The 141,010-nt window shown below is 43.9% G+C and overlaps 7 protein-coding genes across 19 annotated transcripts in view; 5 read left to right on the top strand and 2 right to left on the bottom strand.

Moving 5' to 3' along the window:
- Positions 1-5,222, bottom strand: part of LRRC31 (leucine rich repeat containing 31) — an 11,379-nt gene extending 6,157 nt beyond the window's left edge. Inside the window, exons 1-5 of the mRNA XM_050308253.1 lie at positions 5,115-5,222; positions 3,739-3,990; positions 3,070-3,219; positions 2,526-2,693; positions 1-49 (exon numbers count right to left, since the gene is read on the bottom strand). The exon at positions 1-49 is cut by the window's left edge and continues 119 nt beyond it. Coding sequence (XP_050164210.1) covers positions 1-49; positions 2,526-2,693; positions 3,070-3,219; positions 3,739-3,990; positions 5,115-5,127 — 632 coding nt within the window. The 5' untranslated portion in view covers positions 5,128-5,222. The remainder of the gene's footprint in view (positions 50-2,525; positions 2,694-3,069; positions 3,220-3,738; positions 3,991-5,114) is intronic.
- Positions 5,223-19,591: 14,369 nt separating this feature from the next.
- Positions 19,592-27,651, top strand: SAMD7 (sterile alpha motif domain containing 7). The gene is made up of 8 exons (XM_050308178.1): positions 19,592-19,694; positions 20,429-20,555; positions 20,693-20,829; positions 21,892-21,970; positions 23,734-24,407; positions 24,864-24,985; positions 25,185-25,295; positions 25,740-27,651. Exons 1-8 carry the CDS (start codon positions 19,592-19,594, stop codon positions 26,010-26,012), a joined length of 1,626 nt encoding a protein of 541 aa, XP_050164135.1. The 3' UTR covers positions 26,013-27,651.
- A 6,817-nt stretch (positions 27,652-34,468) lies between these two features.
- Positions 34,469-50,307, top strand: SEC62 (SEC62 homolog, preprotein translocation factor). The gene is made up of 8 exons (XM_050308224.1): positions 34,469-34,576; positions 42,100-42,208; positions 42,591-42,696; positions 43,160-43,370; positions 44,956-45,048; positions 46,951-47,011; positions 47,643-47,762; positions 48,275-50,307. Exons 1-8 carry the CDS (start codon positions 34,541-34,543, stop codon positions 48,739-48,741), a joined length of 1,203 nt encoding a protein of 400 aa, XP_050164181.1. The 5' UTR covers positions 34,469-34,540; the 3' UTR covers positions 48,742-50,307.
- Positions 50,308-56,444: 6,137 nt separating this feature from the next.
- GPR160 (G protein-coupled receptor 160) lies at positions 56,445-59,338 on the top strand. 3 transcript variants are annotated; one of them, XM_050308075.1, is made up of 3 exons: positions 56,445-56,574; positions 56,681-56,916; positions 57,479-59,338. In XM_050308075.1, exon 3 carries the CDS (start codon positions 57,533-57,535, stop codon positions 58,544-58,546), a length of 1,014 nt encoding a protein of 337 aa, XP_050164032.1. In that variant the 5' UTR covers positions 56,445-56,574; positions 56,681-56,916; positions 57,479-57,532; the 3' UTR covers positions 58,547-59,338. The 3 variants fall into 3 exon arrangements, with proteins under 3 accessions (XP_050164032.1, XP_050164035.1, XP_050164033.1); XM_050308078.1 differs by lacking the exon at positions 56,681-56,916 and having other exon boundaries at positions 56,543-56,574; XM_050308076.1 differs by lacking the exon at positions 56,445-56,574 and having other exon boundaries at positions 56,580-56,916.
- A 106-nt stretch (positions 59,339-59,444) lies between these two features.
- PHC3 (polyhomeotic homolog 3) lies at positions 59,445-85,206 on the bottom strand. Of its 9 annotated transcripts, none has more exons than XM_050308066.1 (15): positions 85,138-85,206; positions 82,156-82,303; positions 81,266-81,424; positions 79,773-79,850; positions 78,105-78,263; positions 77,556-77,654; positions 76,160-76,400; positions 73,812-74,668; positions 72,545-72,695; positions 72,212-72,465; positions 71,366-71,531; positions 69,441-69,555; positions 68,555-68,705; positions 68,252-68,468; positions 59,445-65,804 (listed from the first exon to the last, which is right to left on the bottom strand). In XM_050308066.1, exons 2-15 carry the CDS (start codon positions 82,279-82,281, stop codon positions 65,650-65,652), a joined length of 2,928 nt encoding a protein of 975 aa, XP_050164023.1. In that variant the 5' UTR covers positions 82,282-82,303; positions 85,138-85,206; the 3' UTR covers positions 59,445-65,649. The 9 variants fall into 9 exon arrangements, with proteins under 9 accessions (XP_050164023.1, XP_050164024.1, XP_050164025.1 ...); XM_050308067.1 differs by having other exon boundaries at positions 71,375-71,531; XM_050308068.1 differs by having other exon boundaries at positions 78,105-78,230.
- Positions 85,207-89,449: 4,243 nt separating this feature from the next.
- PRKCI (protein kinase C iota) lies at positions 89,450-114,136 on the top strand. 2 transcript variants are annotated; one of them, XM_050308138.1, is made up of 18 exons: positions 89,450-89,634; positions 94,973-95,094; positions 99,223-99,312; positions 100,254-100,304; positions 101,463-101,548; positions 102,597-102,737; positions 103,524-103,578; positions 104,059-104,117; positions 104,587-104,763; positions 105,666-105,763; positions 106,682-106,768; positions 107,337-107,472; positions 107,711-107,798; positions 108,718-108,843; positions 108,937-109,016; positions 110,018-110,107; positions 110,400-110,515; positions 111,620-114,136. In XM_050308138.1, exons 1-18 carry the CDS (start codon positions 89,519-89,521, stop codon positions 111,705-111,707), a joined length of 1,806 nt encoding a protein of 601 aa, XP_050164095.1. In that variant the 5' UTR covers positions 89,450-89,518; the 3' UTR covers positions 111,708-114,136. The 2 variants fall into 2 exon arrangements, with proteins under 2 accessions (XP_050164095.1, XP_050164096.1); XM_050308139.1 differs by lacking the exons at positions 89,450-89,634; positions 101,463-101,548 and having other exon boundaries at positions 95,037-95,094.
- Positions 114,137-119,513: 5,377 nt separating this feature from the next.
- On the top strand, positions 119,514-137,905 carry SKIL (SKI like proto-oncogene). Of its 2 annotated transcripts, none has more exons than XM_050308289.1 (7): positions 119,514-119,645; positions 120,557-122,481; positions 127,061-127,158; positions 128,493-128,731; positions 128,957-129,201; positions 130,205-130,429; positions 132,680-137,905. In XM_050308289.1, exons 2-7 carry the CDS (start codon positions 121,375-121,377, stop codon positions 132,839-132,841), a joined length of 2,076 nt encoding a protein of 691 aa, XP_050164246.1. In that variant the 5' UTR covers positions 119,514-119,645; positions 120,557-121,374; the 3' UTR covers positions 132,842-137,905. The 2 variants fall into 2 exon arrangements, with proteins under 2 accessions (XP_050164246.1, XP_050164247.1); XM_050308290.1 differs by lacking the exon at positions 119,514-119,645 and adding an exon at positions 119,646-119,688.
- The last annotated feature ends 3,105 nt before the right edge of the window (positions 137,906-141,010 follow it).

Genomic DNA, 141,010 nt, shown 5'->3' with positions numbered 1-141,010 from the left:
CATGACAAATCCAGTTCTTCAAGCTGAGAAACAATTTCAAATGCCTCTCCTGCAACAGAAATATGGGATGATTCATTCTAGGTATCAATTTCAGTACCAACAAAAATATAAGTTTGAAATATATTAAAGAGGAAGGTTAGCCACTTAATTCTCAAATTACTTTATTTTGAATGTCTTGCCAGGAAAATTGTTGAACGAATTGTTGCTCCTGCAGCAAAGCTGTATAAAATCTCACGTTGTCTAAGGAGCAATGCAGATCACAAGTCATTGTTACAGCACACACAAGACCTGACATTTATTCACATTCCCAGACTCTCATCAGGCTGTTTGGACATCACTGTAGCCCTGTGCCAGGACCCAAAATGTCCAGTCTGGAGGGAAATCAATGTAAGTGATGAGTCTGAATTTAGTGTCCTGCACAGTTCTGCCCTGTTTTATTTGGCAAACTTCCAACCTCCTCTGTGCTGTGTCCACAGAGGGAGGGGAGGAAAGAATTCCTCTCACTACTGTTTCTGAAATGTGAAAGTTTCGTGTCTGACAGGAGTTTCTGACTCACTTCATAAGGAAGCAAAATGATCACTGCTTTGACTTGAACTAACTTTCCCATGATTTCCAGGCACTGACCTTGATTACATTCAGAAAAATCAGCTTTTTCCAGGCTTGAAGCATCTGCCAGTGTGATCTGTGTTAGTGTTTCTTTGAAACACTTATATCCCACTGTAAAATCCAGCTTCCCAACTTCCTTTGCAGAGGAGAGAGGCAGATGCATATTTGCATAAACTCATTCCCAAGAAAGATCAATCAATCAGACCATATGCAAACGCAATTTCAAAGTGTCCCACAAAAATCTGGGATCTAAAGTCTTGTCATCAAGTTAATAATTGAGAACTGTATTTTAATAGTAACACCCCTTCATGTCTGTGTCTTTCATAATTAATTCTTCACAAAAGATTATAACAGAAAAATAATTATATCAGTAAGTGAATATCTAGGTTTGAGAGAAAAGGATATGTCTTAATTTTTATTTTTGCATTTATTTTAAATTATTGCCTCAGTCTTGAACACTGAACCAACTCTACAGTTGAGAAGTGCAGCATAGCCTGTTTCTGCTTGCCACTAGGACAAGCCTTCCAGACACAATTTCCACCCAGAAGATAAATAAAGGGCTATAACTGCAGGAATGGTTTCCTATCCCCTCACACAGTCCCAGCTCTGAGCAGTCTCAGAGGAGAGGTTATTCTGCTTACACTGGAGACACTGATTTCTAAGCAGAATGCACCGAATCCACAAGAGGTCACATTTCCTCAGATGGATGTGGACAAGGTCAAACAGTCAATATTGGCCTAAATACACAAGTTATTTTCAAAATCGCAGGCAAAATCAATGCAAACTGACTGTTGTTATTCCCCATGCCAAGGGCATCACATTTGGATTGGAAATTCAAGTCCTGTGATCAGTTTTGTGTTTGTCTCTGCAGAGGATAAACAGATCTGGGAAGGAAAGAGCACAGAAGAACCCCAAAGAATAAATCAATTGAAAATATAGCAAATAAAACTCAAAAGATAAAAAAAAGGTATGAGAAAAGGGTTTGAAAAAGAATGAACTCAATTTGGAAAAATAATAGGAAATAAAACACAGATTTCACCCTCATCAGAAATAGATCAATTATTTTCAGCAGGTTTTGGATTATTTTCAGCAGTTTTTGCATTTTTCTTCCCCAGCAGATAGCATGACCTGCTTTTGAGCTGCCAACATATATGTAATTTTATTTCTGAACCTTTCCTGGAAGAGGCTTGGATATGAATGACATAAACAAACACCAGCTTTTTAAATCAGACCAGTTTTAGAATTTGCAAAATAAGCAGTAACTTTTATAATTCCTAGTTGATTGAGTTTGTCCTTCTTTTAGATACAAACCACAGATCCACCCCAGAGTAAAGTCCAGGCCCAGAGTGACTCAGTGTCAGAACTGAGTGTGGAACACCACCTTTACACCCTTCAAATCTCATGCCTTGCACAAAGCAGGGTGCAGGCACTCCAAGGAAAGAAGCAGAGGGATGGGCTCCTCCCAGACTTGCAAAAAGCCCAAGTCGTGAAGTTCTGAGGCAGCACTTCTGGTTTTTCTCCTCCGAAAGACCACTGGGGTTTTTGTGATGAGCACTCATCTGTCCTGCAGCTTGAGGAGCTGAGCTGACCCTACTCTGACTGACTCTGCTTCAGTTCTTCTGTCTACCATTAGATATCACAGCCAGCCAAAAAAATGCTGATCTAAACTGGAAATGCTTTCCTGCAAGCAGGACTGATTTCTGCTCCCTTTGGAGTGGGAAAGCTTCACAGCCTGAGGATCGAACTCGGCAGAGGTACCTGAAGGTGTAAGGTCACCCCTAAGCCCAAGTTTCTGCTGTTTCACAGCAGGAGTTGACACAGCCCAGTGTGGAAGCAGCAGGAGTGGGATGTAGGAAGAGATGAGATGGATTACAGCAGCCCCAAGCTGTCTGGGAGTAAATGTAAATGAAATCCTGTACCTAAGGAGATGACATCCTCAGCTGTCAGCCTGCAGTTGTTAAGCCGAAGGACTTTTAACAGGTTCACGTGATGAAGGTGGACAGTGAGAGCTTTCAGAGTCCCACCAACACAACCATTCCAGGACAGGCTGATCTCTTCCAGCTCTGGGAGAAATGGCAGTAAAGAAGCTGCAAGGAAAGGAAAGGCATATTTAAATGTTTCTGCCCACTCTGGATGTCAATACATATTAATACTGAGATGTTTTCTGTATCAATAAAGCATTATAAAGCCATGACAATTTGTACCTCAGTTTTCTTATCTGTAGTTTGAGTGTAAGGACATTCATCTGCTTCACAGACCTGTATAATTTTTATATTTCTATATATTACATAAATTATATAGTTTATTAATTAATGTTTCTCTGGGACCACCAGATGAAATGTTAAATAAAGCCAGGCCTGTATAAAAGAAAGGAGAAGGAAAAGAGAAGAGTGAATAACTGAACAGGCAAATAAGAATTAAAGAAGGGTATGAAGTGATTAGTTGAATAAAACGTTTATTTACCCAGCTCTGTAACATCTTCTGCACTTAATGCACAATTATTTAGATCAAGATTCTTGCTGTCGGGTTTCTTTCCCAGTTTCTGCATGAACTGGTTAAATCTCTGCTCACCAGATGGGGACTCTGCTTCAGAAAGGAGATGTGAGTGTCCATCTGAGCAACAAAGAAAGAGGGCCCTGGTCACCTCTGGTACTCACAAAAGGTGTAAAATCTGCCTGAGGCTGCCATGGCAAGACTTTCCCTTTCCCTTCCCAGTGCCAAGTGGAAGGAAACATCTGCTCTTCTTGTCTTCAGGTTGCTTTAGCAGCAGGGTGGACAGAGACCCATCCTAAACACAACAAGCCAAGCTACTGCTCAAAGCTTGGCTTGGAAACCAAACGAGCTCTGCAAGTAATGAGTGACTTCAGCACTGACCTCTCACACGGGAGACCAAGAGAGAGGTCACCCAAAAGCTCTACCACTCCTCAGCAACATGGATCTTACTCCTTGCTTGGCACCTATCAAATTAGAGGGTACATCCTTGATAATGTCCCAGTCAGAAATAAATCCTGGTTAAAAGATAAGCTGTAAGGAGCAAATAGAGGATTTTGGCCAGCAAAAAAAGCAACTGATTTTTTATGAACTTAAAATATATACACATGCACATATATTTCATTATTGTCCCAGCATTACCTTCCACAGAGAGATCTTCCTTCTCACTCTGATCATCAGCTCCAGAGTTGTTGATTTCTTCAATCTCCCTTCTGTCCTTGCCTTCAGATTTCCCAAAGTCAAAGCCCCTGAAGAATTTTTTGATGGCTGAAGGCTGCTCTTTCCCTTTTTCAGGAGCACAACTCTTTCCTTGGAACTGTTTTATAACAAAGTCAAACGGGGAACTCTTTGGGGTGTCCTCTTCCTGCTTATCCTGGCACTTCAGCATGTCATCTTCCAGGGGATCAGCAGACACAGAATTAGCTTTTGTAACGTTCACTCTTGCTTACCTTCTTTCATAATGGCCCTGAGAATTCACCACCCACCGTTGTCTTTATGCTAATAACAGCACTGTTTAGTTGACCAGGCTGAACACCCCAGCAACCTCAGAGCAAAGCTGAAGCCACAGTGCCCAAACCAACCAGATATTATAGCTGTGGACACCGGGAATGTGTCACTGCTGGAAGAAAACAAACCCCCAGGGAGCTTGTTTGGAACAGTTCAGTGACCTCAGTTTTGGTCACTACTTCACAGGCACAGTAAGGTTTGACTCTGTAATTAATACAGCTTTCCTTATTTCTTCTTATGCTACACAAGCTGTAGCATCAACCAGTGATTCTGAAGCTGCTCTGTTTTTCTCTAAACATTAATTGGATAGTCTTTCTTTAGTTGTAATTCTACAACGTGTGCCATCGGCTGCAGGGAACGAGCAGCGCTCAGCCCCCGAGCCCGTAACACAGCCGAGCTCGTGAATGGATTCCTGTGCTCACACAGACTCCGCCTTCCCCAGCACAGACCCGCACACGGAACTCGGTCCGCAATCTGCGGTCATTCACAGAGTGCGTGAACTCGGTCATTTCAGTAACCATCAGTTACAGGGGGTGTCACCGGCACCCCCTTCCCAAAAAAGGAGAAACACATGAAGAAGTATCAGAAACCCCGTGACTTGCACAGATGATTTCCATGTTCTTATAGCAAGAGGTGTGTCGGGGGGGCGAATGCAAAAATAAAGCAAATGGAATTTTTATATACATACGTTTATGTGTGTATTTAAAAATGTGATTATACATATATATACTGATGTGCATATATGTAGGTACATTTTCTCATTGTGTTGGAAGTTTTCTGCCATGATACAAGTTTTCAAGAGCAGAACACTTACAATTACAAAAGCTGATGCACTGTTTAAAGTCTGGCTCTTAATGTGTTGTCACAGCTGTATTTCTGATAAACCCAGAGCTGATACAAACCAATGTACCGAGATGTACATGCACGGTTCCTGAGCTGCAGAGCAATCCTGCTGACCCTGGCTGTGATTTCACGCTGTAGAGTGGTATTATTTTAGACAAAGAGCATACCTGTCTTTTCCATTGGTTCTCCTGAGGATCCTTTCCACGTTTCCCAGCACTTTCAGGGCTTGCAGGAGAGGTGAGCTATGACATGCAACCAAAACTTCACTCCTCTCCTTAAGAGGAACTTTCACGTAGTTTTCTCTCCCGAGTTTCTGCCTTCATCAGTTTGACAGCAGCAGCTCTGCACAAGCCATGTGTGGGCTCTCCCCCAGTGCCTCTGTTCCTCTGCACCGTGTCCCAAAATCAGCCTGCTGGCCCTGGCCTCTGTTTCCTGGGGAGGGTTGAGAAGTCCATTTAAATGCTCTGATCATGTCCCAGCTGCGATGCCTCCCAAGGCAGAAATCAGGAAGTGGCAGCACAGCCCTCGATGCTGCACCCAAAGCACTGCACCTCCCTGAGACAGCTGTTGGCAGGAGGGGCTGAGTCACCCTGCAGATCAGGTTACAAGAATACCTGGAGAAAAGCTCTTTGTTTTCCCACCCCTTTTGTCCATAGTGGTCAGAATTAGTGCTGGAGTCTGAGCAGAGCCCTGCTGTCAGCAGGATGTTGCACACTCCAGTAAGGAAAAGGGATCCAGCGGACCAGGGCACTCCTGTTCATTTTGGGGCAACCGGAGACACGAGAGGAGGGGTCACACTGCATCATCCACTGCAATCTGCTTGTGGGCAGCATCATGATACAACATTACAAAGCAATCACTGGACACACCCTATATATACCTCTGTCTGTCTGCCCTAAAGTCTGATTTCCATGATGGAGAATCCTACAATTCCTACCTTAACCATAAAATGGCCATTTATGCTGAATCTCTTTAGCCTTGCTAATCCTTTCCAATCTATGAGGTCTTCCCTTTTGTGGGCCAAACCAGCCCACCTCTTCTTGCCTCCCCTCATGTGGCAAACTCTCAACTTCCCTTACCATTTCCTGCTCACCTTTGTCTGCACCTGTTGCAATATAATTTACAAGGGGCCATCCATGGATATGTGCACACTAAAGACATATGGGGACTGGAGTGATTTTGCTGGGGAATGATAAAACTGGTAAATAACACTAATGATTGCACTGCAAGCAGCTGAGCAGACACCAGCCCTGAGGACAGGCCTGACTCAGTGAGTTAATGCAAAAATTATCCTCCTGGGGTGGAATAGGGCACAAGGACCCAAAGGAAAAGATTAAGAATAGAAAAACTTGAAGAGTGAACATCATGCCCATGAGAAGTGTCACACTGGGAAACATTTACAGCAGGGAAAACTGCACAAATCCACTGCAATCAACCATCTTTCCCTGCAGGACTGTCCTGTCCCAGTTTCTGAAACTAAAATCTCACTACAGACCTGTATCCACTGGGAAGGATCACTCCCTGCGTGTTCTTTCACTTCACAAGTTCAGGCATCTCAGCTCTGCAGGCTATGGAAAATCCCAATCACTTGTGTCAGTAAAGAACTTGTTGGATTTGTCAGCTCTTTACTTGTGTTTAACAACAGAGTGACCAGGGATGAAGCAGGGAAAAGCAACCTGTATTTCTGAACACGTGCCAGGCTCTCCTGGCCCAAGACATGAAGTGCCCACTGGAGCTCAGTGAGAATGTGGAATGGGAATGTTTGATAACCTCTGTCCCCTGAATCTGGGGAAATCCTTAAGCAGGTTAAGCACCAATTACAGTGCTGGGCTGGGCTAACTAGCCCAGTCTGACACCAGTGTTTCAGGTGATGTGCTGCCCATGCAGAAACTCTTTCATCACTGGAGGCTGTTGAGTGACAGTGACAACACCTCACAGACCGCCTGTAAATTCAGTGAGAAGGGAAATGCAGTTCCACAGTGTCTCCTCTTCGTAGAAAGCAAATCTTTACCTTTTTTACATCAGCTGTGAGGGAGGGGGACAACAGGGTTACCCCAGAACAAAGCAGTTAATGAGAGGGAGGAGGCTGCCCTGGGCTGCAAACATGAGCAGAGCTTTGCCACAGGCTGTGCTGGGAACACACCATGTATCAGGACAGCCAGGCCCTGTTCTCTGCTGTGTCTGTCTCCTCCTGACACACTTCTGAGCAGGTGTCCTGCCCCTGCCTGCCAGACCTGTGTCTGCTTCCTGCAGCACTCCCGGGCAGCGCAGGGCAGGCTGAGCCTCTGGAGTTTAAAAGGAATGAACGCCTTCCCCTCTCTATCCAGTTAACCAGGCTGGGACCATCTGCCCATGTGTCACACTTGGTTATATCCACCCTGCCCTCTGTCCAGGCCTGGGGTAAGGTTAGGAACACAACCAATTTTGGAACAAAACAGTTAAAGTTGCATCCCACACAGCATCCATCAGTGAGAGATTAATGTGGATTTTTGTACTTTGCCTCATTGTGACTCCTTAATCCGGCATATATTCCAAAGAAATAATGCCATTAGAGGATTAGTGCCACAAGTTCATTTGAAAAAAAGGATTTGCAAACACTGAAATCCTATATTCTATGTACTTAATCACCAAGTATCATTTTGGGGATTTCCTCTCCCTTTAGTAGTGTCTCTTTCAATGAAACCCAAGCAAAGTAACAACTCTGTTTGGGATGACCCTTATTATCCATTAAGGAAAACAAAACCCCAAGCATCTGGCATAAATAATGCAGAATCTAAACACACTGGACTAAACACGTCCGTGCTGCCTTACAAATGCTGCAGTTCTACCAGAGAGGCACTCGGCCCAATATTTATATAGAAATTAATGATTTGAGTATTTATCTGCTAGGCATTTTTGATATTTTGAGTCCTGTGGCACAGAGTAACACTGTGACCTTTGTTTGCTCCCATGGCAATTCCCAAGGAAGAATGGACACTTCCCAAGGAAGCTGCACTCACTGGGAAGTGCTGTGCAGAACCAGGGTTAGGAACACAGCTCAGGCTTCCAGGTACAGATCAGCAGTGTGCTGCCCTCTGGATAAACACTTTTTTCCCATATATTCTTACACTCTCAGAAATATTGTACAACACTGACACTTCCCTGGAGCAAACTCATTCCAGACTTCTCAGATCAGTGGGCATGCCTGAGGATTCAATTTGATCCAAAGTGTTTGAGTATCCTCATCTTTTCCCTCAAAATAAATATTCAACCCTCTGATTTTAATGGCCCAGCAGCCTCAGTAGCTCCTGAGGTAGCCATTTAAAATACCACTTCACGGTGTGAAATGAAATGAAAACTAAATCCAACCACTTTATTCCGTGTTTATGGACAACCATAGAGTGCTCACAGGAGGAGGTTTGAGAGGCACTGAGAAAATACAAAGCCAGCTAAACCCTTGGGTTCATACTTCATGGGTGGAAAGGTTGAGGAAGATTTTGACATTTCACTGCACTTTAAAACATGACAAAAAGTAAAATTATGACACTCTGGTGCCAGCAAACAAAAGTGAGCTCTGCCTGACCTGAGGGGGCTGCACACTTGGCAGGACAAGGCCAGGTTAAAGACCAGGTTGGATGGGGCTTGGAGCAACCTGGTCTAGTGGAGCATGTCCCTGCCATGGGGATGGCAGTGAGGATGGAATGAGATGGTCTTTAGGGTCCTTTCCAAGCCCAGCCACTCTGAGATCCCAGGGCAGTGACCTGTGCTGGATGGACTCTACATTTAGAATTCTAAAACATATTCTTTTTTCAAAGCCAGACTTTACCCTATGAACTATTAAATATTAGCAGTGATAATTAGATTTTTTCCAACCACTCATCCATATTGAATATGCATTTTGAATTCCATAAAAGACTAAAAGATCTACGGCAGCAAATGTATATTTATATCCTCAATGCAGAGATTTTTAACACTGATATTGAGTTACTCCTTTTGAAATGGAGCTACACAAGTAGAAACTCAATGTTTCATTCTCTCTCACAATATACGAGACTAACGGAGAAGATTTTCAGTCTGGAAAATTAATCCCCTTGCAGTTAATCATTTACATGAATGGACAATCTGCAGAGTTCACGCAAGGCCTGCAAACTATATTAATTACTAGAAACCTAATTACAAACCAGCAGAGTCACAGGATCAGTGGTGCTTCCATACGGTACCATCTGGTAGGACGGGGCTGGAGAGTTCACCACAACTGCCCACTGCATTGTGTGCAACTTCAGCCTCAGGGTGGGCTGGCACAGAGCAAGTTCATGCACATCCAGGAGCTGGTTGTAAAGCACTTTTAGGGTAATCCTAAATGACAGCACCTGATCCCTGCATTCTGGTTGTTATTTCAAAAGTTAGTTCAAAATAAACCCGAAATCCATACACAGGGTAATGAAAAAATAAAAAAAATGGCCAAACAGGCAAATAGGAAAATGTCTGCCATGAAATGGTTCAGTTAGAGGCACAAAGTGGGTGTATTGCTACGTTTTGCTTTGTTAATTATTACTCCAATATAAAAAGGCATGTACAAAGTGAAATTCCATGTATGACATGAATATGACAGTGCAGCTTCCATTATGTCTGGTGTGCATGCATGGAAATGATAATTTAATTTTATCAACTGATTTGCTCTTTCAACATGTGGCAAGTTGAAAAGTTTTGTTTTACACCATGTTAGCCAAAAAAAAAAAATCAGGGCTTTGAAACCTCAGCTTGTATGGTTTCCAAGGGTTTTGATTCAGGGACACGTAAAATCCAGTCTTCTTTCCACATACAACACTTGGTCAATTTAATTTCCAAAGGATCTGGATGGTTTGCCATATTTCATCACTGAGATTCACTGCCTGGGTTTTGGAATTGAGAACAGCCACACTAAACAATATTTAGTGGCTTTGTTTTTGTCTAAAGTTTGGCTTCAATTCTCTCTGATTAATTCCCAGATTTCCACTGGGAATGAGGCAGCTGTGTAATCCACCTGGTTTCTCCAAACCTCTCTCTCAAGGGCTGTGGTAAATGTAATGCTTTTCCACTGAACAAGCAATCGTGTTGCACCCTGTTCCCTCTGCAGTATCTGCTGTCAGGATGAATTTAGTACAGGAGAACACCACATCTGGGCACTTCTCAGAGTGTCCTGCAACTCAGTAAGGAGCTGCCCTGCAACCAAGGGAAGGGCTGAGGATTGGGAAGAGAATTAACTCCCAAGGAATGCTCTAGCTTGAAGGACATTGTGCCCAGCCAGGACATCAGATGATTGCAGTGACTCTGACACCCAGCTTTGCCTGTTCCCTCCTCTGGCTCTTTTTCAGTTCCTTGAGCAGCAACACCCTGCCTGTTTTTTAGCCAATGTGTCACTGTAGAGTTTGCAGATTGTTCCTAATCCCAGGGTTCTGGGACACAGCTTCTTGTTCCAACTCATTCCTGCAGATCCCAGCCTACACGTCCGAGACTTCCCAACGCATCCCTCCTCTCCTCACTCCTGTGCTCTTCTAGATTAGACCTTTTGGGGGAAGCATGGAAGGAGGTGACATTTAGATAATGAATTTGATGAGTCTGAACACCGATTTCACTTTGGGAAAAGACAGGTAGAGCTGTGAGCCATTTACCAGGTTATGTGTTGGTCCAGTTAATTTCATTATACAGAAATTTGTCTCCACTGAAGTGCAGATAAGTAGATTTTTATCTTGCTTCAGTAGTTTTGATAAGGAGAAGAAATAGGGATTATCACTCTTTCACAGATTCCTCACTTGTGACAGACAGTGTTTAGAAACAGTGGATTAAAACCTGCTTAGATTCTAAAGTAGCAGGTTCTCTACTCATACAAATCCATTCCAGCACTGCATTTTGACAACCAACATAATTCTTGAACCAGTAATAAAATTATCTCATTCAATTTTTGCCTTCAATTTTTGAAGACTGATACATTCCATCAGCTGAGCCAGGTCCGTCACTGACTTTGTCAAAAGGCAACAAAGAAAAGTTCTGGCCCAAATCAGTGCTAATAAAATGTCAAGTGACAATTAATGGAGAGACAATTAATGAATAAAGAGCAATTAATAATTGTTCTTGATTCAGCTTTGGAATAGAACCTAAACTGCTCAAAACTCATGAGGTAAAACAGGAAAAACTAAACAAGTATCTTTATTATATTCCTGGGTTTGTTTCTACCTCAGGAATTAATTTTTGCCCGTGTTAAAATTTTTGTGGTTTTCCTGAAATGTCATTCACACGGATTGAAACATCTGATGAAAAATGGATGCTGGTGCAAGACTTTGTTTTTAATTTATTTGGGCAGCCCCACATCTTACACAGCATTTGCTTCAACTTCACCCAGACAATCTCCAAAAATCTCAGCAGAAGAACTTATTGCAAGACTGTGTCTACTCATTATATATCAAGTCACATTCCACAGCTACAGACTCAGTGGAGTGGACTGAACACAAACTGAAAATTATCTTTAAGCCTGGAATGCTCCTTTGCTTTCTTGTCTGCCTGCACATGCAAAGATCTTGACAACAACATGAAATCTATTCTCAGGTTATTTTAGCTAGTCTCCAGTTATTCTTTTAAAGGAAGTCCTAAAATAATATTTAAAACCTACTATTGGATTTTTTTAAGCAGTATTTCTGATTTTCTTCTTTGTAAAGAAGGTCCAGAGAGCAACAAAAGAGCCACAATGACATTTGCAGCAAAAATACTTAGAGAACCACAGTCAATTAAAAAAAATTCCCATCTTAGATACTGCATATGTATTTCGTGTTGTGTTATAAAAAATTAGTTTGTTTTCTGTGAGGATGTGCTGAACTAAAGCAGAATGACAGCCCTTTGCTAACAATAACACTTCTCTGAGAGTGATTTTCAGTGGGAATGAGCCCATTTTCTCCAGATTGAGGCACTGGTTTAGTGTTTGAGAGAAGATGAGGGACAATTTTGAGTTGTTGCAGTGAGCACCTGCTGAACTTGAGGCAGGTGTCCAAGGATTAACAAACATCAGCACTGTTGTACCATCAGCTGACAGGGATCTTGGGAGAAACTGAGCACTCCCTGGCATTTCAAACCCTGCCATTTGTAGGAACTGGTTCTGGGAGCCAACTCCTGGCCAGTGAGAATTAAAGAGTAACTCACCAGCTTGAGCAGTATAACCATCTGATCCCTGTGTTAGCCTCACAATGTGCTTAGCAGGATTTCCACCTTGCAGCTCCCCCCAATCCCATGGGATACACAGTCCTGGGATATCCCCACTCTGGGATAACTGCCTGCCTGTGGTCACAACTGCAGCCTTCCTAAAAATCAGTGTAAATGGGTGAGGCCACAGTGAGAGCCAGGCAACTGCAAACCCTCTCTGGGATTTCTTGTCGGAACAGGAAGATTTCAAGTGAATGCATCAAGCATCTTAAAAGCTAACAACAGCTTAGCAGGTTAAATGTGAAATAGGTTTATCAGCTCAGCGTAGTGCTCTTCATGTAATTATGTTTTTACAGCCTGGTTAGGGGATGGTATTGGAGAAGAGCTTGTGATGTCAGAGTGGGGAGGGCTTAGGAGCAGGGATGAGGGCTAATCAAGACAAGTTCAGTTTGTATTTAAAGTCAAGTCAGCGTTAGTTAAGGCAGTTTTTGACACGTTAATCTGGATGTGTTTCAAAAGCTGCCAAACACGTTACTGAGGCAGCCTGAAAGGAGGACTCACAGCAGAGTCACACACCCCTGGATGTTCCTGGTGTCTTCATTTACCCAAAACTAAGGTCTGCCCAATAGATGTAAGTATACATAAAACAAAAAGTGCTGGTTTTTAGTGTAAATGGTGATGCAACACTTGTTAAGCAGTACCAAGGGGTGTATGATCTTTCAGATTATGATTGGAAAGTCTTGTCTAGCGACAGAAATGGAGCAGGTCAAAGCAAACTTGTTCATGGTGATTTTATGTAAGAGCAGCACTGGAGTGCAGAGGGCAGAGTTAGGAACAGGCAGAGGGGATGCAGGAAAGTAAAGTATGTGATTGGCAATATTCTGATTTCTCAGCAATCTGCTCTGTGTGTTCCTATGGGTAAATAATTCTGCATATTCTGGTGCAAATGCTGTATTTTTTATCACATAAACTTAATTGTTTTAGAAATACTTAAAGATCTGTTTTGCAAATGGAGGATTTTACTTTGGGAAGGCTTGTCATTGCATATTCAGTATTTTAGTAGGAAACTTTGCATACAGAATGTGTTGCTTAATACAAATGCACCACTGTTTCACTGTCTTGTCTAACTGTAGCACAATATTCTTAGAAGCTAGCTGGATGTTAATATCTATCTATCTACCTTAATCTTTGTGATAATGTATCTTTTTTAAGTACAGTAGAAAAACCTCAACATTTTACAGAGACTTCCTGGAGCAGCGGATTTTCTAAATCAGTGTGCAACCAGAATTAAGCAAGGCCATCATCACACAGATATATTTGGCTCGTTTAGTCTGATGAACCCACAGTAGATTTACCCAGTGAAAATTTTGCCTGTGTGTGTAGCCACTGTAACAAACCCCAGTGCTGGCAGCTTGTAGAACACCAGTGTATGCAGTGGGGTATATTTTGGAAAAATAATGTCATAATGTAATGAGGGTTCCTCACAGCTCGTTATTACCTGAACCTGTGCATGGAATTAGCTGCAGAAAGGCTTGGGCACTGCTGTATTGCCCTCAGAGCTAAACATTCAAGTTCCTTGGTTACACAACAGGTGAACTGCCAGATCTCCACAGTGCCCAGGGGTATGGAAAGAGTGGGAGAGGGAGGCAATCCCAACTCAACTGACTTCATCATGGGCTGCTCCTTCAAACTGCAGCTGAAAAAGTTCAGTCAGTTTGAGATGCTGATTTCATTGCCTGTTTACAGGCTCAGGTGTGCAATTCCAATGTTAATCCCGTGGAGGGAAGAAGTTTGTATTAAAATATGTGACTTTATACATGAATTCATAAAACAATAGTGGGTTTAGTATCTGACACGTGTGACTTACACATATTTTAATATACCTGCAGGGATTTTTTTCAGATGAGTGTGCACTGTCTCTTGTTTTGTAATAAAGAAAGCTGACCTGGAATGATTAGTGATGAAAAGCCACACCATCTTGATTGACCTTAGTGGTCTAAGACACATCAAATGCAGTTCTCTGTGTTATTGGAGGATTGGGGAAAATCCAAAGGATCCTGCTGCAGTTTTTAATATCCTGACCCTTTAGGGTCAGTTACTGAGGATCCAGTATAAGTTTTCTAGATTTAAACTCTTAGTTAGCCAGTGAGGATAAAGAGTTGCTAAATGAGAAGAGTTTTAAATAACCTTCCTAAAACCCTTTCCTCTTTCCACTACCTGGTTTCTTTTGGCACTGGGAGAGTTGTCATTTGCACCAGTATTTCATGTTAAAGTGAGACATAAATTCCACTGAAATTCAACTGCATTTCATTTGGAAGTACCACCCTTGCATTCTAATGATTAGAAAGCTTTCCACCCCAGACTTCCATTTCCAGGATGGATGGATGGATGGATAGATAGATGGATAGATAGATAGAACCCTATTTTTTTATGCTTTAAAATTAAAATTATTAAAAAGAGTTTAGTTTCCTTTTAACTGAGCCCACTTAAGCCATATTTCGCAATCTTTAGGCTTCTAAAAAAATCAAAGACGAGAATATAGCGTTTCAGATGTCATCCCTAATTATGAATTAAACCCAGAGGGAAAACAAATGACATCATGCTTTTATCTCTGTGTATATAACTGATGTAATAGCAATGGCACATCCACGTGCACACTCACACTTTCCCCTCTACAACCACAATTTTTACCAGTTCTTGCTTGGTTATTGTACTCATAATCTTCACTCGTGAAGACTGGCCATTATTATTATTATTATTATTATATTGTACTCAGATTTTTAACAGGCACAGTTCAAGCCCTCAGTGTGACCCCAGCTGGAGCCTCTGGGTGCTGCTAAGAACACAAATAAATAATGTTAGCCCTGTGGTTCTGCAGAGACCAATCCTGTGGTTACAGTGCTGAGCTGAGAGGGACAAGAGCTGAGCACCATTCCCACCTGAGCTGCTGGCCGTGCTGGATCCATGTGCCTCCAGCGCCATAGCAAACACCAGGACTGCTCCTTTTCCCTCCACCATCTGTCTCTCTCACCTCGTAGGCTTTGTGGGATCTCAGTGTGTGTTTGTGCTCAGCACAAGGCACCTCCACCCCTGGTTTTAGTCCATCACTGTTGCCTCAGTGGCAGGCAGGAATAAGTTTCCCTTTGCCTTTGGCCGTTCCAGGGGGATCAAGCTGAGCTTCTGTTACGAACCCAGCTTAGTTCCTGAAGGATTGAGTTTGCCAGTACTAAGCCTTGGCTGCTTCCTGAGATCAGTGTGTTTAAAAGCCAGAAAGGGTGACTTGCTGCTTGCAATCTCCCCCAGAGCTGGGTCAGAAATGGGGGAACACTCAAGTGTCCACATGTGTGTGAAGGCATGTACTGCAAACTCTGCTGGCTGACACTCACAGTGTAAATATAGTTATTCTCCTTTCTTTAGGGAATGTATCGTTCTCAATCCAGTTTTAGGATTACACTCTAATCTCAGTCTCTGAGCAGTCTGTGCCCACGTATCAAGGATTAGAATTCAGCCTCTCCAGTGGCACCTTACCCCAATTAAGAAGACATATTTCATGTTCCTCTATGACATAATGTTAATATAATTGCTTTTTTGCTTTCCAAAAGTCATTTAATTTGTTGGCTGTGGACCCTGGAATAATGGCAGTCTCTAGCTTTGTGACTCTTAGCCTAGGTTTAGAGCAAGAACCCTTGATCCTACAGATAATGACATTAGGAGTATTAATAATATTGGAATATTTATCTATTTCTTTAAACAGCACTTGACTTTTCTAGTAATCAGGAGAGGTTTTTCTAAAAAGGAAGCCAGTGGAAACACAAATGAGACAATGTATGATTTCAGTCATAAGCATGGCTACATGTTTACATGTTTGACTGGTATCTTTGACATGGATTAACTGAGCATTTGAGACAATACTCAGCTTCTTCCAAACAGTCTGTGGAGCCACTGCTGAGGTACACTAAACACTGACTTAAAAAAATGCTAATTCCATGTGCTTGATAGAAAGAAAAGCAGTATTAGTTAATGAAACTTAAATGCATTTAGCTAAAAAAAACAGGTCTTCCAAGGGGCCTATATTATACATAAAACTACCCTGCATTTTGCCAGTGCCATTAACACCATGGACACACAGCCTAGTGCAGACACTTTGGAACTGCAGGGTGGCACGATTAGATTTGCAAACGCTTCTGGTTCATGAAGTTCGTGTCTTGCCACTTCTCATCTAATAAATTGAGACAGAATTAGTCCTGGGTGAGTGGTTCTGCCTGCTGCCAAGAAGGGTTTGCTGAGGGTAAAACTCTAAAAGTAGAGATTAACTTGTCTTCATCCCTGTAATGTGCTGTACAGCCAGGATTTGTGCAATAGGATCAGGGCAGAGCCATATATGAATCTAACACAGGACAGCTGGTGGGTATGAATTTATATGAAGCCTGATGGCAGATTTTGAGCTGCCCTCAAATCCCAGCTAATAAATGTATCACAACTATACTTTCCCTGTTCCCTCACAGGGGCTTTGCTGGTGTGGTTTCTAATATGACCATTCTTATGAAAATAGGCTGAGCCTTGAGTACCCTAAATTTGACCTGCCAGGCAGAACCACAGCTAAGTAACCAAAAAAGGTGTTTTTCCAAATGGAATAACATAGTTTGGTCAAGTTGAGTACCTCCTCCAGACACAGAGTTACATACAAGTCTTTATAGGAGGTTATTAAGCTAACTATTTATCCTACCTGATCAATTCAATACTTCCCTGAACAGGAAATTCAGGGAAATTAAGAAATAATTTAATACAGATAACATATACATATGAAACACGGCCTTTTTGCTAAATTTGAACCAAACTGGTATTCTGCCATTTGACTTGGAGAAGTAGATTACAATTCTGGTAGAAAAAACATGGCAATTTTTTTATCATAAATGCCAGAGTTATTTTTATGTATCTGAGAAAAAAATCCAAGCTAAGTTAAAAAGGATTGATTATCACACCAATGATGTCATGACACACCTCCAGTGAAAAACCTCATTAAGAAATCGACCCTTCCTTCTGGCTCATGATGATTCAAAAACTGGGTCAATGGAAGCAGTAAGGAGAGCTTGAGTGGAAGATGGGTCTTCTCCCACTAGGGTTTCCATGATTCTACACTTTAAAGTTGAACAGCCTGGTTTTAGTCACAGGTGTGATTTTAGGGGCAAGTGTAGAAGTTCTAGGAATGCCTGATGAAGGAAGTCTTTCACCTGGGTGTCTTTTGCCCACACAGGAACACATTCCCCAGAATACAGCCCATTCACAACTGTGACTAAAACAGGGGATGGATGCAATCCAGTAGGTCCTAAAAAGCAAAAGTGGTACAACTTGTCAGTCATCTGACAGACGAAATTTTGACAGTGTTAATAGTAGTTTTTAAGGTTTGTTTTTTTCTGATTTACTAGAAAAAAAGCCTAAAAACTAGATTTTTTTTTCTATTATGTCTACCAAGAACTCTAATGGTTTCTTTGCACAGAATCATAGAATAGTTTGGGTTGCAATGGACCTTTAAGATATTATTTCAATCCCCCTGCAATAAGCACTGACATCTTCAGGTGGATCAGGTTGCTCTGCTCAGATGCACCAGGCAGAGGCTGCAAGGAGGTCAGCACAAAGTTTAGAATTGCAGTTTATTTTGCAGAATGTTTAATACAGTCACTTATCCATGACAAGAAACCACCTAAATGGCTCACTGGACAATATGGTGTGGCAAATACCATCATCCCAGTTGGCACCTATTTTTTGAGCTGCTGAAAAGTTTAGTTCAGCACTAAATCGCTTTAGGACTGAGCTTTAAAATGCTTTAGCAGCTCAGAAGCACTTTGGCAGCTCAAATGCTCTTCATGAAGCCCCAGCATCCTAAATCGCTTTAAGTCTAAAGTATCCTAAAAAAAAAAAAAAAAAAAGGCAAATGGAAATATATCCAGCAGCACATGTTTGGATAATACAAATAATACCTGTGTCAAGAACAAAGGACGTGGTGCTAGTCTTGGGTTTGACTGGATGTCTGCTGCCAGGGAGACCTGAATCTTGGCCAACACAGAATCAAGTGGTTACATTTACAAATGTAAGGAATTTTTTAGTTTGAGGGAGCACCAGTGGGGTGGTCCAAGTGCAGCGTCTGCTCTCAGTCTGAACTGCTGAAATGACTCACCTGTCTACCTTTAGGAAAACTCATTTTGAGGCTCAGATCATCTCCACCGTACCAAGGAAATGGTAAATTCCTCAGAAATGTGAATTAGATTGAGAGCTTTCCCTTAATTCTGTTTCAACTCATCAACAGGGCAAAGGCAACAAAAGAAGTTATAATGATTAATCTGAGTTATAAATGGCTTGGGTAACAAAATACAAGATTTGGCTTCCAGCTGATTTTTGGACAATGAACAGTGCTCCTGTCTTTGCATTGCCCTCACTGTTTCCTCTACCAAATGCTGACTAAACTCATGGAGCTGTGACTCTTTATCTGCAGGATGAGAACACTCAAGCATTACATCTTCCTTCTTTCAGAAGACAGAAAGAGTCCATCTCCTCAGAGCTAAATGGGGATGGCAGTTCAAGTCCTTACTTTCAACTTACTTTATGAAAAAAAATAAAAATCAATAATTTGCTGTGGAACTCTGGGTTTAAATGAGTGTTCAGGTGCCCCTGCTGCTGCTTTTGGAGCTGGCCTGCTTCCTCTGCCAACCCCTCAGCTTAAAGCATTCCATACAGGATAACTTTTTAACATCCAGGCTCTGGGTTACAGGACTTGCTTCCTTTAGGACCTGTCTGCACAAATAATCCTGCTGCAGATTATTCACCCAAAATTCTGAGCAGGGAGTACTGTGTTTTTTCATCCCACTGGTATCAGGATCATTTTTAGTCTGGTCACCTTCCTCTTTGGACAGACCTGGAAATGCTCTCCCAGTCCCCCTCAGGGACAGTGCAGCTCCTCAGCCCTGCATTTGCAGTGTAGCAGTTTTTAGGCTAGATTCCTAACCTTCATCTGGCTTTATTCACTTGTACATATATGGGTGATTAATTTGAGTCTCACTTGTTTTATCCCTGTTTTCATCACTACAAAGCATGTTATTTTACCTTTTCTGCTGCATTTGGCAGCCTTAAGGGACTGATGTCTTTTAGAACAGCTCATTTCTACCATTTCTCTCCATCTGTTTAACTCAGTTTGCAGTAAAGAGGGTTCCAAACTATTGCAATTCCTAAATGAACCCAAAGATACCTGCCTGTCACTGCTGTGACACTGCAGGCAAAGCCTTTGGCTTAATTACATCCTTTTGAGCTGCTGTTTCCCAACATCCTGACTTTCCTTGCACTGTAAGACCCTGGAAGGACACTGAACACTCAGAGTAAACACAGGCAACATTTGCATTGTCCTGAAACCTGAAAGTTTCTACATGGTAAACAACCCACAAACATAGAAATAACTGGCATAACCTGCTCTGTTTCCCACACTGCTGATTCAGTTCCTTGCAGCATGACTCCCCGGGAGCACATGAGGAAGATGTCTCTGCTGGGGGAACAAGGAACGCTGGAGGAGAAGCACCTGTACCGATTAGCAAGTGGAATGGCAGCAGGAGGTGAGCAGGGAGGGACCCGAACTGCATCTGTTTATAGGATTGCTGATTCCTCTACAATAGACAAAAACCAGCCAGCAACAGGTTGGATGTCTTAAAAAGGCATTTTAAATTTATCTCGGGAGTAACTGCAGAAACAATTCTCTGAGGTAGTTTAAAGTTAACAGGGGGGGCTCCTGGCATTCAGAATTCGATTAAGAGATGCTGAGCATCTGAAAGACAAGTCAAGGTCACAAAAGAACTTGGCAACAAAAGCCATAGCTGGACATTATGATGCTCTGTCTCACCACTGTAGGCTCTTCTTTCTAGAACCTACCTTCTAAGGCAGGTTCTAGCTAATTAGACTTTTCTAAAAATGAAGCTCTATTAGAAATTAAAGCTCTCTCAAGCAGAGAACTTAACATCTATGGCTATTTTCTTGTAAATATACTGTCATGTGAATTACTATTTGTTGTAAATTGTCCTTTTGTACACTTGACCGTGTACATCCTTGTTTATTTTTAATGCAGTTTGATAGTATAAATTAGCATTATTTAAACAAATAGTTATGGTGGCAGCAGAAACATATTTTTTAGTTGCTGCTGTTAAAAAAAAAGTGTGATTTGCTAACATGTATTAAAGTACTAACTCGAACTTGAGGGGAAAAAGCAATCATTTTTTCTGGTAAAGTTGTACCGCAGACAGAATCACTCTCTAAGTTACCCACTGACCCCAGAGCCGTGTGTGCTTTGTGCCAGAGCTGCGGCAGCGGCAGGAGATGCTGATGAGGAATCAGCTGATGGCCGTGAATCCCCAGCTGATGGCGCCGGGCCAGCAGAGGGTGCAGGCGATCCCTGCCCAGTTTGAGCCGCGCCTGGTGGACAGGTACGGGCACCCCTTCCCTGTCCCAGCGCTGCAGTCAATGACGAGTGCGCTGTCCCTGAGCACCTACAGACTTTGGTTAGTCCTAACTAAGCAATGAACTCTGCGTGTCTGAGTTTATTTTTGGGTTTCCCTCCCAGAGACCTGTTACCTTCCACAGAAATGATGGCCTCGGCTGATCCCAGGCAAATCCACATCTCCTCCCACCTCGGGCCCGCAGTGCCGCCCCACCCCAACGTGCCGAACATCCTGGCCAACAGAGTTTACCCGGGCCCAGGTAAGGCAGCAGTGTCTGCAGCCTGAAACCTCAGAGTGTGTAAATGGGAGAGCAAACTGCACCTACTGCTTTGTGGGTAGTGTAAGTAACAGTTTATTTTCTTTAGATAAACAGCCTCACTAAAGGGAAACAGCCTGTCCACCAGAGAATGAAACTGAGCCAGGTTAGGTCTAAACACATCCATTTTGGCTTTTGTTAAATACACTGTTTTCAAAGTCATTTGCATGTTTTTTCTACTCTTTTTCTTTTTGTATTTTCCAAGCATTTTCACATCTGAAAAGAAGGCTGTAGCTAAACAAACGCCCAATCAATAACACCTTCACACTACATTTAACTCTTGCTCTTGTGTGAGTACTGGGTGCTTTATACTGATCATATTTAATGGTAATATCACGTGCCACCTTACTCATGTAGGGCAACTACAAGTTCTTTTAATAAAGGTTCAAAATCACAGGGCACAGCTCCCAGGGGAAGGCTGGATGTCACAACTGTGGCACTCCTGTCATGCTGCACGTAAATTTACATATCCCTTCATACAGAGTGATCTTACAGTTCCTTCTTTGAGATGAGTGAACGAATTCTCAATGTCACACTGATCTATAAAGAAGTATTTCTGGCTTCAGCTTTTTTTCCCCCCCTAATGTGGATCTCAAGTAAGACATTCCCTCAAGAGGAAATTCAATTTAAAATTACATGGCCTCCAGGCTGAAAGCAATCTTGAAGGAGCAGGTTTGCTTTGCTCAGTTGATGGTTATTATTTTCTGAGCAGTTATAAAACCACCCTGCTGTCTCCTTTCTTTATGGATAACAGCAGATATTCCTTAACCACAGATCTGATCCCTCAAACACCTAATTCTGGACTTGATGCTTGTTCTACTCATTCCCACCAAAGCAACAACCACAAATAGCATTTGACTTAAAGTCACATCAGCTTCCTGGTGGAGCCCATAGTTGAAGTCTTAAAAAGCTTTTTAAAGTGTCTCTGCATTGCTTTGGGGTTTGTGCACTTGCTTGAGGACAGAAGTGAATTTTAAAGACTTATTTTTTTCCCTTCCCTTTAAGGATACAGCTTTCTACAACCAGAATCCATGGAAGCTGTGGCCAGAAGACAGGAACTGGCTCAAAAGCAAAATATTGCCAGGTAATCCATAGCAAGCTTTGCTCTGAGGTGCCTGCCAGAATTAGGACAGCTGGCAATTACCAAACCACACATTTACTATTTACAGTGGTTGAGATCTTTTTCAACTCATCCAGAGAAGCACAGAGCCCTTGATTATCTATTAAGACCTGAAGCTACAGAACTTTCTGCTTGCTCCTATTCTGCTTTTAGTGTTAAAATGATGTAAGAAAAAACCCTTTAGCTTGGCTAAGGAAACAAACAAACTCCAGCCCCAGCCCTTGAACTCTGGATCTAAACACCCTGAGGCTACAAAAATTCAGAAACAACTTCAAACCTTCCAGCTGTGTGCTGTCACACACAACATTTTAAGCCCCTACAGCTGGTCCCTTGGGATGATCAGCTCTGTCTCCACCCTGCTAGGGTGGGCAGCTTTCTCAGTTTACCAAATAGTTCGAATATCAGGGTGTTTATAGAAAAGTCCACTTATTTGTTCCAGTTTGAGTGTAATCAGTAGGTGGTTAAGTAACCAGCAGTGCCCTCCCTTCACAGCCACACCATTTCCACAGCAGAACTCTCAACCACTCCTGCCGTGGGTGCAGCACAGCACTCAGTGGTGCCACCCCTCACATCTCCACTTCAAGAGCTGTGTGGGAGCAATGACAGTGGGGCAAGAGATACAGGGACGTGGTACACAGACAAAACACTTCCATGTGATCTCTGAAAGCAGAAAAGCAATAATTCAGAGGCTGTTGCAAAGATGAAAAGAGGGCAGAGAAAAATCCCTGAACGGAGTGATCAACTAATTCCTCCTCAAAGCAAAAATCTGAATAGATAGCTTTTGCCCAAACTGTTTTCCTGACAATTTTCCACTCTTCTAGGAGTCAGACTCTCTCTGACCTGTTATCCTCATTGCAGTGTTAAGAAAGCTATCTTGGTGAGCTTTAAAGTGCTTTACTTCACAGGCCCTTTTCCAAAGGAAGATGCAGAAATCCCACTGAAAGCTCATCTGGGAGCTCTATTTTTCTGTTTGGTCTCTGGCTTGGCTCCAGAGAAAGCTGATGCCAGCAAAGGTTGGTACAGCAGAGGCAAATACTACTCCTTGTAGTCTCCATATCCCACTGGTAAACTCTCCCACCCGCTATTCCAAGAGCAGGAAGCTGGCACAGGCTCTGGAGCATTGGCTTTATCCACAAGGAGGGAGATCAGCTGAACACTTACCAGCTGGGTCTAATCTTTTCACACTCTCAGAGCCCTGTTCAGTGCCAGGATCCATAGAGAATCACCCAAGGGACTCAGCATTAGCTCTGAATGTCACATTCCAGAGATAACACAATTCTAGTTCTTTATCATTTGCAATATCACTGGAATTTTGCAGTTTTCAGTGCAGTTTTCTGAATGGTAATGTAATTCACTTATTTGCTTTAGTCTTCAACCCTTAGGACCCTGGAGACATTTTTTTGAAACACCAAGTGAGCATAATCATCTAATAATGCCTGGATTAAAAACACACAAATGGTACTTTTGTCTGAAATATTATTTAGGGGCATCCCAAGGAAGATAAATTTTCCCTTCCTTTTAGCTTCCTCTATGTGTGTGACAGCACATTAATACAGCCAGGTTGCCATTCCATCTGCAGTTGGTGCCCTCTCACACACACAGCACTGCAGGGCAGAGACGAGGCAAGCAGTTCTCTTGCCTGTTCAATTATCTGAAAACTCAGATAAAAAATAAGGTGTTGGAGGAAGTGAGCTGCCCTAACTGCCCCTGCTCTGTGTGTCCCTCAGAATGGAGATGGAGATGAGCGCTATTTTCCAGCAGAAGGAGATGGAGAAAGCCCATCGGAAAGGGCTGCTGGGGCTGGAGGCGCCTTTCCTGTACCACCCAGCCAGCCCCATCGCCTTCCGGGGCAGGCACAGGCTGCCCGAGGGCCACCTCCCCAGCGACCTGTACGTGCATCGCAGCAGCCTGGATGACATCCACGGCAACGCCGTGCTCATGGCAACCAGCCCCTACCCGCCGGTGGCCACGCTGCAGAGGGAGAGGGGGCGCCGGCCGGGGAGGAGAGCTGGAAACCACAAAGCTGCGGATGGCAGCGCCAACGGCACCAAGAGCCAGGCCGAGGACAAACCCGCGGACTCCGCTGCGGCTGCGGTGGATGAGGAGAAAGAAGACAAGAAAGAAATAGAGGTGGAGACACCGAACAAACACGAGCAAAGCAAAAGCCAGGCTGAGCCGTCTGCAGCCGCCAAAAACTGTAAAGAATTTGAGCAAGGCTTGAGAAAGAACTGTGCTGCTCACGAAATTTCCACTGAAACCAACAGCTGCAGCAACACCAACGAGAAGGAAGCCAATAGCTCCTGTGCTGCTTTTGATGACAAGTACATGTACCCTTCTGCCATCCCATTCTCAGCGTTACCATATGGAATTCCAGTGCCCAACAACCCGTTGCTACCTTCAGGTTTGTCAGAGCTCCAGATTACAGTTATATGTTGATATAATTTGTTTTTATTGAGCTGGTCTTTTATTTCTTCCCCCTGTTTGAAGTGAATTTTTGTTACGGTAGAGTCATTGCAACTAAATGTAGAATTCATATGCTGCAAACAGTAATAACCGAATTCAGTTCCTGCTTTGAAAAGGAATATTAATTAAAATAAACAAAATTGCTGACTGAAATTGTGAGTTACTCTCCCCCTTCTGCCTGTAGCTTTTCTATATGTCCTAACTCTCAGTAGGCACTATGGGTTAGCAAAGGCTTGGATCTGTTCTGCTGAAATATTAGTAAAATTAAAGTAACACTAAAGTCTAAGGAATCAAAAGTCGTGGAGAAGTGTAAAAATTGACATATTAACAACCACTTCCTCCTGATTTGCCAGCAAAATTCTACAACCATAACTTCTGTGTTGCCTCCTCCAAGGAGCACATGGCCTGATCCTGAATGGAGAAGACATTTCCTCCGTCGAAGACATTCGCAAGTGGACTGTTGATGACGTGCACAACTTCATCGTCAGCCTCCCAGGCTGCTCGGATTATGCCCAGGTGATTAGAAACATTCATCACATTCTCGGGTCTTTAGGACCATCTAGATTTAAAGGTCATCAAAGAAATGTAAATGTGAGAGGATAAATCAGTAAAATTATTATTTCCTCCTTTTATTCTCTGGTGTCTCGGGATTAATCATAAAAAATAACCAGTCTGTTTTAGCACACCATAATGTGTTTTATCATTTTTTTTTCAGATATTTAAAGACCATGCTATTGATGGAGAAACCCTCCCACTGCTAACAGAGGAACATCTCCTGGATACAATGGGATTAAAACTCGGACCAGCATTAAAAATCCGCTCTCAGGTATGATCATTAAATGTGTGCCCAAGTCACAGACACACGAACGAGCCAGAAGCTCCCAGGATGAAGTCTTTCCAAACTAAACCACTTTTTTTTTTTTTCACTGATAAGGTAACTACCATAACACTGGGAGAAAAGAAATTACTCCAGCATAGTTTGCTTTTGGTTCTCTGTATGTTGCCACAACACGCAGGTTGGTTTGCAGTTTGCCTTCCCTGTGTCCCAGGGGTGCTGCAGCTCCCCGGGAACAGGAGGAGCTTACGAAAGTATGAGAGAGGGAAAATGCAAGGGATTTTTTTCACTCTTGCTAACCACTGATAACCCCTGGGGATGGCTGGGATCCCCTGGATGTCCCTGGCGTTGCTACCCGAGAGCCAACGTTGATGTTTAAAGGCGTTAACAGCGTCTCGAGAAGCGATTGCCGCGATTGTTCCTTTGTCTTTAAAGGTGTCCCGGCGCCTGGGAAACGTGTTCTACATGATGAATCTCCCTCTGCCGGTGCCCCTGCCCGCGCCTGCCGGGAAACCCTCGGAGCAGCCCTCGGACATGGCCTCCCCCCTGCACTGCAACAGCAGCGGGGACACGCTGGACAGTCCCTGCTCTCAGGACCCAGAAACTTCCCAGGCAGTGGAACAGATCGGTTCAGAAAGCAGGGAAAATCCCTGTGACACTGCTGGGTCTCAGGCTGACTTCCAGATGATGGCTTTCCAGAAAAGCTGAGCTAAAACCAGGACACAACATGTTTTTAATAACACAGGAACCTCTAGTCACAAAGTGATCGGGAAGGAGCTACAGCCTGAAACCTCTGTGTGGCTGAAGGAAATGAGCTGCCAGTGCAGCATGAGGAAATGTAGCATCTCAAAGGTATTAAAAATGCAACTACATGTTAGTGCAATTACTTTAAAGTGCAATTCATTGGAAAGAATACTAATACAGTCAGCAGGTAAATTTAATTTTTCATTACAGTCCAGTGGCACCACTGAAAGCTGTCAGAGACTCAGAATGCACTGTCTGTCTCACATCTGTCTTACACTGTGTTCCTGTGGGCTGCTGAGAAACTACCTGGGAAAGTCACAACTTCCAGACGTGGCTGACTCCTCCTTCCACTGAACAAAATTTATACCGAACATTTATATGGAATTCATTGGGAGAGTATGGAATTACCTTCAGAATACAGAGAAATCTGAGTTCATCCCACTGCTATTCCAGAACTAAGCCTTTCTAAGTGCCTGGGAAGGGTATACAGGGTATAAGGAAGATGCACGAATTAAACTCTGGACATGAAAATACCAGGTGTGACAGTAATTTTAATTTTATTAATTTTAATTATTCCAAGGCATTCTTTTCACCAGGGCTGGAATTTGGTTTGTGTGATTGCACAGCTGAGATTTTAGGGGGAAGCACCCGCAGACTCTGCCATGAAGACCAGTCACTGGAGGACAGGAGCATTCCTGCAGGCACCAGGCTCAAACCCACCTGGTTCCTGCCAACCTCTGCCAGAACAACCTTCCCCTGGCTTGCCTGGGAAAGCCATGGAAAGCCCTTCACTCAGCAGCGTGCTCAGTGTTCTTCTTTTTGGGAAAGGACACCGATTTTAGCCTGAAAGCTCCCTTTTCTCTGCAAAGATATGATTTCCCCTCACTTGTGCTACTGATGAGTCATTATCTCACAGCAAAAAAAAGAACAAGAGAACAAGAAATAGAGCTTTTGGCTAAGGATAAACCCCCAGCATTTATTGTGATTTCTGTGTGACTTATCTTTGTTCCCTCTGCAGGGGTTTGTTCATACACTGGTTTTCCACTGAGGCTTTGAAGTCAGTATATTTCCACCCTTCTCCTTGCAAGAACACTTCTTTACTCCAAAGGACACACAAATATTTGTGATAATTGAAGTTCTGTGAATGGAGTTCTGTGGATCTGCTGTAGGTTGCTACTTTAGATTCGCTCCCCTTAGTTTAGTTTGTGTGGCCTCAAGTACTTAAAGCCCAAAGAGGTATAGATGTTTAGATGGTGAGAGGAGGGAGAGTATTTTCATATTCTGTTCTTCTATTTTAGCTTAAGAGAACTTATTTTGTGTCTTTGCTGTATTTTTGCACTAGATAATGGGTAAATTAGATATTTGCAACAGTGACTTGAGATGTTCATCTTGTTATACTGCCCACCCTTTGCAGCCTTTGGAAGAAGGGCAAAACCCTGTATTCTTTTTAGCGTGGGCAACAATTTCTAACTTATTTTTGTACCGCTGACAATCACGCTGACAGCGTCACTCACCTCATTAAACATTTGGGTTTCAAACGGCATCCTGCCTGCTCCCTGCATGAAACGTTCGACTCCATCCACACGAGGTCTTCTCCACCCCGGGAGAGGAGTCCCTGGCGCGGCTCCAGGTGGGTCGGGCCACGAGATGTCGCTGCGAGGTCACCCGCTGCCCTGCCGAGGGAAATGCAGCACACCTGAGCGGCAGGTGAAGGGCAGGGATGGGAACAAACTCAGCTTGTTTTTTTCTAAAGCAGTACAGCAGAGAGGCTCGACTTGCGGTCCCATAAGCCACACACTGGGCACTCCTTCCCAAAATGACAAAAAGAATGACTTCATGGCTTCCTGTACCCGGGGCAGATGTGCTGGAGCAGCCAAAATGCAATAAGGCTTGGACTGCCAACAGCTGTGGAGTGAAATAGGAAGGACAGGGATTTACCTAAACTGACATCATTGATTCTATTTCTAATGAAGGAAATACCGCTGGTAATTAATTTTTCCTCTCCTACAAACATTTCAGAGAAAAAGAAAAAAAAAAAGGTTAAAAAGAAAAAAAAAACACAACCAAACATAGAATTAGTTGACAGACCAATATTTCCAGGCTTTTGATGTGCTTTCAGGAATTATGTTCCTATGAAAACCTTGAGGCCTTACTGATTCTTATGGTTTTTTGACTTTTCATGCTTATTGCAGCTGCCAAGGGGGTCAGGTAGCAATCACAAATAACTAAAAAAGCTGGCAGAATTCTGCCACTTAATGACTTCCTGGTGCCTGTGCCACCACTGCGTTCATTTTTTGTGCTATGCCACTAAAATTCCAAGGGGATGCAGATGACTTATTTTATTATGAGTGGCATCATTGGAAACGTTTTGGTTAACATCTGTTGCTGCATTAGTTCATAGCAGTGCTGCAGTTGATGAAGAAGAGAATGTTTTTTATAAGGTACTGGAGATGTATCTGATTTTGTACCTACACTGAATGTGGGGGCTCCCAGGGACAGAAATTTCCGTTTCTTTTTTTTAAGAGGGCCGAGGTTAAAGACAAGATTAATGAAAAGGTACAGAAAACATTTAACAAAATGGTTCTGTACTATAAATAACAGATCTAGGAAAGTCCTGAAAAAGAAGAAATGACTTATCTTTCCTATGGCAACCTGGGTTTCTGCCCTTATGAATGCTGCATATGATGATGATGTGGAATACATACTCACACAGACCTAAACAGATAATTCTCTGCTCGATTCCACGGGTGAAAAATCTCTACAAAATGCTGTGAATATACAAGTGAGGCAGAATTCCCACCTGGTCCAAGTAAGGCATTCATTCTAATCCAGCACAGAAACACAAGAGCAGGCAGCCAGGTCCACAGGGGTAATGATATTTCAAACTGACCACTACTTTATAAAAATTTAAATTTTAAAACTTTAAATTATTGTGAATCTGTCACAAAATAATTTTCAGAACGTTAAATTATCCTTAAAGTGTGAACCAGAAAAAAATAACCCCCTCTAGTTTTTAAAATTGCCTCTATTTTTTAAACTAAGTAGAAACTTCTGATATTTTTGACTTTACCCTCACGGAATGTTGATTGGTTGTGCAGTGTTTTGAGTCACCTTCAACATCAGAAATTTTACAGGAAAGCACCAAAAAGTCGATACAGCTCATTTTGGTACCTTGTTCTGGTAATGTTCTGTCTAAGCCCTTTATTATTCACTGGGAAATAACAAGTCCACGCTGTCACAGAAGGGTTTGGGCTGGAAGTGACCCCACAGCTCATGCAGTTCCAGCCCAGTGTGTTCCTCAGGGTTCTGCTGCCTGCACTGGTGGGTTCTGATTAGCCCCTCATGCTGGAAACAGAGCTGGAGCTGTGTTGCTATGGCAATTGCAGTGTAACAGCACTGGTTGTGGTAAGAGAAAGCCTGGCCCCTGCTTTCTCATTTGTTTAGGGGTTTCTTGAACCCCCAGTTTCCCTGTTGGTGAGGATGCAAAGCCTTTAACCCAGCCCCCAGAAAACCTGTCAAGGCCTATTGTCTCTCTTGCACAGAGAATGATGCAGTGTCTTTTCCTACAGTGCAGCAAAGACATGAATAGATGTTTTCATTTATCAAAATTTAAAAGCACATGTGGCATCTGCGTGTGTGAACTGCTGACATAAATATCAACCCAACAAAACAGCAAAGCAGAAAAAGCACTGCTGACCATGGTGAGGGGAAAAAGAAAGCATCAAGCCAACCTGGTTCTCCTCTTTGCTGATTAGCTTTCAGTCCCAGGCTTCAAAACAGCTCTGCTGGAGGAGCTCTGCACAGCTGGGATTTGTGGGACTCCAGCAGCTCCTAAATGGTTTGCATTGAAGGATGGTCTGTAAAGCTCTCACTGCCTTCTGGTTCAATCTGTTAAATGGAGGGAAGTAAACTCAAGGATCACATTTTTATATAACAAATATTTTTAACTCAACCACTTGTAGTCATAACAACAAATCTATGATTTTTATAAAACAATAACAGATAGTTTTTCCTAATGCTATATCCTTAAATATTACCATTCTTCTCCTCCTCTCCTGCCTCTGCCAAAAATACAGAGATACTACCAAGCCCTTTTAATTTTTTTTTCCCCCAAATCTCAGTTGGTTCTTAGAAAAAAGTATTGATGTGTTGTCCATTTACGTGTCCAGGCACATCCGCACCGACTCCAGCATGGTCTGATTGACAGTGGTCTTCAGGAAGATCTGATGTGCCACCCCACACCAGGAGAGACCTTAATGTCCTTATTAGGGTTCAACAGTTATTACTAAAATGAGAATATGCTCTTGCAGTGAACAAAGCTGGTATTTGAAATAGATGCAATTAATTACAGAAGGAACAGAATCAGGAGAAACTATTTCTTAGCTCACCTTTGATTTTTGTCAATTATATGTATCAAATAATTCTGAGCTGTATAGAAATGAAAAGGAACTTGACTGAGAGGAAGTATTTAAGAAGCTTCTTAGTGAAAGATAATTCTGGAGATCTGTCTAATGAATCTCTGTTGTTCTGCTAGATTAAAAGCTAAGTGGCTAACTAAATATTTATAAGTTTGGAGATGGAAGTGACTCAGGAAATGTCTACAGTGGAACGTGTTTCTGAGCTGTGACTCACGGATTTGGGGGTGGATTTTAGCTGAACCTGCCTTGACAGTGTGTCATGCTGCACAGCACAAGGCCCCTACTCCTTATGTCTGGAGCCCATAATGGGTGCTGAAGCTGCCTGGATGAAAAGGGAGGTCAGTCCAGAGCCTGCATCCAGACATCATCTGCAGATGATCCAAGAAATGGCTCCTAACACTGCTGGGGAATTTGTCTTCCTTCCTCCCTCCTTCCTTCCTCCTTCCTTCCTTTCTTCCTTCCTCCCCTCCCTGCCCCTCAGCAGAACAGGTGAGGTAATTGTGATCTGTGTTCTCCCCTCTCTTCCTCAAAGCCAGAAGGATTAGCCATGGGTCCAGTGGATAAGCTTCTTGCAAGAGAACAGTTTGTTCAGCAAACACTTGCTCTGACTTCTGGTGTGACTTCAGCTACTGTTTTGCAGAAGGCTGTGTGACTCCAGAGGGAATTAGTGACGTGGTTGTAGTTCAACTGCCAACCTAGAGCCTTGTCCTTCTGCTGTGTGTGTGTCACAGGGGTAAGTCCATCATCTTATGGATCCAGGGTGACTGAGCCCAAAGCAATCAGACAACAGAGAGCACGAATACCAATAAAATGACAGGAACAAGTTAATTTAAGGGTATAAGAAAATATGTACCAGAAAGAGTAGAATACCACTTATCTCAGTGTCCTGCCTCAGGGGCCAAGAGAGGACACCTGAGGAGAGCATAAGAACAAAGCAAAGCTTTCAGAATAATTCCTTTATCTCCAGGGACCTGTTTTACAAACAGAGCTGATTCCTGTATTGAACAGTAGCTCATGATGCATTTTTGTTCCATTGATGTATCCAGCTGTTTTGTTGGACTGAGTTTCCAGCATCCTTTCTGCTGTGTTAGATCACACAGCTGGGGTGAAGAAGAGGAAAAGAAAAGTAAGCTAATGAAATGCTGTTGGTTTGGCTTCAGTTGAAAGAGGAAACTACCCCACTGGTGTGCAATATCCTTCCCAACAGCAATTCTGAATCTACCCTAATCACAAGGGCAGTTGGCCCTTTAGGGGCTGTGACTTCACTGTGAGGTTCTGCAGCGCTGCTTTTTGCAGCCTCCCCCTCAGCTGGCAGACACTGACCTTAAACACAAGCAGCCTGAACCTTCACTTCCACTCCCTGGCTTTTTTTGGGATTCAGCCATTTGCTCCTCTCCTGTTTGCCGTACTGATGACTGCAAGTCCACTGTGTTCCATGCACACTTCAGCCTTGCTCTGCTCTGTGCCCCACAGTGGTAGGTCCGTGCAGTGCCTCACACAGGAGGACACATTCCCTGGCCCAGTTTCCATCCCTCAGTCCTTTCTTAGGGATCTGCTTGAAGTGATGGGTTTGCTCCCTGAAGAGCTCCTGCAATTTGGTGTTTCTCAAACTTCAGATGAATTAAAATTTCTGAAGGGGGAAAAAAATAAGAAAGATTAACCAGATAGTCAAGGTGCTTTTCTGGCAGCAAATAGCTTGATGTACTGCAGATAACATACCATGCCAAAAAAAACCCTGCAAAATGAAGAGCTAAGCATTAAAAATGGGTCATAGGGAAGTAAGACCTTAAAAGAGCCCACAAGTAGAGGTATGAGGGATGATGGCCCATCATGAGCTGATTACACCCTTCAGGAGGAGGGCAGTGTGACCAGGCAGGAGTGTGGTTCCAAACTGTGTCTCCCATGGACCTGGGAGAGCTTCACAGCTGAAATTCAGCTTGTGCCTGTGCAGGGAGAGCAGAGGGCTCTGAGCTCTGCTGTGCCAAAATCCTCACTGCAGGCATCGTGTATTATTAGCAATCTCTAAGTTACAAATGGCTGAAACTTCTTCTGCGAGAAAGCCTCCGTGTCAGATGGGCTTTTATGTTACTGTGAGTCAAGCAGATGAAATAACTGCTTAAATTATTGCCAGCTTAAAGCATATATTTTTTAATAAATGCAGTTTGCCTACTTTTTACAAGGCATTGTTTTATCGTAACCATAAAAACTTCAATTCCCTCTACCTAGTTTATCTTTTGAATTACACTTTTCTGGTTCACTCGCTCTGCAGTCAGTCAGCTTAATTTGTAACTTGTATAGATTTTCTGCCCAGCAACAGCAAAAGGAAAACATTCAACAGAAAAAGATGTCGTACCAGCAAGAGCACAAAACCTGGCACAGTGACTGAGGGGCAAATAGGCTGCTGGAAACGCTTTTAGGTTCTTAACCGCCCAGTTTTCAGTCCGAGAGGTTCCAAAACTGTAGGCACAAGAAGGGGCAACAAGATCTGAGAGGACTGGAGGAGACGACACAGCGCTGCACATACTTTTCCATCCCAAAGTGCCAGGGTGTGGTTTGGAAACATGGAGCCAGGATAAACCATTATACGCTTTGCTAACTTCAGTGACCTCACAGCGCAAGTATGTGGGACAACCTCTGGCAAAGGGCCCTTCTGCTTTCTATAGGTTGCTTTCTGAATCTAATTCTGTAAGTAAATGAGGAGGTCTGAGCAGTGGATCTGTTTGAATAGGTATCAGCTAACAAAGGCCTGCTGCATAGAGCATCTTTATGGCCTAACATACTGTGGAGGAGGATCAGAACTAAATGTATAGATTTTTACAGCCAAAGAGCTGGAGAACTAGTGGGTCAGGAGGTTGAGGGGGGACAGTGAGGGGCTGAGGGGGATGATGAGGGACTGACAGGGGACAATGAGGGGCTGAGGCACTGAGGGGCTCTTTTCAGTGGTGCCCAGCAACAGGACAAGGAGCAATGGCCATAAACTAAAACACAAGAAGTCCCACCTCAACATGAGGATGAATTTCTTCACATTGAGGGTGGCAGAACACTACAACAGCTGCCCAGGGAGGTCGTGGAGTTTCCCCCTCTTGGAGACATTCCAAACCTACCTGGACGTGTTCCTGTGTCACCTGCTCCTGATGCATCTGCCTGGGCAGGGGGGATTGAACTGGATGATTTCCAGAGGTCCCTTCCAACCCTAACACCTTCTGTGAGCTGGGCTGTGAAGGGAGGGCGGCGAGGGGCTGCGGGACCGAGGGGTGGTGGTGAGGAGCTGAGGGGGGAGCGGTGAGGGACCGACACCGCTGAGACAGGAGGGCGACGGGAGGGCGCTGAGGGGCTGAGGCGGGATGAGGGGCTGAGAGGAGGCGGTGAGGAGCCTGAGGCAGACTGAACTGAGGGGGCGAGTTGAAGCGCTGAGGTGGGGCCGCGGCGGGAGGGCACCGAGGGTCGGCGAAATGCTGAGGCGGCTGAAGGGACCGAGGGACTGAGGCGGACGGAGGCGCTGAGGGTCTGACGGGGAGGCTCTGAAGGACCGAGGCGGACTCAGGGGTTCAGGGTCTGAGACGGGATGGGCGGCGGTGAGGGGCTGAGGCAGAATGAGCCGCCGAGGGTTTGAGAGGCAAACTCATGGACCGAGGCGGGGCACTGAGGGAGCGCAGTGACCAGATGAGGCACTGAGGCACCGAGCCGGGACACTGAAGGAGGACAGTGACCAGATGAGGCACTGAGGCACCGAGGCGGGACACTGAAGGAGGACAGTGACCAGATGAGGCACTGAGGCACCGAGGCGGGACACTGAAGGAGCGCAGTGACCAGATGAGGCACTGAGGGACCGAGGCGGGACACTGAAGGAGCGCAGTGACCAGATGAGGCACTGAGGGACCGAGGCGGGACACTGAGGGAGCGCAGTGATTAGATGATGCACCAAGGCACCGAGGCGGGTCGGTGCTTCGCCGAGGGGCGGAGGCGCTGAGGGCGCGCCCCCTCCCCGCCCCTCGCCCGCTCCCGCCGCCTCTCGCGAGGCCGCCCCCCCTCCCTCCCTGCCCGCGCGTCAGCGGCGGAGCGGACGGGGACAACATGGCGGAGCGGCGGCGGCACAGGAAGCGCGTCCAGGTACCGGCGGCTCCCCCTGCTCCCCATCCCTCCGCCCCCGCCGGGCCCCGCGCGGTCCCCCCGCTCCCCGTCCCACGGAGCGGCTTTTCCCCGCGCCTCCACGGCCTCCCCCCGTTTGCCAGGCGGCGGCCCGCGGGGAGGGAGGGGAGCGCCCCGCTCTCGGGGCACCGGGGGCGCCTCAGGCCGCGGGGAGAGACCGGGCTGGCACGGAGCGAGCGGGTTTTCCCTTCAGGATTTTCTGGCAAATCGGTAAACTGTGCGAATAGAGCGCATGTTGAGGGGCTGAGGGGCGGCCGGCGAGGGCCCCCCCGGCACATCCGAGGCGCCTCCGCTTCGTCCCCCCTGCGGTCCGAGCCGTCAAAAGTTCTTCGCCTCTCGGTGACCAAAGAGAGAGATTTCGGGCTGTTCCCCGTTTACAATCGCCGTGGTACACTCAGGATCGCAGCGTGAACAATAGCTCGGTGCGGGTCGCACCAAAACACCCGGGAGCTGCCCCTTCACCCGGCGCGTCCGGCCCGGGCTTCGTAAGAGAAAGGCGTGGGACAGATGGTAAAAGCATCTCCAAAAGCAAACGTGCCCCAGCCAGGAAATGATGCGGCGAAGGAAAGGAAATTAGCGTCTGGAAAACATAAACAAACAGGCGCGTCTAAAAATAGACCTAATCAGCTTTGAGATCGCGTTAAAACGCGGTGATAATTGTGCGGTGGCACCGAGAGGCGAAGTGAGGGCTGCCGCGGTGCTTTCACTTACCTGGAAGTCTGGTTTGGCAGCAGGGAGTTTGGCAGTGTTTTTAACGCGTGTGCTGGGCACGGTTACAGTATCAGTGACCGTAAGGCTTACTGCTGTTGTGTATTATCAACACTAAGCCTAGACAGTGTTTGTTTGGGATTTATTGCTCTGCTGTAAGAGCAGATAACATTGACAGAGATCAACAGAGCTGTTCAGCAGTGTGCACTTCATATGTCACCCTGCTGCTTGGTTGCCCTCTCTCCTTTCTCGTCTTTCCCCTTCCCAGCCCACTTTGCCTTCCCCCAAGATCTTCCCATACTTGTAATGGTTCCTTTTTTCCTTTTAATTCAAATTACGGGGACAGGGGGAGAAAGGCGAGGAGTAATTAATCAAAATCTTGTTAAACAAGCCTTATCCATCACAGCATTCAATGAATTATTGTAAAACATTACAGAATTATTCTCTTCTCACGATTGTTATAGACTGTCCCTTTCCAAGGATGACGACAGCTCAATAAAGCATCCATCAAACCCAATTTAAATGCAATTTAATGTTTTGTGTAACACCCAGGGCTGTGGTCTTGCAGGCAGTTAAGCACATACTTAATTTCCAGCCTGTAAAAGTATTTCCCAGATTGTTAGTAATGAAATCGATGCCTGGGTGTTAATATTTAAGGTCGTGGCCTAAATTTGTGATACAATTATGGAGATAAATGTGGATTTTGGTGGGTTCCCAGTGTATGTCAGCAACAGTGGGAAGACAAGACCCTGAACAAAGAGTACTGGTGAATACCCAAGGGGTGTTATTAATTGGTCAGTGAATAAAACAACACATATTTTTCTTGGTAGTTGGTTTGGGGTTTTTTTAAGCTTTTTGAACTTTATTGGTGTAGTCACAGCATGAGTATCACGTTTTCAGCATAATGCTGGACGTTTCTTCTTTTAAAATGAAGCATGGGATTTTTATTTGTAGGTGCTTCTAGTGTTTCAGCAGGGTGGACTTAATTTAGGGTGATGTGTGCCCCTTAATGAAGAGATTATTTATCACCCTGCAGGCAGTTCTGACACCTGAACACCCCACTGGCACCAAGCAGAGCTGTATTTCTTGACAGGAGGGAGGCTCTGGGGGGCAGCTGGTGCATTTAGCTGTGCTAGAGGCTGATGTAATGGAGCTCATTTACAAATACCATGTGCCCAGAACCTGAGTTTGGAATAATTTTCGTAGGACTTTATGCCTGCCATCGAGATTGGAATCATAATAGTTAGGTCAGAGAGCGAGAAAAAAGTCTGAAAAGACAATTCTGTCCAGCCTGCTCTGCGTGCTTCCCATCGGAAGGGGTCACAGGAAGGATGTGTTCTGTGGAATGTGTTTTCATTGAAAGGCAGCGTTGCCCAATCTGTGTTGCACAGCTTAGACTCTTCCTCTGGAAGTTGTGAAAGTTGCAAACATTTTAACTTCAAAAATTTGAGCTAAGATATCTTAGAGGTGAAATTTTCCAGGTGTCATTCGTGGTGGTAATTTAACTGTAATTAACAGAGATGAATTTGGATGCAGTAGTGAAAGGAGACTGCTCTGTAGGATGCAGGTCACTCCCCCAGTGGTTCCCACAGGATTCAAACGTCTGAAATCAAGAGTGTTTGCTGTGTATGAAGGACTGACTGAAAGAACAACAGCATATGTTGTCTAATGGCTGCTTTAATATTTTTATTTTAGCCACATCCATCTCAAAAGATGGGAGATGGCTTTGAGTGCCTGTTACTCCAGCAACCCGAACAAAGCTGTTTCATGTCTTGTTAAAAAACAAACCCCACAGTTGCATCCGTGTCCTGAAATATTCCCTTCGCCACAAACCCTTGGGCTCCGGTTGCTGTGCCCTGCGCTGGGCTGGGGAACACGTGGCACTGCTGGCAGCTCTGCAGGGTGGCTGCTCAGCAGGCATTAAGGTTTCACTGCCTTGGCTGGGTTCCACCCTGCACACTTTGGGTCTCCCCACGTCAAGTTTGGGTTCGGTCCTTGCGTTTGTCCCGCGCTCCAGAAATGTTCCTGCACACGAACCCCACCCTGGGGACACAGCAGATGATGCTGGGGCAGCTGCTGGGGCAGTGGCTCACTGCAGACTGGTGGCTGAGGTGGCATCAGTGACAGGTACTTTGCTTGTTGACTTTTTTCCGTCCATTGAAGCTCTGAGATTCTCCTGATGAAGGACATCTACTAATCATTAACTGTTGCAGCCAACGGTTGTGTCCTGTCGGGATTTGGGCTCTGCTGGAAGGGAAATGCAACAGCTGCATTGCTGCTCCCGTGCTACAGCTTTGTGTGAGTGACTCTGGAAAGGATCTGCAGAGAGGACAATGCAGTGGCTTTCTAGTAATGCAGATTTTCATCCAGCTTGCCTGTTTGTCCTTATTTTCTCATAAACTCCAGTAAAGCTGAGTGGGATGATAACAAAGGAGAAAGGCTAAATAACCTCTTTGAAAGCTGAGTGGCATCAGGTGATAGAACGGGAAAAGACAAGAGATCAAGGGGTCAAAAAAAGGTAGAAAAATAGGAATTAAAAGGAGCAGCCTGACTTGTCATTAAAGCCAGAATCAGTTTTTTGGAAATTTTGAGTTAAGTCTTTGGAGGTGGGAAGGGAAAAGTCGAAACAGCTGGCCTGGGTTAGAAGGGGACTGAAGCTGGTGTGTTTTGGCTCCAGAGTACTGTGCGTTGCTCCTTGGATGTGTTTGAGAACTCTGTACATTTACAGCTTTTGCTCAAAAAATTAGCAATGGTTGAAAAGAAAGAATGAAGAAAACAAATACTTGTATTTTGATAGGATATGAACTGGACTGAAAAACATCTGCTAATCTTTTTCTGTAAAGAGAAGTTAATGTTTTGTGGCCAGCACACGGCCGTGGTAATCCTGAAGAACTGGTTTCTCCACATGGCTCTGCCACAGTTTCCTTTCAGAGACCTGGGGCAATCCTTGTACTGGTCATCAGTGCAGGAGTCCAGCAATTTTAAATTCATTAGTCACTGGAGAAAACACAGATGGAGTCCTTAGAGCAAGTCCTAAACCCTGATGTGTTTGTTTCCCCCCTGCCCACTCCCACTCTGTGCTTCTTCCCTGTCCTGCTGCCCCTGGGGTTATTTTGGACAAAGGATAAATGTCTCAGCAGAGGGATGAGCAGCACCTACTCCCCTGCCCAGAACATCCCGTGGAAGGTCCTGACAGTCAGCAGGGAAGGGGAAAAAATAATCCTGCAGCTCAGCCCAAGTTGTGATGTGCTCAGCCCATCTCCAGAGAAGAGAAAGTGGAACCTGGGTTGGCACAGTGTCGATTTTGGTGTTGCCTCTCAGCTTGAACAACAGGCTGCACATGATAAAAGTGCTTTAAATTTCTTCTTCTCCCTATCTGAAAACTGTATAAACTATTAGGCTTGAGCACTCTGCTGTAGGGGTGGTGTTCTGAAAATCTAACAGCAAAGAAATAAGCTAGATAATTGTTTTAGTGAAATGAAAGAATTTTGATGACCCCTTTAAAACAGAGGAGCATAAATCCTTGTGATGCATTTGTCTGCACATGAAATAACTTGTCTTGTTAGTGACACTCATTATTTACTCTCTTCTGATTTTCCAGAAACCCTGTTTACATTACAAACCTGGGGAAGGAAATTGTTCTGTCCTGGGTCATACCTGTCTTCTCACAACTGTGATGCAGAGGGGGAGTAAAATGAGTGAAATCTCCAAAGCAGAAATGTCCTCTGGCCTTTTGTGTTCCATGGAGTGCTCCAGGAGTAAGGAAGCCTGGACAACTCCTGCTTAGGTAGAGTTGAAGGGGAGAAGGAAGCTCATGGACACACCAGTTTCTGTGGCTCAGTTCAGATGTTATTTGTGATGTGTACAGGCTGCAGTCCCAGCTGGGGGTTGAATTAATTAATGTAATTAATTAATTAATTACATTAATTAATGTATTGAAGGCAGTGCAGAATGCACTGGGCTGTACTTCGATGTGGGAGATAATGGTAAATAACTGGATTAGGGTTTTCCCTTCAGTGGGTCTGGAACGTCCCTAGGCTTGAGAATCTCAATGTTTTATGAATTCATGTAGAGCAGAATTGTGATAATTCTTCTGTGAAATGTCAGTACATTTCTGGTAAATCACTAGGCTGGGCACTGCTTTTGCTGTCTGCAGGTGGAGTTCTTCTGTCTAGACAAATAAGGAATTTGGGTTGAATTTATTTTTAATGGCATTCTTCCAGAGTTTGTAACTTATCAGTAAACCTATAAATTTTATGTTTTGTCTGGTGACAACGTGCATTTTTCGATATCTAAAACTAAAGTAGATCCAATAGTCTAAAACAAAATCTAGAGCAGAAGTATTTGGAAGTTTGACACTATTTTTTATTACTTTAAAACATTTTAATCCTAGAATTTTAAGTAAGACATCTTCAACATTCTAGAAATAGATTACTTGTTTCCTGACTCTTTGTCTTCCCTATGAAAGCAAACTTTAAACAGCAGGAAGTTTTCATATTCCTTTTTAAGACTGTGTTACCTGATTTAAAGCTTTAAAATCTTTTCAGAACTACCCCTTGATTAATTGTATAATCTTTTCCCAAATGCCTAAGGAGGCTTAAAGTGCCTGGATCGGGGCGGTTTTTACAACTGAACACAAAGTTTGGTTGAACTGCAACTCTGTGGCCAGGATTGTGAACTTTGGGTGATTTCACTTGATGAGGAAACAGAATATTATTTTCTGTCAGTCAGGTGGTTTAATATTTTAGCAGAAGCCTGGCTCTGCAAACAAAGGGATGAAAAGAGGATGAAAAATGGGGATTAAATTGCAGGGGGCACTTTCTCAGTTAAACTGTGGCAGTCTCTCTCCCAGGGAAGGTTTTTTTTTGTTGTGAAACCATCCCAGAGAAAGGACAAAGCATCGGATAGGAGGGAGCACCAAAATCTCCCGGTGCCAGCCCCGGCCTGTGTAGTGCATCACATGACCCAGCAGAACCATAAATATTTTAGGAAGAAGGAGAGAAACCACCTTAGCAGAGGAGTTAACAGCGAGGTGAATATCTGCAGCTTCTCTGTTTCACTGTTTGTGCTGTGAGGAACGGTTGCCCCGTGAATTGTTCCAGATTTAATTGGTACCAAACTCGGTGCCATCGTCAGTGATTTACAGTTCCTGGGACAACTGGACCACGTAAGAGGACACCAAACCACACGATGTGAATTATGTGCAAACATGCATTGCCAGAGAATGGTTTTCTGTGAGTTATCTGATGTCTGATACACGTTTTAAAAATTTAAAAATAATAAAAAAAAAAGGATTGGACACGGAGAAGGAGATAATCCAATCCCTGTGAGGACTGTTAGGATCACCTGCCTTAATTTGGGCACATGTTTGTGAAACTACCTGGGGAATGTGAGAGCATGTTCCTGCTTACGTATGAAGGATTTAGACTTTTAAAAATCTCAGAGCTGACAAAGCATGGAGTCTTTTGGTCATTTGGGTACCTCATGTCTGGATTATTCTCTTTAAAAATTGTCCTCAGATAGGAAAAGCAACAATCTCCTCTAGGAGGATATTCATTAACCAGTTGATTTTGAAAGTTAGCTGTGCAAACTGTTGAAAATTAACAACTCTTGCCATCTGAAGCTTTTATTCTGGTGTAACAACATCTCTTTGACCTGGCATTTCCACTTCACATGCTGCTTGTGATATTACAATTATCCATCTTAAAAGCAGTAATGGAGGTTGTATATGTTTATTGGCCTTTAGGAACGTTATGTCTTGAAATAAACTGATTTTTTTTTCTTTTATTCCTGTAAATGAGCAATCTGGTTTGTGGCTTATATAATCTCTTTCTTTGGGCAGCAGCAGCAGCAGAACAGGTACAGAAGTGCTGCTGCAGTCTGGGAAGATGTCCCGGTGTTTCCCTGTTACTGATCCACGAGCAGCAGGAGGGGCTGGAGAATTAAACCTTAGGGATTAAAAGAACTCTCACAGAAAGGAATTCTGGGGCAGTTAGCTTGAGTCGCTTTAATATCCCAGTTTATTTTTTTTTCAGATGTGTTTTTGTGAAGCAGGAACATCAGAAAGTTCTTCCTTTCCTGCTTGCAGATCTTAGATCCCAATTTTACATAATTGAAAGTGCCCATCTCCATCCTTCTGCCTTACCCGTCTCTGGGTTCTGCTGCCTCTGCGAGGTGGTGAAAGCACACAGTTCATGACTGTGCAGACCAAGGGCTCCCTTTTCACATGGCATCTGTTCAGGTGTTCCTGTGCTCCATCCTGCTGTGCCTCCCACTCTGTGGATTGGAGGAATCTCCTCAAGGGTGCTCTGAAGTTCAGGTCATTTTGTAGTCGTGCAGCCGCACATAAATTTTCCGGTCAGATCTTTCAGCTTCCTTTCCACATGGTTTTCTCCTTTCTCATGTGAAGTTCAGGCTGCTCTGTGTTCTGTCAGTCTGCCTGCATTGCTGTCACTTCAGACACGCTCATTCCTCCCTGTTTCCCTTTGTTCCCACCTTCCCAACTGTTTCCATCCCAGTCGAGTGCCTTAAGCAGCCTCCCCTGTGCCCGCTGCTTTCCTCCTGGGCCCTCCTGTAGTTTGCTCTTCTTACTCAGCTGTTCAAGGAGTTCTTACTTTTCCCTCCAGATCATCTGACTGAAAAATTCCTGCGTTATGTGGACAGAAAGTTCTCGGGGAAAAATGCCCTGACCTAATTTCACATCCTTTATATTTTATTTATTATTTATATATTGCCAGGTGTTGTAACTGTGCTAATTTCTGGCTGTTCCCCTGTAGGAAGTTGGGGAGCCGTTCAAGGAGGAGAAGGCTGTTGCTAAATATTTGCGCTTCAACTGTCCAACAAAATCCACCAACATGATGGGTCACCGAGTTGATTATTTCATTGGTAGGCTCACTTTTAACCAGATAATTTACATTTCTTCTGACACTCTACTTGGAGGGTGGGAGGGGCTGCTTTGATTTTATTATTGGTGCTTTATCTAATAAGTACTGATCAGTTTGGGTTTGAAAACTTATCAAGGCGTTAGGAAGCCATAAAATTAATCTCATCAGCCTGGAGTAAACACAATAACCTTTTCACTCTGTGATTTAAAGGGGTGTAGTTGTCAAGAGCAATGTTTCAGAGTAGGGACCAGTCTTACTTTAAAGATTTGAAAGGATGTGGAACATCAGCAGAACTGACTGGTCAGTGGGGTTCAAGGCATGTAGACTAAATGTTAAAATAAATGTTAATTTAAATGCATTTTTAATTCCATTTTTTCCTCTAGCCTCAAAAGCTGTGGATTGCCTGCTGGATTCTAAATGGGCAAAGGCAAAGAAAGGAGAGGAAGCTCTATTTACAACCCGAGAGTCTGTAGTTGATTACTGCAACAGGTATGACCCACACTCATTCCTGCAGTAAGGTCTGTTTGCAGCTGACATGGAGGGAATACTTGCACAGGTCCCACAGAGCAGTTCTGGTTGTTGGACAGCACTCACCAAGGAACTCAGTAATCCCTGAGAGACAATTAAATGGACCTGGTGACTTTCTGTCTCCTACATCCTGTGTATTCATCTGTATTTGCAAAATGCTGCCACAGAAAAGTACATTTCTCACCCAGTTTTGCATAGATGAACCAAAAAAAAAAAAAGCAAAGCAACAGGCAAGACATGGGATAATTAGGTCTGGTGTGTGCAGTAAATAGAGCAGATGATGGTGACCTCTGCCTTTCAGTCATGCTAGTCGTGATTATGTTAGAGAGAGAATCTAGGTTGGTGTCTTAACAACATAATGGAGTGTAAATGTTGTTACCACAGCTGCACTTAAATGTATCATTTAACTCTTGTTCATTTTAAGACTCCTGAAAAAACAGTTCTTTCATCGAGCATTGAAAGTGATGAAAATGAAACCTGACAAGGATACAAAGAAAGAAAAGGAAAAAGGAAAGGCTGAGAGTGGGAAGGAAGAGGAGAAAAAGAGCAAGAAGGAAAGTGGCAAAGATGAAAAAACTAAGAAAGAGAAGGAAAAGGAAAAGAAAAAGGATGGTGAAAAAGAGGAGTGTAAGAAGGTAAGAGGAGAGACAAACCTGTAACAAATACATATTAACCAATTCTTAAGATCACATTGGCTCAAAAGTATAGTGGTTATTCTAAAATATGACTTACCTTTTTTCCTGTTTTCATCTCTAAAATATGCTGCTTTGTTCTGTTACCTTTTGAATTATTCTTATTTCAGATCTTGATCACAAAAGAGGCTTCAGTTGGCCTTTGTGCACCTCGTCATCTTCTGGTGTGGGCTGAGTTAATCCCAACCTGCTCCTCTCCAGGGAGGCTTTGTGCCTCAGTTAGCATGGAATGACACATGTGCATGTGAGCAAACATCTCAAACCAGCACAGCTGCACAAGTGAAACACAAACAGTTTTGCAGTGTTTGGTAACAAGAACGTTTGGAATGTGATATTTGGTGTGTGGTGCCTGTAGCTGGCTGTGTAAGAGCTGCCCTGTTGTGTGACAGCTCCTCTCTGAGCTGCATCTTAGTTGATCTTTCAGGTTCAAACTATGGTTCCTGAACAAGTTTTCATGTGGGTTTTTTCATGTTTCCATTCCTGGTTTATTTTATTACTTATTTTATTATAAGCACAACAGACGTCCTAAATTCAGATGTTAGGAACCTGCAGGAGAAACTGGATGAGTGGAGGTGGTTTTTGTTCTCTGAATCAGTGAGAATTGGTGGGATGGTGCTCCAGTTATTCCCTTGCAGACACTCCTCTCCCATTCAGAGTATAGTCTGTCTACAAAGGTTTGGATTTCAGACAAACATACATGGCTAAGAAGGAATTAGAACAGTCTGGCTGCAGGGTCAGCACAGAAGCCAGTGTAAGATAACCCAAAATGCTGATTATGAAAGTTAGGAGCTCCTCCAAGCTGCTCTCATCAGGGGAGGTACATTATTAAATGTGATGTTAATTTTTAAACTAGTCATCATTTATTGAGCAGATATTTAGTGGATTATATAAGGCAGTGAGTAGGAACTTGAACAACAACTCAGGAGCAAAATCAGAAAGTTAATTTAGCACAGTGAAATAAACAAAGAGAAGGAAATGGGAGACAGGGAGGAGGAAGCACAAGATCCAGAAGGAGATTGAAGAGGACAGAGAATAAACAGGCAGAAACTGATTTTGCCAGGATGCCCTTGTGGTAAATATGGCACCAAAGTACCAGATAATTGTGATGAGGTCAGTGATGGTGAAATGTTGTTCCCTGCTCTTGGGCTCTGTGCAGACTTTCTGTTCATGCCAGCCCAGCTTTGCTATGCATTTGAAGAGACAATGTAATCCTCAAGTCATAGCCTGCTCTTTAGATACTAACTAAAAATAAAATTTCCCTTTCTTTACAATTCTCCTTTATTTTTGAGGTACCTGGATGGTAATAAATAAAAACAGGAGGAAATGAAGCATCTTTAAGAAAAAGCGTGAACATGATCTTGAGTTTGTGAGAAGTTATCAGACTACATTAACATAGTAGAAATTAAAACTTCATTTTTTTGGTAATTTATATATACATAATAATTCATATATATGTATTTTGTGTATATATAGTAATTATACATATAATATTATAGATGTAGATAAAAATATTTGTGCTTGTCCTCAGGATGAAACCCCAGGAACACCCAAGAAAAAGGAAACTAAGAGGAAATTTAAACTTGAGCCACATGAAGACCAAGTTTTCTTGGATGGAAACGAGGTAAGATTTATGGGTACTTTCCAACACTGAATGTCACTGTGCTATTGTCAGAAAATAACTTCATTTACTGGATTTCTGCAAACTCTTGACACGCTGAAAGAAAAATTAATGGCAATGTAATGGCTGATCCTGAAACCAGATTTATAGATATTTGCCAGGAGGTTAGAGACAGGTAAATGTAGGACAGTAGCTTAAAAAAATCCAAAAGAAAATGTAATTTAGCAGTCATTCAGTGCTGGTGGCCGTGAGGGGAAGTGTTTGTGCCCCGGGCGGTGCCGCAGCCTCTGTGCCCGCAGCTGACCCTGCCTGGGCAGGAGAGGGGCAGAGACTCCTGAGGCCCCTCCAGCCCAAGTTACCCCATGCCAGGATAGTTCCAACCCCAGCACGAGCCTTTCAGAGCACGAGGTTCAGCTGCAGGAGGGGAAATGAAAAATACCTGCCTGACCTTGTGATCTGAGCGGGCAGGTGACACTTGGGCCTTCCTGAATTCTCATCGTGGCTTTGCAGCTGAAATTGTGGCCTTAAGTGCTTCTCTGTGCTTTGCTTTTCTGGAAGACAAAGACCTTGATTGTTTACCAGCTCTGTAATGCTCAGAGTCACATTTGTGCTGCTATAGTTTTGGATGAGTGCTAAGTTTTACTGTGCTGTGTTGATGCTGTGTGTGGCTGTACTGGAATTTCCCCTTGGATTCTTGTATTCCTTTGGTTATAAAACATACACAGCAGCAAATTCCAAAAGTGAATGAATGTAAGTGTGAAAAAATGGATTTCCCTTATGTATCTTGGTTTTACTCGCAGTTCTTCTGCACTGCCCTGCTGTTTCATCCCATCTCCTGTGCAATCACAACTGACTGATCCTCCCTGTTGTCTTTACATGGAGTGCCTGGGATAGTTTGGCATTCCCAATGGGGCTGCACCACAGCACTTGCAGTTGATAATCACAGTATTTACTGCTTAACATCACTTCCTATTTTGTTTTATTAACGAGAGCCAATTCTTGTGTATTTGCATTAGAGCTGGATTTTTTCCCTTTTCTTCATTATTTTGCACTTACAGACACAGGATATCACACACTGTCTTACTGCCCAGCCTGTGTGGGCTCACAGAACAGCTGACTGGCAGCAGCTACACCCAGTACAGTCAACTTTGGCTCCCTGTGAGAAGCACAATGCCAGATACTTGTTGATCCCACAGAATCCCCCCTGCCTCCCAGGTGTCCCTCAGGGAGTTCATACTGACACATCTGCAGCAGGGATGGTGGTTTCCAGCGATCAGCAGCTTCTTTTCAGAGCTACAAGCTCAGATCCAAGCTGTTTGGCTTGCTAAGAGAAGAAACCCAATTTTTTTAGTTCAGAAAATCCCGCATTTACCAAGGAGTTTTTTATTTCATACAGTTGAGCAGCTCTGATTCCAATGACCCACAATCCTCACACAGACATTTGGCACCGAGTGTTGCAGCTGCAGACCCTGAGGTGACGTTGCCAGTGGGACAGAGGGGGCAGTGACACTGCTCTGAGCCCAGCACATGGGCTGGGGTCTTGGCTGCCTGCTTTGTTCCAGCTGTTCAGTCTGGGATTTTTTCTCTTCAAAGCTCTCAGGCCTTTTTGTTTCCCCTTGTTGGACCTGAGAAACTTCTCTTTTTTTTTTCAGAAGTGTTTTTGGCTTCATGCTGAACAACGTTAATGAATAAAGATAAACCCAAAATTCGGTTTCAGGATTGTTTTGCCCAGGATTACATCACCCATCAGTCACCCTTCCTGGGAATCCTGACCCCTGCCTGCTCCAGTGCTGACTGAGAGCACCAAGCAGTGCAGCCTGGCAGTGAAGTTTGGGTGAGGGGATTAATGAGGTGTTTATCAGAGAGCTTGTTTTCTGACTGTAAACCAGGTCATTTCTGTTGTAGGTGTATGTGTGGATCTACGACCCTGTTCACTTTAAAACTTTTGCCATGGGACTTGTACTCGGTAAGTCAGAGTAGACCTGAGTTGTTGATTTCTGTTGCCTTAAGCAAACCAGGAAGTGTCCAGTGGGCAAATGTGGGTTATGTGGAAATATGAGATATGTTATGAATTTCTAGAACTGTATTTGTGTAGGATAAGCCCAATCAGCCACTTTCATATTTTTAAATCTAAATTAGTGTAGATGTTAATTGAACCAGTGAGCTGACAGACCATCCATGTACTGCTGGTCCAGCACCTTCCAGCTTCCTCACCTTGAGAGAGCCACCTTTCCCGAGAATCCATGTTATCCCTTGGGGCCACACTCGGGCCTTTGATCCAGTCCTTGGGGTCACCAGGATGTCCCCCCAGCAGTTCCTGCTGCACTGGTCCAGCAGCTCCTGCTCCCCCTTGGCTCGAGCCCTCTCCCAGAGCTGCTCCCTTGGCTCCCTTGGCCGAGTGCAGCCACTGGAGCTGCTGAAGGAGCTGTCTCTGCCCAGCACAAAGCCAGGAGCGGTGAATCCACACAGAAACACCGTCAGCAGCTCGCCCCGTGCTAAGCCAACCCCTGGAATGAACAGTAAGCCTGGAATCTCCCTACACGTGCCAGGGAAAACTAACGATGCTCCTCCTGCTTGTCTCCTCCCCCGGTGCGCAGTGATCGCCGTGATTGCCGCCACGCTGTTCCCGCTGTGGCCCGCCGAGATGCGCGTGGGTGTTTATTACCTCAGCGTGGGCGCGGGCTGCTTTGTGGCCAGCATTCTGCTCCTCGCCGTGGGTGAGTGCGGGGCGGGCAGAGCCGGGCTCGGAGCTGGGCGGTCCCGCTTCCCAGGACGATCCCGTGCGCGTTTCCCTCCCGGCCGCCGGGGGTCACGGTTGTGCCACGGGAAGAGGGAGATCTCGGGCTCGTGTCACCTGTTGGTGTTTGCCGTGTAGTGCAGATTCGTTTGCTGCCTGTTCAAACAAAAAGGAGCAAAACGACCCCAGAACTGCACACAGGAACAGATTCTGTGGTGAGAATGATGTCACTGGGATTTTAAAGGAGTCTTTGGTTGTATTCCTGTATCAGAGGATTAAGGGCCAAATCAGAGAGCAGATCCTTGGTTATTGGGATGGGGGAGACGTGGCAAGAACAAACTATTCCAGTGCTATTGTGGAATGAGGGATTTTCCCCTGATGTCAGCCAGTCCCTGGCTTGGGGTGGGTGTTAGTAGTGGGCATCTCCTACCCCCTGGTTGTGCTCTGTGTGTGTTCCTAACAAAACCCAGCGTCTCCCCTGTTCTCACACAGCTCGCTGCATCCTTTTCCTGATCATCTGGCTCATCACTGGAGGAAGGCATCACTTCTGGTTCCTGCCAAACCTGACGGCAGACGTGGGATTCATTGACTCCTTCAGGCCCCTGTACACACACGAATACAAAGGACCAAAAGCAGACTCAAAGAAAGAGGAAAAATCAGAATCCAAAAAGCAGCAAAAATACGACAGCGAGGAGAAATCAGACAGTGAGAAGAAGGAAGAGGAGGAGGGGAAAACAGAAGGCACAAGGAACTCGGGCACTGAGGGCTCGGGAGGGGAGCGGCACTCAGACACTGACAGTGACAGGCGCGACGACGACAGGTCCCAGCACAGTAGTGGCAACGGAAACGACTTTGAAATGATCACAAAAGAGGAACTGGAACAGCAAACAGATGAAGGGGATTGTGAGGAGGAAGAGGAGGAAGATACCGAAAGTAGGCCTTCCCATGGGAAATCATAACTCACTGTGGTTTGGGACTAAGTATGTGCAAATGGTTGGATTTTCTTTGTTGGCTGATCACCAAAACATAGACCATACAGTAGCATCTTCGTTTGCTGAAATATACGTGTTACCAAACAGTTTTATATCTAGTTCCTTCATTTTTTTTTTTTTTTAAACCATTAACTTGATTACTTGGTACTATGTTAATCATTAATATCCATTGACAGAAGTTTTATCAATCTGACAAGTTTTTTATTGATTGATAGATTGCCCAGATTGTCCTCAAACATACTGAAAAACATCGTTTTCCGGTACTTGCATAACTGGTCAATTAGTTTAGCTTCTCAAACTTGCTTCTGTAAACCAGGTAAAAGTTGAATGACCAAATCTCGGATTATTCCTAGTTATACTCATTTGATAGTTAGGTAAGGCCCTTCTTAGCCCACAGCTTTTCTTGATATTTTTCTTGATTTTGTTTTCGAGAGATTGTGAGAACTTTCCTAAGAAAACTAGTTTTAGCAGAAGCATTTTGCTGACAGTAGAGGAGCTGGTAGTGCTGAATTTGGCTGCAGTGTCTCTGTTTCTCCAGCCCACGTGCCAGCAACCGAGGAAATCCAAACTGGTTTTGTACATCCGGTGCAGAGAGAGCCGTCATCTCCTGCAGGGGAAGGAGGCAGCACAGTTTGGAAATAATGGCTGTTTTCTTTCTCCTGCTCCATCATAATTAAGAAAAAAAAAATAAAAATGTATTCTGTACATAATTTACAAATAAAGCAAACCATTTACTTTAACTGCTACTTATTATTTAGAGATTTGATCCAGCATTCAGTTTGTACTATTGAAGCCATTTTGTGGTGTGTCCATGGGAGAAAATGCAAGTCGAGAGGACCTCACAGAATATTTGTGTATGATCGGTAGCTGTTCCACGAGAGCTTTAGTTTTGTGCCAACATTCCATGTATTTGAGTAAATTGATCTTTATTAAATGCAAGCAAACACCAGAGCTGTATGGATGCCTTAATGTTAACCCTCTGTGTACTCTGCAACCGGAGCTGAAGAGGCAGGAGAGGGCTGTTCTGCTCCACGAGCTGGGGGACTCAGAGCTGATGTGAAGTGACCATTAATGATTTGTTTATAAATCCCTTTGGAGCAGCTGGGGGGGTTTCTCCCGTGCATCCCTCCCTGCTGCCTGTGGGAGGATGGACTGCAGGACCTGCCTAAAGCCTGGAAGAAGTTGAGACTCGGCCTCTTTCCTCTCCATGACTTGAACTGTAGACTGATTGTGCCCCCAGCCCGCTCAGAGAAGATGAGGGTAAGCTTGATGTTTTCATATCAGACTTTTAAGAACTTTTTTTCCCCTTATCCTAAATTGCTTCCCATCCTTCCAGCGTCGGCCTTCTGGATGAAGATGCTAATTTTTCAGATTGTGCAAATATCTACATCATCATGGGTGCATTGATAAACAGTTCATGGATATGGTGTATTTGCTTCTTAAGTCTCCTGAATAATTACTCCATGAGGAAGCAGATAAATTGGATCACTTTTTTATTAATATAGCAAAAAATTAAAGGACCCATTAACTAAAGAGATTGACTCCTGGCCACTTGTGTGTTGTCACTGATTGAAGTAGCAAACCAAGTGCTGTTGTACTGACATGGGGTGTGTGTGGTGGGGAGAGCAGAACCTGCTCTGGGGGCTCAACAGGGGGCAGACCTGGCCAGTTTTTTAAAGAAAATGTAGTGGCTTTCAGTTGTTTCAAGTATTTTTCCTCCTCTACATGAAATAATGTCTTCAGGGCCTCGCCGAGAAAATAAAGTTGAAATGGTCAAATAATAAATCCTCCTGCACTGGTGCCATCTGCTCCCTGCTCACTGCTCGGGTGCCGCGTGCCAGCACTGCCCGCCTGGGGACGAGTGTCTGGGGCTCACCATTTACCACCAAACAGTTGTGCCGTCACCTGAAGAGAGTTCCAAACTCCCAGGGCTTAGAAACAGAACTGGCCTCAGACTCCTCCACTTTGATGTGCTGTGAACAGCTCTGAGGTGGGGTGAAGGCAGAGCTCTGGTTGTTGGTTGAGGAAAGGACTTGTGACTCATTGTTGTAATCTAGTTCTCCTAGAAATATCCCCCAATACTTCTGAATTATTCTGGAACAAGGTAATGAGAGAAGTTGATTACAACATGCCATAATAGTGAAATTATGAGCATTTGCTTTCACCTGCTGTGTATCATGCAGCAGATTTTCCTGGATTTATATATATATATAAAAATATATAAATAGATTATATATATAAAACCTGTGCATATATATATAAAGCTCTGTATGTGTGGTTTTATATCTGTTGCTCATTTAGGGCTGTTTCTGTTTGAAATAACGCTGGAGTTCACTGAGCATCACAGAGCAGGAAAAGGGACAGGTAAAACTGGGCAGTGTCTCAGTTCCTCAGTCCACTCCTAAATTACACCCTCCCCAGGACTCAGGAGAGCAGTGGCAGAAGCATCTGCCCCCTGTAAACACTAAATGTAGACAATGCAAACATGAACTGTGGAAATGGAAAACACCTGCTGGGTTTGGTCCTTTATTTCCCTTCCTGTGGCCCCCTGCAGTCCTTGCAGTGGCTCCCCATCTCCAAATGTGCCTCGTTCAGATCAAATTTTCCAGTAGGGAAGTTCTAAATGCATTATTTGTTTGCATTCTAGAAAGCTTTTGTTTGTCTTCCATGTATTTTGAGTCTAAACTCCCCAGGGAGTTGCACTGGGATAAACTCAAGAGTAGATCCACAAGTTTGGAACACCAAAAAAGCAGGGCAGGAGGCACTGCAGGTGATTTGCTGCTCACACTGAGTGTCACAAAGGACTCCAGCAGGAGATGCTGAGGGCTGGGTGTCCTCCCACTGCTCCCGCTGCCCCTGGGGGCAGCGATTCCTCCCCTGCCTGGGAGGGGAGGGTGTATCACTCTCTCCTGGGCTGACATTTCATCCACCTACTTCTCATGCATTTTTAAAACCAAACCTTGAGCCGTCCAAGTTTGAACACCGTTCTTTGTTGTGCTTTTTGTACCAGAAATTGTGTATTAAACATTTCCCAAGCTCCAAAGCAGTTGAGATGCAACTTCTTAGTGTTTTTCATGCAAGATTTAGCACAGACATTAATGCTGGGGTTAGAATCAGAATAAAGCAGTAGATTTTAAGCTGCTTTCCTGCTGTCAGGGTACATGACCTGATGTTTGCACAACACTCAGATGGGACACAGGCTCCTAACAAACTTGTCCAACTCCGAGGTGCTGCTGAGCATCCTTTATGACTGATCCTGACCAAATCCTTCCCAGGGAGCGAGAGCAGAGTGGTGTGATGGTCCGAGGCGCTGTGCCCTCCTCACTTGGAGCACAAGGACACGGGCAAAACAATCCTATCAGTGTAAGGGAACTGGGACTGAAGCAGCTGCTGAATGTTCTCAATAGACTTCCTGGTAATGGCTGGTACAATTTCATTAGGGCTTCTCATTTTATTTAATAAAGCATTGGATTATTTTATCTGGAATTCAGCAACAGGTGCAGGAAAACAAAAGGCACATTTCCTGATAGTGCCCACAAAGAGCCCATTCCTGCCTGGCTGGCACGGAGGCGTTTGCTCTGCCATGTGGATTTTTTTCTGGATGTGAAAATAATGGTCACTCAGAAAAAAATAAAATTGTTCTATGATAAGAGACTTTTGAGAGAGGAATTGCTTTCGAGTTAGTAATGGCAACGTGCAAAGGGGTTGCAGTGCAAGTCAAAGAAAAGAGAGAGCCAACAGTGCTTGGTAAACACCGCTCCTGCTTCAGATAAAGATCAAAGCATTCTCTGCAGGTGGTAACGACCATTAATCCTCATTGTGTGCAACAGAAGCCGAACACTGGAAAGGCTCAGCTGGTGACCCCCAAAAGCACTCAGTAGCCTGGATCCAGTGAAGGATGTGGGTGCTTAGGAGAGAGACACTCTGGCATTTTACCTTTGCTAGTCAATAAATGGAACACGGAGCAGAGTCCTGGGTGACCCTCACTGGCCCTCAGTAAATTCTTATTTTCTCTTTTTACACCAGTAATTAAGTTGTTGGTGAGCAATCAGAAGATGGAGTTTTGAATTCTTCACACTGAGGGTGGGATTGAAATTAAATTTCCACTCTTTTAAGCTTCCTTTTAAGTGAAAGTGCCACTACAGAACTCATTTAAAAGTGAAGTCTACCAGGAGGTAGTGATACACTAAAAGGTTACAGAAGAGTAGTGGCTCAGCTTTGGTATTTGTGGGCAGCACAAGGAGAGTCAGCTCACATCCTGCACTCCATGTTGCCCTTGGTCTTCATTTTAGTTCCTTATCACCAGCAAGCCACTAAGTGGGTTTTATAAATTACTGGTTCGTGTGATGGAGTTTCCACAGTCTTGCTCATACTTTCTTTCTTCTGGTTCTCTGAAAAATGAGTTGTGTCAAAGACAAGCCAAGAAACACCAACCCTGCAGGGTCACCACGGGCACCAGGAAAGGTCACACCTCGTGCAGGGGAAGCCGGTGGGGGACACACAAACCAAGGAACCACCACTCCTGAAAAATCCGGCCGGGCTGGCGTCACCTCTGCACTGTGCTCACTGCATTTTCACTGAAGAAGCAGAGATAAAATTCAGTAACAAGATTGCCTTCAAATTAAACTTACTACAGAAGTGTGTTTATCCCCAACAAGATCTTCCTAAGAACAAACCTGTTACTTTTAAGATGAGCACCTCAAACGAAGATCTCAAACCTCATTGTCTGTACTCTTAAAAAGATTCTTGAACACCACATGAAAACATCTTGCAAATGGGACACTGGTCGAGCATTTTCTTCTTTAAAAATAAAGTTAGTTAACTAGTTTATTAGTTATATACGCTATTAGTTAAATATTTTATTGAAAATTTTAAATCTTCCTAACCACCATCCTGCCTTCCTGAGCCACGGCAGGAACAGCAGCTCCACAACCGCTGGCCATTGCAAAGCCCCGGCTGCTGATCCCGTGCTGACGAGGCACAAAATCTAACACAGGGCATTGAACGAGCTCAGCTGGGACACACCCAGTTAAAGGCACATCCAGGGCAAGGAGAGGATGCAGGCAAGGCTGTACCAGGCTGGAACTCATCCCTACAGCCAACTGTGTTCTGGAGAGCATTCCATCCCTCTCCAAACCGAGCTCCCCCAGCCTCTCACTGCTCAGGAGGGGGAGTTCTCACAAATATTTTGGCAGGAGATCACAGAGAGCAGCTTTCCCCACATGTGGCATCGAAATGCATAAATATGCACCTGATCTTCTTGTCTTCTCCCCCTTGGAGGTGGCCAAGACGACAACATCAGATTTCTTGAAATGCACAAAGGTGAGGTTTGAATTGTTTTCCTCTGCTCAGCAGCATAAAGGGGCAGGTGGCAACGAGCTTCTGAAGCACAGCACGGCCCAAACAGGAAGAGCAGGGGAAAAGCAGATTCAGCTCTCACTGCACAGGAGGAACAGCCCACACTTCTGCGTGGACAGGAGTTGTGTTATCTGCACCTGACCCTGTCTGAAGGAAACCTCCTGGCCCTAAGTCAGGCAGAAGCAGCGTGCAGGAACTGTAATGATCCACACTGCCCTTCTTAAGTGAGGTCTGAGGCCCCAGGGAGGAGAGGGTAGAGCCCAAGCCCTGCTCGGTGAGGACACTTCGTTCAGTCACTGTTTCTTTCACAAAGTTACCAAGTTGGATTTGATATCAGAGAGGTTTTTTTCTCTTGTTGCTTTCCCCTTTGTTCTAAAATCCTGCCCTTACGCTTGAGTTCAACAACAGAACCCAAAGCAGAAGCAATCAGCAGAAGGAAACAGCCTTGAAGAAGGAAGGAAGCCTCATGCAAATATCTTGTTACAACAGAGGACACACAGAACCACCACACGAGCTTCTGGCACACAAGCAGCTTTTGCAAGAGGTTTGCTGTCATTATTTCACGTGGCTCGTGCTGGAGGAGGACCCTCCTGTCTGTTTGCACACACAGCTGCCTGCATTCAAACATAAACTGATTTCTTAAACCCTTCTACTGCTGCCTGTGAATAGAAATGCAGCCTCTTCAATCGGGCAGGATGGGCTCCAGCCATTATTTTCAGATTATGGTGTTTGTCAAGGACCTGCAAGTTTTCCTGCAAAGGAAGATCCAACCCTTACCCAGCACTGAGCGTGAGCAGCTTTTCTGGCACAGCAAGAAGGACCTGCAAGTGCCAAGCTCTGCATTTGGTTTCCAGGGCATATCCCATCTTGCACCATCATTTCTGTGGGATCCAGGAGCAGAAAACAGGGGGAACCAGTGAGCAAGAAGCAAACTTTCAAACCAGCTGAGAAAGGTGGTGGAGGGAAAGGGAAGCTGAGAAGTAGCCACTGCTATGGATCTGACATGGTCTGGACATCACACACCCACTGGGATTTTTATCAGCAGAAAAAATATATCTAAACTGTCCCTGTGCCCGCCTGGTTGCTCATTTCCAGCATCCAGGCACCTCCCCACACAGGCCAGTACAGTATTTTCTGCTGTCATAAAGATAGACAAACCAGAACATCCCACAGAAGCATCCAAACAGTTCATCAGCTCCCATCGGGAAAATCACTTTCACTGCTTTGCCTTGGGTTAGAACTAAGAAGAAAACTGCTCTTGAAGGCATCAGCCTTCAGGTACTTGTGGGTGGACTGAGTGATCAGAAGGTGCAATACCCTCTCAGATGTAAACAGCTTCTTATTATACTCCAATCTGTGCAACAGCCCTGGGGAAAATGGTTAGAACAAGTAACTGTTGCCAGTGTGAATCCTGCTGGAGATTACCTGAAGCTCTCACGTTTTTCACAATACTGATCGCTTTTTTCCACCCCCCCCCAACTGAAGTTATTTAATTCTTCAGATGAACCATGATGGGAAGGAGAAGGGGAAAATAAAAAGAGGGGAAAAAAAATCTCTAGTTACATCTGAATTAATTCCAGAGAGTGAGTTGCTTTCAGAGAAAGTCCCCCAGCCACTTGACACTTCTGTACACTGGGGTACATCAAGCAGCACCCACCGTGCGGACTGGGGGCTTCCCAAAGGCAGCATCCTGTGCTCCCTGCCATGCAGCCAAACCCCGAGGGTTCGGGGGGCTCCCGCTGCAGCGCCCTCACCCCCCGCCATCGCCTTTTCCCCCTCCACATAACACGGTCAGAACCCAAAGCGTTTCTCTGCCACATCCATAAGGATTTGGGAGCTCAAGAGCGCGGGGCTCTTGGTCTCCCTCGGCCGAGGGCTCAGGCACCGCACGGAGCCGCTCGGGGCGGTTGTGCCGCGCTGTGTGCGCTGTGTGCGATGTGTCAGATGTGTGATGTGTGTCATGTTCCGTTTCCCTGGAGGCGATCCCGCCCCGTCCCGCCCCGTCCCGCCCGGTCCCCGCGGGGAGGCGGCGATGGCGCCGGGCAGGAGCGGCGGCCGCAGGTGGGGACCGGGGCCGGGCGGGGGGAGCAGGAGCAGCCCCTCGGAGCCGCCTCCCTCCCTCCTGTCCCGCCGGGAGTGCCAGGAGGAGGCGCGGGCAGCGCCGGTCCCTCCGTGCGCGGGGTGCGGGCTGTGCCCGCAGCAGGGTCCGCACAGCCCTGGATGGAGACTCCGCGTTACAACAGATAAATTATTGTTATTGTTATTATTATTATACGCTTACCGAGCGGGACCCTGTTGTCGTGCAGGTTTCCTCTTCGGCGGACTCAAGCGCAGCGTCCGGTCCATGAGGTCGAAACGCGGACGGAGTGAAGGCGTTGTGCGAGACGTATCAGGTGTTAGAGGATGGACCCGAGCCGATGAGGAGCGGAGCGCTGAGCCCAGGTAGGCTTGTAAACAACCGTGCTCTGCCTCCAGTGTTCAACGACTCTGACACAGCTGTCTGTGTAAATCCAGCTGATAACAGAGAGCCGATTCCTCTTTACTTCAGCTCTTCTCTGCTCTCGCTGAGAGCACTGACACCATCCTGCTTCTTCAAGGAAAGAGAGGAAAGCATGGCGAGCTTTGTCTGACACGTCCAGCTGATTTCCACGAAGCCATCCTGTGTTCATTCTCCTTAGGAATTAACACACAGAAAAGAGTTATCATAAGGAAACTCATGGAAGGCCGAAGGGAAAAGCAGCTGTTCTGAGGTGTCTGTCATTGTAGCACTCCCACTGTTTAAAGGTGAGCAAAAAAAGCCCGGTCACTACTGAAGCCCATGTGTTTTGCATTGCCTTGGAGTTCCAGGACTTTGGAAAAGGATGGGCTGCATTGATGCTTTTTCTGTGTTCAGGATATTTCTGCAGTCACAATTTCTCACAGGTTCTATGAGCATCATGAACTGTGAGGCCACGCTGCAACATCTCTTGTACAATTTCTGTAATTGTCTAATTTCTTCAAAATGGGGAGGAGTTCTGAAACCTCTGCCCAGCTGCACAGAGAGACCTCTTTGCTGTCTAAAGGAAAGGAGCGCAGTCACCTTTATTTCCTAAACCTTTCCTTGGGGCAGCGACTAGAAAAGTAACTTATGCCTATGGTGACCTTGTAGCTCTCAAAAATGTAATTCAAAGAACATAAAATGTAGACATTTGTTGGCAATTTAATGATGTGTTAGTGAAGTTATTTACTCTTAATTAAGGAGCCTGGAAAACTCAGATGTAAATTGGGTACTTGCTGGGATGGAGAATTAACTAAGTGGTAGAGGTACCGAGAAATAAAATTTTTTAAACTTTGTTTTTCTTTTCAGAGATGAAGCACTGTGCCCTGTGACACTCATCTTTGCTGTTCCCACCACTGGAGGATGGCTGCCAGACTCTGTGAAAATGGTTCTGGTCAGCACCACTCCACCCACATCAGCCAACCTCTTGAAACCAGCTGCGTGTTGCTCCTGATCATGCTCGGAAAAGTCTCCCTCGATTTCTTCATGTTGCACGTGAAGCCAAAAAACGTCAAAGCCAGTTTTATGGGCTACTTTTGCGTCTCGGTGGCACTGCTCGATCTGGCGCTGCTGCTGATCTTGTGTTTCATTTTCTGTTTGGAGGACTTTGCGCTCTGGGGGCTGCGCTTCACCCGCTACCACATCTGCCTCTTCACCCAGGTCACCTCCCTCACCTGCGGCATTCTGCACTACCCCGTGTGCCTCGTGGCTGCCCTGGACCATTACACCAGCATCTCCCACACGTCCCAGTTCCCCAAAAGAGGCCAGAAATTACTGTACGTGTTTGCTGTGATGGTTATATGGATTTCAGGGTTTTTTTGTATTCTCAGAGTTCCCGCTGTCTATGAAGAGTTGGAAATTGAGAAGAGTGTCTCTCCTTACCAGTGCCCTGTCTCTGGCAGCCTGCAGAGCTACTCCATCTCGTGTGCCATGGTGCTGCTCCTGGGCACTGCTCTCCTGGCTCGCTGGAGGGAGGTGGTGACCACCCTGCTGTCTGCCAGGCTCGTCTCCTTCTCCAGTCAGCCTGCTCTGATCTTCCCCTACACGTCCAACACCACCACCTGCTTCAAGCGGCAGCTCCTGACCAGGCTCCTCGTCTGCTTTCTTGGCACTTGGGCACCTTTAGTGGTTCTGCAGGTCCTGGTCGTGTTCCTGGGGGCGCGGATCCCGGCCTACGTGGACATGAACGTGCCCTGGCTGTACTTCATCAACAGCTTCCTCCTGGCAGCCGTGTGCTGGTGCCGGTGCCACGAGGTCGAGCTGGCAGAGGGGACGTGGAGCTCTGACCCGTTTGTCAGCTGGAAATTCTGCTTTGTGCCGTTCGACAATGAAAGCACGGAGGCAGCTGATGAGGCGGGGGTGGTCATTGTCTGTTAACGAGCTGCGGGCTGGAAAGGCTGCAGGAGGTGCGGGCTCTCAGGTTCTGCGGCTGGGTCCTTACAGACAACGCCAGGAAACAGCTCCAGAGCTGCACTCCGTGGAAACCAGTCCAGTACTGCAGTGGGTGATGCACTGAAGTGCAGGACACCGGTCCCAGTGCACAGCAAGCACTGCCAGTTCAGGGCATTCATCTTCAAATACGTTTCAGACACCACTGCTTTCATCAGCCGAGTTCTCTGTTAAACCTCTGTTTGTGACAGTTTTACATTTCCTTTACATGGGATGATCTCAGGTTTTCCAGTACAAAATGCAATAAAGTCTTCAAGGCTGGAGCTACATTCAGGTGCTGACCTAAAGTTCAAACAACTTCCGTGATTTTTTTTGAAGTGCATTTTCTTGTTAACGTCTGGCTTTTTGTCAGCTTGATTGAAGTTAAGGGTTGTTGTCTGTTTAACCAGAAACAATTTTTTTTAGTTAATGTAAAGCTACAGCTCCTACAGAAATAGGAACTTTACATGGTACGAAACCAGTGCAAGATGTGCAACTTCCACAGCCACGGGAGAGGTGCTGAAGCTTCGCTGTTTCTTTGCTGCTGCTCCTGTAATGTATAAGTACATATTAAAAATTAAATTATTACAGTCAGAGCTCTAAGCAACAAGGTTAATTGCTATATATAAATACATGCCCAAGGCTAAAGAATGGCTTAAATTAAAATACAGTTTATTTTGAAGTCCAAATTACTTTAAAATAGTTAAATATGAAGGGTGACTATGGCAGGGAAAGAATTAACCAGGCTTGGAGCAAAAATACTCCTAATCTCCAAATTCTTACAAAGTTTTATAAAGGACTTGGTTTAATTTTGTAGAGGAGAAATAAATGATACACAACCAAAGCAGACAAATGAAAGTAGCATTTATTTGTGAAGCACTGAACTCACAATACAATGTTGTATTGAAAGAGAAACTAAACGATGCTGCAGGTTGGTTAATCATTCCCCCAGACCCACAGGGAACGATGATTCACACCAGAACACTCGTTAAGAAAACTCTGCAGATAACAAAAGGTGCAATTACAAGCAAGTTTAAGCAGCATAGTATAAGGTGCTTTGTTTCAGCATTTGTAGGATGGATTTACCCATTAACAGACAGATCGAAGAAATTTCACTTCTACAGATCATAACAAAGGAGAGAATCTAAAATTCATTCACATGCGAGTTGGTGATAGGAAAGTGCTTCTTAAAAACGATTCACAAAGTGAGGATCATACTTTTACATAATTCACTGTGTGCTCTTCCACTGTAAAATTTAAATTTTGGGCTATAATTTACATTATTATATATCAATTATAGAGATAGATTTAATTGCAGGATTTAACGCTATGTGGGCTAAATTTTCTTATAAAAGAATATTCCAGTATTTTACTCCATAAGAATACACAATCACATCTCAATCATAAATTAATCTTACATTTCTGAAACATATCAGAGTCTGATTATTTTCTTTTATTACTTCACCCCACACAGTGCTTCTTTCATCCACAGTCTGGGGTAAATTCCTTGGAGGTTTCCACGATATAATGAAAAGGACACAAGCATTTTTCAGGAGTAGAAAGTGGTTTTGGGGGAAAATCTGTTAAAAAGGCCATCAAAAGGACAGTAAGTGATCAAAAACTGAATTTTAAAACTAGTGCAAGAAGAGGAGGCAACACTTAGCAACATATTTTGAAGTGTTTGGCACCACAAATTATTTCTTTTTTTTTTATGCTGGAAAACGTATTCGGAGGAAATTCTGCTTCCACGTTAAAAGTGGGAAAGCACAAACATTGTTAACTGGAAAAACAACCTTGAGCAATCACTCCCTGCTCTCTCAAACTGCAGTTGCTGTCAGTTAGTGCTGGAGGTGCTACAGGATAAACCATGGCTAAACACAGGGGTTTGACACAGCATTTCTTCAGGTTTTATATAAACTGGACACCCACTGAAATGGGGCTGCCAAAATATTTACAAAACCCAATTCCATTTAAAAACCAGCAAATTACCTCAAATACAGTAATGCACCAGGCATTTGAGAAGATCATGAAATAACTAATTCCTACAGACTGGGCAGGCAGGGGAAATTCCTCATTTAAAATTAATGTAACACCAGGTGAAGGCAAAGGTATTTTCCAGTCCATTTCAGGTGTGTTTTGCATGGCAAGTCTCACCCTTCTGATTCCCAAACATACACAGAACTGGAACTGCAACGAGTTGGGTGAGGCTGTCGAGGTGCTTTATTTATCAGTGTGGTTCAGCTGCCCAACCCCTAATTAAAGCTCCCACAACCCCATCTACCCCACCGTGACAGAACTACCAGAGCTGCTGCAGCGCTCCTAAAGCCATTTAAAGTTCTTAACATTCTATTTTTTTTTTTTTTACAGGGAGTCCACAACATGCAGCCAAAGAAAACATTTCAGATACTTTACAGCCTTTAATTCTTATAGGATTATTTGATATTAATGGTAAGAGCAGCTGACGTGTTAACCCTTAATGAGGAACTTCTGTACTTTCCTCATAGAAAGAATGTCTAACAAATCAACACTGATTTTAATGGTATTCTACATCTTTTCAGCTCTGAGTATTTGGCACTCAGAGATAAAACCCTTCACCTTTACACAGGTTTCCTGATCAGTACCGGTTTGCTCACTCTGTGACACAAAGACTACTTTAAAAAAAGGAGTTGAGTGTGCAGAATCTCTTACTGTTCTTCCCAAAAATGACTTTGCAAAAGGCTGCCAGAGGATGGGAACATCCTGGCGAGGTAGTGGAGGCCAACCCGAGCCTTCCCACAGGCTGCCTGGGCTCCACCCCCAGGGCAGATCCACCTCAGGAATCCATTCCATCTCTGCTTGGAGCCTAATCCCATAATCAGCACTGATACCCTCGTTTAGGATTAGGAACAACACTACAAACCTCCCAACAACCCTATGGACCAATACAGTGCTTTTAAAACACAATTAGAATGCTCCTCAAGTGTTACTTATTGCACTTCAACAGTATTTATGATCACTATTCTGTGAATGTACAATTGTGCTGAAGTTATAATTACTTCTGGAGGAAAATTCTTTTTAAATCTCAACACAGATATCACCAAGTTCTCTGATCACTCAGAGCTTACATTTGTCAGTGTGTAAAATCTCTGTTAAGCTGCTGAGCTGGAAGTTCCTGCACTGATACTGGGATATTAAAATGACAACAGTCACCTGGAATAGGCATCGGTTTTAGCTAACTTATTTTCACAGGAAAAAAATGAGGAAATGGATGTTTGCAGGACATAAACCTTTCATTTAAGGTATCTCAGGGACAAAAATCTAGCAAAGGTTTTCCCCTCCGTCAACAACTTCATTTCTGGAAAAAATACGATGGGTAGAAAAAGGGATTTACAAAGCTGTCTGTCTGAAAACCCTTCAAACACTCTCTGGTGATCCAGGACAACTGGCACTTTAAGTCAGTGCAGGTGGCCAGGTTTCTTCCCAGGAGTTTCCTGCTCCTGCTGCAGAGCTCAGTGCTGTGAGCCAGACGAGGCAGGGGAGGCTGAACACCCACTTTGCTCATTCATGTGTATTTCTTTAAAACCCCAAACAAACCCTGAAGTGAGACAAGTGTAATGATTCTAATTCTACTGGATGAAACCTTGACAGCCACATTCAGCCCAGTGCTCTGCCAGAGGGTTTGCCCTGAGCTAATGCTGCAGTTTGCACATTCAGGAGTAGGGCAGGATGGGGACCACTGGAGAAAAAGGAAGGGAAAAAGCCATGCAAAACACCTCCCTTCTGAGCAAAGATCCCACAACATCCTGCACTGCTTCCCATAGGGACTGAAATACTGCAGGGATTCCTGTGAGATGTAGCCCACAACAGCAGAAGTCTGAATACAGAAAGCAAAACCCCAGGAAATGAAGCTAATTAAAAGGATTTCTTGTAGATACATCCAGTGGGAGCAAGTGCTAAAAACCAGTCAATTAAAACCTGCAATACTTCCTCTTTTGCAAGGAGGTCCAGCCTAATGTGTGGGAAAGCCATGGAAAATGGCAGTATAAGCCTGGGAAAACCTCACCTATCTGAACAGCAACAAGTGGTTGGTATGTAAAATGGTTCTGGAGGACTATTAGTCTAAGTATTATATTGCTTTTTGAGTAAATTCAAAAGCTTCTGAAGTAGTCTTCAGTTGCACTTGGAAATTTTCCAGCCTATTTTCATGTACAAGTGTGCCTTTTTTTTTTTTTTAAACTGATTTTATTGACACAGCCCTGCCTGCAAACACTCCCACAGGAGTGCAGTTGTACCAGCACAGGTTAGTACAGCTGTGTCTGCTTTTAAGTTCCAGTTTAATACCAAAATAAGTGAGGGAGAAAAAACTTCCCATCTGCAGAAGGCCCACATTCTTAGTTGCTGCACTCAAGAATAGTTAAAGCACAGCTCACTGTCTGTGGCTCTCCCAAACCCAGAGGGAACGTCACGCACCAGAGCAGGAACAGATGTGCCTTTCTGGGGTCTGCTCTGAGCTCCTGGCACCTGGCAGTGAGCTGGACACAAACACAGGCTGGGGAAGCTCTCCTGAAAGCTGCCTAATAAAGCAAAATCAAAACAGCCATGAAAGTCTCATGCGTGTACCAATGATTAACTGCAGGTCTAAAGAAGACTCCTAAGTCCACGGTTTCTAATATGCCTTAAGCCATTATCAAACCACACTTACTTAGCCCTACTTTTTTACATCGCCTAAGAACAGTACAGTCAGCAGACAGGTTAAAAATTAGCCAGAGAAATTTCCAGTATAAAAATAATAAAACTTTGAGACAAAAGCCAAAGGATAAATATCTAAGGTATCTTTAGTCTTCCATCAGCTCATCAAAACAGAAGGTATCCTTTAGAACATATGTTACAGATATGCTACACTCTGTATCTTACAGAAATGCTACAAATGGGAACACACTGTCTCCATCACTGGAACATCTTTCAGATGAACACTGCCACGTGTTGGACCTTCAGCTAAGAAGTTTATTTTACAACAGTAACTGAAGACAGAAAAAAACAAATCAGAAAGTGCTCAGCAACTTCCCTCCAAAGTAAACCCAGGCCTCGATTCCTTCTCTCAAGCCTTTGGTGACATTTGGACAAGGGCTCTCACCACATCCCAGCGTGTAACAGCAATGGGTTGTCCTAACTTAGAGCCTCAGTGGTTCATAAAAATATTGATAATATCTGCTATTGGTAAGCTCAAACAGTTGTAATTAAAAACAATTATTCTAATGGTGATCTCCAGGAGATAAGGATAGAAAGTCTGTTAGTGGAAACAAAGCAATAGTCTAATTAAAGGAAAATGAAGCACAGATTTTTCTGTAATCCCAATTTACTCTTTAAAGTCATCAGTTAAATATTATACATAATAATCTGTCACAAACCTGCCTCTCAGCCAGTGTATGTGCATTGACTCCTTTTGATCTAGGGCAGCAGTTCTCAAACTTCAGGTCAGTTCCTCTTTTTTTTCAGGAATACTTTACAGTCCTCCCGAATACCTCCTTACACAATCACATAGAATGCATTAATTTGCATAAAATACAAAATACATTATTTGCAGACACGTACACATATTCAATTCAAATATACACAACAACTACCAGCACACATACCCTTCTTTCCCTACACAAGAGTTTAGGGATCCAGGTCTGTACACAAGGGGAGTGGAGCTGCAAAAGGGAGGGCACAGAAGGTACAAAATACATCCATGAACATCCGTGCACAGGTGATGGAGAAGCAAAGGCCAAGAAGGTGCTGCTGCCTCAGAGCTCAGGCAGCTCCCAAGAGCATCAGAAACTGGGGAAACGCGTTTGTTCCACAAAAACTCTGAGAAGGAAGATGGTGGGAGACACTAAAATCCCACTGCCTGAGCCTGCAGCATCCAAGACAAAATCTCCTGCCAGAGGGACAAAGCAGGGCCCCTGGAGATTCCTCCCAGAGCTGCCAAATGTTGGCATTCCTTCTGCTGACCCCCAGCTCTGGGCTCCCTCACAGCAGCAGCTGCTCCTCCAGCGAGCTCTGAAGGGGCCTCGTGGAGCAAACAAAGGTGCTTGGGAGCTTCCAGTGGGGCAGTGGGAATGCACTACAGGGAAAGACATGTCAGAAGAGGTATCAGTTAAAAGAACACGTGAGCTCTGCTGTCCCTTCTCTGCCTCCAGCCTCGGCAGTACCTCGTCTCGACACTGTTTCTGGCTGAGCCTTCAGCCCCTCCCACCCAGGCATTTGGGAACCTGAACTCCGAGTGCTCACCCAGCTCCTCAGGGCCCTCTCTGAACCCCCATTTGAGAACTGCTGCTCCAGCTTAACCAGCAGCATGGGAAACTCCAGACTAACACTTAATGCCCCCTTAGTGCATAGCAGCATTCAAAGAGTAAAGTACCATGTGCTTCAGTTACCTCTGGCGGGAGTGTCAGTAGCCTGATCGTGAGGATTTCGATGAGACATCTACATGGTTTATAGTATTTTACAGACTTCAAGAAAATACTATAGTGGCAGAGATGAGGGTAAGCCAGCTGCCAACCTACCCCTTACGAACAATTAGCTCAAGACTAAAAGAAACTCAGAGAGCACAACTAAATGCATAGCATTTTACTGGTACTAGTGCTTCCACAGGGCCTGTGGACACTTCTGTCAGTTCAGTCCAAACACTGCTGTATGTGGGGAAAAAAAAAACCTTTCAGAATACAGCAACACAATCTAAAAGGTGTTTAGATTGGGGTGGGGGCTGGGGTGTTAACCTTAAACTCATAAGATGAAGTCCATGTTGGGGAATATTTAACCTATCACAGCGTATTTCACTCCGTGTTTTTACATGAAAAACTTCAACTCAAAGTATTACTCAGGCTTTACCATGAACCTGTTGGGTTGTTGGAAACTACAGAGGACTACCTGGTATAAGCAAAGGAACATTTTTAAGTCCTTATGTGGGGAACACCCCCTCAATTGTAACAAAACATCACAGTAACACTCATGCCACAGTGAAGATGTGGGCATATTACTGTCAGTTCTGTCACTGAGAAACTGTTGTTTAAACCTTCATGTTCACCCTCCTAGGATTCCTTCAATGAATTGATACGTGCACAGATTTTCAATGCAGGTCCAAGCTTAATATTCATTGCACTCATTAGGTGATCCTCCTTCAACAAAAGGAGAGCTTGTCCATCTATTTCTTGTGCTCTAAATTCATCTGCAATATCTTGACAACCTAAAAGGCAACAAAAAAATGGAATTATTGGGTTAGAAATGTGCATTCTTAGATGCAATGGTTCTGGCCACACTAGAGCTTCTCAGCTACACCTTTTCCAGTTCCCATCCCTTTAGCCTGTAGAACCTGAAGTCTATGCAAGAAAACAGCACTGACATAGTAATCAAGAGCATAATTCAAGTTCTTTCCAGCAATAAAAAGATGTTATTATTCACTGCTATAAAAGATACTATGTTCTACTGCTCTGTGCAACTCCAGAACATCCACACAGCTACCACTTCCAAAAGGTGTTAAGTCCATTTGTGTTCCACCAGTGGGTTAAGGAAGCACAGTTTTGATTCATGGGCTTTAGCATAACCATCTCATGAAGATATTTATCATCTATACAGGGCAGTAACTCACTTCACAAGTACAAATTTAGACTAGCTGGATCTTTTCACTGCATTAAACTCTTTTTCTGAACATGAAATAACAAGGTCAAAATTACTCTAAAGAACTCCTTTTCTACCCAGATAAGAGCAATTAATTTCACATCCTCTTGTATGTTCAGATTTAAATTCTAACAAGAACAGATAATCTAATTTCCTGATGGATTTACAAATGTGTCCAAGACAAATGGAAAGGAAATGTGGAAGGAAGTATTGATATCCAAACCTGAATTAATTTGGATTATTACTCTGTAAAGGTTATAACATTCAAGGCTGAGAAAAGGTGGCTTTACACAAAGAATAAAGCACAACTTCTCTTAATAATTTCTTAAGCAGACCTCATGCAACAATTAGCTCCAACATCATCATAAAGGTTTTCATCAAAGTCATTTTGGAAAAGCAGAGGATGGAAGTTGAATGGATTTCAGTTCCCTCATCCAAGCACATCTGGCTACTCTTAAGCACTTTTGCAACTGTTTGTTGTGCAATAACTCGGCCATATAAAAAAAAAGGATGGGAAGTAGATGACTATATCGAACAGAATAAACCCCAAAGTCACCAATAAACGTGAATGTAGCTATGGAACAATAATAATTATGGCCAGTTGTGAATATAATATTAATTGTTTAAAGAACTTTCTTAAAAATTATTAGAGAAACTAGGCCTTCATATAGATGGTGATAATTATAATAAATTTTCATTAAATACAGAGAGGTGTAAAGGTAATCAAAGATTATCTTTTTTATGGAGTACAAAACCACCCCAGTTCCAGCTGCTGCTGAAATATTCTAAAATAATGAAATATTCTAAAAAAAAGAAACTACATTTTAAAAATAACATTTTTTGTTTCATACTTGCAAGTGAATTATCTGCCACTTCAATTACTCTAGGATAGGAGCTGCCCTTTATATCCAGAGCTTGGGATCAGTTACTGGATCACCTGGAGCCTCAAATCCATAAAAACAGTAACTCCAACCAAGACTGATGTGACACAGCTCAGCTACAGGAACATCAATGATCCTGTCAAACCTGAGGAGCTTTGCTTGTTTTTCCAGAAAACCCTGCAGGTTCCCAGAAGCAGATAATGTAACTCAGCTGCAATGAACTATCAGAAGAAAAGCACCCCGAGGCTTTTGCTGATCTAAGACAACTCTTTACTCCATTCTTTGCCTGACCTATAAAAGATTATCTGTCATAACCCATGTGCATGGCTTAGCAGTGAGGATTTATTCCTTACAGGGTATCAGCATGGCAGGATACACAGAAAAATGGTTTAGCACACCAGGAAAAGGAGAAAATTAGGAACAAAGTTAAGCTGTGTTTTAATGGGTAAGCAACAAAAATTCTGGGATGACTGCTACTGTGGAGACCTGCTGTCCCCTGGAGGGGTTACAGCACCTGATCAGACAGATTGGCATCCTTGGGAAAAGGTGGGGATGACATAAAGGTAACTGTGAACATCGAGCTAAAAGAAAAGGTTTGTAAATAAAGAGAAAACAGATTGTTTTTTTCTGAGAACAAACTGTGCCTACCAGTAAGCAGAGCCTCTAGGCAAGAGTTCTCTGAGCAAAGCTGTGCAAAATAAAGTTAAATCTTACAGATGCAACTTGCTTGTTCTTTTTTAATGCTTTTTATCAGGATAGGTCTTTCAAACTTCTCAGAAATAACACTGCTCTTGCTTTTTCTACTGAATAAGCAGCAAGTGAGGAGGGAAGAACTGTACCAAGGAGGAAGTGTGTCTGACCTCCCTACTGACCTCTCAAGAGAAGTCAGACTGAAGGAAGGAACAGCTCTAATCTCCATCAGCTGGGATGCAACAGCAGAAGTGGGACTAGTTCTATCAACATGGCATTTGTGCTGAAGGAGCAAGCAAGAGCAAACAAACCACATTCCAGTCTCTGTGACCAACTAAGGAGTACCCCAGTGCTGTAACCACACCACCTCCTCACCACAGGGATGCTACACAGCAAGAACTTGTCTGTTATAGAACGAGAGAGCAAGGTACTGCACACAACATACCGGGCAAAGAATGGATGAAGGCCCAGACTTCATCCACAGTCCACACCGAGGGGTCAGACTGCACCGCTGGTAGCAGGTCGATGCTCTCTGGCATTTTGCGGATCCTCAGCTCCCGCTCCCTCTCGCTCTGCCTCCGCAGCCGGGTGGTCATGGCCGTCGGGACAGCGTCCTCGTGAGGAGCCAGATCCTCTTCTGCAGATGGATAAGTAATTGGAAGCTGGAAAACGCAGTACAACTGCAGTATTAGGCTTTATTTGCAATCCCCGAAGCCGTGCCATAGTTTTAAGCAAATGTTCCACAGACCTGTCTAAGAAAATGCTCTCGTGACGCCCCCTCAGGGCCGCTCGGCCGACGCCCGCGCCGCCCAAGACTTTGGCTATCTGACTTCCGATTCCAACGACTGGTCTTGTCTGATGGAAACAGCCCAAATTTCTTAGTGCAACTAAGGCTGTGCCTAAAGAAGTAAGATATATTCAATAATGCACTAGTGGTTCTTTGGACTGAATGCAATCAAGTAACCGTAAAATCACAGGGTTGTAGAAATGCTGCTTCATTAACACAACAGCTGTCCCAGCAATAAAAGAGAAAGGTATCTCAGAGGCCACTTACTCGAGCCCCTCATCTCGATGCAGGATCAAGGACGCCTAGACCATCCCTGGAAGATGTCTGTCCTTCCCATTCTTAAAATTTTTCCATGATAGAAATACCTTTGCATTTTATCCCATAATACAGTTCTGCTTCTCCGAAATGTCCACTGAAAACCTGAAATCATGCTGTGTATTTTGGGTCCATTTTCTCTACCTGGCTGATACCCAGTCAAAGGAGGGTGGAGGCAAAAATCCCACGTTAAGGGGCCAAACCCCTTCTTAAATTTCTTTCACTGGTGGTGTCCCAACAAGTCCCAAATGAAAAATATAAACTCCCACTACTTAAAATGGGAATGTGGCAGACACAAAGAGAAAGGTCACCTCCAGGCACAAGAATGCAAAAAAAAAAAAAAGAGCTAAGTGGTGACTAGAAATGGGAAACTATCCCCCATTTCCAAAACATCTGGGATTAAACATCAGCTTTCCAGCTGTAATGATGGAAGACTTTACATTCACAAGTTGACTGTGAATTCTTCCTCTCTTAAGCAAGAGAGGTTAACCCATTAACCAGTTAATGATAAGCAATAACTAGGCAGAGTTACCTTTTGGCACAGGATGTGGAGCAGAATCTTTTTGACCGTAGAAACTTACTGGGATACCCCATTTTCCCACAAAATTCACACTTCAGAAGTTCATTTTCGATTTCATCCAGTCCCTCTAAAGAAAGGAGTGAGGCATAAAGAAGTCAGTTGCAATGACACAAAATTATGTTCACCTTTCTCACCTCAAGCAGGAAGTAGAAGATTTTCAAATATCTAACACATTTAATTAAATCCTTTGGTTAACAGACAATTATGGAAAGCTGATCAAGCTGTAGATTTCATTCTCCGTGGAAAAGATCTTGAGTAAACTGAACCTCACTGAACCATCAATTAAGTTGTGCAATGAATTTAATCAGGTTTTTTGCTGTATTTCAAGCCATCCATGAGCAAGTATGTCCTCAAACTCAGCAAACAGTTAACTGGAGTTACAGTCCTCATGAATTACTTTATAAAGAGTTCATTAAGAGAACCAGGTCCTCCACAGTCTAAACTCAAGCTCTCCTGTAATGACATAATGCAGTAACCTTTTAAATACTTTCTTTGAATAAGCAACTGCTACAACCAAAGGGACTTGTGAAAGCAAGGAAAACGTTGGATCTTGGATCTATGGAACACTGAATCTAAGAAAAGGATAAGCTGCATGTAAGAAAAAAAAAGGGTAATGGCACCTGCTGCTTTGCAGCCTCCTGGTACAGAATGTTTTTCTGTTTCTGGTGAGATGAGGTGGCTTTTTTCCTGCTCCACAAAAAGCTCCAGTGCAGCAAAGAGCTGGAAACACCCAAAAAGGGTATTTGAAGTGGTGATCCTACCACAAACACAATCACACCCTGGTTTACTACAAGAAAATCTTGGCTCAACTTCTGCACATGTGGAGGCATCTTGATGTTGGATGTTTCCTACTAGCTCATCTCATGAGCAGTTACAAGTTTTGTACATAAACAGCAGCTGTCAGGAACAACAACTGAAACCAAACCCATGAATGTTTGAGGAGTTCCAGAAAACAGACAAGCTGTTTGAAATCTGAGGAACAGTGTTCATACTGAAAACTGAATTAGCATCTAGTGTAAGAAATTAAGGGCAAAATAACTATTGCAAAGAGAGCTTCAAATCTTTTAGAAGATACACCAGAGGGTAAAAAGTTAATTTTGTTTGAAATGTATCAGGTGAAATAAGATATTAAAAAAAAAAGCAAAGTAGGAGGGCTACAATCTATCAATATTTCCTTCCAGAGCAGAGGTACATATTGCCTGAGCAGCAAAGTAAATCACTCTCAATCAAAAATCCCAGCCATGTTTACTCATCTTCACTACCAATAAATACTCTGCTTCAATTCAGAGTGCTTTCTGAAGCAATCTTCCCTGATGCAGACCTGGGGCAGCAGCAGGTACTGGATTTGTCTCTTCTTCCTCTGCTCACTGCAGTTTTTATATCAAATTAAACAGATCACCAAAACCAGCTCTGGTGCAACAAAGACTCAAGTTGTGGAAGAGAAAAATCCAGAGGTGGCTAAAAAATTCTGAAAAAATGTGTATTTACAGAATAACTTGGCTTTTCTAGGGCAGGCCACAGTTTGATTTCCACACACACAAGGCTATCTACATCTGGGTTTGAACAGTAACAGTGGTGTTACACACCCCAAATAGTTGACTGCTGAGTTCTAAGAAGTCCAAGATGATGATTGTGTTGGACACTGCATGGGTAACTCAGTTTAGCTCATGAGTTGTGCTGGAGGTCATTGCATTCTAAGCAGGACAAGTGCATAATGTCTGGACATTTGTGTTGCTGTGCAGTGAGCAAAGAACACTTGAAAACAGTTTATATGAAAGACAGTGTAAATACTGGAGGAAGATTCCAGACGTACAGACAGGATGGGATTCTGTACTACACACAAAACTGAAGAGGGAAAAGTGGATATCTAAACAAACCCCACAGACCTTCTGCAATCATATCCTCGATCTCTGTGTCCGACGAGTTGTCTGCGTGTTTTGTGTTCTGCAAGTCTGACTCCACACACACAACACTCATGATCTGTCCCTCCACCAGCAACCTTTTCTCTGCAGGCTGTTCCACCAGCAAAGATGAACGACTGACCTATTGCAACAAAAGCAGAGCAAGAGGGAATTACTAAAAACGGTATTTGTGACTTAGCAGCTGCACCTGAGAGGTTGTCCAGTTTCTGCTCCCTATCCATGAATCATTCTGTGGTGCCAAAGCTCCAAATGCCATTCCTCCAACAAATAAAGACTCACTTCTGCTCTGCAGACTGTGCAATTACATTTACCAAAGGAAGAAACACATTAGACCTACACAGCTGAAGGAATGGTGAAATGAGATGCACATTAAATTAGTTAATGAGGTAGGTTTTAAATTGGCCATTCGTGGATTTAAAATTTTCAATAGTAATTCCTTACCAGGCACAGGACTAATCACACCCAGCCCACTGAGGAGTTTGCCAGTGCTTTAAACAACAAGTTGTAACATTTTGGAATTTTAACACAGACTCAGCTCTGAGCTTTAAATTAAGGTATCACTAAAACTGAGGAATCAGACAAATGAAAACCATTACTCCAAACAGCAGCCTAAAATCACTCTCTGTAGTTATCCCCAGATATAACTTACTACTCAACTCACCAATCAGCGGAAAAAAGGTCAAAACAAACATCTGAAAAATAATTCAAGATCTGAACACCTACTAGCCACAAATATCATCCTTACAAACAGTTTGTTTGAAAGATTAGTAACAAAAAATTCTTAGCAACTTCTACACTCACAGGGAACGGCTCCAACCCCTCCTGGATCACAAAGCCCTCGATGACGTGGGTCAGGATCTGGGGTTTGACAATAGCCTGTGGAGGTTTATTTTCTAGGCTAGGAATGCTGTTGGGCATTGAGGTGCTGTTGCTCCTCGTCGTCGCTGCTGGAAGCAGAAGAGGTGGTGGTGGAATAGAGGCATGTGAAGGGTCAGATGGAGATTTAATTACTGAGGCACTGACTGATGATGTCACTGAAGGCAGCCCCCCGTGATCTGAAAAAGATAACAAGGATGTTATGTTTTTATCACTCATGTCCAACCACTGCTACCTTAGCTGGACACTCGTCCTCACCTGACAAAGGATCATCTGAATTCAGGGCCTCTCCATTCCCCAGGGTTATGGCTGGTGGAGACAAGGTGGGGGGTGTGGGTGTTCTGGCCATGTGCACACACTCGGAGTCCTCGGGCATCTCTTCCTCACACACATTCTCCACTTGGTAAATCTGCACCCAACAAACTATTGCTTTAGACAGATTTCCATTCTATCCTAATACCTTAAAAGAGTTGCATAAATACAGTTTTTAAAATAAATTACCAGTTCAAATATGCTAATCTCCTAATAAAATACTAGTTTCCAAACTGCACACCTAACAGTGAACTTTGAGGACATCACAATGTCTATGAGAGCAAAATTAAAGTATTTTGTTACAAATAGCAACATATAAAGAGAGCAGAGAACTTGACTTTTTTGATATCTTATCTGTACAGTCGACTGTATTTTTATTTACACACACATTTGATGCTGTTTAAACACATTTACAAAACATGAGTTTTGCCTGATTGCTACATGAAATATCACAGTTGAGATTATTAACTGTTAATGTAAGTTAAGAATGAACACCACACCTCCTTCCTTAACCTGTTGATAGTCCCAAAAAAAAGCCTACAGGACCTGCTGATTCTTTTACTCAAGTTAATCTCATTAGCACGTTACCACTCAAGCCCAGCAAGGCCATCTTAAATGCATTATTTGCACATCATTTTATTTCACTGTACATGATTTTAGCTCAGTGACTGAAGCCAAAACCTCCACTTACAAACTGCACACGTCTAACACTGAACCAAATTAAATGGCACTGATGGGGGTTACCAAGACAGCATGCAAAGTTCCCCTATTCTTTTATGATGAGGATATTTGCAATGTTAGCACAAAATTAATTATCCAGAACCTTATTATCTTAATAATCTGCTACACACCTTCACATTTAGTATAGACATGCTTCTCTTACTAAAAATTTGGAATGCCTGTATTTGTGTTAAGATAAAGAGGTAAGAGCTTACAGTCCATATGGGACATTTATAAAAATTCATTTTAACATAAGCATTAACATATATTTACTTTTTTAACTTTAAACATACTGCATGATGATCCATTGATGATCCATTACAAAAAGCCAACAGAAAATAAACCACAGGAAAAACGCCTATCTGTAGTCAACAGCTTTCTTCTTGTCCTGTGTCTGGCACCTGGCTTAGCTCCCTCTGATAGTCAACGGTCCAGAATCACAGCCCTGGAGAAGCCCAGGATAAAGAATAAAGGATGCAACGTTACCACTTACCACTGGAGTTTCAATGGGAACCGATGGCTGCACCTGTAGGTTGACTGCAACAGTCTGTGGCGGTGGAAGAGTTTGAAACGGCAGCTGGACCAGAGCTTCTGCAGCGGGAAGTTCTTCCTCAGAAACCAAAGTGTTCTGAACCAAAACCTGGCCCTGGGACAGAATTTCAGGCTGCACTTGTAAAGACTGCACAGACTGCAAGGGCAGCGGCTGAATCTGGGTGGACGACGCCGAGAGCTGGGGAGGAGCCGCCAGGGGGATGGGAGCGGACTGCAGGGCGGGGTATTGCTGGTGTGGCGCGGAGGGCACCAGGCCGGGCTGCTCCACCGCCCCGATGTGCACGGCGGGCGAGGGCGGCAGCGGCAGGTGAGGTGGGAGGCTGAGCGGAGGCGCCCCCGGGCGCACCGGGGTGCTGGCAGCGGCCGCAGGGGCCGCCGGCTCCGGCTGCAGCGCCGCCGGCACCAGGGAGCTCCCCTGCGACTGGATAAGGGCTTGGGGGTGAATGATTATGGTGGGGGACTGACTCGGGGAGTGGGACGGCGGAGGGGACACCACCACCGACTGCTGCGCTGACTGTGACGGGGTGGGAGAGAGCGTCAGAGGCGGGGGATGGAGGTGGATCGGGGAGCAGTGGGACGGGACGCTGCTGGCAGCCGGGGGGAGCCCGTGGCTCGGCAGGGGCAGACAGTGCTGGGAGGGAGGCGGCTCCTGGCCCGAAGGAGTCTGGAGTGCAATCGGCTGGACTTGCTGCTGCTGCTGCAGTATCAGCTGATGATGGGAAATCTTTGGAGGTGGTGAATGAAGTGGGATCTGCTGATGCTTTACTAGAGAATGAGGTTGCAATGGAGAATATGAAGCTGTCAGAGAAAAAAAAAAACAACACACCTGACAATTAGTATTTCTTTCTTCAAATCCTGAAAACATTATAAAATACTTCAAAAAGTTTTCACTTTAAAGATCAGCACAATTTTTTCAACACTTAAGATACATGTTTAGAAATATCTTCTTGGACAGTATGTAGTACACAAGAACAATTTATCAGGGAAATATATCCATTTCCAAAGCAAGATGCAGCAATGAATAAAGAAACATAGCCATGCTTTTACATAAATGTACTTTCTAGATAAAAGTACATAAATTTATCATTTTGGAGCTAGTTCTAAGATTACTGTTGATCCAGCCTATGTTTATTATGTAGGCTTATACTTATTATGTTTATCTATTTAAGTTGATCTGGTTTATTTAAGAATTTCATGTGACTTTAAATGAATTTAACCTTTGCTTTGAAATAGACTGGAATAGAAATTATAAGCATGTCACAATCAGCAGGATTTGTTGGTAACTGCTAAGTTAAAAGTTTACCTAGTCTCTAAAAATAGTATAATCTAAAATTCCAAGAATTCAGTATAAATTTAAACCATTGAAAGTATTTACCTGAACTTGAACACACAAACTGAGAGGTACAAATCTAAAAACAGTGCAGCTTCCAGAGATACCCCCTTTAAGTGAGCCAGTGACTCACCAGTGATTCCTTACAGCACACACATTGTCCTCCACACCCAAACCTCTTCTTGCTTTGTGTTGTCCACTTGAGAGAAAACTCATTTATGTAGGTTTTTTATGATTTATTGTGCTACTAAGGATGGATTTTTTCCTTCCCAAACTGAGCTCTGAGAGCATTAGGGCTCAGTACCTGCAGAATGTCGGCCTCCAAGTCCCATTCTTCCTCTAAAAGCTGCCATCAGCCAAGCTAAATTCCACAGGATTCAGATCAATTGTCTAAACTACCCTCACTCTTCCAAAATAAGGATGCCAAGATGCAAATAAGGGGCATGCAATGGAAGTGCTTATCTAACCAAGTGCAGGTTATTTACATTTCTCTCTTAATACAAAATACTAAGATTCTGAGCATTATTTACCTATGGATTTATAAAGGTACTTGATATAGGAACGTCCTGATGACACAGACAAGGCAGAAAAAAACCAAACAAACCACAAACAAATAGGTTTTGATGAGAGCAAGAGGCTTGAGGTGGTTTCAGACCCCAGAGATTGGGGATGACACGACCTGACAACAAGTATACACAGAGACCAGGAATTAGAATAATTTTTGTGCTGTGATTCAACTGTGCATTGCAATTGCCATATTCCTGCATCACTGCCTCTGCTCAGTCAACATCCTGTGCAACACCCAATACCAACAATAAATAAATTTACTATTAAAATTTCAACTCTATTCACGTGGAATATCTGAAAACTCCGCCAGAGAGCACTGAACTCTGACAGAACTGTAATACACGCATTATCTGAATGAAAATCAGATCCCTGTGGCTCCATTTCCCCCCTACCTGGTGTTATCAAGTGGTGGATGCTGGACGTGCGTGTGACCGGCGTGCTCCGGCACTCCGGGGTTGGGCTCTCGCCTTTCCTATTGCTTTCATTGGGATCCGCTTGGCTGCCCTTGGAACTGCTGATGGGTTTACTGGGGCACAGGGACAGTGACTGGCTTTGAGTGCTGCTCTTTGGTGGGCCATTCTGGGAACTTGACAGCACCCCCAGCTTCTGACTGCGCAGCGTCAAGTTCTGAACCTGGGAAATGAGCAAAACAGGAAAAAACCCAAACTATATAAACTATATAAAGGTCCATGACAAACAGCAGGTAAAAACAGCAAAAAAAAAAAAAATTACGTTTTGTAATGCTTCTCATCCCATGTGATCAAAAGAATCTAAAAATCTGCATATCAAAGTATCTTTCAAGCCATAAAATTTAGAGGAGGATAGGGATCTTTATTACTTTGGCGATAAAGAAAACACAGAAAAGTCTTTTGTTCCTTATTGAACTTCCAAAAGTAATGGAAATTTTTTGTTAATTTGAATTAAAACTTTCATTTTTCTCTTTTATTGTGCATTCAAAGTGAATGACCCAAAACATCTTAAGCAAAAGCAATTTTATCTTCATACAGACACTGCACAAGTGCAGTGGTCTGTGAGTGAGCTTCCAGACAGCAACACAAAGCAGATCTTGGGTGGTCAGTGGCCTCAGAAGCTGCTCTGTGTTATCCATGCATTAATAACACTGAGACCTTTGTTTCTACAATGATACTAATCTACCTTTCCCTGACACCTCCAGTGTCACCTGAAACAACAGGTTTGCCTTCTGGAAGTAAATCAGTCAGAGATTATTTTTATTGAAGTCTGTTATATCACAGCCAGATTCTGTACAGAGTGATCCCAGATCTCCAATCCTACATGCTAAGCTAGAATTTTGTTTTCAAGGGTAACGACTTATACACTAATTTACATCATATTTACATGAAAAAGAGGACTAATTATTACCACCATCCACTATTTTGATCACATGATCCCTTCCTCACTCAACATTTAGCACTCCTGTAATGAACAGCCAGTTTACACTTCACCTCTCAGTGCTCAGTGTGTCCCCACAGGACACGTTCAAACCCTGCTCTGAAGACAAGAGTAGCTGTTTCCTCACTGGATGCATTTACTGCAACCCTACCCCTGTGAGTACAACTCAACCTTCAGCACCTCTTCCCAGATAAGGTGACCCACCTGAGATATCCACCAGGGGGGAGAGGAACAGCTGGAGTTTGGCAGGAGCTCCCCAGCAGCTCAGCTGCTCTAAGGTCTGGGCTGAGTCATTTTTATAAGCACGAAGTGTTTCCTTCCTTTCAATTTTTGGCCCACTCTACTGCACAGACCTTCCATAAGTTTACACAGGCTCACCTGAGTAGCTGCAGACTGACAGGAAGATGAGGAGGAGGATGAGACAACAGGAATGTCAGACTGGACAGCAGCCACAGTGGTCGCAGGAGTAAAAATAAGCTGTCAAGCAAGAAAAAAATACATGCCAACAGACTGAAATTTTTAAAATCTAGAAAAGAAATGCAGCACCTTAAGAAGATACATAACTTACATGTAGTGATGCACAGATTCTAAGATTCACTTTTTTACTGTTAGATTAACTTACTCAAAGAACCCTTTATCATGGTAGTTTTAAGTAAATGAAACTAAAAGACAATAATTTAAAATATTTGTTCTGCATGTTGAGAAAAACCTTTGAGATTTATAAATACACCTGGGATATGTTATACGACTTCCCCTGCAATATTGCAAATGGGTGAAACAAAGGCAAGAGAGCAGCCCAACGTCTACTGTAACAAAGGAAGAGAACTCAGATCTTCCAGTGTTGCCACAACGTTATTTAACAAGCAGAGCTGTGGAGACAACAGGGTTGGACCTGAGCCAGTCTTACTGCCTGTAACCCAAACTCACCATCTGAGCTCGCAGGTACATCTGAGCCTGGCTGGCACTCAGGGTGGGAGAGGTGCTGCCCAGCAGCATCGTCTGCTGGGTGATGCTGCTGCTGGTGGTGTTGGAGGTCTGAGAGCGGCTTATTATCTGTGCAGGTGTGGGAGAGGTGGAGAGGTTAATCTAAGGAAACAAAAATATTGCTTCTGTCATGGAAATTCAGTCGTCCTACGGTCTAAAGCCAGAAAGGCTTTGACAAGCATGGCAGGGGCAGCTGAAATCTCTGAACTGGAAAGGTATCAAGAATATACTGAGCCAATTGTCACAAAACTGAATTCTGGCAAGATTGTTCGTTTTGGTTCTTAAACTGCAAGCAACCACTTTGCAGTAAATAATAATAAGCAGTTACGAGTATAAACAGTGATAATATGAAGTCTGAAAAATATACCTCATAGAAATACACATTTACAGAATAAGTACCATGAGCCCACAAGTTTTAACAAAAACACATGAATTTTAATATTGAAGTATTTTTTATATTGAAGTATTTATCTGCCTGGACTGGTATCTTCTGTTAGGCTTGTTATGCAACCTCATCAGGATACTTCTTTGTGCCACCACATATGGACTTGAAATCCTCATTTTACATATGCACATTGAAAAATGACTGAAGACTACAACTTTCTCTAATTTCACATTAAATGCTCCTCAACAACTGCTCTGTAGCATCTTCTCAAAAAAAAAAAAAAAGCTGTTGTGGTTTTCTTTTTTTTTCATTTCTAACAGAGTTAAGTGCCCAGCTCTTTTTCATCACTTACTTAAAAGATTTCCTTGAAAAACCCCAGCCCAATTATTCTGTTAGTTTAACATCAGGCATCTTTAAAGACTTCCCCTCCTAAATTTAATGAATGAATGATTTTACTTCTAACAACTGTAAGCCAAGCCAAGCTATGAGAGCTTAAAAAAATACACAGTTAAATCACTGAAGCTATGCACTGGAGTCATGAACAGCTCGAGGGGGTGATTAATAAGCAGGATGTCTGTAGGACTAACAAATCCTACACCAGACAACTGTAGAACTGTAAAGACTGTGCAAATTATATGTCTGAAGATGCCACTGAAAGAAATACAGCATGAACTGAACACAGAGCTGCTCACAACTGAGACCCGAGCACATGCCTAGATTATGGGAAGTGAAAGTGCGAAAGAGATGCGTGATAAAAGATGATAATCAATAAAAGAATGAATGCCATAAACATTTAATCAGTTTCATAAATATATGTGAGCATTGACTTGGATTCTTTAGATTTGGTGCTCTTTAATCATGGATACACAGTTAGGATTTTAATCTACTGTAGAGCCCTCAATAATGTGGAAAATCCAATAAGAAATTGAGTAAGAGTATGAGAGCTCAGGGAGTGACTCCTGCAGGAGTTTGAACAATCACTGGTGCTTGTGGAGTGAGCAGCTGCCCCTCAGAGCACCAGGAGGGGTCTGGGACTGGGGAAGCCAACAGTGGCCAGCAACAATAGCAGCCAGCACCCAACACTTACTACAGAGCCGTTCACTGTGTCTGCAATAGCAACCTGAACTGTACAGTTTTAAATCCTGAAATATTTCTGTCTGTCCCAGGAGCCAGGGAAGAACCAAGCAGGGTTGGGGACGGAGGGAGGGCTGTGTTCAGTTACGTACCGAGGTCTGCGACATGCTCGACTGCTGAGTGACACTCCCAGGGGGGGAAGAACATTGCCTCCCACCTGACAGGCTTGCCTAAATAGCAAGAATAGGTGTCAAATATTGAAATCAGAAAGGCTTTAAGTGTTGTTCATATTATTGCATAAACCATGAGAAACATCCCTCTCTACCTTTACCTCTTCTCTGAGTTAACAGTAAAAATAGTTTCCTCAGTGGAAATAGTTTTCAGCAAAGTGCACTCTGCACTGTGGAATCCTATCTGCAAGGTGCTAAATTCCTCGAACTCCTACCCAATTTCAGGCATGAAGGTTCTTTCAGATCAAGACTTGAACAAAAACTACCAGAGGCAAAGTCAGGCTGTTAATGATGGAGTTTACTGGTCAGCTCACCACCTGTGGTGCTCAGATCTTAAAATGTGACATCATTGAAAACTGTCATTGTTAAAACTCACATAACATTTTTACTGTAATTAGACTCCTCAAAAAATAAATCAAGCCTTACAAATGCTGTAAAGAACACCCTCTTATTCCAGAATGGTAAATTATGGGTGCACATCTAGAGTGTATCACAGCAGGCTATTCCAGCCCTTCTGATGATAGAGGGACAGGATTTAGGTTTCTGTATGAACAGACCAACACCAAAACCTCTCAGCCTCCCCCAGCCTGCTTTCCTTTGCTCTGTCTCAGTAACTGGATATCCACACACAACTCCATCACAACAAAAAAAGACAAATCAATATATTACCACAGTCTAATGAAAAAAGTATAGAAGGAAAAGCCAGCCAGGAGCCAAAAAGAGCCAGTCCAGTTCTGACACCAAGCAGCCATTCCCCCGAGGTCTTTAACTCCATTTTAGCATTTCCATGAGTAAAATCATTAACAACCACTTCTCTCTCTGCAAAATCATATTCTCAATCTAAGGTCAACTGAGGTCAAAGGAAATCTTGCCACTGCTTGAGTTCAAAATGGGTCTCCTCCAGTGCTCACTAATGTTAAAAGCTGTGTTTCAGAAATGAAATGTCATTTACCTCCTACATTTTCACACTCAGAGTTAAAACTGAATTTTTCTATTACTTGTAATGCAGCCAGATGTGAGGCAAAACACACTAAGATGTTCATTATTTTTATTTGATTTCACTAGGATACAATGCTATTTATTGCTTTCCCCATCAACATTTAGAGAAAATCATGGGATGAAGATTGAAGTAGTCTATTTTTAATATTTATTACTGCTTGATGATTTACATGATGCATTATAATGCATGCAATAAAGCATGGAATGGTTGCCTACTGGAGCATCTATACCACTGGACAAAACCCTCCAAACAGTCTGGAGGAAGATACACTTTAAAATAACAATGTCATTAGAACATAACAGTGAATCATGGTGAGGCTTTAAGCTCAGGCACTTAAGCTGTTATTACGTTTGACAAGGACTGTAGCCCTACTCTAGATAATACACCGTTCTTTGTCAGCAATCTTCACTCTCACCTGTGGAACAGTTGCCAGACTCTGAAATTGGGTACTGCTTAAGTGCTGCTGCTGCAGAGCAGCAGTCTGCAGCATTAGATGCTGCTGTTGGGCTGCATACATCTGCTGGAGGTACTGAGCAGCTGAGCTAGGAGGACGATGCAAGGCCTGCTGAATAACCTGTGATGAATCAGTAGGTAATTAATTACAATTACAAAGCACACACCATGCTGACATGATGTTGAAGTTTACCTGTACAAGGAGACACAACCAAATAAATTCTTTTCACACCAGTTATGTAAATGCTGAACTTGCTCCATCACTGTTCTTGCTAAAGAACAGTATTTTCAGTATATTCAGTATATTCACGCTCTCAAGGACAGCCTGACAATACAGCATCATTCCCAACACAACATCCCAGCCTCTCAGCTGCTTGTCAACACATCCTACACCATGTTCTGCTTTCTGAGAGACCAGGGTAGTGTGTGAGAGACCCAATTATCAAACCCAACACAATGGACTGTACAGAGTTCAAGGAGACCTGATTTCAAGAGAAGCAAGAGCTGGTGGATCCCACACATACACCTCTGGATTCTTGCAGTCAGTGTTGCTCAAACAGCTTTATTTTGTAAAGGCTTATGTTAATAATCCACACCCTCAGCACAGGATGAACCAACCAAACTTTCTAGTGTAGCACTTCCCCCCTCCCTTATTTGGGAGCCAGGTCTGTACCCTGCACTATCCTTAAGTGGTCTGATATCCTTCAGTAGACAACATCTCCTGAAAATGATGTCAGCTGTGCAGACAGACAACAGCAATTAAGACTGGGAAGTCAATCCAGTGTAAAGTGTTGTGCAGTGCCTGCACTGAGAGCTCTGTACAGGACAGGAGAACACCCCACAGCGCAGTACCTGGACAGCATGTCTGTCGGAGCCGCTGTAGACGGAGATCTGCGGGAGCGCGGTGCGGGAGGTGGAGGTGGTGGTGACGGTCGTCGTAGGCGCAGAACACGTTGTTGTGTTTGGTTCATTCTCCATCGCTGTGCAGCGCCCGCCCAGCCTGGCAGCACAGAGAGAACAGTGAGCACAAACACAGGGCCGGCACACCGTGATGCTCAACACAAAAACCTGCAGTTTTGCTGAGATAACATAACAGAGTGTTTTTAAATGGATAGGATTTATAGAATCACAGAATGATTTGGGTTGGAAAAGATCATAAGTTCATCTTCCACTGGCTCAGGTTGCTCCAACCTGGCCTTGGACACTTCCAGGCATGGGGCAGCCACAGCTTCCCTGGGCAACCTGTGCCAGGGCCTGCCCACCCTCACAGGGAACAATTTCTTCCTAACACCTAATCTAAGTTTGTAGTATTTGCTATTACTTGATGAAATTTACCGAGAAATGCGGTTATAATCTTAGATCCATCAGAAGTTGCAGTAAAGAACCAGCTCAGAAATACATGCAAGATTTCCAGCCAGCTACAAAGGAGTGCTGCCATGTCCCGCTCCCTCACAGCCCAGCACTGAACTGCTGGTTTATCCTGGGCAAAGGAGAAAAACCTGCTCTTGGTAAAAGTCACTGGTGGCATGTTTTGTTTGGAAAGAGAGGGAAAGAACACATGGAAAAATGCTTTTTACAGCATTATCTCACACAAGACAGCAAGAATCAAGGAAGAAACTACCTATCCAATCACCTCAGATGATTCTCCCCAGCCTGGTGAGAATTCCCTCTGCTGCAGAGTACGATCTCTCTCCGAAAACATCATCTTTAAAACTGAAATGAATCACAAACCTCGATACACGAGGGGTGTTTACTTTGGTTTCTTTTTCAGTCTTAGTACTCTAACAGGAAACAGCATAGTAGCTGTTTATTGCTCTTAGAAGGATGTTAATAAAAGGAAGGGGGAGGAAGATGTGTTTCCTTCTTACCATAAAGAAGGGCTCAGAGAAATCATCAGAGAGAGCTGCAACGTACTGGGAAAAAAGCAGCTTTGCCAAGTGCTTAACAAACCACCCATTGGATGCTGCATCAAATGGGAACATAATTAGGAGTTTCAGCTCTCACAGCTGGAAGCAGAACACCACAGTGCCAGGCTCCACCTCCACCTCCCAAAACACGACTGCTCTGCGAGCAGAGCTGCACGTGATGCTCCAGCTCCTGGGTACCTGCAAGAACTAAACTTTAACGGATGGATGGTCACCTAAGGACCTCTTGCCCACCATCATATTGGATCCTGGCGTGTATTTTGCCATCGAACAAAATTCATGGCAATGAAGGATGCCTTAAAAGTAGAGATTTCCCTGCTATCAGAACTGAAGCAGCAGTATGATCTGCTGTTAAAAATTCAGCTGTGCTGTGCATTACCGATGCCATTTGTCTGCCTACATCAGGGCACAAATTAACACACAGAGGTTACCACCCCAACTGCAATAAAACCAGCATCACTTCTAAAACCACTTTACATTAATTTCACATAATGAAAAGTACCTCAAAAAAAACAGTCCCGTTTCCTCCAGAGGACATTAAAAGCACTTCAAAATATTTACACCTACAACTTGTCTAGCTAGTTTTTGCAAAGTTATGCAACCAGTTAGATGAGCCTAAGAAAACAACACTGGATGTATCATTTCCTTCATTCCCAGCCACATTTTTGGATGTGTTATAAACAAGATGTGCAACATATCCCACTTGCTAACTATTCCATCACGAGTTCACCCCATGAGAGCTGTTAATCCTTTAGCTCCAAGTGTCTCACTTTCAAAAATAACGCACTGTCACTGCCCAAGCTGCTCCCATAACGGATGTACAATGAAAACAGGAAAGAGCTCCTAAAATTTTGCCCAGCATCTCCTCTGACACCAAACTTCAAGCAGGTATGAGATGCTAACTTGGGAGTAAAATTACTCATTTAATGATGAAGACCTTGCAGAGATGCTCCCGAGCAACTGTAACTTAAAAGAACCTCCGTAATGCAAAGTAAGTTTTAGAAAACACACTAAAGTGACTTTAAACAACCACTACGCATTCAAGTAAGCCCAAAATACAAAGTAAAACAGAAAACTATATTGAAAATAAGTGTTTATTCAAGCAGTAACAGTACAAGACACCACATAACTTCAAACTGCTGTGCATAATGTAAATATTCAGAAGTTTTCCTGCTTTATATTTTTTTGGTGAAAGCAAACATCTGAAATAAAAAAATATCTGCTATTCTGTGCCAGTAAGGTGAAATTACCTTCACAGTGGACACGAGATGTCACTACTCATGTTTTAGAAAGTTTTGGTAAATGCCATGGTAATAACAAACACTGCCGACAACCCACAACCATTACAGTTATCTAAAAATAGTCGGGGCTTTTTTTTTTTTTTTCAAATATATACAGTTTATTCTTATTCTTTCCATTCACAACCTCCCACTACAACTCCAAGGGTACAAACCACAGAAAAAAAAAAAAAAAAAAAAAAAAAAAAACCACAAAAAACTCCCAACACCAAAAACCGGAAAATTTCCTCCAAGCCTAACCACCCACAGGCATTTTGGTATATGGCAGAAGGCACTAAAAGAAATAATAATGAAAAAAATGGTAATAAAATGACAATAAAGCAAATAACGAAGGTATGCTCTGTGGGAATACACCCCACGCCGCACCGCGAACCGGCCCCGCGACCCCGAGGCCCCCTCGCCGATCGCCCCCCGCCCGGACCCACCCTCAGCCCCCGCCTCGCCCAGCCCGGCCCCGCCGCCGCCGCCCCCTCAGGGGAGGAAAGGTGGGCGGGCGGGGCCGCCCCGCCGCCGGGGCGCGGTCAGGGCGCGCGTTCCCCGCCCCCGCGGCCCGGCCGGGGCCCCGCGGCTGCCGCTTCACCGCGCCCCGCGCGTCCCGCCGGGACACTCGCCTGGGACGCGCCGCTCAAGGCGCCGCCGCCGCCGCCGCCATTTTCTCGCCTCCCTCACGGGGGAGGTGCCGCGCGCGCGCGCGGGGCGCGGCCGCTGCCGGGCACGTGACGGGGCCCCGCCGCCATGTTGGCGCTGCCCGTGAGGGCCCGGTGCTGAGGGGATGCTGCACGGCGGGGGCCGGGGTTTTGAAAACACGGTATTCTCAACCGAAATAACCTGCTGATTTCCATGTATAACAAAATAGGAGACTCTTTTCAAGCGCCTCTTACATTTAGCAGCTGTTGCTTCGATGCTATTGGCAGCTTCTCGCTCTTAATCACAGCACAAGCCGTCCGACTTTCCTTTTTGAGGCTCTGCTTGCTTCATTACACCCTTCCTGCCACCCATCAGCTGGAAGCACTGTGTGAATAAGAGTTAAAACAGTATCTCCGGTCTCTCCTGCATCACTGATACGTAAGCACTTCCACAATACATACAGGGTTTGGATGTATTTGGATGCCTGTGAGAGGCGCCTTCAGGATAAAGCCCCTGTAACCTCCCTTGCCCATCACCACAGTCACTGTGGCAGCTGCGCTAGAGGATCCCGGAATGGACTTTTGGGAGTCCATTTGGAATGGAAGCCCATTTGGAACGGACTGCACAGGGAGATGGTGGAGTCACTGTCCCTGGAGGTTTTTAAGCAAAGACTGGAGGTAGCACTTGCTGCTCTGATCAAGGTGACACGGTGGGTTTTGGTCATCGGTTGGACTGGATGATTGCAGAGGTCTTTTCCAACCTAACTGATCCTGTGGTGCTCCTGAAGGGGATGGGGATGTGGGAGCAGGGCTGGGGGATGCCCTGGCAGCTGTGGGATCACCGTGAGGCAGTGACCGGCTTCGTACCAATGCAGTGAGGTTGTGGTGGGCGGCACAGTCTCCATCGCAGCCACAGCTCTGCGTGTGGAGCTGTGTGCTCATTCCAGTTATTGTCCATAAAAATCAGGCTCGTTCCTCAGCGTGCAACAAGCCAATAATGACACACTCGAGAGCGACATGGATTATTTATTTCAGAGCTGCCCAAGCCCAGATGCTTGGTGGTATTCCACAAATCCAGCTCACCCCACTGGACTTCCTACACTGTCATTTATACACAGAAGTTCAGAGTTAGTCACTTTCCAAGCACAGCCCCTCTGTTAGAATCAAAGAATCCCATATAACACTGCCTTGGAGCTTTCCCTGCTGTGGGGAAGACCAACCCTCCCCCTAAATTAACCATGATTCATCAGAATTGAATTATGTCAATAATTCCAGTCTGAAATTAGCAGCTCCTTCATACTACCAGGCATAGATGAGCAAAGCCCAAACTCTGTAAAGACAAGCAGTCACTCCACCTCACAGACCCAATTCAAATTTTACGTGGGACATCTTGATAAACTCATCCCTCCTCATGAAATATATTTCTGTGATGAAGCAATGTCTTCTATATCTTAGAATTATGCAACATTATTACACAGCCTCAGCTATACCAGTGTTTCCAAAGCTGTTGTATTCCCAAGGATACAGAAAGAGTGGCTCAGTGCAGTGAGAGGCAGAGAACTGCTCCATCAGACAGGAGTGCTTGCTCATGGCACTTGAAATATTTTATACAGTCCCCACCCCTGGAGGTGTTCAAGAAACGACTGGATATGGCTCTTTGAGTCATGGTCTGGTTGACAAGGTGGGGATCGGTCACAGAGGCCTTTTCCACCCTCAGTGATTCTGTGAAGGGAGAGAGAAATTGCCATATATCTCACAGCTAGTTGGGATAGATAAATTCTTTAGGAAAGAAAAGTCTCAGCAAGTGTCTCGCAAAACTCAAATACCTTCCAAGGCATTAGAGAAAAGGAGTTACACTGAGCACAGGTGGGATTCCTGTGACAATTTGCCAGGTCTCCTTAGCGTGCCTCATTTCCATAAAAGATGATAAGATTCACGAGGAGAAAATAGGAATTTTCACAGATTAAGAAAGAAGGAGGTGTAGGAAAATGAAGACTGGTGCTGAAATACCCTTGGAGATCCAGCAGGAAGTGGAAAACATGTTGGAAGTCTTGGTGCAAGATATGGGTGAGTTCAGGTAGAGCAAGGCACTTCCTGTTGTACAAATAGGATGTAAGACTCTGTGGATGCTGGGTGGAGCAAATAACTTGCTTCTGGGGAACAAAAAACCCAACAAATCCCTGCAGGAAGGTCAGGTAGCATAAAAAAAAAAAAAATCTGTACTTTGCAACCACAACTAAAGGAAACAGGGATTTAAATTGTTTTATCGCAAACATGAGGAAGAGCCAAGTGTGTTGATTTGGAAGTGCAGATCTTACCCAGCAGCCTGTAACAAAAAGCTGAACTCCAGGGTGCTCCAACACCAACATCCAGATGTGATGCTGATTGGAGGGGGCAGTGGGAAAAAGGAATTGTCTTACTGTAACAAGAAAACAAACATTCTCGTTTTCTTAGGACTGCAGGAAGCATCCCTCAGTTCAGGAAGTGTTGGGCAATAAATGTGTGTTGTCAAAGTTATTGATGTTAAATAGGCAAAACTGAGAGGAAATACTGTTTGCAGTGATAAGGTGGCTTATGATTAACAGCTTTAATAAAATACCTTTTGTTAACCACCCTCTTTGCCCTCTCGGTTAGAACAAATCCTTCATGTTACTTTTCTAATAAAAGTACGTATGGGAATTAAAGCTTCACCTGAACTGACCATATTGTCCTGTGGGCAACGCACATTGCACAGAGTCTTGAGAATTCCCACAGAAAACACTTTGGTCAGTGGTAATTGTAAGAAATGCGTTGCCATCAGTTCTGAACAGCTCCTGCTGCCCATCAGGTCTGCGCTGGCTGCTTCTGCCATGGATTTGTGTCCTGAATTTTCTGTCACCTCTCAAATCAGGTTGGGAGCAGCCACAGCAGTGGAGGAGCCGTGGTATGAACAGATGGCGAAGGAACTTAAGTTAGATGTGTCCAATGCTTTTATTCCTGGCATTGGGATGGTAGTGATGGGTTTGGTTTCATGGAAGAGCTCGGCTGGAGCCTAGCCCACAGATGGAGAGCTGCTTCCAACCAGTACCTCTATGGGCATTTCTGGCTCTTTCAGCCTTAAAAGAAGAACAGCAGAACGGTTTGGGTTAAAAATTAGAGACCAATCTCGTTCCAACCCCCTGCCGCAGGCAGGGACATCTTCCACTAGACCAGGATACTCAGAGCTCCATTCAACCTGGCCTTGAACGCTTCCAGGGATGGGGCAGCCACAGCTCCTCTGGGCAACCTGTGCCAGGGCCTCACCACCCTCACAGGGAACAATTTTTTCCTAATATCTAATCTTAACCTATGGTTTTTCAGTTTAAAGCCATTAACTGTGTGTCCTGTCACTCCATCCCTTGTCCAAAGTCCCTCTCCTGTTCTTTTGGAGCCCCTTTCGGAACTGGAATGGGCTCTCAGGTCTCCCTGGAGCCTTCTCCAGGCTGAACATCCCCAGGTCTCCCAACCTGTCTCCAGAGCTCCAGAGGGCTCCAGCCCTCGAATCATCTTCGCGACCTCCTGTGGACTCAATCCAACAGCTCCACGTCCTTCTCGTGTCCAGGATCCCGGAGCTGGAGGTAGCACTGCAGGTGGGATCTCCCCAGAGCAGACGGGGAGAACCCCTCCCTCGCCTGCTGCCCACGCTGCGGGGATGAGCCCCGTCGGTCCGTGGGTAAAACGAGTTTTCCACCTTGGCTGCCCATCCCGGCGCTGGACACCCAACAACACCCAACACCACCCAACAACTCCCCACAGCCCGCGCCGCTCCCGCCGCGCCGGCGCCACGGCCCCGCCATGCCCCGCGCCGGGCCGTACCAAGTGCCGGGGAGTTGTGTGTGCACCGCGGTGTCGCCCCCGCTCCGGGCGCGGCGGAGGGAGCGGAGGGGCCGTCCGGCGGCTTCGAACCTGCCCTACCGGGAGCGGCGGCGACGGCGGCTCCGCCACTCCGGTCCCGGTTACCTGCGCGCCGCCGCCGCCCCCCGCCCCCCCCCTCCGCTCCGGCGTGGAACATCCCGCCCCACAGGTGTGGAGTCCAGCCGAGGAGAGCCCACGCAGCTCCCGCGGGGGGGGCGCGCACAGGGCGCTGTCACCCGCATCTCGGTGCGGCGGAGCTGCCGCCCGGCCCCTCTCGGAGCGATTCTTCGGGGAAAATCCCGCGCTCCCCTCCGGTGCCGCCCGCGCGGCTCCGCGCTCCCCACCCCGCTCCTCCTGCGCGCTCCCCCCCTCCCCGCGCGTGGTGCCGCCCGGCGCGGGCGGGGCGGGCTGAGGCGCGGGGGTCGCGCAGCCGCCTCCGCCCGGCCCCGCTCCCGGTGCCTCCCTCAGGATCCCCCGGCCCGGCCCGGGGGCGATGCCGACACAGCGGGACGGCACGGCCGCCAGCACCATGTCGGCTCCGGGCGGCCTCGGCGGCGGCCTCGGCGGGGACGGCGCCCACCAGGTCCGGGTGAAAGCCTACTACAAGGGGTGAGTGCGGCGCCGAGCCCCGAGGTCCGGGGCGGCCCCGAGGGGGTTCGGGGTGCCCGGCTCGGGATCCCCCGGACACCCCCGGCTCCAGCCCTGGGTATCCCCTGACTGCAGGGGAGGAGGGAGAGAAGGAAGGATGAGCCCTCTACGACCGCCCAGCGGTGTTTACATGGATTTCAAGCGCAGCGCTCGTGTCCGGAGCAGCCTCCCCTCCGTATGTTGGGGTTTGGGGGAAGCTGGATCCTCCCTCTTGCTGGGATGGCCTTCCCGATGAACAAGGATGTACCTGAGCAGCCTCTCTGCCCTGCTCACCCTGCTTCCCTTCACCCCCAGGCCCTGCTGGCAGCAACAACTCTATATTCCTTCATAATGCACGCCAGAATTCGTATTTCGTGTGTTCAGGGTCCAGCTTTGGTTCTGGTTGCTCTGCATTAGGTGATGTTCAGATCTGAAAAAAAGAGGATGTTTGTATGAAAATCTGTTTCATAGGTTTTTAGGCTGTTTCCCGGAGACTGAGTGACTTCCAAGGGAGCCTATGAGTGGTAACTAAGATTATTATTATTATTATGTAGCATCAATTATGGTTCTGCTGTTAAAACAAAATACTAGAGGTCTGCGGAATGGAAATCTGGATTTTGTTGGCCTAATTCAGTGTCTCTTCAGCAGTAACATATAAGGCAGAAGAAATGTTCTGCCTTGGGCTCATGGCCCCCATTAAATAGTAACAGTTACAGGACTTAAAAAGGTTGAGTGCAAGGGTTGCCGGTGTTTCATTGAGCCATTAAGTCTGAGTGGAGGTGATCTAAGCAGCAAAAAATGTAGGTTGCATTTTTGGATTAAGAGTGAACACATGACACTCTTGACAGCTTCCTTGCAGTGAGTTATCTGTGTTCAGCACGAGAAGGGGTGCATTGCTTTTTCAGTATTTGCTCTCTGCTCTCTCTGGCCTTACAATTTTAAGGAGAGCATTTGGCATTTGCTGGTGTGTTTGGTTTCTGGCTTGTGTCTGGTTTGGGGCTTTTCTTGCCAAAAGTCTGTAGAAGTTACTGTAGAGACTGGCACCGTCTGTGGCCTTAGAGGATGTGTGAGACTGTCAAAGCAACAGTATGTGAAATTCTCAGCTCTTTGTTTCACAGTCCCTTTAATCCACCTTTTCTTAAGGAAGTGGAGATGCCCCTGGCTATCAGCTGGCAGGAGCATTCATTTGGTCAGACAGTGAACTAAAATGGGAATTGTTCTGCGTTAAAACAATTTATTTTCCTTCTGCTGGGTCAGTGTTAATCTTGATCATTCACACATGCAATCACAGGGATTCTTGCTTTAGCAGAGGGGGCTGTGGGGCAAGAAGGGAGAAAGCTGCTCAAGGTTGTGGGAGTGAGGAAAAAATCTGCTACACTGGGCAGGAATGCTGGCTCATGGCACGGTAATAATTTCAGAGACTTTGGAATGTTTCTTTTGAGTCTCATCCGTTGACTTTTTCTCTGTTAATGCAGTTATCAGTTTAATAATATCACTGAGTCATGGAGGGTGTTGGTTAACCACTGTGAATACCTACAGACTAACAAGCTGAATGCCTTAGTCATGATTTATTTTGAGATACAAGCAAATTATTCTCTCCACTTTCTTACAACAGAAAGTCTGAAGCCCCTCCTCAGACTTGCACTATCGAGTGGGTACCAAAGCCAAACACTTCAGCTGCTCTTACCCTGGAATGACTCGGAGACTGAGGATATGCTGATATCAAAGGCACCTCTTTCCCCTTTCCTCAAATAAACTGTCTCAAGATTAGAGCTGGATCGAGGATTTAATGGGAAATAGTGTTAATCAGGAAATGTTAATCTCTCCTAATTTCATTTTAATAGAAGCCTTTAAGTGGGTTCTAGAAGTTATTAGGAAAGTCTTGCTGGGAAGGCCTTTTCATCTTCCAGAAGGAGTTTCTGGTTAAATCAAAACCCAAAAACCAACAGACAAAGCCCAGCCACTTAGAAACACGGATTTGTTCTTGAAAGGTTTGTGAATCTGATAGTTGGGATACTTGCCTGGGGCAAAGAGCCGAACCTGAATCCCTAAAACGTGGGCCTGGCCAGGAGCCCAATTGCTTTTCTCAGCCAACACAAAGACTTCACACAGGACCCTTTGAAGAGGCTTTGTTTCATTGAACTGTGCAGTGCTAATTCTTTATCTTAAATTCGTGGAAGAGGTTAAAACAGGAAGGAAAATTTTCCTGAGAACGAACAGAGATCATGAGAATAAGGGAGTGGGGAACTCCCGGAGACTTGGGAATTAGGGCAGTAGGTTGAGTTTGTCCGGGTATTTCCTTCTCTCAGGTGAACTTTGCTTATCTTTCTCATAGGGCTGGTTGTTTGAAACGATTAAAATAGTGTTACCAGTTGTAAAGAGTTGCTGTGATTTGTGCAGTGTGTGTGTGATGGAGGGTCCCCGGGGAGTTTTTAGGAATTTATTACTCTAAAAGTTTACATGTTTTTTTTGCTGAGGCAGTAACAAAAGTATAGCAGCTCCAAGCTCATGGCACTGATCAGCATCTGTAATTACACCCATTTCAGCTCTCTGATGATATTCAAAGTTTGCCTTTTGTCTTATCTCCTTTGTTGGAGGTGCTTTGTGTCAGGTCAGTACAAGTTGTTATATCATTAATACGTGTTGTAGCAGCAGAGAACAGGTGGGAATAACTCACTGCTTGTGCTCAAGGAATCCTGTGCAGTTCATGCTGTTGATTTACAAAAAGAAGCAAAACCAATCAAGCTTTTCTGTCAATCCTAGCTTGTATTCTTTCAGTACCTGACATAGATTTTATGCTGGTTTTAGCTGTGTAGGCTGGAATGTAGGTTAGATTTTGAATGAAAAGGCAGTTACCAGTGCTCTGCCTGCCTGCAGTTTGGTTTGGTTCAGATGAAAAATGCTCCTAACAGTCCTCTCATGATTAAACTCACTTCTTTTCTTAATTTTAATGTAGTTGCTTGAGTCGGAAAAGGGGGGTGAAAAAATTGAATTTTAATTGTGAAATCAAAGTGTACCTCCATGAAGATTTCCAGGGAATTAATTTCTAAAGGATTCTTGAATTCTTGCACCCTTTCTTTTTGTTGCTCTTTGTCTTGAACACTTTCTGACCAATTCTTCAGCATAATGTCTTGTGTTGTCTGTTGATTATCAAGGAGAGTGTTCAGCATAAAAAAGCTTTGGTCTAAGCCTGTGGAGACACTTTCATCCCTTCTTGCTGTTTCAACACTGCTTTACCTTTGCAAAAGAACATTTTTTTCCTGAAAAACAAATTGTGGGATCAGGCAGTTGGATACCTCAGACCTCCACGGGGGAAAGAAATGCCTTAAATGGGTGTGAGTGTCGGTGCCTGCCCCTTATGGCACAAAATGCCCCTGACACAGCAGAATTCCCCACGAGTCCTACGTGGCTTACTTTCAGTGAGCTGTAATTACACATTATCAGAAGCCTTGATGACTGACCCTGGTGTGTGGTAAATACATGGATATGCAGATAATATGTATAATGCATCTGTATTTCCACATATGTAATATGGGATGCATTAGGCTGGTTTGTAGGTGGTGCTTGTGGAACCTTTTTTATGCTTAATATCAGCTTTTTCTTTTAATATTGCTCTGAGCTGGGGTTCTCTGAGACACTCATCAGTGTTTGGTGTAGCAAAGATCTTCCAAATTATCTAATAACTGTCTGATCCATGTCCTGTTGGAGTTATTAAAAGAGTAATTTAGACAACTTGCATAAACTCTAAAATAATTAAACTCTCCTTTATTTGAGGGACTAAAATGTGAATAAACAAAGGAATGGTAAACTTTAGCAGCAATCAGTGGAGCTGCCGAGTAAGCAGTGCCTTATTTCCTTCCCGGAAAAACAGGAAATACAGGTTAAGGCTCTGCCTCCCAACACAGGGCTGCTCTGGTGGGGGTGCCCGTGTGTCTGTGACAGTAACACGCTGTCAGATCCACCTCGGTCAGGGACACAAACCTTGGAATTGGGTTCCCACTTTGTGCTGGATTTAGGGAGGATGCAAAGGGAGACCTTTGTGTCACAGAGAAGAATGTGAGGTGTAGGGTGGGCACAGTTGGGGCTTTCAAATGAAGCCTCCTTTGCCCCAAATTGCTGTATTATGCCTCAGTAACTGAGATCCAAGTGTTTTGGTTTGCATCTTGTCTCCTGTGGAAAGATGAGGAGCAATTCCTCCAGCAAATCACGCAGCAACTTTTTAGCTGAAGGGGTGTCGTGTCTATCCTGGACACCTCTGTCCTATTCACCGGTGTCTTTCCTGTACCCAAACCAGCTGATCGTGCTCATAAATCCAGAGCCAGGCTCTCTGTTCTTCTGGAGTACTTACAAAGTGCTGCTTGCTTTTATTCCTGCTGCTGAAGCTGGGGGAGCCTGAGGCCAGCAGTTTGTTTCTCATGTGCCCTCTGGTTCCGTGACCGTAACATGTTATGTGCAGTCACCTCCTTGATCCCACTGTGCCCGTGCACAAGGTGATTTAAAGACATTTAACTTGCTGCATTTGTACACTTCGTTCTGGTGAGAAGCTTGATGTCAGTTTTCATCAGATAAAAATTTCCACTGTTGCTTTTGGTTAATTTTTCCCCCCCCCCAAACTGTCCTGGGAGGTGGCACCCACTGAGGCAAATCCGGCTGACTGAGGGTTTTATGGGAAAATTAGTCTTGCAGCACAGACACTGGGTGTAAATGAGATGTTTGAAGAGGAGTGTGTTGTAAACAGCCTTCCACCTTCCTCTGAACTGTATCTCCTTTGTTTAAGGGACTGAACCCTGAATCATCTGTTCCCCTTTAGGGCCCAGACAATACCAACACAATGGGTCAGCATTTTATGCTAACATAGTAAAACCAGGTTAACTCACTTATAACCTCAGTTATCACAGAAATACCCATTCTGCATAACAGTAAAGTGATAAATCTTAACTCTAAGTCTATGGCTCTCTGTCAGCCTTCCCTTCATAGAGTGAAACACCACTCATTTTAAAGGCACTTTCAATATTTGGAACATCCCCCCAAATCTCCTAGAAAACCTGTTTAATATTTGTCATTATTTTTTCATAACATCTACACAATCAAAATTTAGTCAGAGAAGATGTGTATGTTTTTACCTTTTGATATCTAATAACAAAATAACTGTTACAGAACAAGTAAAACCAAAAAGTAAAAAAATTACTTTAACATTGTGGAGGGGGTTGCTGCATCAGGGGTGGATTTTATATTGGTATTATATGAAAAGCATTAGAGGCGATGGTCAGGTGCTGCATTTTGCAGTGTAATTTCTCAACTCCATGTTTCTCTTGCTCAGGGACATCATGATAACCTATTTTGAGCCTTCCATCTCGTTCGAGGGGCTGTGCAGTGAAGTTCGGGACATGTGCTCCTTCGACAACGAGCAGCTCTTCACCATGAAGTGGATTGATGAGGAAGGTAAATCAGTGCTCATCAATATCCTGCTCAACTTTCCAGCTTTTCTTTCCCTTTCATAATTTCCTTTCCCTCTGCCTTCATGGGATAAACTTATAAAGCATGGAAAGAGTAAATCTGACTCCAAAAATAATGGTTATCCAGTGCCTTTGTAAGTGTAGCTTAATGAAAAGGTGGTTGTTTCACAGTGCTGAGTGTGCAACTTTCTCTCTTTTTAAACCAAATAAGATCTCAGTGAATATCAAAATGTTAATTTAGTGTCAGGATTTCTTATGAAGGGAACAGAAAGCACTCCCTTTTACTGCTGAAGAAGACCATGATTCCCTTTATATCTTACATGTTTGAAAAAGAGTTCAACTGACATTAAATTATACAAATTGCAGTATTTATCTAAAATATTGGTACAATTTAGTATATAGTTGAGTTGTATGTGTCACCAAAACCATTATGTCTTGGTTTATTGTCAGCTGTCACTTTAACAACCTAAAGTCTATTAACACAGAGCTACCAATAAAACTTTTCTAAATATTGAAAGGGAAATTACTTGTCTGAATGATGTCTAGGTGCTTTTCATCAAAGTGCAGTAACACCTTTAGCTGAGAATCTGTCATCTTGAGCACTTACAGTGTCCATCCTAAAGTTTACCTTGGATGAAAGAGGTTGGTGTTTGCAGGCAGCCATCAGCATAAAAGGTGCTTACAGAACTGTTTCCTCCCTTTCCAAACTGGCCAGCTGCCAGTTTATTTGGAGCTGAAAGCTAAAGATGAAGCAGAGCTGAGTTTTGGAAGAGCCCTGTGGGCAGGTGTGTTGAGGATTGTGTGGGTTTGGGAGCCTGAGCAGGGTGGGGAGGTTTTATTTCCTCTCCTTATGCCACAGTTATTTACACCAGGCAGATGCAGTACAGGAAAATGAAGTGTTTATGACTGAACTTACAGCAGAGCTACTGGAGTTGAACATTTACTTCACAGTAAGCTGTATTGTTTTATCATGATGAGGATAATGGACTCCTCACTGCAGTGTCTGTCACAGTAAGAAGTATATATTTTAATAAAATCTTTGTGCTGATTTAATAATTTATTTGAAGTCACGGTTTGTTCTGTCTCAATTTCTGCTCTTTAATTAGACATAAGTTCAAAAAAAAAAAAGGAATGCTGCAGTTTGACTGAATTATATTCATGTGTTCACATAGGAATTAATTTTCACGAGCAAGCTGTGTTTGCTTTAATCATTGACTTACGGTTTAATGTCAGTGGAGGAAAAGTTAATCTGGTGATGAGGAGTGTATTTAAAAAAATCCTCCTGTCTTTCTTGTGAGTAATTCTTGCATGAACAGTGCATGGCCTCGTGCCCAGACCACTGCCTCCTCTCTCTCCACCACTCTGAAGTGTTCTCAGTTGATTTTCTTTCTAGAAACCTGCTTTGCTTTCTTGGAAAATTCCTGTATCACGTCCCCTTCACTAAAACTGGAGTTTCCTCTTTAATGGGAGCACAAGGAAATGTGAGTGCCCTGGGCTGGTTCTTGGTACATTATTGCTCCTGCTTTTTATAGTATAGGAGAAGATAAGGGATCTGAGACATCATTGCTTCCTGACTGAACTGCCTGTTCATGTGTGTGGATTTTCCTGGTCACTGAGGCTTTTATTTGTCATACACTAAATGTGGTTTTAACCTTTGCAAGCTGAAAGCATCGCGTGTAGCTACTCCTTTGTCAGAGAGGTAATGGCACACAAAGACAGATCTAATTTAGTTGAGTGGAATCGCTTCCAAAATTCTCAGATGCTACTGGAAAATAGAATGAACTTGGTTTGGTTTTAGACAAATTTCTACGTATCTGGAAATGTCCAGTTCATCTTCCCTCTGGCTCCTGAAACGCCCTGTGGGATGGGCACTGCCCTCCTGTGTGTCCTCAGTCTGTTGTTTCTTGCTGTATAACTCAAAAGTAAATATTTTCCTGTGTGTCCCAGCTGTCTTTGACTGCAATATTTGTACTGCTTGAGCTTGTTGAAAGAGATGTCTATAAACTTCTGTTCCTGGTTTGCCTGTTTTTGAGACCCTCTTTTGCTTCTGGCAGAAGGAAACACAAAACTGTTTGTACAGGTGTCAGAAACAAATGAGGAAAAACTGGTTTGTTGATTCTCAGAGTGAGTCTGAGTAAATAAGTTGTTCCTTTCTCCTCTCTGTGCTCTGCAGGGTGTAAGTTTGTGGGATGGGTGGGCAGTGGGATGTTCAGGTGGGCCAATTGTAGGGAAATGGATGTAAAATGATGGCAGGTGGCTTCAAAGTCTCATCTGAGGGATTATGATGTGCAGAGAACAATAAAGACACAGTGCTGCAAATGGACCATTCACATTTATTACTGTTTTAGCAATGGAAAAGAATGGACAGAATCACAGAATGGCCTGGGTTGGAAGGGACCCTAAAGTTCATCCTGTTCCACCCCCTGCCACAGGCAGGGACACCTTCCACTATCCCAGCTGCTCCAAACCCCGTCCAACCTGGCCTTGGACACTTGCAGGGATGGGGCAGCCACAGCTTCTCTGGGCAAGCTGTGCCAGGGCCTGCCCACGCTCCCAGGGAAGAACTTCCTCCTAATACCCAGTCAGTTTGAAGCCATTCCCCCTTGTCCTGTCCCTCCATCCCTTGGAAATAACCTCTCTCCATCTTCCTTGTCAGCTCCTTCAGGAGGCCACAGTTAGGTCACCCCAAAGCTTCTCTTTTCTTCTCCAGGGTAAACAATCCCAGCTGTCCCAGCCTTTCCTCCAGCAGAGCTGCTCCATCCCTCTGGTCATCTTGGAGGCCTCCTCTGGACTTGCTCCAGCAGGTCCATGTCCTTCCTGTGCTGGGGGAAGAGATTAGAAACAAATACATGATGATACATTAGGAACAAACCAAATTAACTGGAAAAACTTCTGTGGGGTGCCTTTAACAGTGAGTTTAAATAGCTAATAGACTGTTGCTCATTAACTTTCAAACCATGGTCTTGACCAAAGACTCAGAGCAGTAAAACCTCCAGATTGGATCCAGTTCAGCTGAGATGGGAATTGTTCTGCCTTCCTCCAGTTTACCACTTAAGGACATGGAAAGTAGCATTTCTTTTAAAAATTGGAAGTGTTAGGTGGCAGCAGACTTGCTGTCTGGGGTTTTGGCCAGAAAGAAGCTTCTTCTGTACTCCAACAAGCAGGCAGAGATAAATCCCTTGTTCTTGCACAGAACATCTTGTGTAGGTGGAGAGAGGGGGAAAAATTTGAACTAATAACTAGAAATGTTTTCTTTCTTTGGGGCAGTGATGATTGAGATACAACATTGTTTTAAAAATGTTTCAGTTGTATTATTTTGAAAAAGGCTTACTGTTTTAGGGGGATAATTTTTTTATAATGTTACTAATCTGCATCAGACACCAAAGAAAACACAGCCTTGGCAGAGAAACTCTATCATCAAATATTTGGCATGTAATTTAACCTGCATCATCTCAAATGGTTGACAAAACTGCAATTGTTTTATAAAGAAGAAGAAACAAAACCAGCCAACCCACACTTTTTTGTCCTGCCTTGGTGCCCTTTCTTTAAGGGATTTTATTTCAAATAGTCCCGAAAGTGTGAAAGTAGAGGTTAAAAATGAGAAAAATGGGGTGTTGTGCTTAGGTTATGTTATCTGTCAGAAGTTTTCACTGGGGTTGGAGGGGGACTAGAGGTGTAACTGCTTTTGCACCTCTAGTTAAAGTCTTGGCAGTGTTGAAGCAGCTGTGAAAATAGAATTGCCTCAGTTCTAATTAAAAATCCATTAAATAAAATGTACTCTCAGAAGGTTTTTAGGTGCAGGACCACAACCTGCCCCCCCTGTACTGAGATGCTGGATGACCATACCTGTAGCAGACCAAACCACTGATGTTTTAGGATTATGATCTGTTTGCCTCTTGGGAATATCCTATATTTTTATTTCCCCTGAAAGCATTCTATATGACCGTATTTTCAGATGTACTCTCTGAACGTGTTCAAAATAAACACAACCACAATTGAGAATTGTTGTTCTGCTTTGTTACAATAATTATCTGAGAACCAACTGTGAGGGGACTGTGGACTGGCCCAGAACAAACTGGGCTGAGTGTTGTGCTGTTCTGTGATCTTCCCCCAGGAGATCCATGCACAGTTTCTTCTCAGCTGGAATTAGAAGAGGCCTTTCGGTTGTACGAGCTGAACAAGGACTCCGAGCTGCTGATCCATGGTAAGGGGGACTCTGCTGTGTCTGTACCTGGGAAGGGCTGGAATTCTGACCTTGAATTATCTGTGCCTTTTGCACGTCCTCCTTGGTTAAAGCCCCTGGTGGAATTGTGTCAGGGGGATGCTGATGGCCTTGCACTGGGATTTTGGCTGTTCTTTATTAAATTAAGGGAGGGAAAAATACTCTGCTGGTAGTTTGCTGATGAAGGACAATCTTCCTGACGGACGTCAAGCTCTTGTCATCCATTCAGCCCAAGTGCCTTCATACACTTGCTGGCAGTGAATGGGAAAAGTTTATTTGTTTGGTTTATTTATTAAATCTGTTCATTATCCTGCACTTTGTTATTGATGAGTGGTTTAGAGCAGCATCTATATCAGGAAAAAAGTTAATAAGCTCCACTTGTGAGGCCAGATGAGTCAAAAGTTTGGCTTTTCTAAAACTGAGTTGTTCAGTTTTAAACCCAACACTTCAGTTTTAAACTCAACGATACCATGCCCCTGTTTGAGGTGGAATTATTCAATTTTTATTTTTCAGGGTTATATGCCTGCTTTGGCAGCTTCTGCAGAATATTTTTGCTTGCTGTTTGTAATTTTTTACAAGTAGAAGGTCAATCTTGGTTTACCAGATCAGAGCAGAAGAGCAGGGGATCATTGGGAAGTGGTGCTGTGTTACATTACAGTGTCTGAACATGCTCCTACTCTTAAAAGGATGCAAAAATCTAGTTCACCACCAGAATTGTTATTTTTTCTAGTTACTTTCTTTAGGAAATCACTTCATTTATTCTGCTTTTTGCTGGTATTTCTCATGTATGCAGGTTTTGTTGAAATGCAGTCGGTGCTGTCCTCCCATGTGGCTGAGTGCCTTTCAGCAGTGTTGTATTTAACCCAAAGATTTGCTTTGTGTCTGAAATAAAAATTAATCAGAAGTCATTGTCTTTGTTGCAGTGTTTCCTTGTGTCCCAGAGCGGCCTGGCATGCCTTGTCCAGGAGAAGACAGTAAGTGGGCATTTTACTGGAGAAGTACAGAAATCCAGTTCAGATTTCCTCTTTTAGCAGATTCTGGTATTCTATGGTTTGGCATCCCACACTTATAAATATTAATAATGCAAATCTGTATAAATTAAATATTGAAAAGGAATAGAAAGTCTTGCTGAACTTAATGTTGTTTGTCACTTCTGACTCATTGTTAATAAGCATTTCACATTCCTGTTAACTATCCATGTCACTCTGCTTTCCTTGCTTCTGCCTCTTCTATCGTGACAGTTTTCTATCCTATTCCTGTCTTTTTGGGAGTTGACAGATTGCTGGGTGACAAATGTAAGGCTTGTAACCAGTGGTAACCAGTGGCAATGCCTTGTGTCACCATTTACAGATCTGTGGTTAATTCACGTGAAATGGATCTTTAGGTACTATCAGAGGATTCTCTGAAAACCCCCAGGTTGTGTTAGCTGATGTTGTAGACATTAGAGGGATAATTTCCCTTATAAAATGTGTTATGCACACTCACATCTGTCAGCTTGGTATCCAAGTCTCTGGCACATGTAAATGTGCAGTTAACTTGGGCAGAGTGGGTAATGCTGCTTGTCTGGAAAAAAAAAATGAGCTTGCAGGCTGAATCAGAAAGAGATTTGCAGCTCAGTGTGGTTTTGTATATCTTAGTTTTCAGTTATGTTTCCTGACCTGCCTCAAGTAAGAAAAAAATAAAAGTAATAATTAAAATTAAAAAAAGCAAACAGTGGCAACTTTGGATCTGAAACACTGGAGCATTTGTCAAGCCATCTTATAAATCAGGACATGCTCCCGAAATTCTCGTTCCTTCCTCCTTCCCCTTCCCCACAGCTGCTCCCCAGGTTTAGGTAAGACAGGTGCATACTTTGCACATAAATGTTTGTATTGTTTGGACACCTTTCCTTCTCTTGACTCACTGTTCCTTTTAACTCTGGAAAACCGGAATCAACTTGAGCTGATTGGGACATTCTACTTCAAATTTTCTCCAAAACCTCAAAAGATACTCAGAACATTCCTCTGTCTCCCTGTAAGGTGCAGGAGTGAAACTTTCCTCTGCCAATCCCTCTACCCAGCCAGGTCCCTGAGCAGCTGTTGCACTTCTGTGTTTGTATTTGTCTGGAGATAATCCTGTGTTTTTCCTCTTAGAATCCATTTATCGCCGAGGCGCCCGCCGGTGGCGAAAGCTCTATTGTGCAAATGGTCACACTTTCCAGGCCAAACGATTTAACAGGGTGAGACTCTTGGTGGGGACTTAAAGCCATGGTACAGGGATGTCTTAACTGTCATAATGACCGTGTCACTGCCTTGAAAAGTTGTAAGGTAGTTTTATTCTTGTTTTTGTTGGTTTGTCTGTGGGTTTTTGGTAACCCCATACTATCAGGAAACTTTATATTAAATTATCAGGAGCTTAAAATAGCAAAACATCAATTGCTTGCAGTTTTCTTTACATGTACTGTGAAACCATGATATCAGTCATATAAAAGCTCCTGTGTTCCCTTAAAATCTTCCCAGAGGGCAAACTGGAGTGCTGGCATTAGATGGCTGTGAGCTGAAAGTACATTTTCAGTTCCTTAAGTTTGGGGGATAAAAAGGTCTGAAGTTTATGATGCATAGACTTTTCTTTCATTTCTTTTGGAGAGAGACATCTCAGTTTTCTCCCTTAAAACTGCCTGCTTCTGGTGCCATGTAATCAACTGAAAATAACAAACCATTTGGAATATTTTCAAGAAGCAGTGGTCAAATATAATTAGTGAGGGACCCAGAAGGCTGTCTGCTGTATTCAGAAGAAGACCCAGCAGAAAATAAACCCAAAATATTTCAATAAGTCAGGTCCCTTGACAGCTTCAATAATCCTTCTTTCTTCTCTAAGCTTAGTGTATTGTGTGCTTAATGCTTGAGATTGTCTCCACTAAACTTCATCTTGAGCATCCTCATATCTAACTTTGGCTTTTTTTTGTTGTTGTTGTTTTGTTTTTGGCCTCATGCAGGTCAAAGGCTGTCAAGGCACCATAGTTTAATCCCTTCCCACTCTTGCCTCTGTAGGCACCCTGTTCTCATGGATCTTTAGGGTTGTGCTGTGACTGTCAGTGAGTTGTGATCTTCCCATTCCCGTTACCTGGTGGTTTAATGTGGTGAAGCTTTTGCTCTCCTGCCTTCCTGTGTTAAGGAGTATGCACAGAGAGATGAGACCCAGAAAACGAGCTTGGTTACTGCAGATGTGGCTGGCTGGGTTTTATGGCTTGGGTTTGCCCTTTAATCAGGGTTGGTTTCTGATTGCAGAGAGCCCACTGTGCCATCTGCACTGACCGGATATGGGGCCTGGGGCGCCAGGGCTACAAGTGCATCAACTGCAAACTCCTGGTTCACAAAAAGTGTCACAAACTCGTCAGTACTGAATGTGGCCGTCACACACTACAGCCAGTAAGTAAAACTTTCCCCAGAGGTTGTCTTGGAGAAGCAACAACAACCAATCAAACAAACAAAAGATGCAAATGACCACAGGGGATGAAACATCATTTTTAAATGTGACTTGTCAAGAAAGTTTGGCATTCACTGAGCAGAATTAGTAGCAAGTCTGGTTTTCACATCTGTGTCAAATATAAGGATAGAAGTGGCATTTATCTCATCCTTCACTATATTGTTACATAGCACATATATATGTACACACACACTATTTTACATCTTCAAAGTGAAGTTCAGGTAAAATAAATTCTCTAAATGTCAGTTAGATTACTGGATTATTGCCCATTTACAGAAAAGGAAGATGAAGTGTAGAAGACTTGACTTTTCTCCCAAGAAGTTCAATCATCCTTACTTCTTAAGTCACCTGAAAAAATTGTTACTGCTTCTGGTTTAATAAAGCAGACAGCTACAGTTCTACATTCTGTGGATTCTTTTGACAAATATATGTTCTGCTGAAGTACTTCAGTTTTTCTCACTTCTCATCTGCTGTCCTTCTGTTGTACTAAGTTGTCACTTCAACAGCTTCTAGAAATGTTGTAACTTCCAGAAAATAGGGAAAATGAGGACTGCAGTGGGGGTTTTTTTACTGTTTAAGGGTTAAAGCAGTAATTATATTGACTAGTCAAGTTAAAAAGTAGCTAGATTATATTCCTCAGGGATCATTATTTCATTTATTGACTCTAAAATAATGCTTCTCACACTTAATATAAAAGTTTATTACAAGAGTTCTGTGCATATTTGCAGGAGCCAATAATGCCTATGGATCCATCATCAGTGCATTCAGATAATGTAGAATCAGGTAACACCAATAATTTTTTTTCCTTGAAATTACTGTAACTTGCTGAAACATGAACTTTGAAGCAAAATTATTTTTCAAACCCTTCTTTACTTTTTCACAGAATAAGAAAAGTAAGACAGCTTCTTAATGCTCGGGGGGATATAAATACAAAAATTCCAGTTTTTCATATCAGTTTAAGAAACTTGGCTAAAAAGGGAGAATTCAGGCTGTCAGTTATATTTTTCCATCAGTAAGCTGAGTACTTTAAAAGCCCTGATCAAGCTGAAAAACCAACCCTTACCAGCATTAGCAGAGTTTCTACTGGAGGGGTAACCAAACAGTTCATCCTTGTGGCAGTCAGAGTGATGGTCCTAATTCAGACCCATCAGTTGAATACTTGCCATAGATGCATTTAAACTGTGTGTCTGAGTGTGGAAATTTCAGGGCAAGAGAAAATCCTTTAGTGCTGCATTGGTCTAATAATTGTCCTTGCACCTCCAGTGATTCCGTACAACCCCTCGAGCCACGAGAGCTTGGACCATGTCGGTGAAGAAAAAGAGGTAAAATACCTTACCCAGGCTAACTGTGCATAGAATATCTCAAGCTGGAAGGGACCCATGAGGATCCTCAGAGATCTCAAAGCCTGTATGTCTCTCAGTTTCCAGATTTTGGTCATTTAATTTGTCACGAACTGAAAGTGAGCACATGAAGGCACGTTTGGGTTGCTCGCTCAGGGCTGTGCATGTGTGGCTTGGCTTGCTCACGGTTTTAGTTTGAACCTTCACTTGAGATGTGCTTTGATTTAGAAAGTATTCCAGATTCCTCCAGTTTGGTTTGTTTCTTAGCTACCAAGTCTCCTCTGCCTCTTTTTTTTTTCCCCCCTCACATTCCTTTCCAGGACAGTGCAGTTTTAGGAATAACAACTGTTAATTGAACAACTTGTTTATATTCATTTTGCTCTTCCGTTCCAAAAGCCGACCTCTGCAGTTGGCAAGCTGCTTCCCCATTCCCAAGTGTCTTTATCCACAGGCAATGAGCATCAGGGAAAGTGGCAAAGCTTCCTCCAGCCTGGGCCTTCAGGACTTTGACTTGCTCCGAGTCATTGGAAGAGGCAGCTACGCCAAAGTGCTGCTGGTCCGACTGAAGAAAACCGAGCGCATTTATGCCATGAAAGTGGTGAAGAAAGAGCTCGTCAACGATGATGAGGTGGGCAGAGGGGTTTGTCAGTGAACTGGGCAGCTCTTCCCAAGAGCTCCAGTAACCACCACGAGGTGGGAGCCAGGCTGTGGGCTGCAGCACTCATGGAAAATTAAATATGTGGTTCCTTATACTGCACTGTAGAAGGTAAATAGGGCACAGATTTTGGGATCTTCACTACCAGGCTGGTGGCTCCCAGCCACCCTGCTGTGCCTGTGGTTCTGTCATGGGCCTCATGATTTCTGCTCTCAGTGTCTCCTTGCATACTTCCTGCAGAACTGAAGGGAATCAGCCTGGACTGATTGCTCATTTTGGAGCAGTATTTGGTATCACTCCTCTTCTGTTGGTTTGCTGGGCTGAAATAAATTTTCAAATCTGGGGTTTTTTTGTCGCAAAGGAATCTCGCAGTGTTGTTTGAATTGCTCTTTAAATCAGACCTCCATCTCTACAATTAGTGATTAGTGAAAGCTTGTCAGCAAATGCACTGTTAAACTGCTGAAAACCTCTGGTTAGTAAGGATTTCTTTGGGTTTCTTTAGGCTGCTCTGAAAAGATTTGAGTGACTGTGACTTGCTGTCCAAGAGGTTTTACATTTATTTCTCAATCTGCCATTGATTTCTTCTGCATTTCTTGGTGCTACTTTACATTTATCTGCACCAGTTTATCTTTTATAGATGTTTTTATTCCCAAGTGTGGTTACAAATTGAGTTTAAAAGTACAGAATGTTCAGGAAAAAATTGGAATATACTGTAGTGTATTACTTCACATTGCAGAACTATGTAATATTTAATTTCTTGCAAGTAAAATAAGGACATCAAAGCACTTGGAAGTCTTTCTGCTAATTGTCATTAATACTTGACCTAAGAAGTGCAACCATCCCCTTTCTGAATGTCACTTTTCTTCAATACACAGGATATTGATTGGGTTCAGACAGAGAAACACGTCTTTGAACAGGCTTCAAACCATCCCTTTCTGGTTGGACTGCACTCTTGCTTTCAGACAGAAAGCAGGTAAAGGTCATAATAAGATATTTTTATTTTAAAACAATCATCCTGTTAGGCACCTCAAAGCTCTATTTAAAGCATAAAGTGGTAAGTAGGAAGCAAAAGTCAGAGTTTTGTCAATCACTGTAGCATTTTATAGATGGGAAAGATGCAAAAGAATAGAAAGTACTGTCAGGTGTGATGGGGAGGCTTCTGAACAGGAAGAGAAGTGCAGTTAGCAGGAAAAAAGGCTTGAAAATATGAGTTGTAAAGAGAACCTAAAATGGGAGGGGGAAAGGGAGAGGAAAATCCTAAGTTTAAACAATGAGGAAATTGGTCTCAAACGTGCCTGGATTCTCTGGAGATGAATCTCTGGGCAAGACTCAGAAAATAGAATCTGAATTTTTAAAAGGAAAACACAAGTAATAGAGATGAAAATGATTGTTTTCCTGCTCTATGCAGTGATAACTTGAAGTACATATAAAATACAGTTGTTTTGTATTTAAACAATATCCTTGCTTTTTTGTAAAGGTGACAAGCTAGTGGAGGGAAGTGAGAAGAAAGTAATAACCACAAACAAAGGAGATTAAAGGGGTCAGGAATGAAAATTAGTTTGGGGTTTTTTTCCTGCTTTGTGCATAGAAACTGATGTACATCTGTTTATGTAGTCACAGGTATAATAATGATGAGCAGTAGCTCTAATCTTGGAATATGGGAAAGTTTACCCACTTCCTTTTAGCACAAAAGGAAGTACCTGGAGAAACTCAGTATACTTTTATATTAAACATTGGGAATTTACTCAGAAGGAGGGGAGCTGGTGAAAGCAGCCCTATCAGCAGAGAGGTGGGAGGAACAGACGTGGCATTGTCTGACACCAGACCTGTAGCATCTCCAGCCCCTTTCAGCCACGTGCCCAATGATTTGTAACAATCCCGTGTGTTCCAGGTTATTCTTTGTCATCGAGTACGTGAATGGAGGAGACCTCATGTTCCATATGCAGAGGCAGAGGAAGCTGCCAGAGGAGCATGCCAGGTGTGTCTCATTCCACATTTCTTGCATCAAAACAGCGCAGAGATTATGAGGATGAGCCAGCAAATCCTCTCCAGGTGTTAAGGATTTAAGGCATGTGGAACTGCATCCTCATTTTGGTGCTGCAAGCCTCCATACTCTTGTTCTGAGGAGGAACTGTAGTAGGAAGCCCTTAGGTATTGTTTGCATTGGCATTACCCTGGATGACTTCAGTCTGATTTTTTTTTCCTAGAAAAACAGTTCTGTGGTATTTTTTTATGTGTCTAAATCGATGTGTTTCTCTTACAACAACCACTACCAGCTGTCCAGGCAAATGCTGAGTTCTTGGTGCATATGCTTAATCTCAGATGGTGAGATGAAAGGGATGATTGCAGTTGTCATTAATATTAATTAAAAACAAATTTTGAAGCGGATAGAAACAGTTGGATGATTATAAACAACTTGCCACTTCTCTGTAGAAAAATAATAGAATACATGGGATTATGTTTTTAAAAATATCATACTAGCAAGACTGTGTTATTGTGGATTGGGTTTTGATTACTTGAGTAATCAATATCTCTTTCTACATAAGGTTTTATTCTGCTGAAATCAGCCTGGCACTGAACTATTTACATGAACGAGGGATAATCTACAGGGATTTAAAACTGGATAATGTGCTGCTAGATTCTGAAGGGCATATCAAACTCACAGATTATGGCATGTGCAAGGTAAGCTTTGGTTTCTTGCTAACCAGGAGAATCAACAGTTAAGAAGTTGTCGTAAATTACAAGATGCAGAGACTTAGAAATGTAAAATGTCAAGGTGTGTATTTGGACACAGGGCACGTGGGCTGTTTACTCCTTTCACTTCCACACATGGAGAAAAGACAAATGCCACAGTTTAGCAGCAGAGAGTGTGGGATCTTTGTTTAACTATTAAGTATTTTCTTCCCATCTTTTCTCAAAGGAGGGTCTGAGGCCTGGTGACACAACCAGCACGTTCTGCGGGACTCCAAACTATATTGCACCTGAAATTCTCCGGGGAGAGGATTATGGTAAATGGAATTTTTTTGGTGCTACTTCATAACTTTCACCTTGTCTCTTACTTCTTACCTGAGTTGTTCAGGAGTAGAAAGTATAAATCTCCATTGGACAGTCTTAATTCAGCATCTTGTCTGAAAAAGTAAATAAAGCCTTCAAAGGAAGAGCAGAGAACATCACACAAAGCAAGTGAGAGACTCTACCTTCCACATTTTAAATTCTTTTTGCCAGTCCTGAAGAATAGCTTGAGTCTTTCAAATTTATTACTGCTTATAACTATTTTAGCTACTACTTAATGATGTACTTGCAGTCTGGAATTGTGTTTGGCTCTGGAGCTTTACATTTGGCAGCAATGATGGATCAGATACCAATGCTTGGCAAAGGACCTAGATAGTACATGTCTGCATGATTTTTTTTTTAATCTGCCATCTTATTTCAGTCAAATGTCTCTTGCAGACTGGCTTTAGATCTTCCTTCCTTATCACAAACATTCTAGGCCAGACAGACTGTATCAGTCCCAGCCTGGCTACTGGATTTTGCTTTAGCAGTGAATGGCACAGTAGATGTGCTTTGCTCCACCAGTGACTGACTTGCTGCTGTTGGGAATCACATCCTTCCTCCTTGTCCTTATCTCCCTCCCTGGATAAACACACTGTGGGTTAGTAATGAGTAGCTTAAATATTATCTAAACCTTTGTTAAGGTCTTATCACCACCCTTTAAACTCTCCATTTCCTTGCACAGCATCCCCTCCCGTTGTGCACCTAACAATCCAAGTCTGGTACCATCGTTATCTCTCCTTTAATCAGCTGATTGGAAAGACTGGCAAAACCTACACTTTTTAATTCATTCTTTCTTCTGTGTTTTTAGCCCCAAGAGCGTTGGTATTTTTGCAGTGAAATGTCTCCAGTGGTGTTTTCTCTCTTGAATTCCAGGCTTTAGTGTGGACTGGTGGGCTCTTGGCGTGCTCATGTTTGAGATGATGGCGGGCCGGTCACCGTTTGACATCGTGGGGAGTTCAGACAACCCTGACCAGAACACAGAAGATTATCTCTTCCAAGGTAAGGCTCCCTACACTTCAGTGCTGTGCTTCTGCTTACCTTTAACCTGACTTCAGAGATGCCAAGGCTGATGGGAACCTTGTTTTCTTGCAGTAATTTTGGAAAAACAGATCCGAATTCCCCGGTCCCTCTCTGTTAAAGCAGCGGGTGTTCTAAAGAGTTTCCTGAACAAGGTAAGAGCTGAAGGGGGTTATTGAAGGCTTCTCAAGAGCAGCTGCTTTTTTGAATACCTGTGGACTGATGTGTAGCTGATGTCCTTTATCTGCCATATACAGAAACAGGGTAAAAAAGGTGTGAGCCTAAAACAGAATTTCAGTGGGGCCGAATACTTGTCTTAAAACCTGAAGCTGCAGGTTCTTGGGCTGGGATTGTAAGGAAATCTCAAAGTGAAAGGCATAGAACGTGCTCCACATGATTTCTCTAACCTGGGGAACTGAACAAACTTACCAGATTTATTTTGGTTCTTAGAGAAGCAGCTTAACAAATTGCTTTGACACCTCCTGATGACTCCAGGGAGGGAATGCAGGGGCAGGATGTGCTCACTGCTTGCTGGGAGCTCTCCAGCCTCAGGGTCAGAAGCTGCTCGTGTAGTAGTGGATGAGTCCAAGCATGTGCTGTCCTTTAGTGAGAGTTGCATGAGTGGGAAGAAAGGGACAGGAAGAAACAGATTTGGTTAAATTACTTTAAGAAATCACTGCCCACTGCTCACTGTTACAGCTCCCTGGTAGGAGAGCTGTACATGGAGATGGAATTGTCTTGTTAAAATCACCTTTTCTCCACAGTACTTACCAGCAACTGCAGTTACTGCCCCAGTGGGATTGCCTGGCACAGTCTGCTCAGGGAAGAGCAGGGGAAGGTGTGGGTTAAAAATCAAATTAATTCGTAATCTAACCACGCCTGATCTGAAACATGTGGTGTGTTTAGAAAGGTCTGAATACAAATGAAGAAAGATGGCATGGTTGTTCATATTCAGTTAGGGGCTTCCATATATTTGTGCCTATTTCAGGCAGTAAACTGGGACAGTTTCCAAAGTAAATAATGTGCACTTAGTTCCTCAGTGTCCCGTGTGACTCTGGTGTTTCATTTCTCGTGGCATTTGTAACAGTTGCATTTCATTGGTGGCACCGTGAATGGGCCATGGCACTTACTTAAAAACACTTTCTTCCTTGCACAGGATCCAAAGGAGCGTTTGGGCTGCCATCCTCAGACAGGGTTTGCAGATATCCAGGGACATCCCTTCTTCCGCAACGTGGACTGGGATCTGGTACGTGAGAGCCCCCTGGCTGGGCTGGTTTTCTTTGCTCCAATAATTGGCTTGAAAACTTGTGCTGAGCAGAAGAGATGACTAAACTCAAAGCCCTTAAGCTCTTAATTTATGTCATACCGTGGTTGCAATGCAGAATCTTTTAACCCTTTTACACACAGTAAGAGCAGGAGATTAATAGAATGATTGTAGAAAGTATAAAAGGTAATGGTAACTTCCAGCCTTGTTGAAAAGCAGTTCAGTAGGTTGTAACTCCTTCTTGGTGTCACTTATTGAGTGCATTTATTCTCAGATGGAGCAAAAGCAAGTGGTGCCTCCATTTAAGCCAAATATATCTGGAGAGTTTGGTCTGGATAACTTTGATTCCCAGTTCACCAATGAACCTGTGCAGCTCACTCCAGACGATGAGTAAGTAACGGAGAATTTACAAAGTTCTGATTAAATCAGTGAAGGGATTGTCACACTTCATTTACTGGCTGTAGTTGTAGTACATAAGAGGATGTTTAAAGCAGTAAATAGCATTTTCTTGTGTTAGTTCAAAGAAAATTCTGTTGTGTGTCCTCATGACAGACATAGTGTTTCTGGATTAAGCAATTTATTCTGGCACAATGTAAAAATCAACTAACAGTTGGAAAGTTGCTATTAAGAATCTTAGTTCAGGGAAAGACAAACAAGTGCTGTTTCACAAGTTTTTAGCGGTATCATCTGCAGGAAATGAATGTGTGAAGGAAAAGACTCGTTTTATCAAGTGGTTGCTTTTTGCATTGCTTCAAGCAATGATATTTCTAGAATGTTGGGTTTAAATTGGATTTGTCTGAACAAGAGAAGATGCTTTGTTTGGCTTGTTTGGGTATTTGAAGCTGTTAGTAGTCAGGTGAGATTATCCTGGCTGAAAAGCCTTGGTAAAATGCATGATATGATTTTGGTAGTGGATTTGTAGGTCCTCACTCTGGAGGGGCCCTGATTTGGGATGAGGAGGGAAGGGCCTTTCTGGTTCTCTTGAGTCACTGCTGTTCACATTTCAGGAATTTTTCTAGGGTTTTATGTAACATTCATGTGGCACATTAAGATGGTGAGTATTAAATGTCACCTGTGCACCTTAATCAGCTCTGAGATCCAGCTTCCTTCTTCACCCCTTTCTCAGTGTGGAATGTGCAGATAAAGTGTAGAAAAGCTGCTGATGCAGGTGCAGTATCTGTCACATCTCATGTTTTCAGGTTTTTACAAAACTGACTGTTTAGGGAAAGTTGTAAAACTGCAAACCTTGCAGATTGCTTTGTGGGAGAACGTGCAGCCCAGTCACTGCTCCTGAGGGGTGTTGTGTTTACCATTATAGGGGTTAGAAAAAAAAAGCCAGTAGTAACTGTGGAAGGTAGAGAAGGACAAAAGAGAGAAGGGAAATGGTCTCAATTGCAATCCACTGTGCAGGGTTAAATTTTAAGTCAAACTGTCAGTTAATATTGTTATCTTTTAAATTTTGCTGAACTAATGACTGTTTTTTAATCTTAACAGTGATATTGTGAAGAAGATTGACCAGTCTGAATTTGAAGGCTTTGAATACATAAATCCTCTTTTGATGTCAGCCGAGGAATGTGTCTGAATTCTCCATTTCTGGACTGTGCCAATTGTTACTCTGTTTGTTTCTGCATGGATAAACATCTCTCCATTTGGATGCACTTGCATAGATGAGTAACTGAACATCCTGCCCTTGCCACCAGTGAATTACTCACTAATTTTCTTTTTGTATTAATGTTGTCCAGGGACAGTTGTTACACTGAACCTTCAGCTGCCAGATTTAAAATGTTAAACTTGCCAGCAGTTTTGCCAAACTTGAATTTTTACACAGGGCTTGGTCTGTGGGGCTCCTGTGCCTGAACAAAGGTGTCTGACTGTACAGTTTGCCAGTACAGCATTCTGAGCAAGGAGAGGTTTTTAGTGCTTAATAAAAACAAATTGCATCAGGTGATGTAATAAGTTATCATTCAAGGATTTCAGGTTTTTCAGCAAGATGAGTAAGAACTTGTCACTTCTGTAGTTCTGGATTTCTTCTCTCTAAACATCTGATTTCTCTGGTTTAGGCTTAGAGCTATGTTAGTGCCCTTCAGATTGAAATGACAGCAAGGAGAGCAGACACTGCACAGGGCAGGAATGGCTGCTCTCACAGGGCTTATTGATCCTGTCCTGAAGGAGATGATTAACTCCATATCAGAATTGGTAGGCTTTGCTCCAGAATTCACACCAGGAATTACCTGCTGATGCAGAGAGTGCCTTTCCAGCCTGGCCCTGTCAGCGAGGGTTGGACACGGCATGAAGTGTCAATTTAAAGAATTCAGTTAACACTTTGGGAAGTTAAATCTCCACAGCATGATTTAGCAGTGATGGGCAGCTAATACTGACAGATACTATTTATTGCTTTTACACTTTCTGTCTTAACTGCATCAGAACTGCCCAGGTACAGCTGGGGCCTGGATCAGGGCATTGGTTCCGTTTTGGTCTTACTGCCACGTTGTTGGGAATTTGTTCCACTTTGCCAGTGGAAAAAGCACATCTAGAATAAAAATAGGTGCTGTCCACAGTGACTCCCCTAACTCCTCCCCTCAGAGATGGTGATCTGTAATCACAATCAAACCTGAAATGTTGGGAGCAGGCTCGAGGAAAGCAATGGGAAGAATGGTTCAAAGTAGGGCTTAGGAGGTGTGTTTCTTACATTTCATGTTAGTAAGCAGTGTCATTTACAGCACAGATAGTTCTTATTTGTAATGTTTAAACAATAGTTATGAATGTTTTGGGCTGAAGAAATGCCAAATGCACCACTTTTTTTTATTATTATTTTGGGGAAAAGGGATTAAGAGACATTGAAGAAAGGAATCTGTGTCCTGTAAGAGCTGCAAAACAAGCTAAGTGTCACTGAAAGCAGGTCTGAGTACCTGCAAGCACAAGTTAGCAAACCTTACCTGGAGCTTTTACTAAGACTTTCTGCTTGGCCAGTGTCTCTCTTTGAAAACCCTGGCATTGCAACACTGTAAATTCACAGTTAAACCTTCCTGTGTATGTTTGTTCACGTCCATGTGAGCTGCAGGGAGAGAGATTGCACAACTCCACGCTGGTGTCATGTTATCATAGGTAGCTCATGTTTTTCTTTGCAACATGAATAGGAAACTCTTTATATTGGGATGAGTTTTCAAAACTGGGAAGTGATTTGAGGGACTTTTCGGTTTCAGGGAAGTGTTGAACCTCCACACTGTTAAAAATCAGGTTCCCTTAAATTCAAGTTGTGTCTCTTCAAATGTAAAATATCAGAGTAAACCTTGTAAAGAGCAGCTAATACCTTCAGCACGTTGATGTCAAATGAACTGCTTATGTGCAGATTTAAAATGGTGATTATTCAGCCGATGACTCCTGCACCCCCATGGCTGGTTTAGACATCAGGGCAGAACTGACATGAAATTCAGAAGCTTTTTAAACAAGAAAAGCCTTGTCTTTACAGTGGCTTGATTTCCTATGGGATATTAAGGAAAACAGCTTTATGTAAGGAAGGACATTTCTGCCATTTATCACAGAAGAGTAAAGCAATTTTTTTTTTTTTTACATAGATAATGTCACAGAAAAGATACTTTTTCTATTTACATATCTAACCATTAAGAATGTTGCAAATGTGACAAATATCTTAAATTACTGTAAATCCATTTTTAAACTTTCATTTTCTCCGAAGTGCCATGATATTAACTGTTATTTTTCATTGTTAAGCATATAGCAACTGTCATAAATACTCAGAAGGGACATTGGGTGTAAACAGTCCAGTGCAGTAGGCTTTGTTTTATGGAGACCGTGTCTGCATCAGAAGCATGATGTATTTATGTGGAGTAACCTCCTTTTTGTATGTGAGTTGGATTCCTATGGGTGCTCTGCTAGTTGATATTGTCACTGCTATTTTCCTGTTTCATATGGAATACGGTCTTGAACGTTGTTGTGTAATCATTTCCTTTATTTGTGCACACTTTTTACTTTAAATAAAACATTTATATTAGGCCTCTGTGTGTTAAAACCTCAAACAAATGCTGTGAAATGCTGGGCTTTGCTTGGGATCAACCCTTTTAATTATCCACAACTCACATGAGCCTTGTTCTCATCTTGTCATTTCTTGTAGAACGTTGCTCTGGGATAGACCCCAGCAACCCGAGAAATGCCTCTCTCAACCTGAGCATGCAGGTCCCTCTCCAGCCTCGTGTCGTTCCTCAGCCTCATGTTCCTCATGCCCTCTTGGAGAAAAAGCATCCTTGTATCTTCTGGTTTTCGTTCCAACACCAGAGAGGAGACAAAAGCTGTGAGGCTCAGTCTGCTGGGCAGGGCCTGAAAGCTTCATGGGCAATACAAAATATGACTCCAACTTGCTCCCCTCTCAGCTGCAACTTGTACCACGTCACCTCAGCCGCCAGAGCTGGGATTTGGAGTTGGGAGCAACGCTCTGTCTGCTGCGCTTACTTCTGCATGGTTTATTTCTTTGTTTCTTCAGCTCCTCCCCTGCCTTCTCGGAGATTTCTGACACGGGAGGGGTTACCTCAAACCCTGCTCTGGCTGCAGGAATTCAGTATGTGTGTGTTCCAGGCTCTGTGTGTGTTTTAGTGAGAGGAAATCTCCTCAGTCTGGCTGGTTCTGGAGCGTTCCCAGCAGTCCCCGGCGAGTGCTGCAGATGGCTGCGTATCTTCCCCGCTTAACCTCCCCCCACGCACGCTCCTTGTTTCTCTTCAGTTGGGTGCCCAGCTGCTCTCGCCTCAGTCTGAGCAATTGTTTATGCTGAGACACTCTGTAAAAGAAATTAATAGCTGCTCTAATCTGTATATACACTTGATAAGTGCTAAGCGTGTGTCCTCACTTCGTGTTGGACGGTGTTTAAGCAAGAGACATTTAATCTGAAATTATCCACAGAATAATGATGTTTTCCTGGGAAGAGGGAGGTGGGGAGCGAAGCCCCTTTGAGGAAAAAAAAGGGGATTTTACCACATCTTGCATTTTCTTGTGGAGAGTTCCCCCAGGAACTTATTTTATTTTAATTATTTTAAGATAATTTTTTTCCTGCTTACGATAAAGGGATCTGAACTGCCTACTTGAAATGTGGGCTCTTACCATTTAATCACCGATAATTAAAGGCAGAGAAGCACCCACCTCTCCTGTCTGCTGGGCTTTTGCAGGAGAGGGATGGCATAAATAGGACCACGAATCTGTTGTATCCACATTTGACTTCTAAACATGAACCAGGTGCCTGGGTTTACGCCCCTCCTGCACTGGGGTAGCACTGAGGTGGAGTTCAAGGTCTTCTGGAGCTTGAGTGTTCTGCACAGCTCTGTTCCCACAGTGATTTATCCTGCACGATCTGGTGCCTACCAAAATCTATCAACTCTCTGTGCTTAGGGTAAAATAACAGGATATCTAATACAGTGCCTTGTCTGACTTAATGTGGCATAGGAGGTTTCACAACAGTGGTCTGAAGTGCTACAATTTACTATTAAACATTGCTGCTGAAGTGATTTTCTTTTAAAAGTGCAATACAGTATCTTCAGAGAAGGCACAGTCTTTAGTTTAGGGTTAAACTGTGCTCTTTAGCATCTTCAGGGAGTGTGTATGTGAAAAGTTTGTAACCTTCCCCACAGCCCCAGCACTTCTTGCAAATTCAGAGACTTTAATAATCAAAGAAGATTCCTCTTGTGCACTGTTAGTGCACTTTATTACCTCCTGCAAAGGTCTGTAACTCAGGTTTTAGTTGCAGTGTCTTCAGAACCGCTTCTCACAGTCCACAGTAGAAGTGGTAGGCAGAGTTAACATCTTTTTTTAGACAATCCTCTACCTACAAACTTTGTCTTCCATTGCCTGATTATTGTAGCTCTATAGCAACACTATCATTACAGCACAATAGTTACCAGAATTTGCAACCTGAAATGGAAAATGTGCAGCAGAACTTGAAAAAAATCCCCCAAATTAAACAATGCCACTGACTTTCTAAGCTTCCATTACATCAGTAAGTCTAATAAAAGATGGAATATCTGCCTACATACATTGCCTTCCTTACAGCCATCGATCAGTCCAGCTCTGGTGTTATAAATCTTGCTTTTTCTTCAGTAAATTTAAAATGGATTATGACAAAGTGCATTTCACTGATTGGTATTTGAAAAGAATGGGTTTTTATCAGGTCCTAAATTCCTAGAGGGTGGAGCAGACAGGAATGTCTACAAAGTTTGGACAATTCTATCACAGATACGGCTCTCTCAGGATCAGCTCCACAAGCTGGTAGATTTAGAAATCTTGTTTTATTCTGCAATTTTATATATATATGTGTGTATGTACATTCTGCTATTCATGGCTTTGTACTCAATAAATAAGTACAGGCTGTTAGTCTTCCTCACCAATGTGTTTGCTTTTCTATCGAGCTCTTTGTTGTTCTACCTGCAAACATCTTATTGCAGAACAATAGAGAATGAAACAGGATTTAAACAGGCGATTGAGATCAAACACTTTTGCACGTTCCCCATCCCTTTCCCTGCAGTTCCCATTTCCCTGTCAGACTGGTGCTTGTAACTCCTGCGGCTGCTTTGCCTCGTGGTGTTTGCTGAACTGGAAATGGAGACGAGATGCCAATATTTATAAATCCTTCTGCAGAATCACTGTGTGAGGCAGTCCTGGGAGTGCTGCAGAGGCATTTGTTGTCGCAGCCACAGTGAGATGATGCCTGCACAGCCCTGTGCAATTGTGCTGCTGCAGGCTGGAGGATGGAATTCATGGAGAGCACCAGGATACAGCTGCCCGTTGCCGCACCGTGCTGGATTCAGGTTTATGGTCCAGCATCCATGAAATTTTCTTGAAATACCCAAATCCTATTTGTGGTGAACCTCGAGTGGCTGGAGAGCACAGAGATGTCAATCCTGATCATCCCCCAGTTCATGAAACTCGTGCATAGAGCCTGATGTTTTCATCCCTACCCTTTTTGGAGATGATTCTGCTGCTGTGGGGGAGTTGCACAGGCAAAGTCTGGCAAAAGGAGCTAGAAAGTGGTAGGGTACATGTAAGTAAGGAAATGTGCTCTCCTCATAATGGTAGTAGTCATGAAAATAACTAAATAACTGCTATTATGGGGAAAGGCTGAGTCAATCTTTAGTGATTTGCAGAAACAAAAAAGGATAAGTAATAAAGGAGGTTGGGGGATGTGTGTATTTCTCCAATGCTTGTTCTTCCCTGATATTAAATCTCAGTTCCAGTTTTTGGGAAGCTTTCCTCTCTGCTTTGGCCTACATGGAATGAAAGGAATTTATGCCTTCTCTTCCTTCTCCGTTTTCACAGGTAATTCAGAGGTTCACATCCCTCAACAACACTAAGGTTTGGGTTTGGTACCCCTTTGTTTCTAGGAAAGCTGCCTGAGTGCTGCAATGTGGCAAGAGTAAAACAATGATCCTTGTTACGAGATTTTCTTCTGAGTGTAAAAATTGAGGTCATGCTCTATTTCAGTTTTACGATTCCTTCATCTGTACCCGAGTTCTTTAATAATAGAAAGGTGAAGTGGTTTTCTCTAGGTTTTAAAAAATGAATATAACCATTATTGTCTTTGTCATCACAGTTATCATTAAAAGCCCAGGCGTTGCTATTTTATACAGTTATTCTGAACTCCATTCTACTACCTAAACTGTCAAAAATAAATTAGTTTTGCAACATAAAGCACCACGGGGTTTTTTTTTGCACCAGCTGCTGTGCAAACATGGAATGAGGGATCGCCCCTCCCTGCAGATGTGACAATCTAAGGTCAGCAGTGGGAAAACCCCCCCACAACATCAGTAATCCCAGGTCACTCCTTGCCCAGCCATCATCAGGAGGAAATGCAGATCATAGAATCATGGAATGATTTGGGTTGGAAGAGACCTTAAAGATCACCCAGCACCAAAGATGCTGTAGGTATTGCTGTAGATATCACAGTGGATGTGGTAGTTTACTAGAAAGTTAAGAGGTGAGTCGTGAAGCAGCCTCAGTGATGCTCAAGGACCCCTCCATCAGCGGGCCCTGCCAGCCCAGAGGGAAGCTGAGCATACCAAAGGTGCAAAGTCAAGGATTAAAATGCACCAAACCCCCCTCTCAGCTGATCAGCACCGAGGCAGGTTTTGCTGCTCTCTAATAATCCCTCTGGGACAGCATTAGGAAACAGCTCAGGAGGGAGCCCTGGCCGTGGGCAGCGCTGGCCGGTGCTAAGCGGTGCCTGGCGGTTGTACAACTGCCCCATTTTCATGTGCTGTGCTTTTGTACTCGCATCAAAATATGTAACTGTGTGGGATGAAAGGCAACGGCAAATTGGATTGTGCCGTAATCCCAGCTGAAGCGCTGTCTTCTCAAAGATGTAACACAGAAAAAGCTTTGGGCTTCTTGCAGGCAGCAGGAACTTGTAATACACAAACTAGTTGTACAGCGACTAAGCAGTCCCTGAAGAGCATCTTCCCCACCTCTCTGCAGAATTTGATCGTTCCGCTTCCCAAAATGTCTCTTGCTCTTCAGCATCTCCTGTGAGCCTGTGACTGGGGGGAGCCGCCTTGTGATCCTGCTCTGGGGACTGACACCATCACACCCACCCGCCTTCCCCACATCTCCGTGTTCCCGGCAGTGGAGGGGCAGAGCAGAGCCCGCCCTGCCTGGGAACCCTCGCTGGGAGAGAGTCAATGAGGGACCCTCGCTGGGAGACAGTGAGGGACAGTCCCTGAGAGACCCTCACTGAAGGAGAGTCACTGAGGAACACTGACCAAGGGACCCTCTATCAGGGACAGTCACCGAAGGAGCTTTGCTGCGGGACAGTCGTTGAGGAACCCTCGCTGAGGAACCCTCTAAGAGGGATCCTCGCTGAGGGACAGTCCCTAGAGGGACTCTCACTGAGGGACAGTCACTGGCAGCCCCTCGCTGGGGGCCTCCGCCTGCCGCCGCCCGCCGCGCCTCAGGGGAGCGACCCTTCCGACAGCTCCCTGACAGCGCCGGGGCCTCCTCCCGCCCGGCTCTGCCCTTCTGCCATGGCCGCTCTCCCTCCCCCCCCGCCGCAGCTGCCGCTCCGAGCCCGCCCCTCCGCCGGCGCCTGTCGGGCTCTGCCGGGGGCCGGGCGGCAGGGCGGCGCGGGGCCGGGCGTGACCCGGGCGGGCTGCGGTTGGGGGCGGCGGGCGGGCGTACAGAAACACCACTTTTTAACGTCTGTTATGTGTATACATCTCTATATATATTTAACACAATTTTTAACGCGTTCTGCCCTCTCCCGCGGGCGCGAGAGGGGAGGCCGTGCCGCGTTCCGGGGCGCTGAGGCGGCGGCGGCGGCGGCGATGCCGGTGCCGGGAGGGAGGGGGAGGGGCGGGCGGGCGCTCCGCCGCTGCCCCAGACAGTGGGCAGGGCCGGCGCGCGCCGCCGGCGGGTTCGTGCCCGCGCGCCGCCGCCGCCGCCGTCTCGGTCTCCGCAGTGAGGTCACGGGTGGGCGGCGCGATCGCGGCGCCCGCTCCGCTCCCCGCGGCCGCCAGAGCCCCCGCGGCGCCGGGTGAGCACCGGGCAGCGCCGGGGACCCGCCGGCACCGCCGCGGGTGGGGAAGGGTTGTGGGGAAGCGGGGGAAGGGCGGGAGCGCCCGCGGAGGATGGGAGGGAGCGGCGGCGGCGGCGGCGCGGAGGCGGCGGGGAGAGGGGGACAAGGGGAGCGCGGCGGGGAGGGAGCGGGCGGTGCGGGGCGGACAGCGGGGAGCCGGGCGGGGCGGAGGGGACAGCCCGGCGGCGGGAGGGGGAAGGGCTGAGCCGTGCCCGGAGCGCTGCCGGCGGCGCCGGGGTGAGTCACGGCGCGGGGAGGGAGCGGCGGGATGCGGCGTCCCGGGAGGGGCTGCGGGGCCCGGGGACGGTGACCGGGAGGCCGGGGGAGTCGGTGCCGGGCCCTGGGCTGCGGGGAGCGCCCGTCCTGCGGGGCGTGCTCGCCGGGAGAGCCGCTCCGGGCCGCCCCCTCCCGTGCCGGCATCGCCCGCCAGCCGGGCTGGTCCCGGGGCTCGTCCCGGGGCTCCGTGAGTCACCGGCAGGCGCACCCTGCTTCTGGCAGGGAACCCCAGCATGGCTTGAGTTCCAAGGGGCCTTAAAGCTCGTCTCGTTCCACCCCCCTGCCACGGGCAGGGACACCTTCCACTAGCCCAGGTTGCTCCAAGCCCCGTCCAGCCTGGCATTGGTCACTCCCAGGGATGGGGCAGCCACAGCTTCTCGGGGCAACCTGTGCCAGGGTCTCCCCACCCTCACAGGGAAGGATTTCTTCCTTGTATCAAATCTAAACCTCCCCTCTTTCAGCTTAAAGCCGTTCCCCCTTGTCCTGTCACTCCGTGCTCCTGTCAGAAGTCTCTCTCCAGCTCTCTCGAAGCCCCTTTAGGTGCTGAGCAAACCCCGGGATTGCCTGTGACCAGCCCCTCTCTCTGTTCCCAGGTTCTCAGGAAGGACTGGCAGGACTCCGCTCTAGCACATGAATTCAGCCCATGGCCTGGATCTCACCTCTATTACTAATAACTCGGGCTGGGAAAATTCTGACACACGCCAGTGACATCTGGGCAAAAGGTGACTCTCTAGGGACGTTTAGCTTTTGCTGGTCGATCTGGATCAGCCTTTAGCTTGAGGATTTATTTGTGAACTGCCATAGGAACTCTCGTGGTGGTGGTGAAATCATAAAGCTGGCAGCACAATAAAGCAAGCCCTTAAAAATTGTGTTTGATCTCCGGGAGCCGAAAGTGCTGAATAAAATTTTCACACAACTTAAAACTACGTTTTGGATTGGCCGCGTTAAGATTGACGTTCTTCAAGCTGAGCCCATTTTTCTATTTTAATATTTAAATAGAGACTTATTTGAAAAGACAGTATATTTTTTAAAGGAAAACTATGATCAAGGATGGACATGTATCAGCACATCATTTTTTACTAAATTGCTGTACAAGACTACTGTGTAAAATAGTGGGTAGGGTATGAAGAAAAGCCTTTTGTATAAATATTGCAGTGGGGTTTTTATATTAGAAAATTGAAAAAATAACAAAAAAAGTTGGGTAACCTCTCCATTAGTAATTTTATGGTATTAAATGCAAAATGGGTTACAATTTTTACTGTTGGAGGCTGAAGAAGTAACATTTTACTGAAAGGATTCTGAAACTTGTTGTACCTGAGGTAATCCAGGATCACTTGAAACTATTTTTTATATGAACAAGCAGGAAAATGCACATTCAAGACTAACTTAATTACAGTTCTGGTGTTTAGCAATGGAAAGCCCACAGATAAACTTCCCTCTAGGTCTGGTTTCAGACCAGAAAAGGAGCAGGATCCAAGAGGATGGGAGTCCTCCACTGAAAAAAGCAATGACAGAAATGCATGTAAATAACAAAGTACAGGCTGTAATAAATAAATTGCCAACAATAAAGAAGGAGAACTTGGATGACTATGACGAAACTCCTGTGGAGGCTGATGGGGAACCCGCCAAGCCAAACAGTGCTTCACTATCTGAGCCTTTGAGTTTAAATCCAGGTTTGAAACACACGCTGGCACAGTTTCACCTGAGCAGCCAGAGTTCTCTGGGTGGGCCGGCAGCTTTCTCAGCCCGATATTCCCAGGAGACCATGTCACCCACCGTCTTCCTGCCTCTCCCATCGCCACAAGTCCTCTCCGGCCCGCTGCTCATTCCTCCGGACAGCTCCACGGAGCTCACCCAGACCCTGCTGGAGGGGGAATCCATCTCTTGTTTTAAAGTCGGGGGAGAAAAAAGGCTTTGCCTCCCTCAAGTGCTGAACTCGGTTCTCCGAGACTTCTCTCTGCAGCAGATCAACACGGTGTGCGACGAGCTCTACATTTACTGCTCGCGGTGCACTTCCGACCAGCTCCACATCCTGAAGGTTTTGGGAATTCTCCCGTTCAACGCTCCGTCCTGCGGGCTCATTACGCTGACGGATGCTCAGAGACTATGCAACGCTTTGCTGCGCCCTCGCACTTTCCCCCAGAACGGCGCTTTCCTCCCCGGCAAGAACACCTTGGCCCAGCTGAAGGAGACTGGCAGTGCCTTTGAAGTAGAGCACGAATGCCTGGGCAAGTGCCAGGGGCTGTTTGCACCTCAGTTCTACCTTGCTCCGGACGACCCGTGTATCCAGTGCCTGGAATGCTACGGGATGTTCTCGCCCCAGACGTTCGTGATGCATTCGCACAGGTCCCCGGACAAGAGGACCTGCCACTGGGGGTTTGAGTCGGCCAAGTGGCACTGCTACCTGCACATCAACCAAAAATACCTGGGGACGTCGGAGGAGCGGGAGCTGAAGCATCTCTTGGAGGAAATGAAGGAGAAGTTCAGTGAGAAAAATCAGAAAAGGACGCGGTCCAAAGTAAGTCCACCTTGCTCTGGTAAAACTCCCAAATCTCTTCCTGCTCACACGTAAATACTTGTTTTGGAAGCGCGTTGCTTGGCTTTGCTAAGTGGGAACACTTGTCACATCAAGCCTAAGTTAAATTTGTGAGAGAGCTTCACCATGGAAATAACATTTCTCATGAAAAGGGGCCGTAGTTTCTCTCCTCTTTGGGCTCTGAGGAACCACTCGAGCCGGCTTGGCTTTGCTGGTTCTCGTTCTGTTCCGAGGTATTACAGACTCTGGAAAAAATCAGGGCTGCTGTGGGAATTTTCATCCTCCCATTTGACCTTTGAGTAGGTTTTATGCGGCGTGTGTCGCAGCAGCTGAGCAAAGCAGAAAGGAGCTTGAAAATCAAGTATTACAGATGAATTCTTCATTTGTTATTTGTGCTCCAGCTCACACACGTGGGCAGGGTGGCGACCTGGCTTGCTGGCCACCCATCTCATGACTTGTGTGCAGGGTGATGGTGCATTGCTAAAGGCCTATTTAGGAGCCCAAAGTCTGCTTGTTCAGCAGGAGCTTTCTGTTTAAACCACTTGTGTAGAGAAATATGCCATAAAGAGGGGGGATTTAAGCAGCCCAAGTAATGAGCTGTAGGCCGGGATCTTGACAATGGTTAATAATAGACGTCTCATTTTCTCCTAAAATACTGCTGCAAGTCTGTGCTGTGGTTCAAAAATACAGAGCTTATTTGTCCCTTGGAGGGCTTCTATTTTAAATAATAAGACAAGCACCAGATAAACATTTACATCATAGGTGTTTCCGTTCATAGAAAGGACAAATTTTGGGTATAATTTAAACTTAAAGAGGTTTTTTAATGATTTCTGCCCCTTGTCTTTGTTTCTTTTCGGTGTATTTGGTGCTTCTGTGTCTGTTTGACGGCTCTTGGTTTGGTGATAAATCCAGTTTGCCTGTTGGATGTTTTGTGGAGGATTTCAAAATAGCAGCAAGAGCAGCCCAGATGGCTGAGCCAAAAAGGGGTGCTATAAGCTGACACCTTTTAACATAAATTCCTGCAAAGTTAGTGTTGCAGGAAGGCTTGCTGTAGTAACAGGTACTGTTACAGTGGTGTCAGTCTACAGGAAGGGGTTTTAGCAGCAAATTCCTATGGAAGTCTGCAGTATGGCATGCTTCCATGTGCTGAATTAGTTGAAGATGCAGTCTCCTAGCAAGGAGACTTCGCTTTTCAACTGATAAAGACCTGTCAGTCTTCATCCCTGCACTGCCAGTGTAGGAAATAAACTCCAGCATGGTGGAAATAGTCTTCCATATTTATACCTATAAATGCTGCTGCTCCCCTTTCCACGGTAGCAGATTTCAGACCATGAGATCTTTCGGTTTCGTGTGCACAGATGAAAAAAATCCAGCTGAAATCGGCAGTAGCACCAATTTGGACTGGATCAGTGCAGAGGAAATACAGAAACTTTCTGCAGTTTTCTGTTGCAGACCATAATTCTTTCTTACAAAGCAACGTATGAAAAACCAGAGTGAGAAGCTGTGAAAACCTGAACAAAATTAAGTGGTGGAGGAGGATTTTCTCTTTGGTTTTTGTTTTTTTGTGTTTTTTTTTTTTTCTGTCTTGTGGATATTCATCTGGAAAGAATGAAAGATTAGAATAGTTTAAGAGGGCAGTGCTGGAGCACAGCCTCTGTTTCCTTGTCCTGGGGAAGCTTGGGCTGCTTCAGTCATCTTTTCATGGAACCATAGAATGGTTTGGAAGGGACCTTAAAGCTCATTTTGTTCCACCCCCTGCCATGGGTAGGGGCACCTTCCACTATCCCAGGTTACTCCAAGCCCGGTCCAACCTGGCCTGGAACACTTCCAGGGACGGGGCAGCCACAATTTCTTTCCCTCGTTTCTGTGGCGTGACAGAGGTGTTAGGTACAACATGTAGACATTCCCTGTCCTCACACTCCTCAGGGAATTCATCTGCAGGATGTTCTATTTGCCACTCTGTCACCTCCTTACCACCTTTGCTGAGTCAGCGCTCCGAAGTGCCGCTGCATCTTTGTTATCCTGGAGGGCCCAGGAAGAGCAGTTGCCCTTGGCCAGGTCTTTATCCCTCTAGTAATGATAAATCAGTTCAGTGCCACAGCCTTTGGAGCATCTTAGATCCCGTGGCTCGCCTTTCTCTGTAGCGTTTCCCTCTGGGTTATTCACTCACAGCGCATAAATATTCTGCTCCAATATTTTAAGAGCAGACAAAGTACTCAGGAGGTTCATTCCCTTCTGTTCTTTGTGCTAGTAAGAAATCTGTAAGCTGTGTGCTCGATTGTCGGAGTTTCCTGTGGAGTTCTGGGCTGTAGTGCCACATCCACCTGCTCCTCATGGAACAGCTGTCACTGAGCCTGTGCCGATCTCTGTGCTTGCAGATCCTCCTTCTCTTTGACTTTGCGACAGTTTCTGACCTCTCTGCACTGAAACTTTGTCTTGCTTCTCAGATTTATTCCTTGAGTTGGTCACAGTGTGTGGAGAAAAGCTCGATGTGAAGAGTTAACGTTGTTTCTGAGTATTTTGTAAATCTCATCTCTGCTGTAACTACTGGCTTAATGATTAGACTGAAAAAACTACTTATCTATATATTACTTTTCCTTGAAGAACAGCTTTGTCCATCTAGCTTAGAAGAAAAATAAGACATTTTTCTTGTAGCCCTTTCAAATAGGTTGGGTATAACTAATTCAATTCAATCTGGATATATTGTGTTTACAGAATTATTTAAGAGCATCTAAAATAAACAAATTGTTGGGTAATGAAATACCATATATATATATATATATATAAGTAGGTGCTTTATTTTATTAACCTGTATGTGGAAGGAAGAATCCTCTTAGAAAATGACTTCATGTTTATGGTTACATTGTATTTTCTTTCATTAGTAAAAATTTGATTGCATGCTGTGAAATTTCTTTGCAAAATGCACATGAATGGGTGGACAGTAAAGTCAGTTTCCTCTTGAAATAGGTTTAAAAAAATTAAAAATCTGACCTAATAACTGGAAAATAGAGATTACATGATATGGCAATTTCATATGTAAATATATAAACATGTTAAAATGTAAGTTGTAAAATATGGACAGATGTGGTTCAGGGCAAAATCAGACTGCTCCATACTAGCTGCTGTATAAGCAGATTATATGTGATTATTTAAATGACTTGAATGATCTGAATAAGTAGAAAAAACTTCACAAGTGTCAGGATGAGGCCAATTTTTCTAGAGATTATTCAAGGCTTTATTATTTAAAGGCTTGATTATGAATTTACTACTCTGGAGCTTTGCTTCTTCGTGCCCTCCCTATTTTCTGTCTGCACTGGGACTGATTTGAGGCACTGCAGGGGTGGAGTTAACTTTCAGCTTCATTGTGAGAGCCGAGTTTAGGGGGCTGGAAGTTTTGATCCGGGTGAAGTTGGTGGGATTTGGTCCCTGTCACGGTCAGGTGTTGGGTTCCAGTCCTGTGGGGTTCTGCAGACCGTGGCACACACAATCCTGGTGTCACTGGGTGCTCTGTGACTGCCAGGGATGGAGTTCTGTGGCAGTTCATTTCAGGGTGGGTGGTTGTAAACTTTTCTGATGGTACAGCACACAAACAGTGATATCCTTTGCTTCTCTTGTATTTTCCCCTTTCCCTCACTTATTAAACCATCTTTGTCTCGTCCTGGGAACTTTCTTGTCCTTGTCCCCATCTCGCTGGGGGTGGTGCTGAGGGAGTGGCTGTGTGGGTGTTTGGCAGCTGCCTGGGGTCAGCCAACCAATCCCTACCCAAAAACCCACATCCCAGGGCTGTTTGAACACAGGGAAATTAAGAACCAATTTCTTAACTTCAAGTCTTGCTTAAATATATGAGGAGACACCTTCCCCTTGAAATCACCAGCAGCTTTGCAGGGGAGCACAAAGGATCACCAGTAACTTTGATTAAAGTGTGATTCCAAAAATATTTCTTGAGACACAGGGAACAGGAATTGTTATCCAAAGGGAGAATGCACAGAAGTTTTTAAGATTATATATTCTGATGCACCTAAGTTAATTTTGTTTATTACTGCAGAGGGACTGGAGTTGTCACGTTACTGTGAGCAGCTCTGCCTGCTTCTACAATAAAAATTCATGATGATTGAATAAAATTCTGTCCCTGGAACACCATCAAATTGTCCCCTTATATTTTGTAATAAGGTATCTCACAGGTTCTTACTCTGCATAGAGGTACTTTATTGCAAAAGGCTCCCACAACCTTTTGGGAATCCCAGTTCCTGCTTTCTGTTTGTCCCAAACTCATTTAGCATGCCTCTGGCAGAGTTCTGGGAACTCAGCAGAGCTTTTAGATAGGTTGGTAAAGAGATTTTCTTTTAATTTCGTTGCTATTTTGCCCATAATGGGAAATTTGAGATGGAAGGAACTTCTGTGGCTTGACCTCACCCCGAGGCTCTGCCAAAGACGCCCCACTTCCCATATTCCAGTTTCTCTGGTGTGTCTGTATTAATGCTGTAAATGCCACTCCTCTGAGGAGCGTTTATGAAAATGTAAATAACATGTTCCAATTACCAGTTTCTTTTCTTTTCCTTAGGCAGAGCCACAGCAGAACCTGGAATTATCGCAGTGGTATCCAGTTATAAAGCAAGAAGCAGAAACTGATCCTCAACCACCCTCCTTTTTCCATCCCAGGTAGCTGAATTTTCTGGTTAAAAGTATAAGCACTGTCAAATATTTAAATATTTTTGGCTATTTAAGTATAATTCAAACTGGAAAAAAAAGGTATTTGCAACTTGGACTGTTAGGAAAACTCTAAGGGATCACACAGGGATAATTGAACCCTAACTTTTTATGCATTTCTTAATGTCAGTACTAATGAACTGCTTGTGAGTAGTTTTTGATGCAGGACTCAAGCTGTGATCTGTGAGTGTTCTTCAGTAGGCAATTCTATTGACACGTAATTAAAAATTTTGCTTTTCCGAGCAGAAATGACAGAAGATAATTTTTGACCTTCCTCACTGTAGTTACAATGCATGCCCATTTACCATGAAGGCAACTTAATTTTCTTCCAGAAAAGACTTGTACAAGGTGTTTGGAGTCTTTTCTTCCACAGTGGAGCAATGGCTGCAGCTGAGTTGTCTGCTGACTGGTTTCCTGGTTTGAGAAACCGAGTGCGTTTCCTCCACTTCTCACACAGTTCGTCATCTGCTTCAGTGAGGGAAACAGTTTTTCTTGACCTCCTGTGGTTACTCAGAGTGGGGTTTGGGTCAGAGGAGAGCCTTTGGGTTAACAGCAGGCAGCAAAGCAGCAGGCACATCACGCTGGTTCCCACACGGGCACAGGAGTGGGGGCACTGCTGTGATGGTCCCTCACATTCCTGCTTCCATCAGTGCCTTCCTTCACTCCAGCCTCAGGACACTGATGGTCTTGGCACTGACCTGAACACGTCTGGGACTCTCTTCCCCTCTGTACCACACAAAAGCTGAGTGGTGAGGTCAGGGGGGTACATGGGGATGCTCCTGGGAGCCCAGGAAAATCCGAACAGGCCGCTCAGTGTATGTGGAAAAGAAGGTCCAGCACAGGCCTGGGACATCCCCCAGCACTGTCAGGATGCAGCTTTGCTGTTCAAGATGCTCATTCCCACGTCACTGATCACTTCCCCATCCTCCACTGCTAATATAAATATAAGAATTATGAAAATGCTAGAGAGTCTGGATTCAGTGGCATTCTAATTTCACTCTTTGCATTTAAATGGATACTTCATACGATTTTCTGTATGTTTTTTTTTTAATCAGCCATGTTTGGAAAATCCTCTCATTTGATAGCCTCAAAACCTTATCTAGATTATCTACTCAGTAAAGATTAAGTGGATCGTTTGGATTTCCTTTTGCATAGGAAAAATTTAAAAAGGACGTGCTTATTTTTTACAGTTTGAACTTGTGTTAAATTAAACTTATGGCTCTGTACCAGCCATCATTTATTGTGTCTTACCTTTCACTACTGATTTTACTCTTCTGCTGTTTCAGTTACTACCTTTACATGTGTGATAAAGTGGTTGCCCCGAATGTCTCTCTTGCATCACAATATAAGGATGTTGCAAAAACATCAGCCAAAGCTTCAGAAGTAATTAAATCCTCACCTGGGCAGTTGGAGAAGAAGCTCAGCAGTGGAAAGCACAAAAAAGCTGCCTCCTATCCAGAGGTTTCTCTTGAAGAACAGGAAAAAATTGACTTGAGAAGCGGTGTGGAGCAGCATAAACCTTTAGGTGAGCGGTCAAAACCACGTCGAAGCCTTTTGATTTTTGCCGCGTGGAATTTTGGAAAGCGCGGCACCACCGAGCCAGAATTTTGCGACGTCACTTCGGGTTTCCTAAAATTCCTGGTGAATCTTGCTTTTCCTTGCTTTTTGGTTTGTTTGGGGTTTTTTTCACCCAGTTTTGAAGCTGAATTTTCTGTGGTTCTTATGCCGTGTTCCCTTTCTCTCTGTGCAGATCCCCCCGCGGTGCCGACTCGTCCCGCCAGGGCTGGGAAACCCGAGCGCGTTTCTTCCAAGCTCAGCAGGGACTGCGGCCGTGCCGAGGCCGGGGGCGACGCACGGACCTTGTCCCCCACTCTCATGAAGGACATCAGCTGTGAGGACGACAAGGGGAAGATCATGGAAGAAGTCATGAAGACCTACATCAAACAGCAGGAGAAGCTGAACACCATTCTGCGGAGGAAGCAGCAGCTGCAAATGGTACCGTGGCCGCTCTGAGAGCGTTTCACCTCTGCCAGCAGAGAGCTGCTGGGGGCTGGCTGGGCCCAGAGGCAGGAGCACAGATCACATTCATTTAGCAACAGCAAAACACATGGATCATCTTTCCCTCAGCTTGAATCCAGACACCAAATCTTTAGTATCCCTTACGCTCGGGAGGTTTGAGCCCGCTAATAATCGGTCTCTTCGGTTTGCAGCCGCTGGGTCCAAGCAGCTCCTGCTTTTGCTGTATCCTCTAAAATTGCTCAGTTTCCTGGATTTTAAAGAGGTGACATCAGTGCTCTGGGAATGGGCTTATCACTGCCCTGTAGAAAAAAAGAACACCACCCTCCTATTTCAGTTCGCTGAGGATTGTTTTTAGGGATTTTAGTTTTAGCCTTTTTGGAATAAAGGATGATTTTAGAGGCTGGTGTTCACTTGTGACATTTCTGTTTTCTGAATTAAGTTAAATACTATCTTTGCTTCTTACATTCATGGAACAGACCTAATATTTTAATTTAATTTAGTTGAGTTAAAGTGCTAACCTCAGAATCTATGAGTTCAGGTAGGGCCTTAGAGTTACTCCTTTTAATTTGTTCTGCTCTTGGAGGTAAAGCTTGTAGGTAAGTTTAAAAAAATTAAGTCTTTAAGAATATCAAAATACTAGTGGAAAAAGAAGCCAAACATGTTTATTCTTTTTTCTAATGATGCAGTTCTTACAATTTCAGAGTATATTTTAGAAAATCAGTGCTGGTGCTTTCTGAGGGTCACTGCTGGAAGTTGTGAATTTGTTTCTGGAAGCTTGGCTACTTGGAAGTATAAAGAGTTTCTTGAAACTGAAATGCTTGCTACAGAATTCCAGGCTGTCATTGATAAGTAGATAAATACCATTATTGGTAGATAAATATGATCTTTTTGGCCTCGTTGGTTCCAGGCACACGTTTAAATTCAGGGTTTTTTACTTTTCTGGTCTTAGAAAAAAGGTGATCTTGATTTTTCTTTACAGGAAGTGGAAATGTTAAGTAACTCTAAAGCTATGAAGGAACTGACTGAAGAGCAGCAGAATTTACAGAAAGAACTCGAGTGTTTGCAAGCAGATCATGCTCAAAGAATGGAAGAGTTTTATTTCGAGCAGAGAGACTTGGAGAAGAAACTGGACCAAGTGATGAAGCAAAAGTGTAGCTGTGACTCCAATTTGGAAAAAGACAAAGAAGCTGAATATGCAGCACAGGTGAGAAGGGAAGGTTTGTTTCCAACCAAACTGTGTTTAGTTATCAGGAAATGGTGGAGCTCTTGCTCAGGCACTTAAAGGTTTCATTTTCTTGCTGTATTTTGACACCACAGACAAATACCAAAATAGGTCACAGGGACAGCAATATTTGTTTCCCTGTCCCTTGATTGAAACTGGGGTAGAACTTTCAGGAACACGTGATGTTATTGGTGAAATAATAATCTTAAACATGAGGTCTGTTATATCCTCATTTAAAACAAATTCTGTTCTGATTGTATATGGGCTTACCAGTGGTACAGAATTAACCAATCTCATTTTATTTATAGAGATAAGCTATTCATCTTCTTCCTTTTATGTGAAAAAGAAAATCCAAACCTCTGAACCACGTTTTTGTCAGATGAGCAGCACAACTTGCTGCTCTTCCTGCTCCTTGGTGGTAGAATCTTCTGCACTGTCTGCTGAGCCCCCTCTGTGCTGCAGCAGAGCATTTGGCCAAAAGTTCTCTTGGAAATGGAAATTATATTTGTGTCTCTCATTCCTGCCCCTTGGATTCGTATGTCAAAACCTGGGAAATTGTTTTTTTCCTTTCACTTTCCTTTCAGCTTTTAGTGTTGTTCCTTTATGTTGGAGGGTATTCATGTCATTCCAATGGGACAAATTTACCCAATGCCAAAGGGAGTCCTGGAATACCCTTTTAAAAATCAGCTGCACTTAATGATCAAATGTGTAGTGATGTGTTTTATACCACAGAAAACTAATCTTAACAGACTCATTTTTAAAGTAAACAAAATCTAAAACTTGGGCTCAACAAAGCTTTGTGGTCATGTATTTGTTCCTGACTGTGTATCTATTTCCTGTTCTTACTGACTCAAAGTGAGAAACAGGCACTACTTGAGAGACAGGTTTGGGTATTTTTGGTGAGCAGGGCAGAGAGACCAGCATCGTAAATCCTTCTCATGAATTTAATTTCATGACATCCCACTCCACTGATTCCTGGCCTTTGCTGCCAGAAATAATCCTCTCTGACTAAGGCCTGATTTACTAAACATCTGGTACAAGCCCTGTTAGTGCAAGTAACAACGTGTTCTAATTCACGAAGATAATTGTGTATAGCACATTTTGTGTGGCTAGTGCAGCTTGGGTAAAAAACAGGGATTGTTCCCCAGGTGTTTCTTTTGAAGTTAAACTTTGAAAACTAAATACCTTCCTTGTGTAGAAGTTGACTCTGTTATTACCTGTGTGGTGCAGCTATTCACAGCATGTAATTTGGACTTTTTTCTCCACTTACCACGTCTTGTGGTAGTTTTTGGTTCCAAGAAGTATCAGAGTTAAACAGAGGTCCTGGGAACAGGGAACTTCCCCAAGCCTCAATCCAATGTCTTCCTGAAGCAGTTGCCCAGGCTGCCTTTTCTGTCAGAGGACTTTGGACTGGAAGGAACCCTCTGTGTGCAATAAACAAAATAAATAATTCGGGATTCGCTACTTGCTTAAAAGTCTCTTTTTCTTTTTAGGCCTGTCTAGGCACTGCCTTCTCCCCCTTTTTGGCTTCTTTATTGAATTGCCTTCTTTATTGTCTACTTTAATTGTTGCTTCACCCTGTCAGTCACTGTAGGGCAGAATAACCAGTACTGGAACCTCTCCTTAGAGCTGGAAATCAAAACTCAGCCAGGGAAATGTGTGTGTGGGACGTGCTGCAACATGCAGGCAGTGGGCACTGTTGTGCTGCAGCACCTCACTGAATGCAAGTCATGGAGTCAGAGGACTTGCATTAACAGCCTGTTACTGTATTCCAAAGATGGAGAAGGGACTTTATTTCTGTGTTTAAATGTAAAGTATTTCACAGAAACGTTTGTGTGGACTCAAGTTTGTATTTAAACGCTCACACGTGGTTATGGTCGAGATTTTCTAAATGCCGTTTCTTGTAATTCTGTTTCCTTTATACCAAAGGGTATCAGAAAGCAGTGTTGGTGGGTTTGTTTGCTCTAGAATGCTTTCAGGTATTGAATTAAAGAAGTAACATTTTGTCAGGTCAGAGAAACGAACTGGGAAGTGAAAAGGTGCAGCTCATCCCGGGATTTGTGAAACATCTGATGCAAACACCATCCTAATCTTCCCAACAAGATTATGTGTGTCATCAACACGGTCTGGTGTGACGGGTCCTATTACTACAATTCATATGTATTTAAAAACTAGATTTTCTCATTTTTTTGCTAAAATGTGCTCTGCCTCTCTGTCTCTCCTGTTTCACAGCTGGCAGAACTGAGGCAGAGGTTGGATCATGCAGAGGCAGATAGACAAGAGCTTCAGGATGAACTGAGACAGGAACGAGAGGCACGGGAGAAGTTAGAGATGATGATAAAGGAGTTGAAGCTGCAGATCCTGAAATCTTCAAAAAGCGGGAAAGGAAAATAGGAATTGGAAGAGGAAGCCCGACTGCCTCCTTCAGACAGGGTGTGTTGGTTTTTAATGAGTTGTGAACAATTTCTGTGTGCTGAGAAAAAGTGTTCTCTGCAGGTTTCTGTTTCCCAGGCAGGTCCAGATGAAGATATACATAGGTATAAATAACTAGGGGTAGAGAGACATTTTTAGATTTTCCTAACCAATGAAAACCTGCATTGATTTGTACTGGTGTTTTTCTCAAAATGATGACAAATATGAACCCCTTGGTTTAGAGTGACCAGTTTGTGTCTATTTCTAACAAAGTCTTAGGGACTCGACACCTTTTAACACTGTCTGTTCAAACATGTGTGGGTATCTTTGTTTTGCTATCAGTTGCACATCCACTTATACAAGTACATTAAGAACCTTCTGAATTCTTCAGAGTCAAAAATAGTTTGGGTTTCAGTGAGAATTAAGTGTTCTTGAACTGAGGAAAGTCTTAAAAGGCAGCTTTTCATCTGTTGGGTAATGCTCAAAATTGCCACAATGACTGATGATTGAGTCTCAAAAGTCATTTACCAGCATGAGTTTTCCCCATAATTTCATTGTGTGAAGTCAAGCTGATCTTTTCAGTATTGTCTATTTAACAGCTCGTTATCAATCTAAAGAGTGTTAGAGCCAGCACTCACCTGCTGTGCTGGAAGAAGAAAACATTGGGATTTTTTTAATTAACTAAAAAAATTACAATTACGATGGACTCTTTGGAAGTTCAAAATTCACAAGTTTTCTTCTGTTTTCTTCTATGTGGTAGGTGTGAAAGAAACATTAATAAAAGGCTTAAAGGTGGGGCTTTTCCTTCTAGAAACCGAGAAAGCTTGACTTGACTGTTTTTCAGATATTAATGCTTTCAAGAAAAATATTTATTAAGGAATATGTGTTAATTTCTTTAGCACTCTGAGCCTCCACACTTTGAGCTTCGTGCCAACTTGTGGGTTTTTCTTCCATGACATAGAACAGGCCTTAACTGACATTGTGATCATAGCTTAAAAAAATTAAAATTCTGAGGTATGGCACTTTGAAAACTCCTTTTGATAGTCTCTGTATTTGACTGGCATGGTAAGGTTACCATGAGTTGAGAAATACAGCATGTTTGTGAAGCTATAACGTTGGGAAATGTGTAATTGTACAGAATTACTGTTTTATGTATATATATGATGTTTGAGTGCTTCTGAAGTCTGGTTCCTAGTGGATTAACTGCATGGCTACAGAGTTGGATGAAGAAATACTTTATTTGCACTTCTCTCCAAAAAGTTGGGTGCAGCTGGCAGAGATGTCAGCTGATCGTGTCAATGATAGGACTCTTTCAGTAATTCTAGTATTTCACTACATAATTTTAACTCGTGCTTTAGCTCCTGTTTTTGAGGTACTTAGGTTTAATATCCTCATTAATTCAGTTAATTTTGGATTAAGCCACTAGTAAAAGCCTACGTTGGTTAATTTTTTCCCCCTGAACTTGTAAAAGTGAAAACTTTTGAGCTCCTTTTTTGTTTCTGTGTCAGTGGTATAACAAGACTGAATATCACAGAGAATGGTAAAACTGCACATATCTGTAAATGGAATGAGAAATGAGGTGGTAAATTAAATGTCATGGAGTCATAGGACGATTTTTTTAATGACTATGTACAGTTTTGTTTATGAACTCTGTTTCATAGTTACACTGACAAAGCAGGATAGATGAAAAATCATCACTTTTCTTTGTCAGTGTCAATCAGAGTCATAGAACGGTTTGGGTTGGAAGGGACCTTAAAGATGATCTTGAACCACCCCCCTGCCAGAAAAGGAAACCCAGATTATGTTTTCCCCTTCTTCAGCTCCATCTCCAAATTTTTGCATTAAAAAAAAAAAAAAGGCAAAGGAAAAGGCCTGTCTTTGCAGCCTGGTTTGGAGGGAAAGGTGATGACTAAATAGCTCTGGCTGTGTGTGCAGCACTTGCATTAAAAACACCAGGAATGTTTCATTGGAGCCACCACCAAACCCAGGGATGGCAGGAGAGGAGGCAGGAATATTGATAGGAGTGTGATGGGTGGGGAATGGAGCAAGTTGTCCAACTTGCTTGGCAGATCCTGTGTTAGGATTAGCTGGCTGGGCAAGGGAAAAAGGTGTCACTAAAGGATGGAGAGATGCATTTCCAGTTGCTTTTCAGTGTCAGTGTTTGGACCCGGACTCGTCGGGCTGTCAGTGAAGGTAAATAAGGCCACCAGCTTGTTCCATACAGCTGCAGTGACTAAGTCACCCAGTATTTATAGCTTAGCTGTTGAATGTGTGGAATCCTCCTGGGATTCTGATATTGGAACATCTGTATATTCCGTTTCCACGCAGGTCTTGTCTCTGTTTTGTGACTTCTGCTCACATCTCCCCTTCTGCCAGCAGTTGATGTCCAGCAGTGGCAGTGCAGGACTGGTATAACCCAGGCTCCCGTGTCTCAGCCAGCACTTGGTGGACTGCTGGAGGCTCTTAAAATGCTGGTGGCTGTCCTTTGTACTAATATTTTCACTGTTGCAAGAATTCCAGCAGCTCCAGGATGTTTTACCAGTTCCAACTGCAGACGAGGCCTCCTGATCGTTTTCAAACATCTGGCTGATAAAGCTAATGGACCATGTATTAAAATGACTTTAAAAGTAGCTTTGTAAATATTCCATTTAGTTACTCTAAAGTTAGGATGCATTTTAAATTATTGTAATCCTCTTATAATTCATAAATACTACTTTCAGGCCCTTGGCATAACATAATTTTCATACGTGTAGACTTAATTTTATACTGATTTTAAGTAATAATGTAAACATACACGTGCCATAGACTTTTGTGTGCTCACAGTCTTTGAAAGATAGTTTTTTAGTACACTGTAAATAGCACTGTATAAGTTCTAGAACAAATATATGTTGACTATTTTTTGTTGTTGTTTTTGCCCCTACCTTATGCTAGTTCTGTTGAATGGTTCATTTTGCAGCCTGATTTAGGAGTGCACATTGAGGGCCCTCACTTAAGTGCACACTTAATGGTAGAAACTAATTCTGTCACCAGGTCCTTGCTTTTACTCACAGCATGCTCATTTAGTGTGTTGTTATTTGTTTGTCCTCCAGCTATTGCTTGCTGGTCTGTCAGGCAGGAAATCGTGTTCCCAGATACTCGGGACATGAAGCCTGTAGGAAAAAAAAAATAATCCTAAAATTGCCCCTAGTTTGAAAGCTGGATTATTGACCACCTAGGGCAAGATTGAAGTTGCTTAGTGCACCTTTTGGAGCAAAGTCAGTAGGACTCAAGGTGTTTGCTCCTACACATTTTGAAAAGAGAACTTTCACGTGCTTTGTGTCCTTTAATCCACAAAATACAAGAGCTTAGAGAGTAAAACTCTTGGCATTTTGGCAGTCTAGAAACACCCTCACTCGCAGCATAACCAGGTATCCCTCAACGAAAGAGATTTTTATCTGAATCTCCAGATTTAAGTCCGTGCTTTAGGTTTTTATACAGAACATATCATTCAGTTGGAGTATTTAGATGAATGTAGTTATGTTTCACCTTCTTAAACTAATTTTATTCTATATTTAATATATTGATAGCTTAGGTGTCAAACCATTTGTACATAGTAAAGGCAAAATGCAGTTAGTGAAGTAGGAAAGGTGGGGTGGGAGCATAAAGCTACTGGTGGCCTGGAAAAAAAAGATAAAATAAGTCTTGGCCCGTATTTTAGAAGTCACAATGTTTTATTTATACATCTTGTTTTATATTGGGGAGGGGATAGCTAGAATGTGTTATGACATTTTTGGAAACCTTTCCTAGCATTAGTCAGGGGGTTGGCCTTGCAGTGCTGTCACGGTCAACTCCCTGAAATTCACTTGTTTGTAGAGTATATATTTTGATTGTCGGTAAAGATAACGACTTTGTATTTTTTCTGCACTTAATTTGTGTAATTAATCCACACAACAGAGTTTTCTATAACGTGGTGAAGTCGACAAAGGACGCAATTCCTCCTACCTGTTAATCTGTGCTTGCAATATTTCAGTAATTTTATTTAAGCCATCAATAGGAAGCAGCAGAAAGCTGCAAATTTCAATTTTTTTTTTTCCTCATTACATTTGTAGTGGGAGTGTTCATCACTTTTCTTTACAGAAAGCTTGTAGAATTTTCTATTTGCTGCATATATCTATTTAAAAAAACGCAGTCATTTTTAAAGCTTTTGTGAAAGCAGTTATTGCTTCCAAGTTGCACGAAATGGTTTTCTAGTGTGTCTCCATGTCTTAGCAAGCTGTTCTTTTCAGGGTTAGTGGTTCAGTGGGAAAACGCTTGAAAAACGAGTTTTAAGCACTTCACCAAGCACAGCAAACACGGTATAAAACTTTGCTCTTTGAAAATGGATTAAATGTAACGATATCAATTGAATTATTATTTTTTTTTTATTATTTTCTTCTAAGAGATACCTCACTTAAAGGAAAGCACAGCTGTACTGTATTTAACCTAATTCTAGGAAATAATAAAAAACAAGTTGGTCTGAAATATTTTCGTTGCCGTCGACGTTGCTTTCTGTGACAGACAAAACGTTTGGGGTTTATTTTTTGTGTGTGTGTTGTGTTTTCATCCTCGCTCTCCAAAGTATTTCTTGCTGTTGACATGCCAGTAGAATTCTCTCAAATGACAGAAAGTAGCTGCAAAAACAACCGTGGGAGCACGAGGCAACAGGTTGAATGACCCGTCCTGGAACCGCAGGGAAAACAATCCGTGAATTCCACCGTTTTTAATGCTTTGCCAATGATGTACAGTCTGACTGTCAGCGTCGCTGTGGTTGCATTTACATGACACTCAGAAACTGTCCTCTACCTCACGTGAGAATTTAACAAGAGATTTTATATGGTTTTAGGAAACGAGATGCATCTATCTGGTCACTTAGTTTACAAAATTTTGAATTCTATTTATTGAAACATGACATACTGTGCTCTTAGCTTATACCTCAATTGTACTTTGTGCTGTTGTCCATTTCCATGCCTTGTAAATACCTGTATAGATCGTGGATTCGAAAGCAAATAAAGAACTGTAATGTCAGAACGCTTCGTCTCTCTCGTGTTTTTTGAGCACTGACTCCTGAACTTGACCCTTTGAAGGTGTTTGACACGAGGGCAGAGCCTTCCTTTGCTCTGATTGCAGCAAATTAAATCCTGATTACACTGAAATTTGTTAGCAGGGCTCCCGTGGCCTGCAGCAGGTCCCCAGTTCTCTGGAGGGTATTTTTAGCAAAATCTACAAGATTAAAGCTCTCCCTCCCCATGGCTCCACTTCCTAAAGCTCTTATGGCTCTGTCCAGGTATTGACACTGAGATTTCTGTGCATCTTGGCATAAATTTGGGGTTTATACCCATAAATACAACCACTTGCATGCTTGGCAAGTTGTGTGGTGCTCAGCTCTGTCACCACTCGGCTGCTCAAACAATGTTTGAGTTGTTCACACCTCTCTTCGATGGCTTAATAATGGATGAGGGTAAAGCCACACGTTACCGGAATAAGTATACAAAGTTGAAATCAGAAATGAGAATTTTACTGTGTTTGCTGAAAGAATGGTTACTGCTGGTGGGAAATACTCCCTAGAGTGACTCTCAGGAGTTCCTAGTTTTTGCAAACCACGTGATTGTGTTGCTTAACACAAGTTTTGTGTGCTATCAGGGAGCTTAAATAGCAGAAAAATCAGAATAGGAGAGGGAAGGAGCAGTTGAGATGATGAGGGAGCTGTATATGAATGAGTCTTCCATTTACCGTGAGCTTCCACCACTTTTAACAATCAACTGTATTCTGTTGGTCACTTAAAAACACCCTGTATTGTAGTAAAAGAAAACTTCTTGGCACAAGTAATGTTTTGGAGGTTTTCTGGGTGATTTTATTCATCCTGAGGGTTTTTTCTGGGCAGATAAGAAAGCACATTCACATATACACACTTTGGTGCTTTTTCCTCTCCTCAAATCAGTGCAAAAATTGCTTTGTCCTCGTTTTAAGGAACTCTTTTTGCATATAGGAATTCCTGATGGTGGTTCAGGTTACTGCAAACCCTTAATGCTACCATGTGCTCTCCTGTGTTTTACAGCTGAGGAGAGAAAGGGCAGGATAGGAGAGCCAGGACAGAGATTAAACTGATATTTTGATGAGTTCAGCCTTCAGTAAAGCAGAAAATGAAAAACAAGCTGTACCACTTAAACCTGCTTTTTTTTCTGCATCCCATCTTGCATTTTCAAACTGCTGTGTTTCTAAATGGGGAGAAGCTGCAAGGGTGAAGATGTAAAGAAAAAGTTCAAGGTGAGTCATCTGGATGAGAAAGAGCCATGGGGTGTTGATAGCTTGGCTATGACTAATTGCAACTCCTGTCTTTTGTCAGAGAGAACAATGAGGATCAAGCAGAAACTGTGAGTGAAGGGAGAAAAGATTGATTTTTAAGGAGTTCAAGCTGTTGCTGAAATAAATGCCTGTGCAGCAGCGGCTTTTAAAAGGGTAACTTTTCAGACCGTGGCCCAAAGTGATTCAGTTTATTTGGCATATTGCTGGGAAGCCATTTCTTATTCTGTTGATCTTGTAAATCATTGTTCACTTGTCTCATTGCAACTTATATTCACTTAACTACTGATGGGGTGATTTATAAGACAGATAAAATTCTGTCTCTGTTGACATCAGCAAAATAATTCACACTGTGCCCTGTGGGCTCCAGCTCCAGTACTGTTGGACAGTGTTAGTTAGCAAAGTATAAAATTAACTCCTTGCCTGTTTAGCTGCTGCACAGTCCCTGATAAATACATTTGTGAAGGAAAATGTGGAGTTCAGGAAGGTTTTGTGGTTAAGGAAGATGTGACTGTAGGAGACTGAATTACAGAAGGACGTGTTTGCAACCTGCAAGTTAATACCTTGCAGCATGTAAAAAATACTTTTATTGTGCACTGGGATGCACCTGCACTATCAGTGTGTAAAATACTTCTCACCCCAGCCTTGGGATGACATTTGTAATCTCATCTTCCAAATTCAGTGATCTGTCCAAAGCAAATGTGTTTCACTGCAGAGAAGGCAAGTTTATCTCCTGAATAATGGATAAGCAGGGATATTGTTTGGGGAAAGATGAAATCCATCTAGAATTGAACCCTAGGCAACATAAAAGTGGTGGTTGGATGTAAGAACAGCATGCTCCACCTGCAGTGGGTGCAGTGGAAGAATAAGTCATGTAGGCAGATGGAAGAGCATCAGGAAAGTCAATTTTTCACAAAAATACCATAAACCAGGTATCACAAAAAAAAAATATGGGTAACCAGCAATATAAAACAAATGTGTAAACAACTATTAAATTTCTGTTTATTGTGAAAGTTTCTCTTTAAAGATAATTTTCAGATATTTATGTAGTAACTCCAGTGTTCAGATGAAGTTTTGTGACAAAACTGTGCCCTGGATGTCCTTGAATCTTGAATCTAAGGATCAGGTGACAGATGAAGCTTAGGATGCTCTTGTTCATGTTTTTCACTTCGTTTGCTAAAAAATGGGGGGAAAAAAATACCGTTGGATGAAAGAGGATGAAGAGCGGGATACACCTCATTCCCGACACCTTAATCTCAGAGTGGAGCTTCCAGTATTACTCACTAACAGCTCCGGGAGTGAATCAAATCCATTGTAATATTTTCTTGCCTCTTTTCCCTCGCCGTGCAGCACAGACAGCTCTCCACTAGTGGTCTCTCCAGGCACACCGCATCTGCCGAGATCCAAACCTTCCCCCGGCAGACCCAGCAGCGCGGGAGGAGGATGCACAGTGAGGAGACATCCTTAGGGGCGTGTTGGCACGCGATAACTCACTGATGTGTTGTGAAAATACAAAAGCAGCGTTAGGAAAATATCATGCCTGCCTGTTTTGCCTGTGAGGCAGAACGAGCTGCAAAGCTTCCCTTCTTTTGTCGTTTTGAAGTGGGCTGTTCCTGTTCTATCAAAGACACTAAAATTCACATAATAAGTTGACTCAGACTAAAAGTCTGAGTTAAAAGCTGTTTTGAGCATTCAAAAGTGGAAGTAAGTTGCTGTTAAACACACATATTCAAGACTGGGTGAGTGGAAGTTAACACTTCTGAAAAGCCAGGCGCAGCAGAGAATGCAGTGACGGGTCTTTTATATTTTTACAATTACAGAAAACATCAGGAA

Source organism: Myiozetetes cayanensis, unplaced genomic scaffold, assembly GCF_022539395.1.
Source record: "Myiozetetes cayanensis isolate MyiCay16 unplaced genomic scaffold, myiCay2020 scf13, whole genome shotgun sequence".
NCBI lineage: Eukaryota > Metazoa > Chordata > Aves > Passeriformes > Tyrannidae > Myiozetetes > Myiozetetes cayanensis.
Note: the sequence above shows the minus strand (reverse complement) of the source record. Positions and strands in the feature narration are given on the sequence as shown.

Coding starts and splice junctions, on each gene's coding strand:
- SAMD7 (XM_050308178.1), top strand. CDS start 19,592: ATGACTCCCCGGGAGCACATGAGGAAGATGTCTCTGCTGGGGGAACAA. Junction 20,830..21,891: donor CAGAGTTTACCCGGGCCCAG/GTAAGGCAGCAG, acceptor CTTCCCTTTAAG/GATACAGCTTTCTACAACCA. Junction 25,296..25,739: donor CATTAAAAATCCGCTCTCAG/GTATGATCATTA, acceptor TTGTCTTTAAAG/GTGTCCCGGCGCCTGGGAAA.
- GPR160 (XM_050308075.1), top strand. CDS start 57,533: ATGGCTGCCAGACTCTGTGAAAATGGTTCTGGTCAGCACCACTCCACC.
- PHC3 (XM_050308066.1), bottom strand. CDS start 82,281: ATGGAGAATGAACCAAACACAACAACGTGTTCTGCGCCTACGACGACC. Junction 69,556..71,365: donor GATTGCAGAAGGTCTGTGGG/GTTTGTTTAGAT, acceptor TCCTTTCTTTAG/AGGGACTGGATGAAATCGAA. Junction 65,805..68,251: donor CTTCATCCATTCTTTGCCCG/GTATGTTGTGTG, acceptor GTTGCCTTTTAG/GTTGTCAAGATATTGCAGAT.
- SEC62 (XM_050308224.1), top strand. CDS start 34,541: ATGGCGGAGCGGCGGCGGCACAGGAAGCGCGTCCAG. Junction 42,697..43,159: donor GTAGTTGATTACTGCAACAG/GTATGACCCACA, acceptor GTTCATTTTAAG/ACTCCTGAAAAAACAGTTCT. Junction 47,012..47,642: donor TGCCATGGGACTTGTACTCG/GTAAGTCAGAGT, acceptor CCCGGTGCGCAG/TGATCGCCGTGATTGCCGCC.
- SKIL (XM_050308289.1), top strand. CDS start 121,375: ATGGAAAGCCCACAGATAAACTTCCCTCTAGGTCTGGTTTCAGACCAG. Junction 128,732..128,956: donor GGAGCAGCATAAACCTTTAG/GTGAGCGGTCAA, acceptor CTCTCTGTGCAG/ATCCCCCCGCGGTGCCGACT. Junction 130,430..132,679: donor AAGCTGAATATGCAGCACAG/GTGAGAAGGGAA, acceptor CCTGTTTCACAG/CTGGCAGAACTGAGGCAGAG.
- PRKCI (XM_050308138.1), top strand. CDS start 89,519: ATGCCGACACAGCGGGACGGCACGGCCGCCAGCACCATGTCGGCTCCG. Junction 95,095..99,222: donor GAAGTGGATTGATGAGGAAG/GTAAATCAGTGC, acceptor ATCTTCCCCCAG/GAGATCCATGCACAGTTTCT. Junction 107,473..107,710: donor CAGATTATGGCATGTGCAAG/GTAAGCTTTGGT, acceptor CTTTTCTCAAAG/GAGGGTCTGAGGCCTGGTGA.